The 121,896-nt window shown below is 39.3% G+C and overlaps 6 protein-coding genes across 13 annotated transcripts in view; 4 read left to right on the plus strand and 2 right to left on the minus strand.

Annotated features, from left to right (window-relative positions):
- Nucleotides 1–27,042, plus strand: part of ckn (CRK like proto-oncogene, adaptor protein) — a 283,105-nt gene extending 256,063 nt beyond the window's left edge. For all 6 annotated transcript variants that reach the window (XM_072295983.1, XM_019059607.2, XM_019059605.2 and 3 more), the window contains 10 exons: nucleotides 8,336–8,511; nucleotides 10,055–10,378; nucleotides 11,649–11,750; nucleotides 12,438–12,686; nucleotides 13,840–14,013; nucleotides 15,219–15,487; nucleotides 16,868–17,060; nucleotides 18,518–18,605; nucleotides 20,471–20,531; nucleotides 22,215–27,042. In XM_072295983.1, coding sequence (XP_072152084.1) covers nucleotides 8,336–8,511; nucleotides 10,055–10,378; nucleotides 11,649–11,750; nucleotides 12,438–12,686; nucleotides 13,840–14,013; nucleotides 15,219–15,487; nucleotides 16,868–17,060; nucleotides 18,518–18,605; nucleotides 20,471–20,531; nucleotides 22,215–22,335 — 1,757 coding nt within the window. In that variant the 3' untranslated portion in view covers nucleotides 22,336–27,042. The remainder of the gene's footprint in view (nucleotides 1–8,335; nucleotides 8,512–10,054; nucleotides 10,379–11,648; nucleotides 11,751–12,437; nucleotides 12,687–13,839; nucleotides 14,014–15,218; nucleotides 15,488–16,867; nucleotides 17,061–18,517; nucleotides 18,606–20,470; nucleotides 20,532–22,214) is intronic.
- Nucleotides 27,043–28,623: 1,581 nt separating this feature from the next.
- On the minus strand, nucleotides 28,624–47,356 carry glob1 (globin 1). 3 transcript variants are annotated; one of them, XM_072295985.1, is made up of 5 exons: nucleotides 47,038–47,356; nucleotides 46,373–46,509; nucleotides 37,216–37,332; nucleotides 34,008–34,236; nucleotides 28,624–31,541 (listed from the first exon to the last, which is right to left on the minus strand). In XM_072295985.1, the coding sequence occupies exons 3-5, from the start codon at nucleotides 37,323–37,325 to the stop codon at nucleotides 31,380–31,382; spliced, it is 501 nt and encodes a 166-aa protein (XP_072152086.1). In that variant the 5' UTR covers nucleotides 37,326–37,332; nucleotides 46,373–46,509; nucleotides 47,038–47,356; the 3' UTR covers nucleotides 28,624–31,379. The 3 variants fall into 3 exon arrangements, with proteins under 3 accessions (XP_072152086.1, XP_072152085.1, XP_018915186.1); XM_072295984.1 differs by lacking the exon at nucleotides 46,373–46,509; XM_019059641.2 differs by lacking the exons at nucleotides 46,373–46,509; nucleotides 47,038–47,356 and adding an exon at nucleotides 44,389–44,800.
- A 127-nt stretch (nucleotides 47,357–47,483) lies between these two features.
- LOC109042729 (ribosome-recycling factor) lies at nucleotides 47,484–51,604 on the plus strand. The gene is made up of 3 exons (XM_019059637.2): nucleotides 47,484–47,598; nucleotides 48,288–48,437; nucleotides 50,309–51,604. Exons 1-3 carry the CDS (start codon nucleotides 47,569–47,571, stop codon nucleotides 50,741–50,743), a joined length of 615 nt encoding a protein of 204 aa, XP_018915182.2. The 5' UTR covers nucleotides 47,484–47,568; the 3' UTR covers nucleotides 50,744–51,604.
- Nucleotides 51,605–59,479: 7,875 nt separating this feature from the next.
- On the plus strand, nucleotides 59,480–95,402 carry fabp (fatty acid binding protein). The gene is given in 4 exon segments (XM_019059633.2): nucleotides 59,480–59,923; nucleotides 90,136–90,296; nucleotides 90,298–90,408; nucleotides 95,036–95,402. Coding segments are annotated over 4 exon segments (555 nt in total). The 5' UTR covers nucleotides 59,480–59,691; the 3' UTR covers nucleotides 95,087–95,402.
- Nucleotides 95,403–102,116: 6,714 nt separating this feature from the next.
- Pp4-19C (protein phosphatase 19C) lies at nucleotides 102,117–110,971 on the plus strand. The gene is made up of 6 exons (XM_072295989.1): nucleotides 102,117–102,296; nucleotides 103,476–103,628; nucleotides 104,468–104,641; nucleotides 105,623–105,749; nucleotides 106,844–107,033; nucleotides 107,878–110,971. The coding sequence occupies exons 1-6, from the start codon at nucleotides 102,150–102,152 to the stop codon at nucleotides 108,005–108,007; spliced, it is 921 nt and encodes a 306-aa protein (XP_072152090.1). The 5' UTR covers nucleotides 102,117–102,149; the 3' UTR covers nucleotides 108,008–110,971.
- A 619-nt stretch (nucleotides 110,972–111,590) lies between these two features.
- Nucleotides 111,591–121,551, minus strand: LOC109042727 (uncharacterized). Its single transcript, XM_019059634.2, has 7 exons — nucleotides 121,352–121,551; nucleotides 120,161–120,387; nucleotides 119,637–119,750; nucleotides 118,849–118,945; nucleotides 117,793–117,959; nucleotides 114,777–114,995; nucleotides 111,591–113,775 (listed from the first exon to the last, which is right to left on the minus strand). The coding sequence occupies exons 2-7, from the start codon at nucleotides 120,370–120,372 to the stop codon at nucleotides 113,712–113,714; spliced, it is 873 nt and encodes a 290-aa protein (XP_018915179.2). The 5' UTR covers nucleotides 120,373–120,387; nucleotides 121,352–121,551; the 3' UTR covers nucleotides 111,591–113,711.
- Nucleotides 121,552–121,896: the final 345 nt, after the last annotated feature.

Consider the following 121,896-nt stretch of genomic DNA (forward strand, 5'->3'; position numbering starts at 1 on the left):
AATTAATTTTACTCATCAATCTAGATAACTCCCGACCGCCATCTTGGTCATCATTTTGATCGGAATTTGACGGAAATTTGAGCGTGTAACCAGGCCATAACCATAAAAATTGGCCTCCGGCCAATTTATGCGCGGCGCAAGCGCCGCGTACCGGCGCTTCGCGCCGGCATGTGGGGGGGCTTCGCCCCCCATCATGGTGCGAAGATCGCACAAGACTTTCTCGCTTTTGCCGGCGCTCCGCGCCGGCATAGACACTTTTACTGCAATATTTAGAAAAATACTGCCAATTTCACAAAATCATAAAGTTTGATTGGAATTTTGATCGCAGGATAATAGTTATGAAATTTTTATTCAAACCACTGCACTATATTGTAAATGTCTTCGAGATATAGGATGAATTCATACATTCAGACTCGACTTGTCGATATTATGAGGCATCTTCAATTAAATATGTAATTGATTAATGATGCCTCCTATTAAAGACGGCGATCCGTAAAAATCTTAGCTTTTCTACGATTCATTAGGATCCATTAGATTCATTGGCATCATACTTCAGATACGATTATATGTTATAATCTTTCCTTAAGCACGGTCAAAAGCCATCAAAAATCTACTTCAATGGGTAGATTGACTATTCGATGTTTAAATAGTCTTAAAACTAAACGGTTTTCGCTTAGCATCGTCCAAATTTTAAATTTGGCGGGCGAATCTACCTGCTGGTAATGGTTCACCACCCGCCCGCCAAGAGCGCCAGTTCCTTAGCGCGTATCCCCGTAATTCGAAACGAAAACAATAGAGAGCGCCACCGCGCCACCTTCTTGCTGCTCGTAACCAGTCGTAACCCCGTGTCAAGTCAACAAACCTCGCAACAACAACATCAATACCTAATTAAATCAATCATGTTTGTGCAGTTTTATTATATTATTATATTATATTTGTGTTCAGTACCTCGTAAAAAGGAACCGCGAAAGGTGGAATCTGCCGGGATTCTAAATTCATCAACAACAAACATATTAGTTTCTAATAAAAATCCAAGTGTCAGTGCTTGCGTTTTAGCTTCGATAATTGTATGTAATGTAAGTACCTGATTAGTTGTCTAATTTTGCTTGGTGTATACCTACGGAGTAATTTTGGAGATAGTATATGATGCATTATACAATGCATTTGAATTCCTAGGTTTCATCTGACTCAAAGTGTTCGCTGCTATTATCTAGGAGCGTACCGACTCATTCATTGGAGAATTGAGCGTTTCCTATCGGCCCCTCTGCAATTATGAGATTAGTCCAAGGACCCTTTAGGAACTTATTTAATGACTCAGGTGGTGCTTTTGAGCCAACTTTCAAAGAATTAAAGGCATTTTTTTAAAATCTACTGTCCATGAGCTCTCCGTCTGACCGAAGTGCTCTCCTCGCTACATGACGCGTAACCCTTCAATTTTTAGTTTAGTCCAAAGACCTCACAGGAACTTAAATTAATGAACCAGGTGGTGCTCTTATGCTAACTTTCGAAGAATTAAAGGCATTTGTTTCTAAAATTTACAGTCCTTGAAAATGAGCTGTTTGTGATGTCGCGGAGCAAAGTGCCCTACTTTTGGGCCTCGTAATCCCTTGAATTTTGAGTTTAGTGCAAAGATCTTTTTGGAACTTAAATTAATGACCCAGGTGATGTGCTTGATGCCCATTTTTAAAGAATTAAAGCCATTTTTCAAAATTTACAGTCTTTCAAAATGAGCTTTCCGTGTGATTTTGCTAAAAATGGACAATTGAGCGTAGCCCCCCCAAATTTTAGCGTACCTCAAAATCGTTGGACGTGCATAAGGAGACCATAGATATGGTGTCCTGTGCCAATTTTGAATGAAATCGAACAGATAGATTCTGAGATATCGCTGTAGACAGATTTGGGGGACGCCACACGGACGGACACACATTTTTTCAAGTATGGTTATTTTTACTCCTGGGACCTTAAAACGTCTAGAAATGATGAAATTTCAACTTTTTTTTTTTTTTTTTTTTTGGAGGATGACAATACTTCCTCTCTACCCTATGGGAGCGAGAAAGTAAAAACCTCTAATTTTAGTGTAAAACTTTGTGTCCGCACTCTCGTAACAGTTCCTTCCACTGTGGTGTGAGGTGCGATGGCGACAGCAGCGCTCCCTAAAGCACACCAGTTTTTCGAGACACTTTGTTGTCTCGACTCCGTATCCGGAACAATTTCCGGCGTGGTACCCGATGGCGCGACTGCATTAAAGGATCTAGTCGGCCATGGCTGCCCTCCGTAGGAAATCCGTCATAATTTTCCCGAGAAACTGACGTTGAACCAGTAGTTTAATCCTCAGAATAGGCAACTTGAAGCCGTTTACGACACCATTGATGAGAAACTCTTTTTTCACTTTCTCCGACGCGTGTGCTCGCGGTCTTTGGCTCCCCCTTCCGGCGCATATGGACTCAAGCTCACGTGCGGTCTTACGCAATCTGGGGCTATTAATCTTCTAAATATTTCCCTCAAGTTTCCTCGGTTTTACCGAAAGATATTAAATTGGATCTCAAGTAAACGAGCTGATAGTCGATCGATCGCATCGATCATTTTGGTGGTACAGTCCATCGGAGCGCCGAGTTCTCACACTTAGTTTTCAATAGATGAGACGCCTTTTAAAACCATGGTGGCGGGTATCTACCATGTTAGTTTGCATAATTTATGGTTTTCAGGGTTGCCATAGTCAGGAAATACCGGGGACGTCAGGGAAAATTGGGAAGTGTCAGGGAAAACGATGAAAATGCCAAGGAAACTTCGTGAAGTAAATCACCTTCATTTGCTTTGTAGAATGGGTTCCAGGTTTCGAACAACAAAGTTTGCCTGAAAACTATTTTCAATTATGTCTTCTTAACCATCTGTCATATTTTCAATTGCCAGGAAACTTTACCTATATTTGTCAGGGAATTTTTAAAAGTCATGGAATTTTATGAAGTCAGGGAAAACCGGGAAAATTTGTTAAATCACATTTATTTGCTTTCTAGTATGGGTTTCAGGTTCCAAACAACAAATTTTGCCTGAAAACTATTTTAATTATTAACTATCTGCCATATCTTCAATTGTCGGGGAATTTTATTGTCCAAATTCTGTGGCAACCCTGGGTTTTCTTACCTTGCGTGCATTGCTGTCAAAACCAACCTGCGAGAAATCTTGGTGTACGCTAACTTTGTAGATGACCTTATTTATCGTGTTCTCCAGAAGGTGATTCAAATGAGCCTTTTGCAAACTTCATCCAGAGGAAGAAGAAAAGTCATTGCCCATAGGGAATGACTCAAAAATCACAATGAGCGCATCGAGAAAGTCTGAAACATTGGCCGTGTTGAAAATTGCGTAGCATCCTATTGCGAAATGTTCACCTGCAATGAACGTAACGAAGCGGGCAGCTTAAGAAACACATTTCTTACGTAGATTGTAAAGTTCGGAGTATATTTCAGACTTTTCTGATGTGCTCATCGTGATTTTCGAGCCATTTTCTGCTTCTAATACTCAAGTCAAATAATTTGTCATCTAACTTCTTTACGATCCAACCTTGGGAAAAACAAGATATCTTACAAACAGCTTACAAAATGTGCGTATCTGACGTGTAAGCACCTCAAGAACTTATTGCTGCAATTCTTTTAGAATTTGGAAAAAAAAGTCTTGCAATAAGCTATTTTGTAATTGTAACTAGTCCATGAAACTTTTTGATAGTTTCAGACACATTCAACCCAGATAAAATACTCTAATTTGTACTAATCTCGAAAGAACTTAAATAAACGGAAGAGAAAACCAATGATTGAACGTCCCCAAGTTGGCAGAGACCCAATTTTCGAAAAAGACAACACTCGCATAGCACGAAAGCCGTTGAAAAGGCCACGGTGGATTTTTTTCTCCCAAGGCTTTGAGGAGCACTAAAAGGATCGTCATGTGGTTTCCGTTTCCCCGTCTCGACGCGGTCCTTTTACTCGTCTCTCTGCCACCCCTCCGCCCCCGCCCCTGTCGTAGTCCATCATTTGTATCGTTCTCCGATTCACATGATCGTTAATGTTGAAACAGTATCCCCCTTCGAGTAGGTGTCTCTGTAAATGGGTCAATGTTGCCAGTTCTTTTTTCATCCCTTTGTTCGGTAACGAAACGAGCCCAGTGACGCCACTCTACTATGCAGCCCTTAAAATTTCCTGCTTTTGAATCTTGCTTGAATGCTCTTCGAATGCATTGGTATCCCCGTGCGTAGGTCATTTATACAATGTAGTGTTCATCGAGGACATGACCGGCGGGTCATCGGGGGCCTCAAATCTTAAAATTCAAGGGCCCCATGTCGCCAAAAATTTCGGGATTAGGACCTATCTAAATTCGGTATTTAGACTCCGGGAACCTCCAGAAAATCCGGAATTTTAAAAAAGTCGGCTCGCGGTGCGACAGCATCCCGGCTTATACGAGTCTGATCGCATTTTCAGAAAGCAGGTCGTCTAGCATCAGGAAAAACCGGAAAATATCAGGAATTTTGGCCGATCAGGCCAAAAAAGTAGGAAAATATCAGGAAAATCGGAAAAATTGGACGTCTTATCAGGAATTTTTCTTACGCGAATCTCCTCAACGGAGAAAGTCTTCCTGCTTTTTGCATATTGTGCCAGGAATCGAGAAAAATCAGGATAATATCAGGAATTTTCAAAATGAAAAATCAGGAATTTTTACAAAATATCAGGATTTTTCCAATTTAAAAAATACTAGACACCCTGGAAAGTCTTAAAATGTTGGCCTCAGGATGCATGAGAGCATCGCCATCTAGTATTGTGCATTACGTACATTTTCTTACGAGCAATAAAAATATAAGTATAAAAAATTCAATAAATGAGTAAGTAATTTCAAAGTTCCGAACACATGTTATCGAAGGAGATATTCCACTCGAATGAAGGCAGGGAAAAAGACCCTTAAGAATCCCGCTTAAAAGTTAGGGACCAGCAATGGGATTCATGTGTTGGTTGGAGACATCTAGTGTTGAGTCATTCTGGTCATCGAAGGAGGAAAGCAACCAACCCCCATCCTGAATTCTTGACTCCCTCATCCACCCCTATCCCTTTTTTTCTGTCTTCCCGCGCCCCTCTGTTAAAAGGCCGCGAAATCTGAGCGTCCTCCCGAACGGCGCGTCGCCAAATCGTACTGAAAAAAAAAACCCCATTTTTTTCAACCTTTTTTTTAATGTGTGGAATTAATGCAATTTACTGGAACAGCGTTTTTTATGGTGAAAATGCGTTCACATCACCAGGACTTCTGGAAAACAAGCATGTATCATCTTGAAAAATTTACATTAACCGTGGAGGTAACAGCCTATTATTTTCAATAATTTTTTTAAAACCTCCCATCAACCCCAACCAGGACTTCCAGAAAACCGCGTCGCCAAATCGTACTGAAAAAACCCCCATTTTTTTCAACCTTTTTTTTTAATGTGTGGAATTAATGAAATTTACTGGAACTGCGTTTGTTATGGTGAAGATGCGTTCACATCACCAGGACTTCTGGAAAACAAGCGTGCATCCACTATCTTGGAAAATTTACATTAACTGTGTAGGGAGCAGCTCATTTTCAATAACTCTTTTAAAACCTCCCATCAACCTTTCCACCCCCAAGAAACTGTATGATTGGGGTGGGGGGCGAGGGCTATCCCCCATTCGTTTGCTAGAACGATTCTAAGCTATGCTGTAATCCACCTCCACATGCGCACTTCTATAATGATTGATCATTTGGTTCCTCACTTCAAGCATCCCCCGATTCTCCCTGAAGGAGGGTTCAGTACTAAAATTTTCGGCGGTAGATTTCAAAGTCCTCAAAATCATTCCGCTTTTTAAACCGGGTCCATTTGCATGTGCCTGTGCTCTTACCTCTACATATTCCCCCTCCTCCCTCCCATCCACCTCCATCGTGCCTCCTCCTCCCCCCCCCCCCCCACGTGAACCCATGCGCTCTTGAGCGAGCCCTCCCTCGCGCGTCAGTCCTCGCCTCGTAATGATTCGTGAAGCAACACTAAACAGATGCACGCTGCTTTTTCGTGATTTATCGGATTTGGCGCTTAACGGTTTGGCTGCGCTTGTGCTCGCACGCATAAATATCACGTCGTCTGGGCCGAGCGCCTCTCCTGCGCCAGTCCTGCCGTGCTAAGTAAAAACGCCGTATAAACACTTGAATGTCGCCAAATTTCTTTTCAGAAAATATTTATAATTGAGGAAAGCCATGCATATATTTCCTCGAAATTTTCAGACTTTTTAGAAGCATATTTTCGTTGAAGATCGGTCCAGCTAAAATGCCACGATAATGGCGGTGAGATCATAATCGGGTCGGTAAACATTTGAGAGTAGACTTTCGAAATTGATTCTGGTCGGATGCCATCATCTTTATAAGGTCATTTCTAAACCCTTCTTTTTGTAAGGTCTTAATACACGATCAAATTTCGAACCAATTCTGATAAAAGTAGACCTGTTGATGACTGATGGTCACCATGCAACACTCCTATTTGATCAAAATTGGACGGGTTTTGATCAGAATGGAGTGCCACCATTCATCATTTCCTGCCACAAGGAACATTTCTGCCAAGTTTTCATTTTAAAAGTAGGTAAGCGAATTAATGATTTTAAGACTGATGACTCCCGACATTTTGATGGTAATTGGTTCGGGAATTTGATCGTATATCGAGACCTGTAAGATTATATTTTGGCTCCAACGTTTGCAAGAATTCCACCTTCTATCCGTCCGGTAAGTCCCGATGTTGATCCGAAAAATTATGATCGCGTCCCGTTCGGTTGGGTCACGCAACTAAACTAACTTCCCGGCAAAGCGGGAAGTATCGCCAGATTTAAGGGCGTTCTAAGCGTTCGGTTGGGTCACGCAACTAAACTAACCTCTCGGCAAAGCGGGAAGTATCGCCAGATTTGAAGGCGTTCTAAGCGTTCGGTTGGGTCACGCAACTAAACTAACTTCCCGGCAAAGCGGGAATGATCGCGTCAAAACAGAGTACGAAACCGCTTTATCCACCCATTTTGGTTCGACCGATCATCAACGAAAATACGCTTTAGGTCGAATTACGAACTAAATCCTTCAAATAATCAGAAGATAAATAGTCACAAATTTCTCTGAAAATTCGTGAAAGGTCGGAGGAAATTTGGCAACGCTTAATGGTTCATACGGCGTTCTTCCTTGGCAAGGCGCGTCCTCTCTTCCTTCATCTTTCGGAACGTTGCCCGATCGTCTTTGCCTCCGGAAATTTTGGATACGAACGTCGCCTCAGTGGTGTACGCGGGCCTCCAAGGAGTTTCGATTTTCGTCGACGGTCTGGCTTTGAGGCCTCTCCCGCTCTCCTCCCGGAAGATGAAACCTCGGTTTACAACTTTTAGCTATTACGCGTGCTCACTCTGCGTTAAAAAGTGGCTCGCTCCTGTTCTAAGAGGACCTCCCACTACCATCGACATTCTTATCCTTGTTGAAAATCATATGAATGTGCACACCGTCTTTTTGCGATGTGTCCATAATATTCTACCAAGTAATTAGGCAAAAGAACACAATTTCAAAGTGAAAGAAGGATTAAAGATATCAGAGGAACGTAGATGCTAAGCCCTTTGGCTACTACGCGGACCAACCCCCTGAGGGCTGCTTCGCGGATCCTCAGGGGCTAACTTCCAAATTCTGAAAAGATAGGGCTCATCCAGTATCTATCACTTGTTGATAGCCGCAAAAATCATGAAAATCGGCCCTGTAGGACGCTAGAACGAACCGTGAAGAAATGAAAATTTAGGTGGCAGCGAACGTATAATAATGATGATGATAATGACCCGAGTAACTGTCAGTCGGATCAAAAACATTGGCTCGTTACAAAAGTAAAATTTGATCTACTAGGAGTCTATCGATCCCCGTTTCAAATGGTGTTGCATTTGATTGAAGGTGGTTGCAACCATGGGTCGTCCAAGGGTGGCCGCCTCCCATGACGTCATAAGCTGCAGGCCAATAAGAAATGCTATTTTTGTAGTTTTAGGCGTTAGCCTCTTTTGTTTGTCAAAAAAGCAGTTTGGAGCCTTTCAAATCTTGGAAACGCGTCTCTCGCTAAAATTGACCTCGCGGAGATGCCTATTTTCTGGCAGCACCCGGATCTTGCAACAGCCTTAAAAGAATTTTTGGAAAAGAAAAATGTAAACATTTCTGAGCATGCCGAGACATAAGCACAACATGCATGTACTTAATTATGATAAGGAAAATCATTCTGACGATGTTAAAATTTCATGTGTTTTTTTTTTTTTTTTTTTTTTTTTTTTTTTTTTTTTTTTTTTTTTTTTTTTTGCAGACGGCTACGACATGACGGACTGTTACGGACCGCCGGGAAAATCTCCCGGATCTCAGTTCAGCTACCCCCAGTTCACGTTCCCGGGTCAACCCTACATCCACATCAACGCAGCCAAAGCCACTGCCCATTACCACCAGCTCGCACTCCAAGAAGATCAAGGCATCGATATGACACAGGTATAAAATCCAACTTGCTTCAGAAAAAAAAATATAGAGAGGTATCCCTGTATATCCTCGTTGGATCAACAGAAATTCCTGCCGATTATTCATGACAGGACGTTACGATATGAATTTATCGTAAAAATAACAGGAAATCTTCTTGTTTGAAGTAACAATTCAAAGAGATGGCCAGTCGCTTTTAAAAGACTATCTGTTGTTTGAATGAGAATTTCTGTTGCGGCATTTTTAAGAGCAACATTTTTCTGAATGTGTCTGGTTGTATTTTACAAGCCCATCATACTTAGAGCGAGATAAGGGTTTGTCAAGTATTTACAATTGGGACAGCGAGGGACTTTTGCCACGGAGCCTTAAAACTTCGTATACCATAATGAAATGGTGTCAAGACGGAACTTCAGAACTATTTAAACTAATTTACTAAACCAAAGATTACTCGATACCGCAGACATGAGTACGCCATTTATCAAAATAAAATTTCTCTAAAAGAGGTGTTCTTCATCAATTCTCAACTTTCAAATAATGCAAAAATTGTATGCTAAAACTACTTAGAATCCAATTGAGGCACTGGATGCGGAAAGGGCACTTCTCGGTTGCAGTGTTTCAGAGTCTCCTCTAATATTTCATTCATTGTAAGGAAAGTGAATGCATCCATTTCACTGAAAATTTTACTGAATATTCCTTATGATTCTACAATTTTACATGGAAATAATTCTGTAAAAATCACCCATTCAAGTCTTCTCCGAGGGATTAATTTGCAACAGAGATTCTGAAACACCGCGATCGAGAAGTGCCTTTTTCGCATCCAGTGCCTCAATTTTGGAGGGGCTATTTTTTTAAAAGAAAAGTCCGGGGGAGAATTCCCGAACCCCCTTGCTTTGAGGGTATCCCCCGGACCCCTACTCGACATCAGCGAATGCCCCCCCCCCCCCCCCCTCCAGCTCATTCTGGATCCGCCACTGCTTACTCATCTTATACACCTGTTCAGCTACATCTAATGGAGATGTTGCATGTGTGAGGGATTTGCGATTTGACCATTGGTTCTTGTGTAAAAGTTCGCGAGAAACACGATGGTGCCACTGGTTTTCTCTGGAATCATCTCTCAAGCTCAAGAAAAGCTCTCAAGTTAAGGCCAAAATGGAGGAAACATCCAACTCTACCCTGAGAGTCCACCTCTACGTCAAAACAAACTCTCCATGCAAAGATAGGGAGCAAATACATTGGCAGGGTTGCCACTTTATTTGAGGACTCCAAAACTGAAAACACGGCATCACTGCTAATGTATTTGCTCCCTATCTTTGCATGGAGAGTTTGTCTTGATGTAGAGGTGGACTCTCAGGGTAGGGTAGGATATTCCTTCCATTTTGGTCTCAACTTGATAGCTTTTTTTGAGCTTGGGAGTTGATTTCAGAGAAAACCAGTGGCGCCATCGTGTTTCTCGCGAACTTTTACATAATAATCAATGGTCAAATCGCAAATCCCTCACACATGCAACATCTCCATTTTAAGTTATCCCATGTCTAATGTGCGTTTTTGGTTTCGACAGAGCCCTGGAAGGGACAGCCCTGGATCCTCGGGTTCGCGGCACTCGACGGCCAGTTTGGACAGCGGCCGGGCCTCTTCCTCGGGGAGCCACCTCACGGGGCCGGGTTCGGGGTCCCTGCACCACCCCCGCTGCTCCATCTCCTCCTCCTCGGTCGGCTCCACCGAGTCCGGGGCCAGCGCCCGCGTCGAACGCCTCCTCATGCAGGGCGTCCCCGATCATGACGTCCTCCACAGCTGGCTCATGGACCTCCACTTCGAGGAGTACTTCCCCCTCTTCATCGCCGCCGGCTACGACATGAGCACCATCTCCAGGATGACGCCGGAGGTAAGCGCATACCATGGAATCTGGAAAAACTGGAAAACTCCAGCAGGCCGATTATTGAAATTGATAGACAAAGCCAAGACAAAGAAGACAAAAGGGATATGGAGGGATCGTAATGGTGGAAGCGGGTGGTTGCAATGGACAAAGGCAGTAGGTAATAGACTAACTAACAGCAACCCATGAGAGACCCGAGAGTTAGTCTCCCTTAGTCTATTGGAACCACACATTGTAACCAATTATATCGCTCCATACTCCCTATGTCCTTTTTGTCCATAGCTTTGTCTATCAATTTCAATAATCAGCCTGCAGGGGATGAATTGCGTCGCGGAAAATCACGGATTTGTGCTGAAAGCTGGCAATTTCTTCTCGTTTTGTCCCGAGACAGGGGCGCACAGTGGATTGCGTCACCAGTAGAAGTTGGCCAAAATCTAGAAACTTTGGAAGTTTGTATTTTTGAAAATATGAATTAAAATAGTTTAAGAGTGGTATCATTGGTTTTTTCGTAAAATTTCCCTCTAGGTTCACCCCTTGAGATTGAATTTGCGACGAAATAAACATCAAAATTTGAAATTTTAGCCAAATATTGCATGTTCGACCTCTTCTAGTTCCTTGTTCCACTATTGGGTGGACTGGAAGGGAAAACGATTGTTTGGTATGGCGTGTCTCAGGGTAGAGACGATAGTCAGGGCTCCAAGCTATCTGAAAAACCTGGAATCGTCAGGGGGAAAAAGCTTGAAATTTTTGAAAATCCAGAGAATTTGCTCATATTAAGTAAAAAGTCTAAGAATTTTCAACGAACTTAAAATTTAAAAAAGAAAAAAACAATGAGATCACGATTTTCCAATGTTTCTTCCATATCTGAATACGAGGCGCTATAAAGTGGAATTCATAAGAAGGAAATAGTTCGACCAAATTCACCTCAAAATTGGGGAAAAGCTTGATTATTCTTCAAAATTCTCTCTAACACTCAGTATTACATCTTGTCACTATTCGATTCATGCAATGAAACACTCTTGGCCGAAATTATTTTACGGTAAACTTGAATTTGATCAATGAGCTGTAATACAGGTTTTAACAAAAATCGCAAAAAGTGCATACTGCACCTAATTCAGAAGAAAGACTATGAGGTTGATCCATGGAAAAAGTCGGGAAAAATTTTAATTTGGCATGGAAAAGTTAGGGAAATCACAACTTTCCCTCTACCCAAACTCTCTCTCTAAAATGTATGTTAAAAATGTATGTGTGTTTAAATTTTCTTATTTTTATATTCCAGGATTTAACTGCCATCGGAATCAAAAAACCAAACCACAGGAAGAAATTGAAAGCTGAAATTGCTCAGTTAACCATTTCCGACGGATTGCCCGATTATATTCCTGTAAGTTTGAATTATCTAATTCGATAATCATAACTCCAAGCAACGTGAATGAAAACTTACTTTTTGTTATTGACAAGTACAGATAAATGCCTCCTCTAGTAAACACATTTATTCAATCTGTAGGCAAAGTCATGCCCATTCACGCCACAATGAGAAGCGCTTCCATTTAATGTTCAAATTTAATCATCTGATGAATCAACGCATAAATTTAATAAGTTTTCCATTTTCAATATTCATGAATTCCCCTAACTTCCATTGCTCATGTGGTCTTGGAAGAAGCTTAATTTTGAAAAAAAAATTTCAGGGCCTTGAAAATGCCTGATTTTTTTGAACGTCAACATGCTTGAATTGTACAATTTACCAATTTTCTCCGTTAAATAATCTTTCTTGAGAAATAATAAAGCATTTGACGTTAATTAGCTTGTTTGTGATGACATCTCAATTACGGAGGCAGTCACGTTCGACCTTCATAGAGAACTAAAAATCGCCAATTCCGACCTCTTAAGACATGCAGGGTGAAAACTACGCATTTTAAAAAGAGTTGCTAGGCAGGTTAGGGAAAGTGCTTGAAAATTTTTTAAAGAAGCGCCATAAAATCTACTTTAGAAGCTGCATGAAGTATGAATTTCTTCAAAATTGAATTCCTATCGGCAATACCAAGAGTAACCGTTAATTCTTTGTTGGCAGGGCTCTCTTGATGAATGGTTGCGCTTGCTGCGATTGGAAGAGTATGGACCAGCGCTGGGATGTCAGGGTTATGAAACAATCCAAGATGTGACTCAGTTAACGTGGGAAGATCTAGAAGATATAGGCATTGTCAAGTTAGGCCACCAAAAGAGGTTGATGCTTGCAATCAAACGAGTAAAGGATCTCAAAGCAGGAAAGGTTTTTCCACCCGGAAACACAGGCATCTACGGGAACACAATTCATATCCAGGTATGTTTATTTTGATTATATTTCTACACCCTGATAATTTCTACTTTGAGGATATTCCTAATCATTTCAAAGTTAGAACGACGGAAATAGTTGATTACTGCAAAAATTCTGATGTACTACCAAAAGAAGTTGTATTTTGTAGTGACTTTTCAATTTGCATTTCAAAAAGAAAGAAGAGAAGGTAGAAACGAAAGAGGAAAAAATCCTTAAAATAATATTTGGCATTGTAAGAAACTATGCTCTATGTTGCATTTTGATCAAATCTCCATCTCCTGGATGACGGAAAGCATCTTGATTGTGCTGTCTCAGTATTCCTTACTTACATTTTTTGGTTCTCGCAGAACCGTCTCATGAATTTTTCTGAAACTTCTATTGATTTTTCTTAACCCTCCTGGAAAAAGACTCTGAAAGTCTCAGACTAATTTGTGCGAAAATCATCCTAAGAAAGAATAAAAAGTTTGTAGAAAGACTAAAACAGCTCTTACAAGATACTGCTCCCTTGTGCAGGAGACAACAAAATGTGGCCCAAAATTCTGTCAGATGTAAAAGGTGTTCATTTTAAAGTTCAGATTTTGTCTATTGGCCTTTTGTTCATTTTATTATCTTACAAGTAGACTTGTAAATAATGAAGATCGAGTGTTTAGCTCAATCTATGTCCTGTTTTACCTTCTAATTTTTCTACTGAAATTTGCCCAAGAGGGTGATTCATGTCAGGATACACTTTCAGTTATTTTTTCATATACGCTAGTTTAAGTTATTTAAAACGAGGTGCAAATGAATTGAATAGGAGCGAAGAAAAGAAGGAATAATTCGGGCAAATCAGGAATTTTGTTTTCAATGGCCAGAATTCGTACTTGATGCACTTGCGAAAACTATTTATAGCTGGTTAGCTTCTTTACAGAATCGAATGCTTGATGTTATATCACAGCTTTATAGCCTTCTAAGTGCTTTTTGTTATGGATGCCTTCCCTCTGTCCACTCTATTTTAAACATTATTTTTATTATTTTCCTACTAGTTCTTGTGCATGAACTGTCTTTCTCTTTCCACTTTTTTTATCGAGCATTCCGATGTTCCCCCGACAATCCTGTTATGCATACCTATTTTTTTTGCATGTCATACATCACTCTTTTATTTTTTGTCACTTATATTTAGGCAACGGTAGAGTCCCCAAGCAATGGAATGTTAGCAAATAACATGCCGAATATCATGCCAGATTGTTCGATTGAATGTCCAAGAGTACATACAACGTTCAAAAGTTTTCACCAGCCGTGGGAAATTGAAGCCACTCGAAATATGTACTGTACTACGGACATAATTCCTATCCAGGTAATGTGCTGATGTTAATTTTTCTCTTTTGTTTTCACACTTAGACAAGTGTACTTGTTTTTGCAAGGTTTAAACAAAACTGAAATTGAAGCTATTAAAAATTCTTCGCTTCCATTTTCTTTTTCATTAAAATATTTGTCTACATATGGACTGAGTCTAACAGAAAAGAAACAAGTGATGTCAAATGGACCGCGAAAGAGGTTTCATATGTGTGTCTCTGTGAGACTCAATTTTAAGGATGAAGTTTAGCGACTATTTTCATGTTCAAAGTATTTTATTAGAATTTTTATTGAGGAAAATTTATAACTAATTGAATTCAAAACTACCCGCAACTCTTTTTCCCTAAAATACAACTTGTCGCGTTCCTGTCAACGTCTGTCTGTATCAGTCCATATGGCCACAGAGGCTCCTAAAAGAGGTCTCTTAATTTTCTTAATCTTTCTTTTAGTGCGTAATATAAACTGCTGCAATCAATACTAAATTAGCAACCATTTTTCAGTATTTTAACATTATCGCCAGCTTGCTAGTTTTAATAACGCCTTGCTTGAGATCCAAGATAGGCCATCATGAATATGAAATTTCCGCAGTTGTTTTGGCTGTGATAAATGAGAAAATCATCTCAAATGTGTATGCATATTTTTTTTAACTTACTCCCAAGAATTTCCCACCCAAGCCAGTATGAACCTTATCAGTGTTGCTGCTCGTGCATGTTTTCCTCAATAATCACTTTGGCAAAATATCCATTTAAAACTGTTGTAAAGACTAAACAAACTATTGTAATTATCAATATGACTAGGACTACCCTCTCTCTTACAAAATAGCTGTATAGAAAATTTTAGAGAAAAACTAATCCTTTGAAATAGGTTTAATTGAATATATTTCCGTCATCCTAAGAATCGAAGAATTAGAGCGTGAAATGGAATTCTGGCTCTCAGTTGTGATTAATTTGAAAACATCGAAGTGATTAGATGTTGTCATTTTGTACGTTCATTCCTTAAGAATTAATAAGAGGAGAGGAGGAGATTAGTTAAGAGCACGCCATTATGATGATCTAAGGCCAAGTGTACGTAACATCCTTCAGCTTAACACTGTCCATTCTAAGTGTTTTGATTTGGCTTCGCTGGTCACATCTGCTTTAGTCCTTAGCTCTGTAATCTTATACACTGTTCAGATTTTATTTCTTTTTTATTTTTTCGTGTGTTCAGATACGAGGAGGACGAGGTAAATCTTTGGAAAGTCTGGAGGATGGTATGAACAATCAACGCTCTCTCGGTGGAGGTACAAGTAGTTTCACACAGTTACCTGCTGCTGGCTGGAGGCGGAGCTATGACGATGGAGATATCACACCTACAAATGAAAGTATTTTGGTTCCTATGCATGAGGGTGGAGGCACCCTTCCGCGACCCAAAGGTTTGGTCAGGCCTCGACCAATCGCCAAAATTCCTGCTACATTTGTGCCCACGTACAGAAATGAGTATGTTACCTTCATAATTTTGATTATACCTCTTTTCCTTACGTTTATATGTACGTCAGTAGATTTTATTTGATTTCTTATTTGTCACATGAGTGGAAGGAGTTATCAGTATCAAGATTCTGCCAAATTTTGGCCCCAATTTCATTGTTTTTCGATTTTGTGTTGCGAAATAAAATTGTCAAGGAGACCTTGAAGGTCTCTCTTATACAATAAAAGCATAATGGGTCAGTTGCGTTGGTCACAGAATCGTGTTTTGATGCTTGATTCTTGTTGAGTAGCTAAGAATAATAAGATTTGTCCAAACCGCAACTTTCTACGTTCAATAGTTATCGAGATTAAAAAGAAAGTCGGGTATCGGGCAAAATCTATCATCTACCGCGGTAGTGGCACCCATGGTTTCTTCCACTTTGCTTCCATCAGTCAGCGTGATGCCTATTTGCACTGGTTGTTCAACGTGTAAACTTGGATGAAAGCATGGTGGAAGAAACCAAGGGTGCCACTGCCGCGGTGGATGACATCAAAAACCCGACTTTTCAAAGGGCGATATCTCAGTTATTATTGAAGGGAGAAAGTTGCGGTTTAGACAGATCTTATTATTTTTAGCGTATCTACAAGAATCAAGCATCATAGCACGATTTTGTGACCAGCGCAACTGACCCATTAAACGAATCAGGTGGATTGTCCATCATTCTTCCTTCCAAAAATCAGTGGTTACTTAAATCTGTAGGATTCTCAAGCTTTCTGCCTGAATACAGTGGAGGTGTAGATTTACAAGAAATTTGTCCTTCATTTGGTAGGAACCTGGAAAGTAAATTGCCCTTTGTTCTGTCAATGTAATGTTGACAGTTGACAGTACATCTCTAGATCTGTCTCAAACATGATTAGTTAATTAATGTGATATGAGAAGGATGCATCGTAAACTGTGCATTTCTTTATGGTGCACTATTTTCTCCAATTTTTAATCGTCATGCTTTAAAAAACTTGATGAAGTTTGGGAACCTCCTCTGTGGGAAATGAAGCCTTTCTCTAGTTATATCACTTGTATTCACTTATAGGCTTCTGATATTTGCAGCATGAGTTACTTCACTGTCAAAACTTAACATAAATAGTAGCTACTTTTTAAATTATAAGATTATGTAGGCAGTCCCATGCCTCAACATCTATTCCAGATAGAATATGCATTAAAAATGGCTTTCACATCTAATGTCATAGCGACAATAATTCTTCTCACTCTGTGGTCTTCAACAAACCATCTTAAGTGGAAGTAGCACTGAAATCAACTTGCATGGCTCACCATGCTGAACACATGCTTTAAGTGATCTAACTGAAAATCTCCCAATTTATTTATTATACCTACTATTTCTGTTCAATTTTTTACAGGGACATTTGTTTAAGTACACTGAAACGGAGACCTCCATCACCCCCAAAAAGGCAAAATGAAAGTGTCACCGTCGTGGCAGACTTGCACTGTGCTCCTTATCCTCCTCCACCGGCACCCATGTCACCAATCACTACCAACTATAGCTGTCTAACTCCTAGTTTCAAGGCAAATGGCTCGGACGCTAGTTTTAAGGTTTGCTTTTTTTTCTATCTCCATAATCAATCATCAAAAAAATAGTGGAAATGAGCTGAACTCGAAAGAAATTACAGAATGAGTATTAATAATTTTATGAAATCGTTCATTATGCTTAGTAACACCATTTGTAGTATGATAATGTAAAAGGATATTAGCCAAGGTGTTATGTGTTTTCACTGATTTATTTATTTAATAAACATTGTAAACGTGCTAAAGCTTTTCGGCTCGCGGCCATCATCACAGCATATAAAGAAAGGTCAAAAACACGAAACTAAAACAACTGACAGATCGATCTGTTGATATAAGAGCGAAAGAGCATTTGACCATGGAGTCTTCCAATGTTTTCAAGCACATGGAAAAAAACAAACACTCTATAGATGCTAATATTGAGATTATCCATAAATCTAGAGACAAAAGATATATAGGTGTCCTAGAACGATTTGAAATTGCAAAAGCGGTGAATAAGGGTGTTAAATTAATGAACATACAAACCGAGATCGATCTAGCCCAAAACTCACTATTTAAAAAGTGTTGTGAGATGCTGCGCTCTGGTGGAGGATAAATCAGGCATGCTCATATCCCCACCACTCAATGTAGACTTCAGCACACCAAACTTTATGCTGATATTCACATAGCGGTAATTTGTTGATAATTGTGACCAGCATAATGTTTTTTAAAGTTGTTTTAGTTTTGTGTTTTTGATCTTTCTTTATGCTCTGATGATGGCTGCGAGCCGAAAAGCTTTAGCATGTTCACAATATTTATTAAATAAATAAATCAGTGAAAACCCATAACACCTTGGCTAATATCCTTTTACATTATCATATTAATAATTTTGATTTTTAAATTAGTGCTCGGTCACATAGATGCAAAGTGCTATGTGTGAATGTGTCTAAAATCTCAACGCAATGGAAAAGTTACCCTCTGTCAGAAGTGACTTGACAGTGGAGGTTGCTACTGTTTCTGAGGCGTGTCTCATTTATTTATCCTCCGGTCAATCAAATGAGTGTTTTATGCCCAGTTGTGTCAGCTGTCTCAACTTAGAAATATCTTATCTCAAATGTGTCCTCAAAAGTTACATCTATAACAAACTCCAAAGGTTGTTAGATTTATCTAAGGTTAAAGTGATTTTCTAGATTACCTCAACAAGTCATTCAACATCTTTTTAGTTTTATCCTACTAGTTTCGCATCTAATTTAATTTGGACTTAATAGTCTCGAGTAATAATTTTTTGGATACTTTTCACTAGGATCTCTCTGAATATAGGGGACAGAATCTGTTTCAGACTTGGAAAATTTCATAAAACCCAAGATTTAAAGAGTTGAAAGGAAAATTTTACAACATAGCGGTCAATCCCTCTATTCAACCATCCTTATTTATAAGTCATCAAGACTTTAACTCATTCGCTTTCTAGCTCTTGTCTTGACTTACATTTTGTTCATGTCTGTTTGTAGTCTGTCTCAAGCACAGAATCTGACTCAATCCCTTTTGCAAATGAAAATGCTGGAACAATAAAGCAACGATCAAGTCGTCCTGGAGCTGGTGAGTATCTTCATCATAATCTTGCGTATCTTCAACTTTTTCAAAAAGATTCCTTTAGATGTCTCAATTTCAGCAATCATGGTAAAAGAAACATGTTGAGCTTAACATTAGTGCTAAATATTTTTCCCATTTATTTAGTACAATTGTAAATATGAATTTAGTTCATTTCAATAATAAAAGCACTATGTTTTTATGAGGCTCCATTATTCACCTAAAATATGTATTTGAAATTTTCAAGAATCATAAAATCATTGATGATGAATCATTTGTGTATGTCCCAATAATTTCCTGGGGGAGGAAAAATCAGATTGCATTCGTTCTATGCCTTGAACACTCGATTTAAAAATCTTGAGCATTTGTTATGCAGCCTAAATGTATCTCTCTCCAAAAATCACGTCAAATTAATGAAATATTAATGAAACGTCAATGAAATTTTTCGTCAAACTATTATTTTTTTTTTTTTTTCAAATGTTTGTGAATAAGTATATCGATGGTCACAGTGGGGAACCATGTATCTCCGTAGCAGCTTTTCAAAATTTCTCTTACTCCTTTATTTTTTCCAGGAGGAACAAGCCAATTCTATAGTTTAATGTATTAATACAGAATATTCAGCCAATAGAGAAGGAAAATCAAGGAAGTTTTTAAGAAACTTATGTTTACGAGGTCTGTTAGATTAGAAACCGGATTTTGGTCATAACTAGCCCACAATGCGTCCAAATTACGTTTTCTTGAGCTTTTCTGATAGCTGAAAGTATAATTAAGAACGCTACGTTCACAAATTTGAAAAATCCTAATTAGCTTCGTTGGTATGTGGCTTGAAGTAAGGCAACCTCAAGGGTGTTTTGCGATTTTTATGTTTGACCGAACTTGTCTCTCTTTTTTCGGTTTTGCACTACATTTTTCAACCCACAAGGACGATTGGAGTTTTGTCTCCATATCGTAGCCGTACACCGAAGTATTGTCACCGAAAATTATCCTATCCAAAAATGTAGGATCATTGTTAGAACGTTCAAGCAGCTAAAGGGAAATTAACATTTGGTTGGATTTTCGTTCAACGGACAACACTGAAGGGGCAAGTGTACCTGAAACTCGATGCGTGTCTACATATTCTATCAAAATTGTATGTGCAGAGCCTTCAGAAATATTACTCTGTTCAACAAGCTCGAAACGACCATTTTCGAGCTTTTTTGCCGGCACTTTTTCCATGTGACAAATGTCAGTTGCCGTTGAGGGTCGATTCCCATGCTTCTCATCTTTGACGAACTCCTGACCAGTTTTGAATAGTTTAACCAATTCAAAACAGTGGGAACATCTCATACAATGATCATGGTAAACTGTACTTAGCATACACCAAAAGTTTCGGTACAAGGTATACCGAGTTTAAAACAAAATTTAATGTTGAATCTTTGCTCTATCAGTGATTGCATGATGAAAATCGCAAAACGCACCTGACTTACTCGTATTCAAGATGACACAGAATAAACACTGATCAAAATAAACAAAATCTGTGAACGTAGCGTTCTTAAGTATATTTCCAGCTATCAGGAAAGCTCAAGAAAACCTAATTCGGACGCATTGTGGGCTAGTTATGACCAAAATTCAGTTTCTAATCTAACAGACCTCGTATTAATTTTCCAAACAAAAAATGAAGTATGACAGGATCTCTACAAGTCGCAGAGAGAGATATGCAGTTTTGCTCTTTGGCCATCATTGTGGTGTACATGGTATGCATTAGTCAGAAACAATTCCTGTATATTCATCTTAAAATGCTTCTCCTTGTGGAAGTATTTGCAGTTAAAACCCGCATATTATGACTCAACAACTTGGATCTATTTTTTCTGATTTTTATTTTATTTTTGTTCCAGACTATGCCCCAACAATTGAACTGCAGTCAAAAGAAAGAAGTAGTAGTCTGTCCTCCTCGAGGTGAGCACAAAATGTCATTTTTTAAAGTAATATTCCTTTTAACCTATTCACATGAGATTATTTATTTGTTTGCCGGGCCCAGAAATACAAACAAGTCCTTCAATAAAAATACTTTTTTGCTCCATATGAGAAGATAATCACCAAAATTCATTCAGGTTAGCAACAGAATACTCCAGAATGATAGATTGAAAGATTCTAATAACACTATCAATCCAAATTTGGAGAGAAACTACAAAAACAATCGCCTAGCAACGTTGCGAAATGGTGTGACAGGTGCAAGTCAACTCGTCAGTTAACAAGATGGAGAAATGGTGCTGGGTCCACATCCACACCATTTCGCAGGATGTGAAATGTGCACTATGTGGACCCAGCACCATTTCTCCACCTTGTTACATACAGTTCGAGCCACTTCTTAGTGTTTTTTTCTTCCTCTCACTCGGCAATTAATATGTGTCCCAGGCGCTCCATAACTTGCAAATCGGTATTATATGCTCTGATTTCTGTTTGATTCTGGTTTTTCCTTGAGAAGCAATAATTATAGTTACGTACAAATTAATGCAAGAAACTGAGCCCTGACGTGTAGCAGCATTAATACTGAGTAGAATGACATCAAATTTGTGTAGATTCATTGTACATTTATACCTGAAACTACGATAACGGACGTCGCCCATTGCCTCAATGTGTAAGAGGGAGTCATTCTTTCCCAAGCTCAAAGTAGCTGCCCGGAAGAGAAAACATTTCTCGCCTTTGCATTGAGTAGTTGTTTAGTAAGAAATAACATTTCTATTGTAAGCAAATACTTAATGCAGAGGAGAGGAATGTTTTCTCTCCTGAGCAACTAGTTAGTGCTTATGGACAGATGCATTCATCTCTTAAGCACCAACAAGTTGCTCGGGATAGAAAACATCTCTCTCCTCTGCATTGAGAGAAAAAGTTTTGTAAGAGAAAACATTTCTCTTGCAAGCAAATGCTCGATGCAGAGGAGAGAAAACATTTCTCTCCTGAGCAACTAGTTAGTGCTTAGGAACGGATACATTCCTCTCTTTCTTAAGCAACAACTAGTTGCCGGGGAGAGAAAACATTTCTCTCCTCTGTATCAAGTAGTTGCTTACGAGAGAAATTTTTTCTCTTCCGAGCAACTAGTTGTTGCTTAGGAGAATGACTCTCTCTTACACATTGAGTCAATGGACGACGTCCGTTATCATATTTTAGGTATAAATTTACCATGAATCTACATGAATTTGATGTCATTTTACTCAGTATTACTGCTGCTACACATTTTGGATCAGTTTCTTGCATTATCTTGTACATTATGATAATTATTGCTTCTCAAAGATGTAAACCTTAAGGCAGCGCAGCATGGTGGCGGATCTCGTCCCTAGATCACACAGAATCACCTTAAGTCACCTTTATTTGCCTTCTAGAATGGGTTTAACATTTTGAACAACAAATTATTCCTGAAAACTATTTCAAATTATGTCTTTGTAACCATCTAGTTTAACCTCAATAGTCAGAAAATATTAGCAGAATGCATCAGGAAAATGAGGGAAATATCAGAAAAATTGATTTTCTACATTCTGTGGCAAAACCGCAGCCCATAAAATCTTAAGTGCAGCTTCTCTTACTCCTTAATTCAATGTACAGTAACTCAGTAAGTCACCACCAATTCTTTTTCCTCCACAGAAAATTAGAGCAAGAGCCAAGCGATGTCCTGAACGATATTGGAAACATGCTTGCCAACTTGACAGATGAACTCGATGCAATGCTTGAAGAGGAGAAGCGGCAAAATCTGGCTGAAGTTTAGTTGCTCAACCTGTGATTAACTGCAGTTACCAAATAAACTTACCTAACTGGTAAGAGAAAGCGTTAAAGAATGTTGTTTGCATCACATTTCTCTGAAAATTAGAGCCTGACTTCGCTATACCTTGGGAAGCCAAGTGTAAAACCTAAGATTACTCAAATCCGATAAGTATTGGTGTATCACTGACTGGCTGCTGAACAGCCAAACCACAGGTTTTTGCAGAGAACAAAGAATAAGTAGAGCTCGATCCAGACAAGTACTTCTATACAGTACTTTTCAGACCGAGAATAAACATTGAAATTTGGTATTGCCTTCTTTGGTCTCTATTAAACTTCCTTTTTTTCTCGACAATTATTACTGTTAGAGTTTCTTGAAAGGTTTGATATTGAGGTCTCACAGGATCATATACCTCAACTACAACTAACCTGATTCATTCAAAGTCGGATCTAGCCAGTATCAGAAACCTTCTTCCCAATAATTTTACAAATTTACATGCATGTAGGTGCGTGTATGTGCCTTCAGAATAAGTTCAAGAGTCTGACGTCTTTAGTATGGTTAATCAACTTTAAACTTGCATCAAAATATTCATATCTTTAAATTTTATAGTTGTTAGCTCCATTGTTATTTGTGTGCTGTCCGTCCAAGCAGCTATTGAAGTAGGGATTTTTCCTTTTTACCTCAGAGAGAAGATTTTGATTTTGTTTTTTGTGCTGATGAGAAATTGCAGCTGCGTCGTCTTTTGACATGGAAATACTTACTACTCATCAATTTAAGTTAACAATCTTGTTTTTAAGAGAAGGTTATATTTTCTTTCCTTTTTTCTTCTTTTTTTGTGCAAGTAAAAAATTTAGCAGTACTATTATGAGACTTGGAAAGATAACATATGAAGAATAATGCACACTAAAGCTGTACAGCTGACATATGATGAAAACAGTCTATAGCAACGATGATGATAGTATCTCTCCTTTGTTCCTTGATCTTTTCTGCTTTTGTGACAAAAAAAGCCTGAGTTATCCAAAGCATTTTTCCCAAGATTTTCTATATCATTGGGTCAAAAAGGCTCCTAGAGACTCTTTTATAGCCTGTCATCTTAGACTGATCTTATCATGTGTAGCACTATAACTTTAGTATGTGTCATTCATCGAGTCCATCATTGATCTTCATACTGCTCGAAGTTGAATTCTTAATTTCATAGGCAAACATCAGTGTGCTGCTTAAAATATTTTTCTTTGTTCTTTATTTTGACAGGAGATGCTTTCATAGCTCTTGCTTTAAAATTAGATATCAGTCAAAATTCATGATTTTTTAAAGTATGACATACTGACAGGAATGGTCAATGGAATTTTTTCCAAGTACGACATTAAGAGAAAATATATTTACAAAGTGTCTTATTAAATATTCGTAAAACATGACTGGTACCAGTTTTTAATGCAAAAAGTTTGTCTCCTGCATTTTATGTGAGAGTAAGGGCCGTATTCATAGTAAGCTGTTCCTTAAACATCTTTTTTTCGGTAGCTTCTTATGATTTACATCGTGACAATGGGAGGTTGAGAGAAATCCTTAACATTGCATCATGAAAAGGACATTTTTAACGAACTTAGATGAAAATTCAACAGAAGAACGTTGCAAATAAAGCCCTGCAAAGGATAACAAAAATTCGGCATCGCAACAAATGAAAAATACAGGAAGAAAAATTTGATAATTTTCACCAACTTTAAGGTAGGTGTGAACCTACCTTAAAATTTTCAAAACTTGTAAAACTTTTTTCTTTGGACTATCAATTTTTTGTAGAGGCAGGCAAATCATTCGAATTTCTAAATTTAAAGTTGTACTGTTAAATTTGCCTTGAGCTTCGTAAGAATTTTCCTTTTTATTATGCATTGTTATTGTTCTATTTAAAACCTACCCTAGGCACAATACAACCGCATAGGGCCTCCTAAAGTGAGGAGCTGTGTAAGGAAGGATTTTGAATACGGCCCTAAGTTTCTTCCATTATTTGATTTCTGAAGACATTCTTATCGCTTGTAAAACATCTCCTTTAATGTACTTATTTAAAATATGTTTCCTTTGACATAGCTCAAATTGTTTGTAATTGCCAGAAAATGGTATATCCTCGTTTTCCTTTCTTACGTACTGCCAGTAGCTGTGGAGTCAAGTTCATTTTCAGGGATGATAATTTTTAAAGTTCATTGTTTCTACTGAGATCCTAAAAACTCTCTTTTTCTAATTTTAATTTTGTTAATGGGAGAAAGATGAACAAAAATATTTTTTTCTTCTTTTTGCTGAGTCAAGAACTCCATCGTTGTAGTTACCTTTACAACTGTGTGGCTATAAATTATATAAGTGCCATAGTCTAAATTTTTTTTTTTTTTTGTACGAGAAGTTTTGTAAATTTTGTAGAATTTTATCTTGTGTAATGAATATGTACGTAGAAATTTTTATTGAATGTACATAGTTTTGTTGTTTTGTAATATTTTGATTTATTTTTGAGTAGGTATGTAAAGCTTCTACTTCTCTGGCACCATGTCTTGCTCTTACCTCAAATGATGTCTAGATCTGTTGAGAATTAAATGCTGATGTCCTCACAATGGATCCAAAAGAGGAAAGAAAAATGTTCGTTGGCAAAGATATTGTCAAGAAAAAAATTCTCTAGGGAGTGATTTCTCTGGATCGGATTTTTTAAGTCTGACTTTTTATTTAATGCAATTTTTCGCATCAACTTAGCACAAATTTGCAGTCTCTTATTCAAACTGTTTCTTGTACAAATTACATATTGTAAGGAATTACTATCCCCATTCCTATTTTTCATTCTACAGAATTTTCTGCTTGTTTCTTCTTTTTCAATTTTCTCCTAAAAATTAACCACAATACAGGGTACAAGTTTCCCATACCAAATCAGCCTCTTTCTTCTGGTCATGCAATTTTGCAACGACAGTAAAATCATAGTATAGCTTGCATTTAGTTCTGGTTCCTGTTAATATAATGGCACATTTTTTATTATTTACATTTTCGTATACAATATTTTTTTGCCGTCTATTTTAGTTCCATTTCTAATCATGGTGTAGTTTCGTTTCTAATTATGGTGTAGTTTCATTCAGAATTTTGCAGTTTAGCAAGATTTTTCGTAAATACTTGCTGCCCAATTTTCCATGTTGAAACCTCACTGAAGATTCTTTCAGGTGTATCTATCTTTTTTTAAAATTTTTTTCTATTCTAATTTATTGTTGTTCTAACAAGGCTCTTGCTTGAGAAATTGCCACAGGTTTATGCTTTAGTCCCATGGTTTTTTCATTGCAAAACGGAACTACGTTCCGCCATCTTTATTTCCAAATGAGGTTGGATTATGTTATTCTCTTTCCCTCTAAGTGCCTCAAAACTTGAGCAACAGAGTAACAGTTAAATACGAGCTGTTTCTTGGAAGTTTTCCTCCATTTAATGTATCTAGATTTACTCTGTGTCATTACTATTTCACCTGTTCCAAGAAAATCCCTGTAGTTTGGAAAATCCCGTTTTTTAGATGAAGGATTCATACCAATCTAAAACTCACCCACTTTTCGATTTTCTAAAACTGGAAAGTGTCCTGAATAAGTGGTTCAAAAACTCTACCTTTGATTTCTTACATTAAAGTCTACTAAATTAGGAGAAGTGAAATTTTCCTGCCAAATCCTCTCGTTTGAATCCAAGGCTCGACTGTCCAAAAAAAAAAAAGGGAAGATACTGTACATTCTTTGTTTTTTTGTTGTTTACTGTATTAGAAGGCTGACACTAAAAAAAAAGTAGATCATCTCTGAAGAAGTTTTTCTAAGTAGTCTTTTTTCTTTTCTTTTCTATTCTAGCTCAAACTAAGTATTGTAGATTAAACCGATGAAATTACCACAATAGTTCTTTAGAGTCTCCCGCTACTTCATTTCATTGACATTGCACAAACAAATGATTTATACCTTAATTTCTCTTATTTTTGTGTCAGCAATTGGCAGATTCGCAATTATTGAAAAACTAATGAATACAGTTGCTGTGTTCAATCTAAGAAATAAGTGACTAATGTCATGGGCATTTCTTTAATGTTACTATTTTCATCTAAGTAGCAAATTTTTCTTTCATCAATGACTTTTGGTGTATTTAACCAACATGTGACTTCTGATGGGTTGAACCCCAGTTATCTGCAGTTAAATTATTCGCTGTTGCTTGAAGCACTGATATTTTGTTTTCTTGCATCAAAAAAAGGGTGAAAGAGGCTCAATGGGATAGACAGCCATTAGAATTATTTTCATAAAATAAGCATGAATAATCCTGCTCAAGTTCACGGTACTATTCTTGAAAAAACAACTTACGTGCTACTTTTTCAGTCTGTGCCCCGTGATTTCGGATTAGCGACAGTTTTCAACTATCCATAGTCGGTACCAGTCACTGCAAATAACTGGAGTTCTCCTGTATCAGAAACTAATTCATTTTTAATTGTTTATGCTAGTCGAAGGTTAGGTTCCTCTTGGATTGGTGCCTCAGCCTTTATGTATGGTCAGAGTATATAACTTGTAGTTTTAAACAATCACTAGTTTATTTTTTTATTTCTTTGTTTTCTAATGAATCTGTGAGTGATTTCATCGGTGGAGTATGAGCTACTTTTGTATGTTTGTACACTTTGTTACTAATATTTTGTATAAAAACTGTGTTGAATTGTATTTCTAGAAATAAAACTTAATATCATCATAACTTCATAGTATTTTTGTTTCCCATATCCTTTTTTCTTTATGGTGTATTTACTAAAGATACCATCAGTAAATTCACTTAAGTAAATTTTTCACTATCTTTTTTTCTCTCTTTTTTTGAGAACATATTTATGGTGAAACTGAAAAAATGGGTATCTCGGTTGCAGTGTTTCAAAATCTCTACTCCTATTTTATTTTTTGAAAGGAGACCAAACGAATATATTCCTTGAAATTTTCACAGAATAAACTTTGCATAGAGAAAAAAAGTCACTGAAGTGTCCATGAAATGACGTTAGTAGTTCTTCATATAGAAAATTAAGTATGACAGGAAGTCTGCATCGCAGCTAACTGCTATTCGTATTTCTGCAGTTTCACCATCAATATACATTCATCTGCTAGGAATAAACATCAGCTATGAAAACACATTTTTGATTGTCTTATGCACAAATCTCAGAATCTATGTAACATCCTTAACCGTTGCCTACGAGAATGGAGAGGCGGTAACTACGTTTCTGTGATGTAACGCTAGTAGATGAAACTTGGCCGCGGTTTCACATGTGTTCTTCACTCGCGCAACTTTGGCGGATCGAGGGCTACTCTGTTTAGTCTACACAGCGACTGCCTCACTCATCGATGCACCGATGACCCGGAGATGCTTGTTGTTTTCGGCAAATATTTACTAACTTGACGTCACAAAACTGACTAGTTACGGCCTCTCCATTCTCGTAATCAACGCCTTAACTTTTCTTTTATCTTATTTATCAAAGAAACTCAACGAGTTCTAATCTTGTGTAATTTGCAAAAACTGAACGAAATAGTATCGGCTAGTTCTAAAAAGAACTAATCCAAACAAGGTTATTATGGGACCATGCAATTCACTGGGATCACAGTTTTAATTTTTTCTTAAGAACCCACTGTAATGGATGCAAGTGACTTTTCTAAAGTTCTTTGCTTACTAAAGTCTCAAAGAGAACTAGTTTTGTTACAGAGCCATATTTGAAACCATATTGTCAAGTGTATTCCAGGACTGGAAATAATTTCTCAGACTGAAGAAAGGAGACTAGCCTATTGCAAAGTATTCTCCAGAAATTCAACCCAGATTGAAGTAAAACTTACTGATAACTAAGTTACTAATTGCCCAGGAAATAGAAGCTATTTCTCAGGGGTGCAATATTACAACTTGATTCATCCTAAGATTCACAATATCACCATTTTTTAGTTCTGAATTTTGCTACTGTCTATGTTGGTACACCTTGAATCAAAGCTGGGTTATCCGCTAAAATTTCTTTTGAGAATTTTAATTGGCACACCAGCCATTATTTTGATGATTTTTTTGCCTGTTAATTTAGAAAGCAGTTCTGCAAAGTCAAATCATCTGAGATTATACAGTGGGATCTTTTTTTATTATAGACTAAAGGCTGTGTCCTTGCACACATGTGCAAATACTGCTATTCCTGTTCCGTAGAACCCGCTTTTGCATATTTTGTCCTTTGAGGGCAAATCTAGTAACCTCTGGGCAAACTGCGCTCACATAGTAGGCCTTCGTTTTAAAGGAAAGAACAAAACCGGAAGAAAGGACAAACTATTTTAGACTGGTAAAAAGATTTATTCTTTTACTTAAAATTACAATAAAACGTCAAGTGGGTGATAGTATTCACAGAGTTTGGCGACAAATAAAGCTTAAATTTTAAATTCCTTTTCTGCAGGTGATTCAACCCTAACATTCTTGAAACATCCATACATATAACTCTAGCACATTTACCTGTAAATAACTCAGGAATCAATACAGCCACTCTAATAATAGTAGCCAACAATACCTACAGCCACAAAAAGTGTGACATCTTTTGGACAATTTTTGTCTGGAGTCGTATCGGATGAAATCGTGAATATAGGCCATATCATCTCACAAATAATCGTATGACAAGCAGACTCATCCTTCATTAAATGTGTGGCCTACTTGGTCGACCTATTCATGAGATAGCCATCGTATCGCACGGATATGAGCCAGAAAAGTAAGTAGGTAGCTTCATGGCAGTGTTCTCATTTCCTCTCGCATTTATTTTTAAAAGAAAATGAACATGTTTGTAACATAAAATTTCAGCAGAACACCCTCTCTTTATCATCAGAGCCGGACTACGTTTTTGCTCGAGTTTTCACTGTTGCAAAATCTCGTTTCATGAACATGGTGCTAATGAAATTATTCCGGCTCCTGCACAAATAACCGCTTTTGCCTACCTTTTAAATTGTAGGCAAACCTGACGAAGTTGCAGGATGAGGCACAAACGGTTTGGTCTGTTAGTGGCAAAGGAGTTGCTCGCTTTGCTCATGTATTCATCTTGTTGACAGTATCCTGGGTAAAATATGATTGCCCTCAATTTAGTGTAAGATATCGGGCGTACTATTTGACAGTTAAATGCAATTCTTAGCTCCTGCCGCATTATGTCACGAGGCCGTCAGGTTTGCCTTCAATGGAAAAGGTAGGCAAATGTGGATACTCAGGAGCCGGAATAGTTGTATTCTCACATTTTGTTCACATACCTAACGAGAACACAAACGATGCGGTCGGTTGGGGCAAGAAGTTGCTCGCTTTTGATCATGTACTGCTGTGCTAACGAAAAACACCGTCCGAACATTTGAGAGTTGCCAAATTTCCTTCAATAAAATGTTCATTTTTTAGGAAAATTATGAATACTTTTCCTTGAAATTTTCAGAAGTTTTAGATTAAATTATAAACAAAATTATCTGAGAAATTGGTACATGAACATTCAAAATTTTCCTGAAAATTAGTGGTTTGCCTGGGGAAATTTGGCAACGCCTGAAGGCTCGTACGGCGTTTTTCTTTAGCACGTCAGTGTAGTCCTCACGCAGTAGGTTTTCAACACTACAAATCATACTGACTTGGAAATGATTTCTCCACCCCGGTAAAAATTGGCAATAGAATCTGTTTTCCAAAATACCATAGATCTACAGCCGGCTGTAAGATTTCCAATAGCTTCTATAGCCGGCAACACAATTTCTTATAGCCTTTTATAGCCGATGGCGACTAAGCAACAGCCTAGCGATAAAGTGTAGGTATGCTAAACGTTACTAATTACGGATGCTAGGACTTAGTGAGTTTTTGGACTACCGCTCTCTTTTTGGGCAGTAGTATCTTGATTTATTTGGGGAGGAAAGCTCCGTACTCTTGAAGGATGCCTGCCAATCCTAACATGTTGGAGCGCCTGCAATTTCGTATGATACTGCACAACACCTCTGGTGTGAAATAGTTGCTTCAAGCGCCGTGGCACGCTGCGGTGCGGCAGGCGGGCAGCCAGCGCGAAACGCGCATTGGCGCCTTCAAACCTAACAGGGATACTTCACGCATTGCGCAATGCGTGAAGTATCCCTGTTAGGTTTGTAGGCGCCAGTGTGCCGCCGCTCCGCTTCGTGTTAGGCTCTAATATTTAATCTCGTTGAGTCAGCGTTTTTCAGCTCATGACTTTGAAATGTTTGTACACTCTGTATGGATTATTCTCATTTTAATTGATGAAAAAAAAATAGGTATGTAGTAAAGGAAAATATAATGTGCGTTTTGTAAATATTAAGGTGATTCCGTACAAACTTAAGGATTTACAAAGCACACGAATTTCTACACAATTTCTTATAGCCTTTTATAGCCGATGGCGAAAAAGCAACAGCCAGGCGATAAAGTGTAAAGCCCGGCGATAGGAACTACAGCCCGGCTGCATAATTTTTTATCGCTTCGTGTAGCCCGGCCGTATGATTTTTTCCACTTTCTACAGCCAGCTATATGATTTTCTATCGCCTTCTTCAGTCGACTATAGGAGCTCCTATGGTATTTTGAAACGCAGCTCCTATCGCCAATTTTTACCAGGGCATTTTTACTGAGCAACAGGTGCGAGTATTCAGGTCGAATCTCAAAAACTACTTCGTAGATAAGTATGTATAAAATTAATTTTAAGGCATTATCAGACAAGATAACTAAAGACAAATTAAGACATCAAACTGTGACATTATGCAATTATTTTTGTGAGCAGGTAAACTCCAACAACTTCATGTCTTCACTAGCGAGAATTTTTCCCCTGGAGCGGCTTGTCATGCTCTATGATAAATCAATTGATACCTCGTTTAAATCTGTGGAAAAGGATCGATTATCAGGGTGTTCACAATGAACACACATAGATTTGATTCTGTACCACAACTTAGAGTGAGAAAATATCAATAGTCGTTGATTCACGCTTTGTCACCGCCCCCGAGGTTTCTACTCTCCAAGCGATGCTGCTCTGCTGCAAATGACGGGAGATGATTCCCTGTCACTGATTTAAGTTGGGGAGGAGGGGGTCAACTTTGGATTGCATTTTGGTGAATCTGCACAGTTTTGTAAATACCGGACGTGACGGATCTGATGAATTTGGCCCACGTTTCCTTCTCGAGAGAGCTTAATGGCCGTTTTTCCTGCTCGTAAAATTCGTCTATCACATCCAATAGAGTGAACTCCAGATGCTGAAATCAAAGGAATGTAAATATTATTATAAGGATACGCATGAATGAAGAAAAAGTAATCTTTTAACGTGTCGTCCCTGCTAAAAATGATAAGAAGCTTACATCACGATTTTTATGGTTTCGGTGTAGCTAATTTTATAAAATTTTATTACATCGAATACAAGAAATACAGAATTGTTACATGGGGTTTTTCATGTAAGTTTGACTCAATTACATTTCATAGCATTAGCTCCGAAACCATTCATTCGCCAAGTATAGTACTACTAAAATATTGTACCGGGACAATTGAAAAAAAAAATTACACCAAAGTTAGGCCAAGTCAAAAAATGTGTACCCACTTCAAATTGCGACGCTGTAAGTCTCTGCTATTTTACGTTTTTTCAAAAGATAAACTAGCGCAATCGGTTTTTATTGTCATTTATCATGAAATTTCTTCTCCTTGTAAACAATTATTCACATGAAATTGTAAGAAGCATTTTGATTAGTTTTCCTGACGAAAATAAAACTTAAACGTAGATTTCTTTCTATTTTCTTTAGTTTTTTTTTCAACTTTTCTCCCAAATCTGAGCGACGGACGCCTCATTGCATTGGCAGCGTATGGAGCGCAGCTGAGCTACGCCCCAGCAACCATGCAATGCGTGAAGTATTCCTGCAGTCTTGTAGGCGCTCATATGCGTTACGCGCCGACTAGCGCCGCTGCGAACGCGCAGGACTGCGAGTTCACACCTCGAGCCATCGCGCCTTCAATTTTTCAGATGCAACACGGACATCCATCAAGCACGAATAGTTGTATCTCTGCACCGTCATTAACACACGTATTTTTCCTTGCTCTTTTCCCATGTTGTGTTGGTTCTGCGTATCTTATTTGTAGTGACGCCTCAAGGAGGCGTGATTGGCACAGCTGAAGGTATGAAAATACGTAATCTGGCCTCTTTTTTCCAGAATCTGAGGAACATAGACATCCATCAAGTACGAGTCGTTATATCTCTGCTCTGTCATCAATGTGCGATCGTGATGGCTGCAATTATTCGTGTTCGCGAGCTGTCCTTGTTGCATACTCGAAAAAAAGAAGGATTTTTTCATTCTCTCAATGACGCAGCGCGCGCCTCATTTCTCCCATCGTGTAAAATTTTCGCAAGCTGGACGTTATCTTAACATTGTTATTAAAACATTGTTGGATATTTTCAAACAGTTGGAAATGAGATACGCATTTCACGCATTTAGCCATCGATATGGCAACAAAGTAAAGGTGACAATCTTGAGTATCACGACGACTTAAGTGCTTCCCTCTTCCAGACTCATTGCGCGGGAACACATCACTTAGTCAAATAAGAACACTTATAGTAACTCCATGCATACACCCTCGTTGAGCGAATGGATCGTGAAAAGATGTTCGATAGTTGAGACCTTTTCTATGCTGTGCTTTTGCGGTTTGGCACTTAAGAATTCATAGTTAGGTGCTCAAATCGCACTGGCTTTTATCGAACACTTGAAACATGCTAAAATCTATGGTATGTATTTAAAACAAAGGCCTTATTCGCAGCATTGCTCAACCATTCTTTCCTTCTAATACAAAATTGTAGATCACTTTCAAGCCTTTAATGGCACACAGCTACTATTTTGATGTGGGCATTTTCCCTAAGCATGCGCGAGTTGAGTCGGCTCATGCGAAAGTGTCCGTTGTCCAATACAGGGTTTCATAATTGCAGTGGTTTATTTTACCCTACAACACTGATGAATAAGAACGACCTCTTTTGTAAACGTCTGATTCTTCTCAGGGATTTTTTTTTTGTAAAATTTTTCCACACAAGAGTCTTAAACCATCTTGTGTGTTCGGTATCTGTAAGTTACAACGAAATCATCCGCGCAAATTCTGAAACACCGTAGATGGACATCGACGTTTGCGCCTTTTGCACGAGCCGATTCCAGTGGCGTGGCGTGAATTGCGATGTATCGATTGTTATGCCATTTAAACCTATGGTAAAGAATCGATTATTAAAGTGTTCGCTGCGAACATCCTGTTTACCGATCCTTTTACATAGGTTTAAATGGCATAACAATCGATATATCGCAAAGCACGCCACGCCACTGGCCGATTCAGTTGTAGAAGGGGTTCTCATTGGGAACTTAACGCAAAGAATAGTCTCCCGAAAGTGTCACTACAAGTCTGCCGTGCTAAGGAAAACCCCATATGAACATTCGAGAGTTGCCAAGTTTTCTCCATAAAAATGCCTATTTTTAAGGAGAGTTATGAATAATTCTCTTGACATTTTCAAATATTTTAGATCTGATCGTGGATAAAATTCTCTAAAAAATTGGGTGAAAAATAGTTATCGATTTCCCTGAAAATTCAAAATTTATCGAAAGGGCTTTAGGCAACGTTTGAAAGCTCATACGGCGTTTTTCTTTAGCACTGCAGAAGTGCCAATCTAGAGGCTGATTTGAATGCATTTAGTCGTTTTCTACCTCATAGTGCGACCACGTGAGGCCGAGATTTTTCCGGCCGTGAGATTTGCCGTTGCTTTCTAACATGCTTAGGATTTCCGAGGTGTTCTCGAGCGATGCTATGGCTGTATCGATGAACTGAAGCACTGCTTTGGCATGCCGCCGGAAGGATTCGTTCTGCCGTAGCTCGCTCAAAGGCACGCCTCTGAACGGGAAGGCCTCCTGGTAGTCCGCCTGCCTTTTGAAGAACCTGCACAGCGAAATTTTCACAGGGTTTCAAAAGTGAATTTGCATTCGACCCACAGCCACCTGCCACCTTAGTAGCTTCGGTTGTTTAAAAAAAAGGTAAGAAATCTCTTAAATTCTAAAGTGAAAAATTTTATATCCAAGCGAGGATACCCTTTTGGTCCCTTTATACGTACCCTGGTAAAAATTGGCAGTAGAATCTGTGTTCCAAAATACCATAGACCTGCGGCCGGCTGTAAGATTTCCAATAGCTTCTATAGCCGGCTACACAATTTCTTATATCCTTTTATTGCCGATGGCGATTAAGCAACTCACAGCCAGGCGATAAAGTGTATACTAAACGGCACTAATTACGGATGCTAGGACTTAGTGAGTTTTTGGACCACTGGGCCGTAGTACCTTTTTTTGTATTTATTATATAGTATTTATTTTGCGAGGAAAGCTCCGTACTTTTGATGGATGCCTGCCATTCCTAATATATTAGAGCGCCTTCAGTTTCGTATGGTACTGTGCAATACCTCTGGTGTAAAATAGTTGTTTCAAGCGCCGTGGCACGCTGCGGTGCGGCAGGCGGGCAGCCAGCGCGGAACGCGCATTGGCGCCTACAAACCTAACAGGGATACTTCACGCGTTGCGCAATGCGTGAAGTATCCCTGTTAGGTTTGTAGGCGCCAGTGCGTCGCCGCTCCGCTAAGTGTTAGGCTCTAATATTTAATCTGACGGAGTCAGCGTTATTCAACTCATGATTTTGATATGTTTGCACACCCTGTATGGATTATTCTCATTTTAATTGATGGAAAAAAATATGTATTGAAGAAGAATATAACGTGTGTTTTGTAAATATTAAGGTGGTTCCGTATCAAACTTAATGATTTTCAAAGCACACGAATTTCTACACAATTTCTTATAGCCTTTTATAATCGATGGCGAAAAAGCAACAGCCAGGCGATAAAGTGTATAGCCCGGCTGCGTAATTTTTTATCGCCTCGAATAGCCCGGCCGTATGATTTACTCCGAATTCTACAGCCAGCTATATGATTTTCTGTAGCCTTCCTTAGCCGGCTATAAGAATTCCTATGGTATTTTGAAACGCAGCTCTTATCGCCAATTTTTACCAGGGCCTTTTGGTCCTTTTATACGTGGAAATGCCACCTTTCACTTTTACACCGGAAAAAAAAAACACATTGGATCTAGAGTCCAGACTCTTGAAAACATTGACAAGAAAAAATACTCTTGATTCAATCGGATTTTTGCTGAAATCAAAACGAAATCCGCTTAAATTAAGAGGCTTGGTTCTTGATTTAAGCTTAAATCTGATTGAATCAAGAGTACTTTTTCTTGTCGATGTTTTTAAGAGTCTGGACCCTAGATCCAATGTGTTTTTTTTCCCAATGTACAAGTATTTTTTCTTTATTTGAGTAAAATTACACAGACTTTTACTTATGATCATGGTACTTATCTTGCATATTTTAAAATTTATTTTTTACTAAGCATGAGAACAAATTAGATCAATTAGATTTATCAAGTAGACTTTAAAAAATTTTAACATCAATTGTTTTCATAACGTTTTGCAACGTAAATTCCTGATGAATATTACTTTTAAGAGAACAAAAAGGGTCTCCCGAGTTCTGGCTCATACATTTCAGCACTTTTTTGCCATTAATTTATCGGCAAAATTTAACTGTAAATGTTACTGCAGTTTTCTGTTAAAAAATAAAACAAGAGCGAAAATCCGCAACTTTGAAATTCAAGGCACGCGTTGACTTCACGAATCGGGAATACTTAAGGTGATTCGATGGACGCCATATTTTGTGTCAGAACGGCATGCGATATATCGCATCAATCGGTTCCATTTTTTCAGCTACTCGTCATTTTTCTCCAATTTTGAGATTGCAATTTTGTTGTCAGGAGACTAAAGCTCTCACTTACCAATTTTAACAAAGAAATTCAACGTAGTAAAGGCGTGGTTTTTTTTAGAGAGAAAACATCGCATTCAATACTGATATCGAAACTGCACTCGAATGCGATATTTTCTCTCTTAAAAAAACCGCGCCTCTATTACGTTGAATTTTTTTGTTAAAATTGGTAAATGAGAGCTTCAGTCTCCTGACAACAGAATTGCGATCTCAAAATTGGAGAAAAATGACGAGTAGCTGAAAAAATGGAACCTATTGATACGATATATCGCATGCCGTTCTGACACAAAATATGGCGTCCATCGAATCACCTTAAATACATTGTTTCTCTGCCTATCTTTTCTTCGTCCGCATAACTAAATAATATCCAAAATTGCAGCATGTTGAATCGATCTCATAACTCGAGTGCCATCCAAGCTCGTAGTGGTAAGTATACTTGACGAACGCACTTAAGTGCTCACTTACAGCCGTGCCGGCACGTACTGTCCGCGCCTGTATCCAGTGGTACACACCAAGAGAATTCGCAGCTTTGCACACTTGGGGGTACCAGGCCCGCCTATACCCCGTATTTCAACGGCTCAGTTAGATTTTTTATCTGGAGGACGGATCACCCAGCACTTGACGCGGACGAAATTCAAGAGCCTCTTTGATTAATTAGTCACCTGTATTTGGGGTCATTTATTCATGTGGGCCGCCAACTTGAGCGGCACAGGCGGTACTTTAAGAAGGTCTATTTCAATTATTCTGTAGATCCATCTATCAATCAGCGCTAGTCCCCTCTGCCCATTGTCACACTTAAAGCTTAAATAAATTGTTTGATATATCCAGTGAAATCTTTGCCGAAATTGCCGATGGAAAAAAAAGATACTTAAGAAGTATTTTTTTCTTTCTCCCTTTACTGTAATAATAATATAAAATCATTAAGAATACGCAAATCAACAGCGTACCAGCAGACAAATTGTGTTTGTATGTATTTTTTTAGATGTAAATATAGGTAGCCTGCACTGCTAATCTTTTGATATAGCACAATACTCGATTTTACTTTTATTTTTTAGACGTCAACTTACGCCAAGAAGAATGTGATTCCAGTTTCTTGTAGATCTTTTGCGAAAGGTTGCCATGATTCCCGTATTAAATCAATTTCAGTCTGCGATAGACCCTCGTCCATATCTGGCATTTTCTACCTATGTAACAGACAAAAATACACAAAACTTATTATTTTTCATCATTTCATATTATATTATCATCACATCTAGGTACTTTATTGCGATATTACAATCAGGGCCGGATTTACTTACTTGCCGCCCATGGGCCGCCTGTATTTTGCCGCCCCCTTCTCATTCGGTTTGAAACATCGATAAAAACCATCAAGTGAACGTGCCTGAGGGAAAGAGGCAATAAGACGCGTTTACTCGTGTTGGTCACATTTTTTGCGAAAGCCGCCTGTCAACACTACTAGCAAAAGTTCACGGAACTTGGCGCGAAAGTTAAGTTCCGTAAACCTATCTCTGTATGGACAAGGCCCTCCATTTATAAGAGATGAGCCAAAAAATTATGAAAGAACAAACATAAATGTGGTTTAATAATTTTAACTTCCGCCGCCGCGCCGCGCTGACCGCACTGTGTTTGACGCAATGCGTGAAGTCCTACAGTCTTACATGCGCTATGCGTTTCGGGCCGACCGCTGCTGCACGCACTGTGTTTGACGCAATGCGTGAAGTATTCATGCAGTCTTGTAGGCGCTATGCGTTTCACGCTGCCCGCTGCTGACCGCAGCGACCGCACTGTCTTTGGCGCAATGCGTGAAGTATTCATGCAGTCTTGTAGGCGCTAATATGTGTTACATGCCGACCGCCGCGCCGAGGGTTTCTGCTTTACATCTCACGTTCTCGTCATCATTGCTCTCTGCACCGCGCCGTTCCAGGCCAAATCCCGTGTTCAGTTTCTCTCTTAGTCTTAACTCGACAAATTAAAGGTGCTGTCTATTATATCACAGAAGGACGACAAAATTAGAGATATACTCTCAGAAAATGAGAGATTTTGTCACCTTTTCTCTTTCGTAATTTTTTTTTCTGAATCCGATTTTTCTTTATAGCTACATTTAAAAAAATTGCAAAATTTGCCGCCCCCTAAATTTGCCGCCATGGGCCGCGGCCCATGTGGCCACCCCCTTAATCCGGCCCTGATTACAATCCCTTATAATGAGCCTTAGATCGACCCTAAAATGAGGTAATGACGGTCGTCTTATGAGTATTTGAATGCGGAATGTTGTCCAATTTTTCCAATGATGTAGTAATTTTTCATGGGAGCTTCAAAGTTCAAAGAAGAATATAAATTTAGTAAAATATTAAATACTTTTCTGACGTTCTCCTTAGTATAAGGTAAACTTGAATTTTGGAGACATGAGAATTAAATCATAGCTAATTCAAATTGAGTCATGAAAATAAATTCTTTTATCGACAATGCGCGTAACCCCCACCCGTGCGTGCAACAATCAAGTGACATCGGTTCCCAAAAAATTTTGCTCGCTCTGGGAGAGGAGGACCGTGGTATGCTCTGTGGAGATAAGCTGGACACAAATATTTGTTCGTCCCTTCCTGAGCATGACATGACAAATGCCATGCTCTGATGTGGCCATAATTTTCCCGCATCCCTGTCTCATACAATTTATTATTTGACTGAAAAACTTTTCGTGGAAATATCCGTAAATTGTGTTAAATTTTAGCGTCAAAATAATGGAACTTCAGTAAAATTTCCAAAGGAATTTGTCCCACGATTTTCCTCGAAAAGCATGGAATGTTAAGGAAAATTGTGTACCTGTGCATAGCGCTCTTAATCGGTGGCGATTTTCACAAGTTGGCAACGTTGCCTTTTTTTCATTCGAATCCATTATAAATATCGATCCCAGTTGGGACAGCTCCCTCGATAAATATCTATTGTTTTACGTACATTTCAACGGACGAGACGCAGAGTTGTCAACTCGCGATGATTTCCAATGCTTGTGATATTCTTTCCGCAAGAGAACGCACTTTAAAAAAGTGAGATCGCGACCAACTTGACAACGATGGAATCGGATCAGTCGTTTGCATATTACGTGTCAATGAGGCTTTTAATGGGATGACGTGTGCTACGATGACCTCTCTGCTGTGCAGCCCCCCCCCCCCCCCGGTCCCCCACATCGGGTCACAGTGGTAGTAAAGGCTCGCCATTGATCGTGATTATACTCAAAGGTCGTTAGAATCAATGTTACCATTTTGAAAAGTGCTCTAGGAGTCTCCCTATAGAGCCATCACGGAATATTGTCAAATATCTTGAGTACTTCGGCAACGTTGATCACAAATGCCCAACGGTGGGCCAAATGATCTCGTGCTCGGTGTCAGAACTTTTCGGCGGTAAAATATGTACACCGCGAATTTCCTGTTGAATCGGCTGGACTTCATGTCAAATAAGCGGCAGGAATTTCTCCTTGAATATAGGTACAGATAAAATCCGATGTTTTGTACACTATTTATATTACCTCACAGAGGCATCTCATCATTTTAAAAACCCCTGAAAGAGCCTTTGCATTTCCTAAAATGTGTTTTTCTTCTTCTTTCAAGGGAGCAATCTTCTTTGAAAAAATTATGATCCATCCATGCAAAAAAATCGTCACCTCCTGGCCAAAGTATCACAAGCACCATGCGATGTGTAAAAATTTCCGCCGCCATTTTATTTTTTTACAGAGAAATTGTTCAATAAAGCATTCCGAAAATTTCGCTGAATTTTCTTTGTGCTGTCGATAAAGTTCATTGAAATATTGAACAATTTATCTGTAAACAATAAAAGTGTGTCGGCGGAAATTTTGAAACGTCGCATTGCCTTTGTGATACTTTGGCCGGAAGGTGACGAAATAAAAAAAATCCAAAAAATAATTGCAGAAATACCATCACGTCTTTTTACAAAGGGTTGAAACACAACAATTTGTATTTTGGCCAACGGACGGACGAATGCAACGCTGATTTTAGCGCCTGAATGCAACTATTCCTACTCAATGGCTGTCTATGTTGCATACATCAATAAATGAAGGCGCTTGGGCTTCTCCTACGCAAACTATGATGCGTGATGCACTCTCTAAACCTAAGGATGTACATTGGTGGGAAAGAAAAATCATCGAAGATAGTCTGAGGGTCGTTTTTATGGTCGTCCCTTGAACAACAGACTACCGTTCTTAAGAAGGTGCAAGGTGCAACATATACTTGTGCTTATGGTGACCTTCAGAAAAGCATCATTAAAAGTACAATTTTTTACGAGCCGCGAGAAAAATTGAAGAGAATAACTGTGGGAACACATTCTTGGAAGGAATGCAAAGGATTACACTATGATGATTTAACACTGCACAAAATCCAAAAAATGAAGTAACAGATTCTGCAAATTTGACAAACTTTAAGGTGGATGCAGACTTACCTTAAAATTGTCAAAATTTGCAATATTTTTTTTGTATTTTGAACTTTTCGTAGTGGCAAATAGTTGAATCCCTCTCATAGATCTAATATCAAAGTTATACTGTTAAACAATGGCGGTTTGTAAAAATTGTCTTTTTTATGATTTTAAAGGTCTCCTTAATTATCATAATGTAAACCGTACGGGGCCTCTCTGAAGGAAGGAGGAAACGAAAGAGAAAACGAGTATCATTACATCATATTATGACGCTCATCATGGGGATGAATCGCCTGCACCATTCTCAAGCCCAATTAATGCGGTTCATATTCCACTCCAACCCTACAGGATGAGAAGCTCGACCGTATGATACTGACACACGGAAACAAAACTTGAGGAAAGTTTAATTAAACTCGAATGTTACGCGACATGCAACTTATCATCCAAAAAGGAAAAGTTTCAACAAAATCGTCGTTTTCCAGACCAAGGACGTAACCCCGTTCCAAGGTTGCAAAATTGTCTCAAAGTATTCAATTTTTTACAAGAGTATAATCTGGGAATTTCTGTCTAATGATTTTGGATGATTTTTGCTTGAAATTAGAAGACAAATACGCTAAATTTTCAGTTAGGAATTCGTATAACAGTTTTATTTTTCGACCTACATTTTGCAAGTGGACATTTGGCATCCCGCTCCAAATATTAGCTCAGGGTGGATCCTCACAGACCGGCAGCAAAGTGAAGCAAGAAAATTACCATATCACAGAGCAACGGTATAATGCGATGAAATTCTGTCATATCCAACTTTCTCTCAAACCCTCTATGCAATTTTATACGATGACGAGTTTAACCTATGAGTTTGGCCGCATTCCGCTATATTTTTCATTTATTTCCACTCGCAAAGTGTGCATATTTAGTGATGATCAAAGAATTGGGCAGATGGAAATTCGCATAATTTCGATGGCTGGAGTTGAAAAAAGTGTAAATTTCAAAGTTGTCAATCATGTGTTATTTTATTTCCTTTTTTTAAGAAAATTTATCAAAACAAATCCTGGCTTATTTTCTTGGAATATTTTGGATAAAAGGGAAGAAAATTCACAGAAAATTTATAGAAAAACCGGCTGTTTTCTTTCTACAAAAAATAAAGCGCGTATGAAGATTTGCAACGTCGCAATTATTGGAGATGCGAATTTACCGATTTCGGTCATGAAGTTGCAAAAGTAGCAGAAGCGTCTTCTGGGGAAAGCAGGGAAGGTAATAAACTCTCCCATGCATTTTGAGTTGACCTTGCTGTGGAGAAATTTGGACCAATTTTTATCAATATTAGGGCATTTTTAGAGTTATTTTGAAGTTTGGCCTTCACCTCATGAACATTTTACTCCTTTCAATGACTTTTGCGTTCCCTGAGATTTTTTTTAAATGAAGCCCCTTAAAAGTAGATGCCTACTCACAGGGTAGAGCGTCAACCCCTGGAGATTCGGCAGGAATAAACTATTGAGTTGTGTAAAAAGTAATAATTTATTGTTCAAGTTTTCTTTTCTTTGCCTTTGACATCTTATGCTATGTTTCACTTGTTTTATGAGCAGATTATTGTTTATTGTGTTTATAATTACACAAAATTGGACTCTCCTCCCCCCCCACCCCAATTTTGGTTAAGAGTTCCATTAAAAGGGTTTTGTAACTTCAGAAGAAGAATGCAAAGCAGGAGACCACTTGTCTTTTTAAGTTCCTAAAATATGATATTGGCGTATGATAATAAACGCATAAATAAGGGGACACTGATGAGCATAATTGTTTTTCGAACTCGTTTTATGGTTTTTTCATTATTTACAGACGACTGTAGCTAAGAAGTCGGTTATTCATTGCGCGCACTTGATTAGTGGGACAGAGTATATCGAGTGTCCGAACTTAAATTAGAGTTTCATTTTGGTTGTGCAACCGATGGGTTAATTATTTGACCTAAGACCAACTCAATTGGAGACATACATTCCCTCTGCTCCGTAAAAGTGGGTCTGATAAATTACATTCCTTTAAAATGAGTGTGATACACATTTGTATCCTAAATTATGACGTCCGTTTTTTTGATGCTGCCCGTATTTTATATCAAAGCCTCCTCTACTGTAAATGAAACGAGTAAAATCACAAAATCCTTTTTTCCCCATCATCCGTCAATTTTCTGAAAAATTACATTTTCCAAAAACGCATTTTTTGGCATCCAAAAAAAGGAGAATCCACTTTTCCGGAGAAGATCATTTTTGCCCTCAGCAGAAAAAAGTAAAAACGAGTGGTTCCATTTGGACGTATTTATGCTAAAAGGAGATATGTGCAAGTGGAAAGATGGGGTGTGCTCGTTAGTTGGGTCATAAGAAACAATGTAAAAGTGGATATAGCTCCTTTTGAGAAAATTGAAAAGCGGGATTTGACATTAAATCAAAGGAGCTAAGCGGCAAAATATGCTAACTCATGAGCCGCGGGCATGGCAAGAGAGCGTTGTGGACAGGGCTCATGAGTTCAAGACGCCGGACGGCGATCCCGATCCCGAAACCGTCACCGCACTCACCGCTGACGTCACTGGCGCTTTATATTCCCCATTCATTCTTATGGCCCGACCACTAACGACCACACCCCATCTTTCCACTTCCACATATCTCCTTTTCGCATAAATACGTCCATTTGATACCTGGATAAAATATCACTCTCGTCCTTCCAGAATCAAAACAAACGGATCAATTTCACGTAGGAGTATATGGGTGAATTGGCATTTGACCGGGGGCACCTTGTTATCATACACAGCGGGGAAAATTGTTTAGGCATGCGGCACATGTTTACCTAGGTATTTTTAGCGGCTAAATTCATAAATGATCTCGGTTTTTCTCCATCATGAAACAATGAACTGTGAATTTCCGGTAATGTATTTATCTTTAGAATATGAGCGTGGTGTTTTCAAAAAAATCTCGATTTTACAGAAAATTGGTAGGTGAAGGAAAAAAACTATGGTCATTTTAAGACTTAAATCTAAAAATTACAACAAAATTCCTCATCAAACCCCCAGAGTGATCTAGAGATGATGTATTTTAAAAATAAAACCTTGTCATCACAAAAACGACAGGGAAAATTCTCAGATATGCCACTTCCGTATTTGTATGAATCTTCGGCTGCTTAAGCGAAACAATTATTTTAATTTTTCTCTATCATGCGCAAATTTTCCGGAAAATTGAATATCCATGGAAAAAGTTCTATCATTGGGCCGGATTCCGCTTTTTTGGAGCCAAACCGAGCTTATTGAGAAAAACGGAGGTTAATGTTAGAATCAACGCAACGCTGAAAATGTACTTACGATCAGTCTCCCACATTTTAGACATCGAGACTCATGTGTTGAACCAGTGTCGTGATCATTATTAAGGCTCATAAGTTTTTGAAATTTTGACTTATTCGTGAAAAACAGCGGTTAAAATAAATCATTTTTTCCCCTTACATGCCTCATTGACAAGAGACTTCGCCTGACGAAACAACAAGTGATTTATGTCGCTACGTGGCATGAAAAGTTCCCTCTTTGTTGACATTCTATGAATAGTATCTATTTCCACTGCATATTTTTCTATCGATTTAGCTATATGTATCTCTTTTTTTATAGCTTGTAAACGGATTTTTTTGTTGAAAATTTACATTCATATGAAGCCTCAAAGCCCTTAGTGAATGATCTCTGACTCAGACTTTAATTTTTTTTAAAAAAAAAAAAAGAAAAACGACAATGTCAATGTAGTTAGAAAAAAGCGAGGGAATGTAGAGGTGTTATTTTAGTTGCTGTTGGATAAATAAAAACGTACCTTCCTTAGCTGTGCACCCTTATACCCTTGTGATCAGTCCTTGATTAATCCGAACGAAGCAGTGGTAGCATAATCCTTGAGCACACGCTTTTTATTCCAAAACCTATCAACTAGAGATCGTAATCAACATCAGGTGGTTTGAAATGGAGACAACACTAAATATAGTCGAATTCGAGCGAAAACCCGAGCTGAGAACTGAAATTCAAGTCACTATCGCTCTCCAGCTGAGGCGCACGCGTCTCGATAACCTTCAGTCACGCGTCGGCACTCTTTGCGAACTTATTTCTTTTCTACAGAGAAAAACGAGGAAGCGTGGAGAGGGATGGGCAAAAGCTCGCGCAGAATATGCTTTCAGCGAGCGGCGATTTTCAAGTGCCGCTTGGTAACCGCCTCACCGTTGACTGTTGACTGTTGACATTTTGGTTTGCATTTGTGAGCGCCGTTCCAGCGTTAGCAGCGTTGTCGCGTGAGCTTCTCGTTCGAGTTAGGGATGTTCGATTATTTAACCAATCGATGGATCGGCGGGCTCACCTGCACCAATTTTCATTTTAACATTCACTTGTTACAGTCAAAATTGGTGCAAGTGAGTATGCTCAAAATTTTAGATTCAATTCATTTTACTTTGCATGGTCCCAAGCGTAGTTTTTGTCGATCAATCGTGCTTAGTATCCTCCTCAGTATTGACGGTCGATTGCCACGATTATCAATCCAAAATCGAGACGAGCCCTTGAAGCCCTAAAGGTGGATCCTCAATTTTGGCGCGATGCATCCTCTGGGCACAATCATTACAATTTTTCAAATTACATTCGAAAAATATTTTTCAACTTGAATCTCTATAACGGCAAGGTTGTAAGAGGTGCAGCAATGAGCGTCGAAAGTTGGCAACGATCCCTCCTCACCCGCTCCCATCTAACGTCGCCGCCAGTTTTTTTTTTATTCTAAGGGTCTCCATACTCTCCATGAAACCATACGCCCATACCAGAAGTGGAACCAGACACTTCAAACTGGGAGGGGGGGGGAGGGGCTACCAAATTTTTTTTCGAAAATTTAAAGCATCCAATGAGCAGTTTGATTCAATTTCGTTATGAATAATCGCCAAGCGTCCGCCTTTCTTCTTTCCTCCGCTCTTTCTTTCTCTTTTTCCCCTTTTCATCTTTTTTAACGAACGGGGAGGAGGGCGTGCGCTCCCTAAGACCCTCGCCTTGAATCCTCCTATGGCCCATACTCTTTCCATTTATCTCTGTGTGTATACACAGCCGAAGACTAACAATTTTTGAAAAATTGAGCTATTCGCATTCCAAATACACTTACAATCAGTAGTAAATCTATACGTGCAAACGAATTCGGTGTAGTATAGGTATCTAACACTAGGCCCAGGATACAGGGTCCTTTTTGCAAAATACGCGAAAGTCAACGGAGCTATGGTTTCACCGTAGCCAATTTCTCGAATCGACGCACTGGAAAAAAATTTACGGGCTATATAGACATACCGTCCGTTCCGGGCTCAGAGGCCAAAAGTTCCGGGTGCTGGAACCGTAGCTTCGATTGCTCCGGGTGTTACGCTGGGAACTTTCGGCCTCTGAGACCGGAAAGCGGACGGTATGCTTATATAGCCCGTAAGTACGGCTTTTACCGCTGGAGTTTTTTTTTACAGTGTGAAAATTTAGTTATACGGTTCTTTGGCCCTCAGATACAAAATGTAGGTACTCCATAGCATCCTAGTCTATACTGTAAAGCTATTTACGACGTTGACATGGCAACTCCATCCCGTCAATCTGCACTGATTGTGCTGGAGTAACGAGTGTCAGAGGTCAGGGAAGCACAGCGACGAAGGCGCAGTGCCGATGATGTCGATGTCGCCCCGTGAACGCGCTCTGGTAATTTCACTGTCGTATCAACTGCTCCTGTGAGGGCCCATGTAAGCATGTACTGAAACACCAATGCACAGAAAATAGGACCTGGACCTAACCGCAGAGACACTTACTCAATTACGACTCGCCGCCGTCGCTACCCTCTGTGTCCTCCTTCTCCTGGGCGCCTTTTTCTGGCTTGAGGTAAGTATGCACGAATCGGTAGATGGAAATTTTCCCGTTGAGATGGCACCACTTTTACGTTGGAGTCCTGTTTTGATGAAAAAATTGAAATCCGTGTGCAAAATAAAAAAAGATGTTATCAAAATTTTGTGTTGATTTGGGTAGTACGACGCAGAGTACCGAACACAACATTTCGATTAATTTCTCATTGCTACTTTTACCTTTGGTTAAATTGACCAAATTTTTGGATGAAATCAACCAAACCATTTGGTTGAAAATCCCAAAGTCGTAAGATCTTTTCAGCTCTTGCATTGAAACTATTGATTCTCTTGGAGCCATTGGGAGCCTGCGAAATGTGGCACTGGATTTTGGATACGATGCTCGACGCCTCCTAAAATATCTGAGGCACATTCCTTCCGTTATGATGGACAAGAAAAGAGCCTGTAGAAATATCATCACATCAGAAAAGCAACGTCAAATTTTTCCCTCAACAAGACCATGTTCCCTAAATTATCAGGTAAAAAAAGTGTTGTACTATAGCGCGAGATGAAAGGTTTGCCTTCAATCTGCAGCGCCGCAACGCAACTCTCATGAGTTAAAATAGTTGCCTACTCACCGCGATTGCAGGCTCACTCAACTTGCACGCTGTTTCTATCGCACTAAAGTTGATTTGATCATCCTGCGCCGCTGTATCTGTTTCCAATTCACCGTCAAAGTTTTTGCCACAAAAAGTTGCCACTGCTTCTCCGTTGAAATGAAATTTTATCACTGTTAGAGATGGGTTCAAAGCTTAAAATCCAACGCGTAATTTTTAAATAAAATGTAGCTCCAAAGCGGATAAGGTTTGATTCTCCGTAATATTTTAGTGAAATCAAACTCGCAAAATATCATAGACTCTTTGTGACAAAGGTAAAAACAGATGAAACTTAAAAACGCGACTAGCCTTTAAACGTCGTCATTTAGTTTCGATCAAATGCTGCAATCAAAATATACGATCTAAGAAAGATGACACTATAGCTACCAATCGCTGCACGTAACATGTTATCAATAAAATCTATTTTAGTTGACTCTTTCGTCAAGATTGAATGATTTTAGAGTCAAAATGTTTGATGTAGTGCATGTTGCGCATCAGCGGAAAGCTTGAGTTATGATTTTGATTGTGTGTATCGGTCTTTTGGTGAGTGACAGGGACACTAAATCGGACCCTAAAATCGGATTGTATTTTTTTCCTCCTTGGAAAATTTTAATTTAATGCATCCAGTTAAAGCTCGTTCTGAAGAGGCTACAATGGATGGGTAAAACTAAGAGGGAGCCGGGGGGGGGAGGGGGTGTTGCCGCCACCCAAAAATCTGCTCAGTCTTCTCCAGAAAATGTGAGGGATTGGCGTGACACAGGTATATTTCATGTTTGAAATTGTATCTCGATCAACTTATCAGTTAGAATAACTCAAGTTGCGCTAGGGGTGACTTATTTTTTCAAAATTTCCTCGGACCCGATTCCACCTTCAGGGCTGATAATGTCCCTCCGAACCCCTCTTAACAGCTAGTGGTGTCCTTTAGACTCCCTTCAATGATGGGGGTGTCTATCTTTGTCTCCCCATGGTGCCCTTCTGCCTCCCACAAAAAGTCTTTAGTTCTTCACGTGGGGGCCTCGGGCCTCGCCATACGCGGCGCTGTCGCGTCATTTTGTTTGCGTTTAAACAGCCGCATGCAAAGGGCAGTAAATTGTGGCTTTTCTCTCCCTGAAGCATTTTTGTTCATTTTTTAACCAAAATTATCGGCAGCCACTCTCATTCAACTCATTTAGCTCTACCAAAATTTACTTTTTAGCGTGATTTCTATTTACAAATTTGTGTCTGTTTTTTAGTCATTGGCGACGAGTGTGATTTCGGACGAGATCAATGACTTGGAAAAAGATGCTGATCAACGTATGAAGAAATGCGTGGAGGCGCTCGTGGCCCAGATGGCCAAAGTACGGACCGGGCGGGCTTGCCCGAGTCTCCTCGAAGGAATTCAGGTACGGAAACAGTGAAAAATCTTGAAATTTTTTAACATCTCAGGAATTAAACTTTCTCTTCGTGTTTGTGACACGAAGTTTGCTAAGGATTTTAAAGCTCAAAGAAATTTTCCTCTTAATCTAAACTGCTATTCAACAATTATATAGTTTATGCGGAAAACTTATTTAATCACTCTCCGTACGATTTTCAGGTAAGTATAAAGTGCAATAGTGATTGAAGGGCCCAGTTCATGCATTAGCCGATAAAGTGAAATTTTTTAGAAAACCAAGTGAGATCGTTGTGGAGCACGATCGTTTTTCTTTAGATGTATCGTGCTAAAAATGCAAATTCAAAAACAAGAATTTGAAGATATGGTTGTTAAAAACCGCACTCATGGAACGTGAAGAATATCTTTTCGTCAAAAAGTATACACTATTTCGCCCACACTTTTATCAAAATTGCAGTAAATGCACTTGCCAGATTAGTGCATCAGACCATTCAAGGAAGCTCTTGCATTCCCCAGGGATTTGCGATTTAAGAGCAAAATCCTATGTAAAATGTTGCCTCAAAACAAACTCCAAAGCTTCAGAAAAAGCTGTAAAAGTTTAGGCCGTAACGGAGGGGATCAGGATCGCTTACGTTACGGTGTAGGTCTAGGCCACCACTGTATCTCAACCTCACGCGATATTTGCTCACTATTTTAATGCTAACAAATTGTCAAAAATGTCAATTTAGGGAGCAAATATTTGTATATTCGTGGGATCGCAACTTCGCGAAGACTTCAATGCTGCAGGCACAGTAACCCTGATAATTTTTTTGCCTCTTCCTGTGCATGGAGAGTTTGATCGTATAACGCAAGCCGCAAGCGATAACCTCCGTTACGGGCTCAACTTTGGTGGCTTTTTTGAGCTTTGGAGTTAGTTTTAAAGAAAACCAGCGGCACCATCGTTTTTCAAGTGAAATTTTACAAAGCATATGCTCTTGTTTCGCAAATTCCTGTGACGCATGTAAGAGCTACATTACGATTACATAACTAAAGGCCCAGACACACCTGCGAGTTACAAGCGCTTGTTGAAAGTGCGAAACCCCAACAGGCAAGGAGTATTTCGATAGCTCGACGTCGAGCGATCGAGATCCTGGTTCTACATTGGTGTTTCAATTTCAACAAGAGCTTGTAACGTCGGAATCACACGCTGAATTTGGCAGTTGCATATGCAGGTCAACAGTCATCGCTCAACGGCTGAAATTTTGCAAATTCGAGTTATTTTCATCCAGATGTGTATCAAATCTACTCGAATAGTTCAAACAAATTCAAAATTGGTCCGATGGTTGCTGAGAATCGTTGCTGAATTTTGCGCGTCACGTGCAAAATTCAGGCATCGGGCCGATGACTTCTACATTCAAGCCACATTCAGCTCCCACATTCAGCGTGTGATTGCGGCATAAGCGCTCGGTTGGGTCACGCAACTAAACTAACCTCCCGGAGAAGCGGGAAGTATCGTCAGATATGAAGGCGTTCTAAGCGTTTGGTTGGGTCACGCAACTAAACTAACCTCCCTGAGAAGCGAGAAGTATCGCCAAATTTGAAGGCGTTCAAAGCGTTCGGTTTCAGCTATCCAGTTAATCCAGTAAATTCCAGCTAAATTCCAGCTAAATTCCAGCTATTTTCATCTAGATTTGTATCAAATCTATTTGAATAGTTCAGACGATTTCGACATTATCCGATGGTTGCTGAGAATCGTTGCTGAATTTTGCGCGACACGCGCGAAATTCAGGCATCAATCCGACGACCTCCACATTCAGTTACATTCAGGGTGTGATTCCAGCATAACTCGCAGGTATATCTGCCGTTATAGGAGCAAATTCCAATAAGTTTTCGTTCTGTGTGCAGGTAGATTGCTACGGGGGCCACTCGCCGCTGCGGCAGGTGGGCAACACGGTGGCCGAAGACGCCCGGACACTGGCGATAACGGTGTACGACCCGTCGGTGGCGCCGGCCGTGGAGAAGGCCATCCTCAACTCGGGTCTCGGGCTCAACCCTTCGAGGGCCGGCGCCGTGGTCCGCGTTCCTGTCCCGCCGCTCACCGAGGACCGACGCCGGGACCTCGTCAAAGTCGTCAAAGCGGAAGCCGAGCAGGCCCGGGTCTCCATCCGCGCCGTCCGCCGGGACGTCAACGTCAAAGTCAAACGCCTCCTCAAAGACAAGGAGATCAGCGAGGACGATGAGCGACGATCTCACGATCATGTTCAGAAGCTCGCCAACGCTGCGATTAAGAAAGTCGATGCTGCCCTCAAGGATAAGGAATCCGAACTCTTGACAACTTAAAGAACTTCCTTTTTGCTGTGTTAGTTGAATTTTTTGGTACGTCCAGGAGCCGTTCATAAAACACGTATCACTTTAGGATGAGGGCAGGGGGGTGAGCTTACGTCAAAGGAGCATTGTTTCGTACTAGAAGGGTTCTTATCATCGTGGCTCCTCAAATGGCTTCTTTTCTCAGGGAGGCCCCGAACTGATTACACTGACATTTCTGCTTCAATCCCATCCTTCCACCTGGATATTAGACAAGATAACTTTGTAAGAGATCACAATGATTTGTCACTACATAAACTACAAAATACGAGTTTGATTATTTTAAGGTAGGTCCGTAGCCTCCCTTAAATTTCGTCAACATCATGGTAATTTTTCTCGTAATCTTCTTGTATCCTCATTTTGATCTTTTGCAAGGATCTATTTTCAAAGTTGCGCTAAATTTAACTGAAAGTGCGTAAAAAATGTCCCATTTATAATTATAATGGCAGTGTGTTCTAATTTGACGTCCTCCGAAGAAAAGGAGTGACTATGAATACAGTCTTCAGACTAAGAAAGAGTTTATAAGATCGGGAGAAAGTGCCTACAAATGCTCGCATATGCAATCAGCAGTATTTGGTAGAATAAGTTGCTTGTCAGAAGAATTGAAGGCGTTTTGATGTTACCGAAGTCTCACAGTCCTTCTGTCCTTCTCTCATGGTTACTGCGACGAGACGAGGTGAGGTTGTTTCAAAGTTTTTTATCTTCTTTGCAGTGAGTCTTTGGAGCAAGTCCTTCATCTCGTGCTGTTTGAAATCCAAATACAGGAATTGTAGATTGTTTCTTTTTTGTTTATTTGTAATCATTTATGACATTTTTAAATACATTTTTATCTACCTATTTTTTAATTTTGTATGCAGAATTGCGCTTCAAACTCCTAAGCTGACTTCCACAACGTATAATTTCGTCGAAACTTAACTATTTTTCTACGCTTTTCAGCAATAGAATCTTCGGAAACTCTTACGAAGTATCATTTTTAAAATTAAAGAAAAATAATGATCACAAACAATGAATTTTTAAAAAGAATTAATTCATCATTGCTGAACGATGAATGTAGCATGTTGTTGTTTCCACTCAATGAAGATGACAGTCTCGTCCAAATTTGCCGCCACTTGCGCCGCCCTCACGTGACGCAAGCGGAAACGCCGAAGAAGATCCATGTATAAGCGCTTCTCCCAGAAGCCTTACCCGAAGTCTGGCAATTCATCGACATGCTAATCTGTCGTGATAAGAAAAAACGCCTCTTGGACACTAGGGCGTTGCAAAATTCTCTCCGATTAAACACATTTTTTCCTACGATTCGGCTTTACTCCTCTCACCCTCCGCCCTCCGCGTAACACCCGCCAAGTCAAGCTCAACCCCCTCATCCAGAAGGCTTAGGTGGAGTGCATTTTGCAAACAGGTACCAAGAGAATTCCAGTGTCGCTAGGATTGTTCAACTTACATTTTTTGCAAATAAAATTACTGAAACCATGCAAAAATTAAACTTAAAAGTACAATTTTTGTCTTGAATTTTGAGTTTATTGGGAGTGAGGATAAAACTTGTTCAGATGATCAGTTTATATTTGCGCGGTAAAAAAAGTCGCACAAACTCAGCGACATTGGAATGCTCTTGGTTCCTTTTTGCAAAATGCAATCCGAGTGATCTAAAATGTCTGAAAAATGAAAAACGAGAAATATTCAAAAATTTTCCTAAAAAATGGAGATGTTGCATGTGTAAGGGATTTGCGATTTGACTGTTGATTCTTATGTAAAAGTTGGCGAGAAACACGATGGTGCCACTGGTTTTCTCTGAAATCAACTCCCAAGCTCAAAAAAAGCTCCCAAGTTGAGGATCAGTCTACCTTGAGAGTCCACCTCTACATCAAAACAAACTCTCCATGCAAAGATAGGGAGCAAATACATCAGCAGTGATGCCGTGTTTTCAGTTTTAGAGTCCACAAATGAAGTGGCAGCCCTGTCATTGTATTTGCTCTCTATCTGTGCATGGAGAGTTGGTCTTGATGTAGAAGTGGACTCTCAGGGTAGGGTGGGATATCCCCTCCATTTTGGCCTCAACTTGAGAGCTTTTTTTGAGCTTGGGGGTTGATTTCAGAGAAAACCAGTGGCACCATCGTGTTTCTCGCGAACTTTTACGTAAGAATCAACAGTCAAATCGCAAATTCCTCACACATGCAACATCTTTATTAATGGTATTAAATGTAAATTGGGAGAAATTCGGCAACATTGAATGGCTCATACGGCGTTTTGTCCATCCCTCGAAGTCGACCTCAGGAGGAAATCCCGCGTGGTGCGACACGCTGGCAGCGGAGCGCCCTTCGCCGGCTATCGATTGAGTCGGGGATGGAGAGGAGGGGTTGACCAGCGTTTCCGTTTCGCGAGGCATTTGTTCCATTTTCCCCGTTCGACGGAAGGATTTCAATGCGGAGCTCGCGACAATGGTGTAAACGGGACTCTGGCGCGTCTTGTCGCCCGCCGCACAATGGAACGAGCCGCTAGGAGAGGCACGACATTAAATTTTTCAAGTAAAACCGCACATTTTCATGGAAATTTTGCAACGTCGTGCATTTCAAAAGGTACATATTTTTACGAAGGAACCACCTTTAAACTCTTACGCCTTGTATTAACGAGGGTATAAGTTTTAAAGTTTCCACATCGTGTCCGATTTGTCCCGTTGATATGCTCCACTGTGCGGAAGGGCGGGACGGGGTTGGAGGGACCGCGAAGCGAGGAGGGCGAGGGGGCCACGAAACTAGACGCGTACGCAAAGTGACGCCACCGGTGCCACGGAGCCACATGGTTGCCCTTTCGTGTGAACACCGAAGGGAGCGCTTGCTTGGTGGCCGCATTTTTGCATTTTTAACCCGGAATTACATCAGATAATCACCGCTTTTGTAAACAAGCAAAACGATGTGCGTATTGATTTGGAATATGAAAAAAAAAAAAAAAAAAAAAAAAAAAAAAAAAAAAAAAATTGTATCTCAAAATTACTCATCGGCGAGAAGTTGGGGATCAGACTCTTTCAACCCCCCATCCAAGACGATTCTACCCTAACCCAACTTATTAGTGCGACAGAAGACTAAAAAACAAATCATTTGTTGCTTTGCCATACTCGTATCATGGAGAAAAAAAACTTCGTACGTGGGACCCGAAGTTTAGGTCATATGGATCTCTGAAGTTTTCGGACTGAGCATCTGAACACTTAAGGTCTAGCTGCCGAAGTTCAGGTCAGAAATCTGAAACTTTAGTTTTTACATCTGAAGTACTTCAGGTTTCACATCCGAAAAACTTCAGTTCTCACATCTGAAGTTTCAGATGTCTGACCGGAACTTCGGTAGCTAGACCTTAAGTGTTCAGATGCTCAATCCGAAAACTTTAGAGATCCATATGACCTAAACTTCGGGTCCCACGCACGAAGTTTTTTTCTCCGTGATACGATGCCCTACACTAAAGCGCCAAGTAATGGCTGCGTGATGAAATTTAGGAAAAACAACGCAGGGGCTGTTCATAAAATACTCATACCACTTAAATGGAGGGGGGATGATAGATCTCAGATTGCGGTACGAGTTCGTCAGGGGAAGGAGGAAGGGAGGTGGTCCAAGTCCATTACTTACCGCTTAGTGCTGTAATTTTTTTTTCTTGCACTCCCTGTTCTCTTTTTTTAAAGGATATTTATTTTTAATTTCTGTCTTCCTGATTTGCTCTTCTTTATTTAATTTCATTTATTTTAAAACTGCTTATTCTTTGGTTTTTAAATGTTCAGTTTTAAGGTGCTCTCGAGTAGACAAAATATATTTGTATTATATATTTTTATCAGAGGTAAATAAAGAGATATATCAAATTATGAAATTTTTCGTTTAATGTATCATTGTATTGGCAATGCCCCTTAATGGCAAGGGTAATACATCAGTGCTTCGTAATTTTTCTTACAAAATCATTCTCCGCATGTGCAACGAACTTCGTGGGAGTAACTTTGCGTTAAATTGTTCAAAATGTTCATTTTTTTGTGAGATGGGAAAGCATTTTCTCGCGGTTTGACCTCAGTGTTGTCCTGAAAAGTTCTACATGTCATGTGAATAGCGAAGGAATTGAGAAGACACCAGAGACATCGCAATGGAGTTGTATTCCTACATTGTTTCTCATTTTCCGCATTTTCTTATGAGCAGCAACCCTCACTAATAACTAATTCATATTGCGTCGAACAGTTTGCTAAGAGAGTGGTCAACTGAATCTTGTTTATCCAATAGATCACGTCACTCGCTCGTCAATCATCCCAACTGGTTCGTGACGAGAACGCCATAACTATTCTTGCGGTAATTCCTCATTCCAGATTTTCCATTTTTCCCTCTCAAGCAAACCACGTGTTCAATTAAACAGAATAAACCAACCAAAATTGAATCAACTGCTGTAGGAAGGGCGTAAGTCCTCAAAACCAAATTTTGCAGGACGAGCAAAAAACTAATTTCTTCGTCAGATAGGATGACCAAACTGCCATGCTGCGGAAGAACGCCGTATGACTCTTCAGGCGTTGCCAAATTACCTCCGATGAAGTACGAAGTTTTGCGTAAACTGTTGGATATTTTTCTTCAAATTTTTTAGACAATTTTGTACATATTTTAGTCTGAAATATCTCAAAATTTCAAGACAGACTATGCACAACGTTCCTGTAAAATGCATTTTTTATCCGGGGAACTATAAACTCTCGGATGTTCATATGGCGCTCTTCCTTAGCATGACTAAAAATCCTCTAGAGTGTCGAAAGGAAGAGTCGCAACATTTTAAGGATAAAAAAAAAAATGAAATATTTTCAAGTACAAAATATGGTTTAGAGTCGTATGTTTTGAAAGTTTTAACAGTAACAAACTACTTTCAAACTGACAATGAGTGCGATCACTTAACAGTCATCGGACCGAAAATTCAATTCCACATTCTTTCCAGGTAAATTTCAACGAAACATAGATGTAATGTTCCAAAATGATGATTACAAACGATCAGATAAAAACCTTACCATCTAACGTCAAATATTAGCGAGCCGCAAACATTGACGCGGCAGACGGCGAAAGCCCTTTGATGCATTTTTTTTTATAATTTATCGGATATTAAGAGTATCAAGCACTCATTTGCTAGTCACCACTGATTGTATGGAGTAAATTCTTGCTTAACTCAATTCAGTCACTTAAACAGGACTTAGATATTTTATTGTGCCATAAAGATTTTGCCTCACAACTTTAACTATGATAACTCGCCGGTAAGAAGAATTCCCTCGAAGAAATTTTTTTTAACTCGCAAAAAATGAGGATAGCTCTTTTTGGGCCATTAAATTAAAGAAGTTCAGAAAAAGTGGCGTCTGAAGCCCGCTAACCCTAAAAAAACAGCCTCCAACATAAGAGATTTCTTCCTGATTGTCCCCCAAGCGTAAAGGTTTCCTGAACCATTCCAGCAATGCTCTACCATATAATTTAACCATTTTATTACCGTAGCGTAACCATATTTTTAACGTACCTCAAACATATTCAAAAGGTTGAAGGATGCCCTGAAATTAACAGAACAACTGTGAATACGGCCCAAATGCTTGTAGGAACGGAACGTAATGAGTCAGTTTTGAGGATGCGACTATTTCGACACGTGGGATGCATTTTTGCCTATTCGATCAAATGAAGGAAAATCTCTTCTGTGATCTTTTAAAGCGCCCGTCCCAGAAACATGGAGAGATCCAGTATCCACTCGCGAAATGCTGTACTCTCTTACTTTCGGGACTGCAACATTCAACTGTTGACTTAAGTACGATATAAAGTGGATGTTTCACGACGTGTTTGTTCAACACTCCGTTCAGCAAACAAGCCAATGTTGGGTATACCTACTTGTTTGACATATTGTGTGACCCCCAGCTTATCAGCCATCTAGTGGGTTGGTAGGTCAACAGGCAACTTAAGGGTGATGATGACAGTTGCTGGGATATAATCGGACTACACTTTGCAATCATAGGGGACTACGTATAGGAGCTAAAGTTTCTGGCTCATTCATTAACACACTTATTTGCATAGGGAAACTAAGGATACATCCGTTATTCCTAAAACGAGCCAAAATTTGTTGTTCCTATATGCAAAATGTAGGTGAACTGGCCTTCATTTTGTATATAGTAACTACCATTTCTGGCTCATCTATAGAGGAACCTAACCGCGCAGGAAACTTATCGTCTGTATGTTTTTTTCTGAATTGGGCCTGAAATATTAGTTCCTTATTGCAAAATGTAGTCCAACTTTCCACAGGGAAATGTTGAATCGCTGAAATTAAAAGTTTCTATCCGTCCCCAGGTTGTATGTCTCTCTTTGCCGCCCGGTGTACGGAGTGTTTCGCCTTCATCTGATTGACTAGGCAAAATTGCATCCTAGGAGTTAAAATAGTTGCATTCTCAGAAGTGTATTCAACAATTGCATCGCGCTTCAACGAGGATTTAATAAATGAAAATGTCTCGGCTCGGCATCATGACTTGCAGTCTCACCGGCTAGTTTTTCATAATAATGCGGAAACAAGGTCATAAGTCACTTTCTGAGCAACTGTCGTGTAAAAGTGTGTGGAGAATCCGTTCTTACTGCATAACCTTTATGCGGTTTACGCGCGGTGTGGTGACACGCGCGCACATGAGCTGACACATGTGCGCGCGCAAAAATGAAACCTCGATACCGTTTCAATATGTTATGATATCTTGAGTTTCATTTCGTATTATGGTCTCTTTCCTCTTGCGAAAAGTGAAAAATATGATGTGAATTAACAGATGCACGTGATATCATATTTTCTGTTACGACGTCGGTTAGACATTTTATTCCTCGACTGAAAAATCCCACCTGCTTTCAGGACATAGCAGAAACTCAAATGGGAAAAGTGAACTAAAAGACTTATTATTATTTTTTACAATTTAATTGTCATTATTACCTTTGTCATCTTTATCATCATTACAATAATCATTATTATACAGTCTATTTATCTTCAGTCAGAGGAAACGCGCTGGCGCACTGAGGAGAGTAGATGAAGTTTGCGAAATATTAATTTAGTGTTGGACTACATTTTGCAATAAGGAACTGCTATCGCTGAGCTCCCGAATAAAATCACCTACCTGCATGCATAAGTACTAAATGGCGCATAAGTTACCTCTTAGATGAGTCAGATACAGTATTTCCGTATTGCAAAATGTGTCCGAGGCGAATTTTATTTTCGACTGAAGAAACAAGGGATTTATCCATCCCATGTTACACAAGATAGCAGTGAAGGACACTTATTGCTTGATTGAGTACGGCTTGGCATACATGTATCAGAACAATTATATAGAAAAAATCGAAGGCATACAATCTTAAGTAAATACTTGTGTCTTATAGGGTCACGTACAGAATTACCGCTTTACGCCAGAAAAGTTTGCGCACATGCGCTCGTTCACAATTCTTCTTTTTTTTACTCAAAGTTTTTGAATTTGATATTGTAGTGACATCATTCCCTTCGCACATAAGGTAGAAATCTCTTGCTGAAAATTTGGTCGTTTCTGCTTTCCTCAGCACCGCAGTTGAGTCCGAGACGATTCGCATCTGATCAAAACTGGAAAAGACCCTATTTATACTAAACGGAGCAATGTGCTAAAATATTAAGTAAGGAGGAGTACTGCACTGCAAGTACAGTATAGAGGCTCGATTAATCGCGGTGCCAATAACCGCGGTTTTTTCGGTACTTTTTGGCAAAAACTTTACATCTTTATGGCGCATAGTTCAAATAAACAAAAACAAAAATCTGCCAGAAATTATGTTTTGCCAAAATTACCGCTTCTCAAGTAAAATATATTTAGTTAAATCCAGTAAAAGCACTTTTGTCCAATATGGACGGGTGTTTTGATGGAGTCCTTTAAAATACAGCCTTTTTGATCACTTTCCAGTCCAAATAGGGGCCGTTCATAAAAAGCGTAATATTTCGGTAACGTATATTTCTACTCTATTACCATGGAAAAATAAAATCGCGTAATCCCCACCTCAACCCCTCCTGGTCCCCTTGCCTTGACACCCCTCTTTCTAGAGCGTTACGTTTTTTGTGAATGGCCCCGAAGCATAGTTTCGGAATTTCCGCGATTTTCGATTATCCGCGAAGTCCTAGTCCCTATCACCGCGGAAAACCAAGACCGTTACGGACCGTTAGACCGCTTTTTCTAGTGCGTCAAGTTTTTTTGAACGGCCCCGAAGCATAGTTTCGGAATTTCCGCGATTTTCGATTATCCACGAAGTCCCAGTCCCAATCACCGCGGATAACCAAGACCGTTATAATACCTATGTAAATCGCAGTTCTTAAGGCATAAAAAATTCAAATTATCGAAGGAGTCAGTGATTTCATTGAACAATGAGCATTAAGCAGGAGTCAACGATGGAGCTTTTGACGATGAAAAAAGTGCTTCCCGTGGTTAATCCCGGTACGATCCCTTGGGAGTATGATTCCTCGTTGGAATTAGGTTAATCTGCGCTGACCGAGTCGATCCCAAGCCGCGAGGTGAAGGGTTACCTCCGTTGGCGCGGCGATGGTGGCGCCTTCCCCTCACTCTGGCGTCCATCGGGGCCCTTTGAACACGGGGCAAGTACACAGCACACCCGAGTTCCGGGTTGGAAATCCGGGTCCCGAGCTGGCAACGAAGCCTCGCGCCGTGGAGGGGGAAACCCGAACTATTTATCCGATCCTCGATCCTTCCTCCTGTTTCTGCCCCAGCTGAGCCACGGCTGATCCGATCGCATTCTCAATCTCGCGCGCATTGCCACCCTCCTCGGTCGACACTCCCGGTGCTCCGCGAATCTGGAATCTGCGCGGTTTTGGGCTTCCACGAGCTTCGTCCCGAATCCTGAGTCCTGTTCCCGCGGGTGCGGCGTTTGTTTGGGTGTCTCGAGAGTGCCACTGCCGCGCGCATGTATCCGACCGAGAGCGCTGCTTCGGGAGCGGGAGACAGCAGGCTCCGGCCCTCGCCGCTGCTCCGCGTAGCAGTCACGCTTCTAGTCCTCCAGTGCGCTGTTGATTACTGTCTCGCCGCCAGCGTCCCCACATCCGCCAAACAAGACACCAACATGGTCGATCAGTATTTGAACAAGAAGTACAAGCTCGATTCCAGCGAGAACTTCGAGGAAATCATGAAAGCCCTCGGTGAGTCCACCTCAGATTTCCACATTTTCCTTCTGTCTCTGCAACTTAAAACTCCCGCATGTAAATGAGGCGTTGGCATCATCAAACTGATAAGAATCGCCTTGTAGAAAAAGGTGTTCCCCAATTTTTAGCGCGATCATTCTGTATTATCCTAATTTTTTGTAGTTCCTTCCTCTTGCATTAAAAACTCCTGTCCTCCTTCTGTCTCTGCAACTTAAAACGCCCGCATGTAAATTGGGCGTCGGCATCATCACACTGATAAGAATCACCTTGTAGAAAAAAGTGTTCCCCAATTTTTCACGCGATCATTCTGTATTATTCTAATTTTTTGTAGTTCCTCCCTTAAAAAATCCTGTCTCCGTCCCTGCCGATATGAGACCTAAAAGTTCCTGATAAAGCAGTGAGATTCGAACATTTTCTTATTAGGCATCATCACACTGATAAGAATAAACGTGTAGAAAAAGGTGTTCCCCGATTTCTAGCGCGATCATTCTATATTATCCTAATTTTTTGTAGTTCCTTCCTACAGCGTTAAAAAATCCTGTCTCGATCCGTCCACACTACCTACTATGAGACCTAAAAGTTCCTGATAAAGCAGTAAGGTGTGAGCATTTTCTTATTAGGCATCATCACACTGATAAGAGTAAACTTGTAGAAAAAGGTGTTCCCCAATTTTTCTCGTGATAATTCGGTATTATTCCAATTTTTCGCAATTCCTTCCTATTGCGTTCAAAAACCCTGTCTCCGTACACACAGCTACGTGACGTAAAAATTCCTGTTAAAGCATAGTAAGGCGTGATCATTTTCTTATCAGATAACGGTCGCTAGAAGTTGATACGTGTTCAAACCTCAAGTGGTGTCTACGATTTTCACATTAGTGGAAATAGGTCTTGGCCGTCGTTTTAGGTGATCATACTGAATTATCCTGATTTCTTGCTCGCAGTTTCCTACTCATAGTTTTCAAAACCCGGTCCCCGTCATCACCGCTATAACCTAAAAATTCTAATAAACTCGGTGAGACCAGGGTGAGACGTCAACGTTTCGCGAGACGTCCCTTATCAGATGAACACTGCCGTGCTACGGAAAAATGCCGTAAGAACATTCGAGAGTTGCCAGATTTCTCCGGACAAAACATGTGTTTTTGAGGAAAGTTATGCATGTTTTTTATTGAAATTTTCGGATATGTTAGATCGAGCCGCGAACAAAATTATCTGAAAAATTCGGATAATATTCAAAATTTTTCAGTGAATTCGGTTTTTAGTAAAGCAAATTTGGCAACGTCTGAAGGCTCATACGGCGTTTTTCCTTAGCACGGCTGAACGCCGGTGGAATTTCATACCTATGAGTGCGGGCCTCAAGTGGTGTGATTGTTTGTCCATTTCTAGCTTTTTATCTAGGTTTAGATTGTCAGGTGCAGCTTTCCTCAAAAGAAACGTTTATTTTCACGCCTGTTGAAGTTGTGTCGTCCAGAATTAGACTTACCAAAGGTTAAGCACTCATTAATTTGGACGTATTTATACTAAAAGGAACTATGTTGCACACAAACCCTATATGCACATAGTTCCTTTTAGCATAAATACGTCCATTTATTATTTTCAAGAGAGCTTTCGTGTCGTATCCATGCCCGGTTTAAAAATTTTCCCGCGCCAAGGCATGAAGAATTTCTCACTCCTGTGTTGATTGCGGTGGCGGGAAAAATTGTAAACGAAGAGTGGATAAAGGCTTGCCGCGGCAAATTTCCGAAACATAACATCCTTTCTTACGAGTTTGATCTAATTCTCGTCAAATCTCATCATTGTAGCTGGTATTTACTTTAAAACAAGTTTAAAAATTAACATATCTTTATACATATTTTTAACGTGTTTTTTTTTTATCATTTTTCTTTACCAAAATGCGTTGTGGTGAGGCTTTAGAGTTGTCGGGTAACCCTTAGCAAAAATTTAGTATGTAAGCCAGAGCTGAGAAAGAGGCTTTTGATTCATTAAAATAGTCGAGAAAAAAAATCGCGGCTGGAGGAAAAATTGAAAAATTAGTGCCATAGCGCGTGTGTTCAAATGGACCTCGTTAACCAGAAAGGAACCAAGCGACGTCAGCTATTGCCAAATTTAATTGGGCTTTTTTTATGCAAGAGAACGTATGTGCGGATCCCTTTGAAAATGTCAAGGATTTTGCTTCGTACCATGCAGGCATTTCACTAACATTTGCACAAAAATCCTCACAACTGTTTTCGTGTAAAAAATTAAATTACCCAGTAAAATTTGGCAACAGCTGATGTGGCTTGTTTCCTTTCTGCTTAACGCGGTCCAAATGGGAAATACAGCCTTATATGGACTAAATTTTGCAAGTAGGAACTATAAATTCCGGCCCGGTTTAAAAACAACGTAGGTGCCATTAGTTTCCCTATGAACATAAGTGTTTTTCAGATGAGCCAGAATTTATAGGTTCAAATTGCAAAATGCAGTCCATATGATGTCACGAGCAATTAAATTTGCTCACTTTTAAATCTGTTTTTATTTTATTTCCGATATCGGAAAAAATTTCAAACAGTACTCTGAACATGAACCGCTGCTATGAGACACAGATTCGCTATCACATACTTAGATCTCTCCCTCTCAAGTTGAATAGACGCTTGCGTGGCTACAGAGGGATCAGTTGGAGGGAAAGGTTGTGACCGATCACGGCATTGCCTCAACGTACCCCGCGAGGGACGTCAACCTTCCAAGTCTCGTTTCAATGGTAACCGGTCGTTGCCCCCTTTGCTCTTGCCAAGACGAAAATACTTGCGCTCAACAAATGCACCCACGACCTGCATCCTCGTTTGCATTCGCGCTCTTTGAATGTGAAGGTCGTAGAGCCAACGTAATACTGCCAAATAAGGCCGTTTTCAGCGAATTTTTATGAAATTTCCCCTCGTCATTTTTCGGGGAAAAGGGTAGGGATTAAAATTGGGAAAAATTAGGTAGTCATTCTCAGGAGCAATACAAGTCAATGGCGTATCCTAAAATTTCTCATTTTAAATTTTTCCGGGGGAGTCACTCCTAGATTGCCTCCTAGGGATGCACAAATTTCTCGATTAGTTGCGTGTGTAAATGGGATGGCTCCGAAAACGATTTTTTAGATGGAAAATCCGTCAAAATACCGCCCTCCTCGCAAAATTGCTTTTTAAATCTAATGTTTTTCGGCAATTGTGATAAAAATCACTTGTTTTTCTCAAAATCGTATCAATTTGTACGTACGGAGCCCTTGCGCACCAGCGCAGTCACCACCTAGAAATTTCTGGAGAAGAAAGGGTTTTTCAAATGGGTAGTTCTTGCATCCCTAACTCTTTCCCTCCGCAAGGATGACTCACCCCAAAAGTCCCCTCCTCAAATAGGTGCAGATTGTGGGGGCCCGTGAACCCGCGCAACTAACCAAATCCCAAATCCGGCCCTGCAACGAAAGTAATCAAGGTCGCGGTGAGGGTATCGGGTATCAATGAGTTTTCATGGCGACCTGGCAAGCGACGGCGTGTACCCGGGTTCTAGGAAATGGGGTGCCGTCTGCCTGGAACAAGGAACGGGATTCCAGGACACGCCACCCTCCTCCGCGGGGCGCCGCGCCGCCGCGCGTCGCTCGGATTGCCAAATTAATGGGCAATCCTAGAATTCCCTCACCTGAGCGAGGATCGGATAGGTCAATGCCACGGACTCTTCCTCCTTTACAACTCGTCAGTCTCTTCCGCTCGGTCTGCTGCTCCGCCATCCAGCTGCCGACCGACCCAGCCCATGTCGAGATCATGGAGCCCACGGCCGGGAAAAACCGGGAGAAGCCGAGATTCAAAAGGAATCGGTGTTGAAATCCAGGAATTTCTTCTCAAACCGCTGCGAGACCCATCTGTTCTTACGGTTCGTGCACAGAGTACTCTATTATGGGTTCGTGCTAGCTCGGCGCTACGGCTTTCTTTTCGGGGAGACTGGAAGCAGTGGCGTGGCGTGCTTTGCGATATATGGATTATTATGCCATTTAAACCTATGGTAAAGAATCGATTATTAAAGTGTTCGCTGCGAACACCCTGTTTATCGATATTTTTCCGTAGGTTTAAATGGCATAATAATCGATGTATCGCAAAGCACGCCACGCCACTGGCTGGAAGAAGATTAGAAAGTTTTTAAGTTTTTCTAGGGACCCGGAGATCCCTGGGACTTTCAGCGAAGGCTGTGGACCAAAACTCATGATAAATGACCATCTCTCGTAACGTCTAGAACCGAACTCTTCAAATACCTTAAAAATACCAAAAAGTCTTAGCTAAAGGGAATTTCAGGGGTTTTTGATTTTTTCAGGGTAAAAAAATTGGTAATGGTGAACTGGGTTCCCTGAAATTTCCTTTTAGCTCGTCGAGATTTCGATAAAATTAATGAATTCAAAGCTAAAACTAACTGGGAACATGGATGTCTTGCATGGTTTTTGGTCCATAGCCGTCGTCAAAATGCAGGAAGTACCAATAATTTTTCTCAAAAATAGGGGTAGTTGTACAGCTTCGACGGGGTTATTGTCGCAAAAAAAAAAATAAATAAAAAAATAAAAAAAAATATTTATTTTGGGGCTTCCTGCGTATCAACAGCTTTAATGGCATATTCCGAGGTAGAGTCGTGCTTTTAAGGATGAAACCCGTTACGCTGTTACATCGAAAGGCGGAGGAATAGGAATCTACTGTCGGATAAAGGTACCCAAGAAAAAAGTTCGTTTAGAATCCAATGCTCCAACATGAAGGGCCTCCCTTTCACGTATGAAGAAAGGAGAAAAGAAGTGGGAAGAAGGAGGTAGAAAATAGAGTGTCCGCTTCAACCCCATCAGACCAGGGTGGATCTCATCCTGCAATGTTTATGAGAAGCTCAACAGAAAGGGGTTTTTTAATGACAGGAACTGTGGGCGCGGCACGCCTTACACCTACCCTTTTTTCTTCTTCTTCCACCAACCTGTGCTGCGTTGTCTCATGAACGCGAAAATCCCAGATGTCTCCGTATTCATCCTAAAAAGGACGATCCTGCTTCTATGAATTTTCCTCTTATTACATAGCTGCTCTTTGATTTGTGCTCTAGGTTCAAGTCTTTTTTTTGTAATAAGCAATGGTGAAACCAGAAAAAGGTTTCAAAAATAGGAAGATCGGCGCACGTGAGCGTGAAAATTGTGTTTTTTCTGCTCGAGAAAGGTGACTATCACGCACTTTTTGACAACTCGCGTCGTGATTTGCCCATTCTTAGCAAAATTGTGGCAAATAACACGTAAAGTTTTAGAAATACGTCATGACTTAGAGATTTTTAAGGAAGAAAGTGATATCGTAAGGAGATGGCCGGTTTGAAGAATGGGAAGACTGAACATTTTCTGTTGTAACACATGTTACCGATTGATTTTACAAAATTGAACCGTTTGACTATCATATGGATTACATTTTGCAATAAGGAACCACTATCTCTGGCTCATTTTAGAAACAACATATATGCCATTGATATCTCAATGCAGATACGTGCTTTTATGGAAGAGCCAGAGATAGTGGTTCCTTATTTCAAAATGTAATCCATATGAGGGATGATACCACTATTCGACCACGTGGGAGCTTGTGTTGCCTGTACTAAAAATTGAAGGCAAACTGAAATGTCATTAAAGTTACTTCTGCACTTTATTGGTAAACCTTTTATTTGTATGTGTCCTATGGTAGCCTGTCATGTCACAATGATATCACTAATCGACCATGAGAGAGCTCATGTTGTCTACATGAAAAGTGAAGGCGAACCAATGTGACGTTGAAGTAACAACCTCTTGTTCAGGAAAAAGTTATTTTTTGAGTGTGTCTCTAGAGAGGATGCCATTTTGAGAGGTGGCCAAAATTCGAACATACCAGCCCATGTTGCCCACGTTAAATGGGAAGGCCAGCGTGCAGGAGCGTAAAAATTGTGTATATTCCGCAAAATGAAGGTGGATATTGCCTGCTAATTGCAAATTCGCGGTTTAAATACCTTATTTTTGGAAGAGCCAGAAAAATGTGACGTTTTGTAGACATCTGAAGCAAAAGGTCCTGTACCACAGTGAGATGGTTTTGAGAAATGAAAGGGCTAGGGATTTTCTGCAACCCTGGAACGCTTGTTATCGATTGGTTTTCATGAGTCATTCATATTACTTAATTGAAAATAATCATGATAAATTGAACTATGTTACATGCAAGCCCTATGCACTTAGTTCCTTTTAGCGCAAATACGGCCAATTTGTCATAACAAGGCAACAATGTCTGGCAGAGTGAATCTGTATTTAATTGAGGGTTAAAAGGTGAAGATTAGATCGGTGCCCCCAGGCTCTTGGCCTTGTCAGGAGAAACCCCGAAGCTGGGACATCAATGGAGGATGCGTTCGCCCCTCCCCAAGTTTAGGACCAGCATCGATCAGTTCAGTCACATATAAACGTGTCTTTTTGCTGCGACCAGGGATGATCATCATGATTCATGATCGTATGGACTCCCAGTTTGAACCGTGGGCACATGTAATTTCATGACACTATAATCACATGACATTTCCAGATAAAAACACACAAAATACCCATTATTGGTGACATTAGGAACTAAACCCTCTTGCTTTTCTCACCAGGAAGATTTCTTCGTCTGAGAGTTCACCCGTTAAGATTTTCAAAATGAAGGACATGGGACCGGGGCCATGGGGTATCATGGTAAATATTCCGCATTGTACACAGCTTAGATTTATGACTAAAGTAGAATTTTGTCAAAATCCTACAATTTTTTGGAACCGTTCAATTGCATTCCGTGTGTGATTGCAGAGTTATATGTAGAAATATGTCCTCCAGTTTCAACTTTTAATTTTACGTACTCTGAATTTATGAGTGACTTGACGTCCTACAGTCGAGACATATGCTCTCACGCATTTCAAGTTTTCAGAAAAACCGTGGCAATGTTCTCTCTCTATCGGAGTTCATAATTGGACCGCGTTTAGCAGAAATGAACTAAGCTACACCAGCTATTGCCAAAAACTGGGTAATTAAATTTCTTACGAGAGAACGTCTCTGCGGACTCCTTTGAAAATTTTAGGGAAGTTGCTTCGTACCATGCGGAAATTTCACTGAAATTTACCAAAAAACCCGCATTGCCGTTGTCATGTAAAAAATTAAATTGCCCAATGAAATTTGGCAACAGTGAATGTGGTTTGGTTCCTTTCTGCTTAACGCGGTCCAAGTATGGTTGGAAAAAAATGCATTCAGATTTTACTGCCCATTAAGCTAATATGCTGCAGATAGCCATTTTATGGCCATTGTGGGTCGATTGTCAAACTAACTTGATTGATACATGTTTTCGATAACGATTTAAGAATCGATCTGCAGAAGAGGAAAAACAGCATCCTCTGTCCGATCAAAAGTTCTTGTGCTTGATGATTTGCAGTTTCTGCACACATACCAAAAACAGCAATAACTGTTGCCATTTTGGTATTTGCTTGATTTGCACAGTGCACTTCATTGAAATTAAATCCTGCCAATTCAACAGTTAATAAGAGGAATCTCGACTTGAGATGGCTGCATCGTTTCAGTCCGCACAACTTATGCAGGAAAAATTTCTGCAGGTGAATCGTAAAAATGTTTCCTATCGCATATCTTAGTAGGTATGTTGTTGATCCCAGCGTAAATTTTCTCAGTATGCGTTCGCATTGGGAATGTATCCAAACGTCCAGGGGGAAAAATATAATGAAGATAATATTGCGGCCTGCTAGGACTTTTTTATTTGTAATTCCAGCCAATGTATATGGTTAAAATCAAGAATTTTTTAAATTTCACCAAATTTGCGACCCAACTAAATATGGGTTTCACTGCCCTCGTAACGCGTATTTTTCTTCGATCCTTCTCTTTTGGGTAACGTTGCATGGTGGCAACGATCATGGTGTCAACAAACCAAAAATTTGATCACGGAGTCAACGATTGTTGCCGTCGTGATCAAGCAGTAAAACGCAAAAATGGGCCCTGAGCATGGTGTCAACGATCACGGTGTCAACAAACAGAAAAATATCTTCCTTGTGAGTAAAATTAAAAAATTAAGTGTACAGGAGAGGTCTGGGTCACGTATAGTTGGATTAGGTTAGTTTAGGTCAGGTTAGGTTAGGTTAGGTTAGGTTAGGTTAGGATAGGTTAGGTTAGGTTAGGTTAGGTTAGGTTAGAGTAAATAACACAAGAAAAACAAGACTTGAAATTTAATAGGTGTTATTGAGGCAAGTTTTAAGTTTCGTTGACGTCGTGATCGTTGACACCGTGATCATTTTTCATAAGGGTCAGAATTTTTTATTTCTGGATGATCATGGTGTCAACAAAAACTTAGAAAAACTGTTTGTTGACACCATGCTACGTAATCCTGTTTTGTTGGTCTCCCATGCAATCATCACTCTTTATCGCTCCTCTCTTTCCTGTCCAATTGTTGTCATTCTGCGAGTTGCTAGCGGGCTTCGTTTGTGCGGATAGCTGTGTAGCTGTGACTCATATTTCTCATGCAATCAGTGCAAGTGGCAGTGTCAAGTGCACGAATCTGCTTAAATCGAAAGGAACTATATCCATTGTGACCTAAGCCCTGAAACTCATAAGAATACACGCATGACTGGGCCAATGTCACGATGGATATAGATATTTTTTTATTTAAACACGCACAAGTGAGAGATCAACGTATTAGCGGAGTCCTAGACAAAGAGACCCTCAGATAGACAAAGAATAGGCGAATAGATCCCGTTAGGAAAGAGGAAACCACCGCAAGAACATGAATATGGAAATAGGTATTCAATAACCTCATGCACATCGCGCAAATTGCCAACAGTCTTATTCCTCTATAGAGCTTCATTCTTGATAAGTTCATTTAAAATCACCCCCAGGATTTCACTTTACTACGGTCTGCGGGACCAGGGCCCCCTCTCCGCCGTGACTTGAAAATTTTATCACACAGGAAAAATAAGACTCCTGCCTCAGGAGTTCAGACGCTTGAAAAAATGTGACAAGAAAAAGTACTCTTGATTCAATTAGATTTTTGCTTGAATCAAGGACGAAAACTATTACTTAAAGAGGATTTCCTTTTTAATTTTGATTCAAGAAAAAATCCGATTGAATCAAGAGTAAGTTTTCCAGTCAAATTGTTTAAGGCTGGACTCTGGAGCTGGACCCAAGAGACTGTTCCTTACTAGTAGCGTAAAACGTCATTTATTTTAATTTTTAGGAAATTTCATATCTTTAGACCCTCCCCCTCCCTCTGAATGAGAAATTTTCTACCGCACACCCCTCCTCACCGTGTAAAATTTCAGGCTATGCCACTGACTACCATCATTCGTCTTGAAGTACTTAGTGGCAACCTTCACAGATTTTTATTACCGTGTTTGGTCACTAATAATTTGAGCAATATTCAGGAAAATCTCCACGGGTTTTCCTACAAGTTCGCGTCAATCATCGACAAACTTAAAACGCCTTCTAACCTCAGATACATTTTTTCACGCGCACTCCTGGCTTATGTTTACTTGAACACTGAATCGGTCTTCTATATCCGTGCTCTGTTTACACCGGTAATTTCCACCATGCGGTTTTTGAGGAAACGAAACCAGTATAAACTCAAATTATGGGACCACAGATTGCCATGTTGGACGGTATTTTAAATTTCTGCTTAAAGTCGATCATCGGTGAATTCTATCGTCTCCACGCATCTGGCAGATCTACCCGAGGAGTAATATCCAATAAACGGCTCTTGCCAGGCGGGTATTTGGTGTATCGTTGCCAACTTTTGGAGGAAATATCCGCCTTCCGCATATCTCGCGGAGAAAGTCGGGGAACTGACAAGTTCGTAGCCAGACTCACAATTTGTTTCGCTCGTAAAAGTTCACTTCGAGAATGTCCGCGTTTTGCCCAAATTCGAATCGGAGAGGAACTGACAAGAAGTTCGATGGGTGAAACTCGATTTCTCCCAGTGATTCCTCCTCAAAGCAGTTTCTAAATTGAATCGATTATTTTCCAGATGAGCGCCATTCAAAACAAACGATACACTCTGCACTAAAAAAAACTCCGGTCGTGGGAACCGTTGTCACGGGCTATATAGACATACCGTCCGCGTTCCAGGTTCAGGCGCCGAAAGTTCCGGACGTGGCACCCGGAGCAGTAGAGACTGCGGCTCCAGCACTCGGAACTTTCGGCTTCTGAGCCCGTAACGGACGATATGCCTACATAGCCAGTAACTTTTTTTTGGAATGTGATAAGAATATTAGTGTTCTTGTGTTACTTTTGGTTAATACAGGAAGTGAAACATAAATCAACACTAATTTTGTGTTGATTTTGGTACAGTTTGCAGTGAATTTAGCGCAGAAAACAATAGAGAGACTCGAAAATCCTATAGCCGACCGAAGTTTGGGTTATTTTGTGTTTGTGTCTTCCCGTAGGTATTAACTGAACTTTTGTGTTGAGCTTTGCTTTCTGTATAGAACCTTAACAGGTCCGTAAAGACCGTAAGCTTCTTCGAGTTGTGTATACATGACAAGTTACCTTCGCGACGGCCGGCCCTGAGCATACAAGACGACGACAATTGTTAGTTATACGAGTTAGACGAATATAGTTACGCAACTTTCCGCGAAAGTCTCTGTAGGAAACTAGTCCAGAGAACCATTTTAAGGCCAATGATATGGTGGGAGTGTCGGAGCGGCCGTCATCAACGGCTTTTCAGCAGTGAGGCGAAAAAATTGAATTACGCACTTCCTGGACAAATTGAGTAATTGTGGGGCACGCGTTAACTGTGGGAGAAACGAGGAACAAGGTGAGGACGAGGTGTAATTAGTCGGATAAGTGCATAGTGCGTGAAATAATGCAGAAAACCGGATCAGACCACACGGCGCGGCGCCCAATGACGGCCTTTTCCTCGGGAGAACCTTGTCTAGGTCTCCAGTTGGCCATAACCCGACCTTTGAGGCTCCTGGCCCTGTGGAGTTGCCAATATGAGTAAAGGCTTACCAAAGCCGTCGGAAGTTAATAATGCGTTACGAAAGGATGTAGTAAGGTTATTGGCAAGGATATTATTTTCACTGGAAAAAAAAACACACTGGATCTAGAGTCCATACTCTTGAAAACATTGACAAGAAAAAGGACTCTTGATTCAATCAGATTTAAGCTTAAATCAAGAACCAAGCCTCTTAATTTGAGCGGATTTCCTTTTGATTTGAGCTTAAATCTGATTGAATCAAGAGTCCTATTTCTTGTTGCGAATCGTAGTTCAGGGTGACAAATTCGCTATTCTGTGAGACTTTGAAAAGTCCGGGAAGTATGCCCATTCGAAAAGCGAGAAAATTTAGCCGCGAAATCTTCAAATTCTTTATTCCTACCAAATCATTCAATTATTTTCTGTAGCACTTTTATCATGCATAAATCGTTACTTAATGACGTAAGCCTCTGCCTCTAAGTTCTCAGATTATTTGAATATTTTAACCGTCAGGAGACTTCGCGCTATATTTTTTTGCGGAAAGCATAGTGATCAAACATTGAGATATCATGAGAAAGTCAGGGAAAGTCAATCTTTGTTAGAACGAAAACTAAAAATTCATGGGAAAGGTGAGGAAATTTTGAATTTCAAGAGAATTGTCACCCCAAAGTTAATCAGTAATGTTAGATACGTTTTCCTGATTATCTACGAAATGTTAGATGCTAGCAACGTCGAATTCTAAATCCTCTCGGGTATGTTTTTATAAACAAGCAAGGGGAAATCCTTGTATGTATGTCAGCTCTACACTCTGCGTAAGTTTGTACGCGTGAGTATTCGTATGGAGTATATCATTGAAAGCTTTTTTAGTTGTACCTGCACTCAAAAGGATCCATCGAAAATGATTTTTTTCTTAACCCATTGACTTACAATGACGGCTCCCAGCCGTCATCGCAGCGCTGGGCCAGCTCTGCAATGACGGCTCAGAGCCGTCCGCTGATTGTTCGCGTTATTTCGGCAATTCTCCGGTAGATTGCGTTCTCATCAATGTTTATATGAGTAGTGTGGCCACCCTATGACTTATTGTGTACGGTAATTTCTTGTTTTGTTGCGGTATTTTCATATTACTGTGCGTTTGCACATGAAATAACCTCAAAATTTTCTGATTTTCGCTGATCTTGCGATTTTTGCGATTTTGACAGCTATAAACCACATAAAAAAATCATTGTGTTCAAAGTTTTCACCATTTTTCTCAAACGTTGTATTGTGAATGCTTATTTTGTCAATTTTCACCCTTTGAGAAATAATTTCTGGATTATTTTGAAGTGTTCAAAGTTGCTGATTTTTGCCAAATTAAATCGTAATTCCTGGCCCGGCAGGGTCAAATTAAATCATAAGTCAATGGGTTAAATTTATGTGCACAAAAGTCAAAGAATCTCCATAGAAACCGTAGGCTCTCATGTGTATGCATAAGATTTCCGCTCATATTTAGATCCCCGCATGCAGTACAGGTGAGCCTCCGGTGAACTTTCTCGATGAACTCAAGGTGAACTCGTGTTCAGTCAAAGCATAACTTCACTTTTTGCTGCACCAAACCAGTTACAACCGAGCCAAAGTTAGTTTGTCGAACTGGCAGCATTCGGTTCGCCGAATTTTCTCGATTAAAGTTCAGGACCAGTTCACCCATGTGGACGAATCGATACACCCACCAAAATGCAGGACTTGCCACTCAGCAAATGCATAGAATTAATTACATATTTTTCGTGGGTTACTCATATCTCTTTCTAATTGGTCCTAACCAAGGGTAATATTCACATCCCATCCTTAAGCAGACCTTTTTCATAAATAGAGGAGCTGAATATAGCTGACATTTAGATTAAGGGTAGATCTAAAACGTAGTAGTATCAAAGAAGTATCGTTAAAATGACAATTTTTACGAAACTTGAGTAAAATTCATCAGTTTAACTTTGAGGATAGATATTCACTAAGGCTTACAATGATCTACCAACAGAAAAAGTACAAAATACAAAGGAAAGATTCTATAACTTTAACAGTTCTTGAGATTAGTCGGAACCAACCTCAAAATGTGCATAGTCTACAATGTATATTCTTTTTTGCCTTATATGAGTGGCAAATTTCTTGCAAGGATCTATTTTCGAAGTCTATCTACTGAAGTTTACTTAAAGTCCGAAAGAATTGTCATTTAATAATGCTACGAGGGCGTTCAATAAGTAAGTATCCCCTCTCTAAAATCAATAGGAATGGACCAATTTTAAAAAAACTTGGGCTCAAAATCTTCCTCAGGATGTATTGAGTTCAACAAAACAGACCGCAACAAAATCGAACCATGTGCGGCCGAACGCGAGCCGTTTGAACGCACATGGTTCGATTTTGTTGCGGTTTGTTTTGTTGAACTCAGTATATCCTAAGGAAGATTTTGAGCCCAAGTTTTTTAAAATTGGTCCATTCCTATTGATTTTAGAGAGGGGGGATACTTACTTATTGAACGCCCCTCGTACTTGAAAGGCCTCCGTAAACCTTTCTTGACCCCTTTCTTAATGAAAACGACCATGTGGCCTCCCCGAGGAACGGAGCTGTCCAAAGAAAGAGCTTTTAAAATTAAACGGAAATACGCTCTAAGGAGCCCTCACGCAGTCGCGCGAGATTTGTTTTTCCGATGTAATGAGTGACTAATCAAATTTTCTTTAATAGCTCGCCAAACAGAGGTATGGTTTAGTTGTTATTTCCGACATCCCCCCCCCTCCAGCGCCTGCACCACGAATGGCGCCATATTCTTGCTCACCTTCGCAGGATGAAAACTCATCGGCAAGATGCAAGAATTCGCGCGTATGGACCGCGCCACGCACCAGCGTGGGTTCTGCGCAGTTCGCCATCCGTCACAACAGACGCTAATTGGATGAATCAATCCACCACTTGATTCGTCTTGATTGTTGTTGTTGTTTCTCAGAATGGAGCTCTGAGATTCGCTCTTGTGCGTTTCTTGTACCAATCTGACGTCATAAGCAAATTCTAAAATGGCAAATACATTGTAATCTAATAATATACAGATTAAGAGATTAGCGGAAGTGCGACTAGCTTCTATTTGACGTCACTAGAAATGACACAGCACTTAAAGGATTTAAGGGGCTGGATATAATTCGTCGTGTTCCTCACAAAAGAACTTAATTCCATGATCCCGTAGACAATGATCACAATCTTAAAAAAAGACAAAATTATGTTTGAGGCTGCTACGAAGATTTTGTTTTTTCCGTCGTGAAAATGTTCATGTCTATGACGTATGACCAGGACCGGATTTACCTACTTGCCGCTCATGGGCCGCCTGTATTTTGCCGCCCTCTTCTCATTCGTTTTGAAACATCGATAAAAACCATCGAGTGAACGTGCCGGAGGGGGAGGGGGTGCATAAGACGCGTTTACCTATTCGATGTTCGGATGCATTTTTTGCGGAAAGCCCTGTCCACACTACTAGCAAAATTTCACGGAACTTTGCGGGAAAGTTAAGTTCCGTAAACCTATCTCTGTGTGGACAAGGCCTTCCATTTATAAGCAATGCACGAATAAATTATGAAAGAACAAACAAAAATGCAGTTTAATACTATTAACTTTTCGCAATCGCGCCGCGCTGCCCACACTGTTTTTGGTGCAATGCGTGAAGTATTCATGCAGTCTTGCAGGCGCCATGCGTTTCGCGCTGACTGCACTGTATTTGACGCAATGCGTGAAGTAATCATATAGTCTTGTAGGCGCTATGCGTTTCACGTCGACCACTGGTGACCGCAGTGTGTTTGACGCAATGCGTGAGGTATTCAAGCACTCTTGAAGGCGCTAATATGTTTTACATGCCGACCGCCGCGCCGAGGGCTTCTCTCATTCATCTCAAGTCCTCGTCATCATTGCTCTCTGCGCCGCGCCGCTCCAGGCCAAATTGCATGTTAACTCTGCACGTTAACTGCTCTCTTAACTCAACTTATTGAAGGTGCTGTCTCTTGTATCACCGAATGACGACAAAATTAAACATTACTATTCTCTCAGGAAATGAGAGATTTTGTCGTCTTCTCTCGTCTGTAATTTTTTTTTCTGGATCCAATTTTTATACTTTTTTTCTGAATCCGATTTTTTATATCTTAATTTAAAGAAATGACAAAATTTGCCGCCATGGGCCGCGGCCCATGTGGCCACCCCCTACATCCGGCCCTGCGTATCGTTTATATCTATGTATGACGTTGTGCCCGCTTTACTGAGTATGCTAAAGAGAACCATGTGCTATAAATTAATTAAACCAAGAGGAACTAAGATGCACGAAAAGCTTATGCGTTAAGTTATTTAATTAATTTACATGTATAGTTTCTTTTAGCATAAATATGTTCAAATTGAATGCACCAAACAAACACGTCTGGAAAAATACACTGTAAATGTTGAGTTGTATGGAGATATGTAATAAAGACGATGCATATTAGTTTTCTACTGCAGTTTGTCTTCTTATAAAAGCTTCGTCAGTGCTGGATACTTGAGAATTAGCTTGAAGCTTGAAGAAAAATCATTGGGCTTTTGCAGAGCGGGGCGCCTTCATCTGACTGGCTATGCAATTATGCCCACTCCGGTGTTAAAATAGTTGCGCGTTCCAATTTGTACGAATCAAAGTTCAACTACAAGTTGAATGACTTTCCGTTCAGATCTCAAAGTAAGAAAATCCATCCAATTAAGATCTCTGCTCCTTTACTCGTTTAAATATTATTTTTCCCGACTAAAGCGTCTAAGGCTCTTGGGAAATCCCATCGTGTATGAGAAAAAGATACCGCTAGCGACGGTAGATATCCATTTAAAAGGGCATCCTATTATAATCCTTTACAAATGAATGTACTAACGAATCTTATTTTTCTCTTTGTTTCAGGTGAGTAAAATGATCATTTTAGTAGATTGTCTACTACTTCCTCGTATGTGAGTATCAAGTAGAATTAAAGCTCTAATAATGCAGGTGTCAATTGTCATATCGGGAATTACGTTTCGATATCCGAAATGGGCACATTTATGCAAAGCGGGTCAGGAATTACGTTTTGACTACTCAAATAGACGTATTTCTACTATCAGTAACTACGTGAAAAGCATTTAAATCGATAGGAACTACAAAGCACGCAATCCCATGTAAGTAGCAGTAGGGTTTCATTACATCTTTCTTCGGGGAAGAGAACGGGGGCTGCGGTGAAAAATGGCCCATGGGAGGGGGTCCAAAGGGAGAAATTCCTAAAAATCACTGTAAATAACTTGTTTGGGGAAAATTGCCATGGAGTTACAGATTTACATAAGAGCCCCTACCTAAGCGAATGGTGCTTAGTTTATTTTCATTTCTGTAATTTGTGCATAGTCCTTTTTAGCATGAATACGTTTAAGTAGTAATTTAAACGGTCTAAATTGAAATCTGTGCGAGGACGTTTTCAACATGTTTCCGTCCCCATAACGCACGACGTTAAAAGATCTGTTACTCCAACTAAAAAATTAATTTACCGAAGGTCTAAATCCGACTGCAACTACTTGTAAAAATAGTGGCCAAGATTATTTGAACAAGTCGCTCTTCCTCGTGGTTTTTACCGACTGGATTGCGTCGATAGACAATCGAAAAGCCCGGATAGCTTATCACATGGTGGTATCTTAAAATTAAAGTAGTCACTTCTTTATCCCATCCTGATTTTCGAGGTTCAGACATGCGTGGACTTTGCTCACTGCTAGAGAGGAAGGAGACAATGAGTTTTCTTATCAGTATCTTAACACAGATATATGTATTTGAATCATATCATTTTCTCTCCGATCAGGGTTCATGACCTCACTAGAAGGATATACTCCTTTTTCGTGTGAGCATTATAACCTCTTACTTTAATTGAGCTTCTAAAGTTCTTAAATTCGACTTCGTTCTTTTTATCAGTTGTTTTTGGATATGGAAAACTTTTAAGACCGCCGCATAGTGGATTGAATCAAGGGGAGCAGGAGAGGTGGGACATGTGCGGATACTTTAAAAGCTTACTCCTTCGTTTATACAAGTCGCAGAAGTTTAAAAGTGGTTCCATTTGTTTCCTTCCTGTTAAAATATCCTACGATAACCTCCCCTATAAGTAAATAAATAATGTGATGAGGTGAAGATCAAAAGCAGTTCTATTCAAAATATCATGTCCGACTTCCTTTAAAAGTCCTTTCCACTGTGCGTCGCCATAAGGAGCAAACCTGTCGCATCGCTGAATATACATCTACAGTGCGATAATGCTGTATGTACTTAGCGTAATTAAATCAACAACAAATTCTTCGGTTTCACGGATTTAGACATTATTTGATTTGCATGTTTGAAACTTTCAGAAAACGGTCATATCGGACGTTCAAGTAATTTGTCTTCAGATGATCAGAATTCATGTTCGCTTAAAATTACCCATGAATTGCAGCACATTTTTCCTCATTGTCAGGAGATGAAATAATAACTATCGACTGCTCATGTTGAAACGACTACACTTTTTTCTACCATCCTCAGTAACGAAATCCACCCATTGATTTTTTTTTTTTTGCTCTTCGGCATCATACGTAAGGGATCCTAGAGATTAATAAGGAGGTAAAAAATGTGATAATAAATTATTTCACAGGTTAATTTATGCTTCAATGTTAGCTTAAGATAAAAGCGAGAAAAATAAGGAAAAATAAAGAGAAAGAATAACTTGCTCCATATGCAAAAATTCACGATCATTTCCTTGCCAATAATATTTTGTTGTGACAGGGAGGAAAGTCCTCTTTTGCGTAACGATGAAGGGGGGTAGGGGGTTAAGTTTGGGTAACGCCTTTGGCTCAAAGGGCGTGATCATGAATGAGGCAGTGGCGGCTATGAAGGGGAGGGGAAGGGGGGTCGGGTCCTGTCTAAAGTACGACTCTGATTACTCCAATTTTACCGTTAATTGTACAAACACTTGTATTATCACGCGCAAGTGTACAGAGGTGCCGGATTGAACACTAAGTTTCAGATTTCATCCTCATTTCTCTCGTAAAATAAATCATTGAAAATATCTGGGATTCATGACCAATATCGTAAAAAGCTCATTTTTTCTCCTCTTTGAGTATATTTTTTACCAATGGGATGATCCAATGCATGCAGTCGTACAATTTTTGAAAAAATTGAGATCACGATGATTCGGATGGAGCCAGCCCCAGAGTAAAACTTGTAACAAATGGAATGCCTAGTCTTAACTTTTATTTTGAAAATATTAGTTTAAAAATTTTTTTCAATGTGGTCGATGATAAAGATGCATCTCCTACCTATTATTGTTTAACTTCAAATTTGTTTTTTTATCGAAAACACAGAAATGTCGATGAATATGCCACCACTTTATACTACGTCAGGATCCTCAATCTCAATAAGTTGCATATTCTCTTGAACAACTTACGGAGAAAATTATCCTTGAACAGGCAGTAACTTACAGGATGTCAAGAAATTCAATTTCGCTGAAAAAGTCATAGTTTTTGGCCGCGCTTTCCGCTCTTCAAAATTTTAATTTCTAAAATCTAAAATGTCTCATACGCCTAAAAATATTAGATTTCCTCAAAAATTGAAGTTTCCTGTCCAAATATGTCCAACATACTGTTCTACAGAATTTTAGACGGTTTGCTTGGAAAAGTCACGAAATTCTTAAAAAAAGCCAGGGACTTTCGTGAGCAACGTGTCGGCTCAGTAGAGTACTCGAAAGAAAAAAAAGTCCCAGTGGAAAATTTTTTCCAAAAGTCAGGAAAGTCGATGAATGCGGAAATTTTTAGTCAGGGAAAATACAAAAAAGTCCCTGAAAAGTTAGGTCATGTCAGGGAATTGGAATCTACGAAATTGTAGAAATCCTGCCACTGTGTCGTACAGAGAGATATTACCAGTTTACAGAAGCTTTCTGCTTTGTGGCAACAGTGCACAAAAATATCGTTAGACTTCCCATTATTCATGCCGGTGTATTATCAGTTATCAGTGAAGCGGAGATGTGTAAACACAACTCACAGATCCTAAACTTGAAACTATCGCCGAGATTGCTTCATTTGTTCTCATCAGCAGCCCAGTTGTGTTGCATCTTTCACCGCTAGCGCCCGTCAGTTCAGTGCATCCGCTTATTAACGCGCGTTAGACTAATTCTTTTTTCCCTCGTTAATTAATTCTAAATCGTGAAAATGGTGAGCGAGTGTTTAGGCAAGAGTTACAAACTCGAAACTAGCGACAAATTCGACGAGTACATGAAAGCAATGGGTGAGTGCCATCGGTAATTTCTAGACCGAATTTTACTATTAATGGACCACAAGATAGGCTGCGAAATTAACCAGTGCAATTTCTAGCTGTCTTCCTCTCAAAATTTAACGTAGCATACGATGGATGCTTTAGCATTTTCCAAATTTAACTCATAAGTGAGGAAATAACGTTCTTGTTGACGTTAGTTCACCCTTTCTGCTGACTTACTTAACACTAACTGATAAAAAAAAAAAAAAAAACCTGAGTCCACTTAAGCACCAAACTACTTTCAGTATATTTTGCGATGGAGCATTCCCCTACGTATTCCCCTAGTACTGGCTTTTCTCTAGTTGGGACTTTAGGTACCTTGTATCAAAAGAGGAAAATATGTGTGAAACCAAGGTTTAGCTACTTTCCGAACTGGCGTCAGATATTTTTGCTAACACTTTTTCCAGTATATACCTACAGAAAATCGCTCCTTAACGAGATCGATGAGAACTACACTTTAAAATTCTAAGAAAGTAACTTTCCCTCCATCCCCTTGAGGTAGTTTTATTTGATCGTAATTTTGTTTTACCAGTAACTACCGTCAAAGAGCCCACAAATTGGCAAGGTTTCCTCCTTTATGGCGTGTAAAGAGGTCCGTTAACTGGACAGACTAAGTCTCAAGAGAGGCCAATCCGAGTTTTTTTCCTCGTCAGACAGGCGGAGAAATTGCCAGTGTTTAGCTTTGGGCGAAAGTTGTTATTTGTTTTTTATTTCAACAAAAACTAACGGTTAGCCTCAATTTCTCAAATCAGCTCAGACGATGCAAAAATCTTAGTCCATTCACCTCAGCTCTCCAAAAACACCTGATTTTAATAGAGGCAGAGAGAGAGAGATCGAGGTGTAGCAGAAGAAACAGTGTGCAAAATTGTAGATGTAACCTTCCTTCCTCCACAATTATGTATCATCCACTAACCGTTGGCTGCCGAATTCCTGCTTCTTTCACAGATAATTACAATTACTATGCAACTATTTTAACGCTTGAGATGGTGTTCTGGCCTATCAAAAAAAAATGAAGGCGCACCAGTAGCTTAACAACCGCACTTGCGCGATATCAGAAATTAGTTGCCGTTGGAACACGGGCGGTTCCTTCTTCAAGGTCGGGGCGGGGGTGGGGGGTGAAAATGGAAAAAAACTTCAAGAGACATCGGAAATTTCCGTGAAATATCTCATGAACTTTCGCGAGGTTTTGAGACCTAGAAAAAATATAAATTATTTACAATTTATATAGTGCTCTGAAAACACATTGCAATGTGAAAGCCATTTTTTTTTAAATCATTTACTTAACTCTGGATTTGCATTTCTCCATCGCGTATGTGTGAAACGCATGTGATAAAAAATGAATAAAATGATGCCTCCAAATAATAGTAATCATTCTTAAGCAATGGCCCGATAATAAAAAGATCAACGCTACCCTTCGCTTAAGGGATCGTTCATCAAGTACGTAACGCTAAATTGTGAATTTTTGAACCCTCCCCCTTTGTAACTCCTCTGTGACTTAGAATCCTAACCTTTTAATACGTAAAAACAAAACGGCGTAACGCACTTATCGACCCCGCGCACAGTGAATCGAGTCGTTTAGAGAGGTCGGACATGAAATTTTCGACTAAAACTGCGAATTTTGATATTTATTTCGTCATATATTCAACATTAACGGATGCGTCTAGAAGTAAATTTCACCAGAAAACCGATGAAACCACTTTTAGAACCTCAAAGTTTAGTATAAACGGAGTTATTAAGCGTTTAAAGTTTTCAAAATTTGTCCGACCTCTCCTATTGACTCGATCCACTGTGTCGCGGTTGTGAACGTCCCCTAATGATGACTGATAAGAAAATATTTGAGGAAGAACCAAATAAAATTTGACTAATGATTGCTACGTGAGTTTTTGTAAATTAGTTTAGGATTGTTAAATCAGGTGCGCCCTTCTTTAGTCATCGGTCGTCATTAAGCACGGAGAAAAATCTCGTGCGTGGACCCGAAGTTGGTCATGGATCTCTGAAGTTTCAGATTGAGCATCTGAACACTTAAGGTCTAGCTGTCGAGTTCGATCACACATCTGAAACTCAGTTCTTACATCTGAAGTACTCAGAGTGAGAAGCGAAGTTGTTCGCATGTGAAACCGAAGTCTTCAGATGTAAGAACTGAATTTCGATTTGATCCAACCTCAGGCTGACTAAAGTGTTCAGATGCTCAATCCGAAACTTCATAGATCCATATGACCAAACTTCGGTCCACGCACGAAGTTTTTTTCTCCGTGAGCTTTGAATGTCGAAAGTAACTTTTACACTAAGTATCTCTAAAAAATATTATCTCTGTTTGCCACTTTGTCCGCGATACGCTCTGGAGTTCCTATATTATCGTACCGAGATGCTTTCCAAGGCTCCTTTTTTGCTAGTGAAGAATCGAGCGCGAGGAGGATAATTAGAGGACCACAGAGAGGCGAAAGAGCTTTGACCGCTCGACTCGAACTGACCTCGGGCAACACTGTGGCAATCGCTCGCATCCGAATCGACGAAACCAGAGCGGCGCGAAAATTTTGCCCAATTTGATGTGGAAATTCGAAAATTACCAGACGGATCGCGCAAGCGCAAAGGATGCAGTTTCGAACTGGCAACGCCGGGTTCAGAGACTTGAACCGGATTCCAGTCCGGTCCAGCGTTCGCGCTGAACCACTGCTCGTTCGAGCACCGAGCACCAAATCAGTGTCTTCCTGCCACAATCAGAGCGCTGTTGTCATGTCCGACCGGGGCCTTTGCCCTCGTAGACTGGTTTAGTGCCTCCGTGAAACAATTTTCATGCGGAATTGAGCATGGAAATCAGCTGCATGCGACTTGGAAATCGGTAAATTTCCATGCATTTTGCGTGGAAATCGGTAAATTTCCATGCATTTTGCGTGGAAATCGGTAATTTTCCATGCATTTTGCGTGGAAATCGGTAGATTTCTGTCGAATTGCAAATTCCATTCAAATTCGCATAAGAGAATTTTACCTTGGTGACTACGTTATCTCAGCAGTAATTCGTCACCTTCCGGTCAAAGTATCGCAAGCGCCACGCGAGGTTTCAAAATTTCCGCCGCCATCTTATTTTTCGACAGAGAAATTCTTGGTTGAATCTGTTTGAAAATTTCACTGAATTTTATAGGCAGCACAAAAAAAAAAAAAAATTCAGCGGAATTTTTGGACAGCTCCGTTGAAAAATTTCTCCGTAAAAAAATAAAACAGCGGCGGAAATTTTAAAACATCGCATGGATCTTGTGATACTTTGGCCGGAGGAAGACGAAAATGTTTTCGAGACCCCGCTCTGCTATCTTCTTCTTTTCTATAGTGCTAAAGTTACCTCTCGACAGATTCGCCTAATGATGACGCATGACCCAACAGTTGAGTCACTGGTTTAGCAATTCTAACTTAACTTGCAAAAACTCGCCTAGTAAAGTGCTCACCCCGACGCTCACCAATCATCAATTGGCGAAATTTAAGCTCAACAGGATGCTCATCGATCATCATCAAGCGAAAAGTAGCGTTGACCTCAGACTTTTGAATCTCCAATGTCGGTTTGGCGCGAAAATTCTTGGGGGTGCTGATACGTTTTCGGGACCCTTCCTCTCGGTTGGGGTCCCTCGTAGCCACTCTAAAATCCTCCTTTATGTGAGTTTTCAAAGTTTTGGAAGGCCCTTACATGAGCCCTGCCTTGACAGTGCCCGCTGAGCCCCCGCCCCCCCCCCCCCCCGGTCAGAATTTCTGGGGTGCTGCTGAAGCACCCGATAGCACCCCTGGCTACACCGCTTATGCCGATTACATTGTATAGTGTGTAGTTTCTGAAATATTTTGTCTCTTATTCACTAATCCAATATTACTGTCTCTCGTCGACACTGCGCGTCTGGCGGGCGCGATGTTCTCTTCTCTTTCAAATCCTCTGTTGACGCATCGCGGATCTTTACTGCCGTGCTTAGGAAAAACGCCGTATGAGCCCTCAGACGTTGCCACATTTCCTTCAATAAAACCTCAATTTATTCGGAAAATTGCGAATATTTTCTTCAATTTTCTAGACATTTTTGGTCGCATTTTTATATTTAAAACGTCTGAAATTTGAAAAAATGGTATGCATGATTTTTCTCCAAAATACATATTTTATTCTGGGTAATTTGGCAACGCTCGAATGTTCATACGGCTTTTTCTTAGCACAGCAGTTTAGCTCATAAATAGATGCCCCACTGTGAACGTGCTGGAGTAGCAACAGCGACCCGATCATTGAAAGCTTGAAGCAGCACGACAAGGCACGAAATGCGATAGATTGCATGGTGAAGAAAGGGCTGTACCTAGCTTTGTCATAGCGATAGACTCAATAATCGGGCCGCTGACTTCTCGGTTTTCCAAAGCGCGACGTCGCGTTCTTGACCTTGACCGTCAACAAACTATTGAACTCGCGATGAGCACGAGATCATTCAGTTTTCGCGTAAACCTCCCCCCCCCCCCCCCCCCCCATCTCGCGGGCAACGTGGAGCCATTCATTGCGTCGAATATACGGTCGTGCTAAGGAAAAACGCCGTATGAACATTCGAGAGTTGCTAAATTTCCCTTGATAAAACATGTATTTTTGACAACATTCACGCATATTTTTCCTTGCAATTTCCAGATATTTTAGATCAAATTGCCTACAACATTGTCTGAAAATTTTGGAAAATAATATTCACAATTTTCCCGGTAAATTCGGTTTTTTATCGGAGGAAACTTGGCAACGTCTGAAGGCTCATACGGTGTTCTTCCTAGGCACGGCAGTATATGTATATTACTTTTATTGGCTGCTTTATCGACAGTGACTGAATGAACCTTTCCACTAAAACGAAGACAGCCCCGCTAATGCATCAATTTTTTTGCATGAGGGCCCAAGTCAGAAGCAGCGCTTCAGAATCGCAAAGGACACTTCAATTAATTATGTATGGATGCCCAATCGAGGGAATTTTCCGGAGAAAAAATGGTAGATTTCCTTCCCACGGCCATCCATAGGTAACCAACTGAAGATCTAAGCATATTTTCTCAGTACTTCATAGGTGCTGAAATTCATGCCAGAAAAGTCTTGACAGAGCTCAAAAGTATAGGTATTTTCCCTCTATCTTAGGGGCCGTTCATGTTCGTAAGATTTGTAACGCAAAAAACCGATTTTTTGACCCCCCCCCCCCTCACATAGCGCCCGTAATACAGGTCTGCACCCTCCTATAAAGAAAAAATTACGTAACGCCCTCTGTGATCCCATCTCAAATTAGTGTTCAGTGATGAATTATTTTGAATGCAAAATGGTCCCTTCGTGTTGAGTTTTCATAATATATTTCCGAAAATCGGCGCCCATTCTAACGTTACGTAACGGAGCCCTGAACGTCCCCGCAGGCTCAACCCCCCTCCTCCTTGAGCGTCACGTATTTTATGAACAACGACCTGTGCTAGAGGGGAGAGCGTATAATTTTTAAGGTATAGGAAAGTCACCGACTTGACCTCGAGGTAATTTATCTAGATTTTGTGAGTGACAATTGTTGTGAAGCGTTGACACGTCGTGTTGCGTCGTGGCCAGTCTGATGGATGGCCATTGAGGCTCAGAACCCGGCGCACAATTCGGTCGACGCACAGTGGTTCGAGTCAATTAGAGAGATCGGACATGAAATTGTTGACTAAAACTGCAAATTTTTATGTTAATTTCGTCATATTTTAAAATTCAAGGGGTGCTTCGCAAAGAAAATTTCACGAGGAAACCAATGGAACCACTTTCAGAACCTCACCGTCCTGTGAAGACGGAGTTATAAGCGTTTAAAGTTTCCGAATTTTGTCCGACCTCTCCCATCGACCAGATCCACTGTGCGACGCCGAATTTTCGAATAGAAACGAATCGTCCACTTGATGAGCGTCGAAGGATGAACTCATGTAGGCTCATTCCTCCTGATCGCCCCCTAATTGCCTAATTGCCTTATTGCCTCAAACCAGCGTCGACGCCAAGTCGCTCGCGGACCCGTGTTCGTGGCGTTTCATCTTGAAAGTCAGATCCAAAGACGGACCAACAATCTAAGAAATGTAATCGAGTGAGGCAAAAGTTGAGTTCGAAGGTCATCGCTGCTTTCCGCCAAATGATGATTGATGAGCAACTTGTTGAGCATCAACAGGGGCAGATTTGCACTGAAAAAAAAAGAACTCTGCCAAAGTTCGGTGTTCCATATCATCCAAACGAATTCGGTTTGTCAAACTAAATTCTCAGTTTATCAAACTGAACTTACGGTTTGTGCAACCGAACGTTCGGTGTTCCACATCATCCGAATATTCGGTTTGTCAAATCGAACTTTCGGTTCGTGTAACCAAATTTTTGCCATATATGACCAAACTTAGTTCGTCAGTTCACCTCACCGCACAAGTTCGGTTACACGAACCGTAAGTTCAGTTTGATAAACTGAGAATTCAGTTTGACAAACCGAATTCGTTGGGATGATATGGAACACCGAACTTTGGTACATACGACCGAACTTTCTTTTTCAGCGTACATTTCTAGCATCCCTAGACTGAACTTTGTTGAGTTCCTATAACGGAGGTGTAATTTGGAGGAAAGGGGGGAATGGAACATACCCCTTCTTCCACCAGAAGAGTTTTTAACGCGTACATTTTTACGTTTTAAAGTTCTCAAAAGTGTTACGCCCCTCAGAATGTTGCGCTCTTAGGCTATAGCCTATGTCATAATGGCAAATCCAGCCCTGAGCATCAGATTTGCCAAATGCTGACTGATGAATGTCGGGGTGAGCATTCAGCTGGGCAAGTTTTTGCAAATCAAGTTAGGGTATTCCAGAGCCAACTGCTCAATTCTTTGGTTTCCAATCAATATTAGGCGAATCTAAACGTCGACTTCCAAAAGTAACTTTTAGGGAAGGGAGCGACGCAGGGGGAAAAAAGTCGATTTTCCTTTGAATCGATTTCTTTCATTTTAGGGATCGAAATCATGACAAATCTGCAATATGAATCCAATGCCGTCAACGATTAAGTTGATGAAAATTGATTGATTTTGATCGTTCACCGGTTCGAAAAATTTGCCTTCACGTTCCGATCGTAAAATCGACCCCAAAAATCTCATGCTGAGATCCTTAAATTTGAAATTTGTGACGTACGGCAACGTTGGGAAATCACGGGTTGTCCACGCATCCAATGAGGAAGCGGCTGCGTGGCGTGGTCCGGGCTCCTGGGCCCAGAAGCACTTAATTCCTTATTGTCACAAATTAAGCCTCCCGCCAGGAATCTGGAGCGACCAGATTCACGCAATTGGGAACTGGGTCGGCTCATCCCGTCCAGATTCACCGCCTAACTCCGTTTCAGGCCGGCTCCTCTCATTCTCATCTTGGTACCTCTGTATTGCGAGTGCGACTTATCCAATGACAGTGCAATGGATCAAGGGTCATATCACTGTCGCTCTTAAGTCAAGACCCTTTTTAGGAGGTCCCATGCGGTTTATATTGTGATTAGGGACAGGGTGACATGGAACGTAAGGAAGAAATGAAAGATTGGACTTTTCAGTGAAATGTTTCATGAAATTTCACGAGGCTGTGAAATATTTCGTATTTTTCAGGGACTAGAGTATGCAACCCGCACTCAAACGCACAAAAAGTCAGGAAAGTCACAATTTGTATTTTGCGAAACATGACAAAGATATTTTTCAATATCTTTCATAAGTTTATGAAATTCCATGAAATATTTCAAGGGAAACAGGAGGGATTTTATTTTTTACGAGAAATTGCCACCCTGATTAGGGGAGGTAACAGGAGATCGTTAACATAGCATCATAAAAAGGACAATGTTAAAACATTTTAAGTGGAATACCATCGTAAAATTATCAAATAGATTCTTACTGGGGATAACGATAATTTGCCACTTCAGGTGACTTGAACGCTGTGGCAGTTCTCCTTCAAATTTCAGTATAGGCAACATGGGCTCCCACGCGGTCGAATAGTGGTATCACCGTGAATGTCATACGTGTTCGGAATATGCTAAATATTACCAAATAAGAGGTGATTCTATCGCATCGGCAGTTCGCCTTCAATTTTCGGAGTAGGCAACACGGGCTCCCACGTGGTCGAATAGTGGTATCATCGAGGAATGTTACGCTTTAAAAAACGCGAAGAAGTGACTTCAACACTTGATCAGCTCGCCTAGTATTCTTTTTCGAGGCTCTAGGTATTCTCTCTTGGCCAAATAGTTGTATTGCCAAATGGCGGAATGAAAGTTCATGTTTGTATGGCCTCCATAAATTCATAATCCATAAACCTCACCACTAACGCAGCCCACACATCCCCTTTTGAAGTAAGTAACGATAACCGATGCCCCCTCCCACTTTCAACAAAATCAGCCAGAAAGAGCGGGATTCTCAATTTTTTTCTCGTTTTTTAAAAAGTTGTTTCCCACCTCGGCTCGGATTTTTTCGTAACGCTAGGCTTCACCCCCCTCCCCCTTGTAACATACCGTAACACTGCCCCCCCCCCCCTAAGTACGTTACGTAACACTCGAACGGCCCCTTAACAACGCCTTACCAGATTTTGAATTTTCACTCTTCAATTGCGGGGGAATTTTCGCCGGGAAATGGAGTGGGTTCTCGCGCGTAAGCCGGTGAAAAGAAAGCGATAATTCCAGATTTTCCGGCTTTCCGAGCATGGTAATGGATTACAGCTCGGTGGCTGCTACGTCACATTCGGACGGACGGCCGTGCTTCGGACGCCAGGAATCTAATTAATTGAGCCGTGAGCGATTTGAATAGCTGTCTCGCTTTCCGCAACTTCGCGGCGAGCGAATTAATTCACCGATCGAGTTCGCAGTTCGCACGTCGATCGCCAATCAAATGCGAACCAATGCAAATTAAAATCATGAGCAGATTCTAGTAAGTTATAGTTGTGTAAAATTTCACACCCACTCGGAGGATTTTGAGGATCAACCTTTGAGGGGCTTGGAGGACAAGGACATAAGTGGAGTTTTTGAAGAAATTGAGATCTTAATGATTTCAAGTAAAACTAGTGTTAATGTATACTCTGTTAACATAGAGTACATAGAGTCGTAATGTAAGTGGGCGAGCTGGCGCCACTTTTAAGCATTTTCCAGGTCCCGAATTCCGAGACTCCTGTGTGACGCCGGGTCTTTTTTTCGATACATAATCGATTGTTCGCGATACGCGGGTACCCGGCCATCCAATGTAAACAAAGAAGATAGGAATCACCACGTATTCCACACCGCCATTTTGGATCGAACATATATCGAAAAAGTGACCCGAACTAGGCGCACACCGGGCTCGGAATTCGTCGAGCAGAACATGGCGCCAGCTCTCCCATTTACATTACGACTCTATGTACTCTATGTCTGTTAAGAATACGCTCCCAAATTCAAATTCTTTAGCACCAGGAAGTCAATTTAAACTTTCTTCCCAGCATAATTGTCCGTGTAGTTTCAAAACTTCTAACACGCATTTCTCGAAATAGCAAAAACTGCACTTATGTGCCTTGTCCTCCAAGCCCTTCATCTAGTTTTTTCCCACGGATCTATTTTTTTCTGGGGGGGGGGGGGGTGCTTGGGTCAGCGTTATGGCTGAATAACGAGAGGGAGAAGGGTTCCTAAAAGTCTTCATGTAATAGTTTAAGGAAACGAGACAAACAGCTAAAAACGTGGAAAGACAGGGAATTTTACTGCGAAACCTTGAAATTCTTTCTCTCAGCCAACCCATCGCAGTTTTTCAATTTCAAGAAACTAGCTTAAAATTTCCCGTTTTAAGAATTTTTATGAAAAAGAGAAGATAAGAGACTGGGTATGTTTATAAGTTCAAAATCCCTGAAAAGTGAGGTACTTCCGAAGTCCAAGAAAATTGTCACCCTGAATCGGCATTTAAATTGTCTCCTCTTTTGCTGTTCATGCGTGGTTCATGTGCCGTTAGGAACCCATTACTTTCAGAAGATATGAACAGCTGAACGTATTTTATGCTGAAAAGAGCCACATGTGAAAATGAAGTGGAACTATGTGCGTATAGTGATCGCGTGACATACATAGTTCCTCTTGATTTTATTCATTTGCACGTGGTTCATTCTGGGATGAATACGTTCAACATAGAATATACTTATCAGAGGGAATAGACACGTCCATGTTTTCACCCTCTCAAACTCTTTCGCGAGCTTCGGTTTTAACAAACCCATTCGTCAATTCTGTAAACATTTCGCGTTACCACCGGGATTTGGACTGAGTTAAGCAGAAAGGAACCAACCCTCATTTTGGAAAAAATTGAATTATGAGTGGTTTTGAACTCAACCACTGTCACCACTATCTATCACCAAAAATTCAAAGTTTTTTTTGGAGCAAATTTTGCAGAAATTGAACTTGAAGATTATTGTTTACATTGGGTCTTATGCAGGAGCCAAACTGTAAACCTCTTTTTCTCGGTTCGATCCCGATGTGGCTTGGTTCCTTCCTGTTTAACTCCGTCCATTTGATCCCGGGGCCGATTGATATTTTTCTTTTGTAGGTACCAGGGGGCTATGGCTACGTCCCCTGACCACTTCGCGGGCCAACTCCACCAGGCGCTTCGCGCCTCGGGGCTCATATGATTTACGCGTTACTCTTTGATTTTATTATATTGAATAAGCGTTTTTAAGCGGGAATAAGATATCGACGGTGAAACTACCAAACCACGTATCTCGGTTTGCGACGTCGCAGACTTCCTGTCATACTTTATTTTTTAAATGAAAAACTACTTAACGTCCAGTCTTGAAAATTTCTGTGATTTTTCCTCTTCGCGCGGAGAAAATTCTGTGAAAATTGCAAGGAATGATATTGATTTGGTCTACTTCAAAAAAATAAAATGCGAGCGTGGATTTTTAAACACCGCAAACGAGATACGTGGTTTGGTAGTTTCACCGTCGATATTTTGAATAAGCGTTTTTCTAATGAGTTTTTGTTTTGTTTTTTTGTTTCCGGCAGGCGTGGGTCTGTTCACGCGGAAGGTCGGAGCAGCAGTCTCGCCGGTGATGGAGCTGACCAAGGACGGAGACACGTACACGCTGACGTCCAAGTCGACGTTCAAGGACACGACGACCAATTTCAAGCTCGGCGAAGAGTTCGACGAAGAAACGCCCGACGGTCCGCAACGTCAAGTCCGTCATCACGCAGGAGGGCAACAAGCTCATCCAGATCCAGAAGGGCGACAAGGTCACCAAGATCGTCCGCGAGTTCACTCCCGAAGAAGTCAAAATGGTACGTTACCCACTTCTCACAACTGGACGTATCAAAATCAAAAGGAACCATATCCATTCTGACCAAAGACATAAAGACGGAGGGCTAAAAGCAAAAAATGAAGCTTCTTTTCAACCACCTCTACGATTGGCTAGAGGATTGGCGGCGAAATCGGGACAAGTTTGAAATTCAAATGTAGGGCGGGAACTAAATAAAATTGCGGAAACAAAGTATTCTAGGTTGATTTTTGCCCAAATTCACTTACCCACTCATATTTCTTTAACTTTAGGTTAGTTTTGGTCCGTCGTCGACCGATTAATTTCATTTGGGAGTAACGTTCATCTAGAACTGTAACGGCCTGTTTGAACCTGCAGAACCACCATGAGCAGAAGAAAAACTAACTTTATCTGAGATTACTGCCTGTTACCGAGCAAAAGTAGGTGTATTATAATAGGACGCAGTCCCAACTTTCTTAATATATTCGTTTTAGGAATTTAAAATACGTTTCGAAGAAGAAATGTGCAAAAATCAAGAGGACAAGTTCAAATCAAATTTCCGTTTGCCGCCATGGATTCCCGCGCTCATTTACACACTCACACAAGCACCCAGCGCCAAACCAGGCTTCACTTTTTCCCCATGCTTTTAGATACGAGCACTCCGTCTTTATGTCTTTGATTCTGACACAAGCCCTAAGATCCATAAGAATACATGTATGGCAGGGCTCATCCCACGATGGGTATACCCTGGTAAAAATTGGCGATAGGAGCTGCGTTTCAAAATACCGTAGGAGTTCTTAAAGCCGACAAAAGAAGGTTATTGAAAATCATGTAGCTGGCTGTAGAAAGCGGAGCAAATCATATAGCCGGGCTATTTGAAGCTATAAAAAAGTATACAGTCGAGCTGCAGTTCCTATCGCCTTTACACTTACACTTATCGCTTTATCGGGCTTCACACTTTATCGCCATTGACTATAAAAGGCTGTAAGAAATTGTGTAGAACTACCTTAATATTTACAAGACACACATTATATTTTCCTCTACTACATATTTTATTTCATCAATTAAAATGAGAATAATCCATACAGAGTGTGCAAGCATTGCAAAATCATGAGTTGAAAAATGCTGACTCCGCGAAATTAAATATTAGAGCCTAACACAAAGCGGAGCGGCGACGCACTGGCGCCTACAAACCTAACAGGGATACTGTACGCATTGCGCAACGCGTGAAGTATCCCTGTTAGGTTTGTAGGCGCCAATGCGCGTTTCGCGCTCTCTGCTCGCGCGCCGCAGCGTGCCACGGCGTCTGAAGCAACTATTTCACACCAGAGGTATTGCACAGTATCGTACGAAATTGAAGGCGCTCCAACATATCAGGAATGGCAGGCATCCTTCAAAAGTACGGAGCTTTCCTCGCAAAATAAATCAAGATACTACGGCAGAGAAAGAGAGCCGCAGTCAGGGCCGGATTTACATTTTTAGCGCCCTAGGCTAAACTTAAGGTGGCGCCCCTAAAAGTAGGCGCTCTCGTGGGGGGCGGGGGGCTGGTCCCCCAGACGCCCCTCCCCTCCAGATCAGAAGAAGGATGTTAGGAGTCCGGAAAATGTTCAAATTCACCTTTAAAAAAACACCTTTGTCAACCACAATTTGTAGAATCTGTGTCCCAAAATACCATAGACTTACGGCCGGCTGTAAGATTTCCAATAGCTTCTATAGCCGGCAACACAATTTCTTATAGCCTTTTATAGCCGATGGCGACTAAGCGACAGCCTGGCGATAAAGTGTATGCTAAACGTTACTAATTACGGATGCTAGGACTTAGTGAATTTTTGGACTACCGCTCTCTTTTTGGGCCGTAGTATCTTGATTTATTTTGCGAGGAAAGCTCCGTACTTTTGATGGATGCCTGCCATTCCTAACATGTTGGAGCGCCTGCAATTTTGTATGATACTGTTCAATACCTCTGGTGTGAAATAGTTGCTTCAAGCGCCGTGGTACGCTGCGGCGCGGCGCGGCGGGCGGGCAGCCAGCGCGAAACGCGCATTGGCGCCTTCAAACCTAACAGGGAAACTTCACGCATTGCGCAATGCGTGAAGTATCCCTGTTAGGTTTGAAGGCGCCAGTGCGCCGCCACTCCGCTTTGTGTTAGGCTCTAATATTTAAGCTCGTGGAGTCAGCGTTTTTCAACTCATAACTTTGAAATGTTTGCACACTCTGTATGGATTATTCTCATTTTAATTGATGAAAAAAAATATGTAGTAAAGGAAAATATAATGTGTGTTTTGTGAATATTAAGGTGATTCCGTACAAACTTAAGGATTTACAAAGCACACGAATTTCTACACAATTTCTTATAGCCTTTTATAATCGATGGCGAAAAAGCAACAGCCAGGCGATAAAGTGTAAAGCCCGACTATAGGAACTATAGCCCGCCTGTATAATTTTTTATCGCTTCGTATAGCCCGGCCGTATGATTTTCTCCGCATTCTACAGCCAGATATATGCAGTCCAAAAACTATCGAAGTCCTAGTATCCGTATTTAGTAACGTTTAGCATAAACTTTATCGTCTGGCTGTTGTTTAATCGCCATCGGCTATAAAAGGCTGTAAGAAATTATACAGCCGGCTACAGAAGCTATTGGAAATCTCACAGCCGGCTTTAGGTCTATGGTATTTTGAAGCACAGATTCTACTGCCAATTTCTACCAGGATAGTTCCTCCTGATTTGATTTAAGTCCAACTATTACTGCAATTATTGAAGCGCGGGATGCAGGAAAGGTACTTTTCGGTTGCAGTGTCTCAAATTATTCGCGAACATATGATGATTATTGGGAAACGTAATTCATATAATTATCATTATACAATGTTTCAAGCATTGTGTTTAGAGCTTGGAAAAAGTGGGATTTATCAGGGTCTGATAAATATCTAGGAAAATTATAGAATTTGTCAGGAAATCTGTGCTGAAAATTAAGAATTATTCTTTCTTCGCTCTGAGATTCAATCATAAATTTTCAATTGGTGGCCAGTGCGTTGACTTGACTTTAAAGAATTAAATACAGTATGGAAAAATCGTTTTTTTCTCGGAACGGAGGAAATATTTCATTTTTCTTAAGAGAATCTAAATGATAACGAGAGAAAATTCTGTATTTTCATCAGAGAGTTTTTCCCTGTAAATCAGGAAAAATCATAAATATAACCAGGTAATGGAAGAAATCAGAATCCTAGACACCATATTTGTACTGTCCATTCTCTATAATTTTACAATGTTTTAGCCAAAAAATCACAGAAAAATAATTACCCGTCATTTTTCCTCTATAAAATTTGAATTGACTGACGAGATTCTGAAACATCGCAACCGAGAAGTGCCCTTTTTGTACTCGGCGCCTCAAATACCTTCCAAAATGGGCAGGGGCGCAGCCAGGAATCCTGTCGCTGGTCTACGGTCAAAAATATTTCATTAGCAAGGGGGGGGGGGGAGGGTATTCAAAGGTAAATATTCCTGAAAATACATTTAACCCTGAAAGCAAAAGACATGAAAAATCCAATTTTTTTACTTAGAGAGTCAAAGAACATTGAACGCGGACCTTAACCCCTGTAGCAACATTAATATTTTCCTCGTTGCATTCAGCATTTTATCGCTAATTACACTATAGACTGATCAGAGTATGAGTATGAGGCGGGTAAGCTTAGCAAGAAACACCCGCAATCGAGTGATAAGAGAGGACTCATGATCTTGGCCAACAGATTGCATGTGCTTCCGGGGACTCTACGAAACTGCATCGGTTGTTCGAGAGTTCATTCGTGCTAAAGAAATAGTAATGTACCTATTGCGTAGGAAAGAGAATAACGCGCAAGAAAACAATAAAACAATAATAAAATAAAATAAATGGATTTAGAAAAAAAGTGATAAACGATACCTAACTATCGCTCCGTTTCAATCGTACATCGCACATCGCACATCGCACATCATGATAGTAGGGAGGCATCTTTTTCTTATTTTTATTTATTCACGAACTAACGAAAAAAAAATTCAGGAAAATTTCACCAAGGTAAATTATATCCTCCGAAATCTCTATCAGCAGTTCGATGGATTTAACCAAAAATCAGCCTATTTGGACGTATTTCTATCAAACGGAACTATGTGCATTATGACGTGAGCCCTGTTATGCACATATGCTTATGGGTCTCAGGGCTCATGTCTTAATGCACATAGTTCCGTTTGCCAGAAATACGTCCAATTAGCATCTCATGTTGCCTAATTATTTCGTTTATGTGTTTCTCAGAGAAAGTGAGTAACATTACGTCTTGAAACTTATAGTAAACTTATTTTCCGCAGAGCATTAAGAATGCGCTTATAAAAGTTCGCGGTAGAACGTAGTGCAAGTTTAGCCTTGTGGAGAAAAAAATTCAATATGAGAGGAAATAAGGCCTCGTCTGATGTGTTAAGGCCAATTTTGGTGTCCAGTGAATAGTAAAAACTTGCATCTTAACATGACAAACTGCACAGTCAAAGGATATTCCATTAATTTAACTCATCACTGAATCCATTTAATTTACTAATCACGGTATAAGTGTAGGTAATTTATTAATTCAAGTGTTGTATCTATGACGAGTGGCTCGTTAATGCTGTCATTTCTTATTTTATTGTTGCAGGTATTGACTGTGGATGACATCACATGCACCCGTATCTACAAGCCATACTAATGATGATCCTCACTGACAGATGTAAATTTGACAGCGCTTTGATCCTAAGTCGAAGCAATTTAGGTTAAGCCTCATTAAGTTACTGAACTGATTTTTATATGTGATAAAAGAATCTTACCTACTTTAAGCCATTGCCCCTCAGAAGTTGCCCCTCTTTTTTTTATTAATATTTATTTTTTTATTTAAAGAGCGTCTCAAAAGCCAATGAACGAGCTAAAGAATTACCCAACTTCTCATTATGATTAAGACATTAAATTCTTAATTTTGTACACATTTATATAAAATATACATTAAGCTTAAGAATTTTAAGTTAAAACCTGACTATTTTCTTTTATTTCTGCTTAATTGCATTCTCCCATATCCAACCCGTCCTTTTAAGTCCTTGTTTCGACTTTCCACACCAATTAACACTCATACAGCTACAAGTCAAATTTGAGCAAAAAACTGTGAAAGATGTGGCCATTTCTATACTTCATAGGATTCATTTTAATCCTATTAATAATAAGTGAGCGCAATTTTCTTTATACTTGTTTGACTTACTGATATACAAAGAAAGACACAGTGCGTTCAATCTTTTAAACTGAAAATTAGAAAGGAAGATCCGAATAGTTCAAAATCTGATACTTGACGTAAGGACGTATATCCATATAAGTATGACCATTTAATGTAAATAAGATTCGTCAATGAGTACCTGTGATATCGATGGTCAAAGTGTGGAACGACGTACCTCCGTTTGCGTCGCTGCAGACTCTCTGTCATACCTATACTGTATCTTCTCCTTTAGAAACTAGTGAACGCACCTACCTAATATTTCCTTGATTTTTCCTCTTTATATCATCGGAATTGGTTTTCTGCATTAAATGTCAAACCATAAAGCTGCCTTATCTCTCTATGAAAAAATAAAATAGGAACGGATACTTTAAAACACCACAATGAAAATAGGTGCGTAGTTTTGCACTTTGGCCATCGACATTAAACACTGGAAAAAAAACACATTTGATCTAGAGTCCAGACTCTTGAAAACATTGACAAGAAAAAATACTCTTGATTCAATCAGATTTTTGCTTAAATCAAAAGGGAATCCGCTCAAATTAAGAGGCTTGGTTATTGATTTACGCTAAAATCCGACTGAATCAAGAGTATTTTTTCTTGTCGATTTTTTTATGAGTCCGGACTCTAGATCCAATGTGTTTTCTTTCCAGTGAAGGATCTTTTCAATCCTTTCAGTCGCTATTTATCTGCGTGCGATAAACTTTTGAGGCAGTGTGCAACAGTTTTAGGTACATTATTTCTCAACGTAGGATGGAAAAATTCTCAGTTGATGAGCAGATGTAGCTCGTGAAATATGCAACCATAGACCTCCATTATTAGGTATCGAGGTACTTCTCGCACTGATGTAAAATTAATGGACAAACGCTCGTGTCGGAATTTCGTATAAATAATTTGAAATTGATTTTATAAAAAAAAATATCCATTAAGAGCTCTATGTAAATCCAAAGAGCAGAAAGCAATGATTTTAATACATGCTATCATGCGAAATTTCGGGTCCCATACCGTCGCTTCTCTGACGTAAGGGCCCCTCGCAGTCTCTACCTGAGCCCTGCTGTCCATTTAACGCCACGTTTTTTGGGGCTCATGTCGAAAAAGAGATACGTCCTTACGTCAAAGGAGCGACGGTACATGGCAGAAGAAATTTTGCCAGGTTTCAATTAGATTGAATAATAATACTCAGGCATGAGAGATCGCCCTGGTAAAAATTGGCGATAGGAGCTGCGTTTCAAAATACCATAGGAGTTCTTATAGCCGACTGAAGAAGGCGATAGAAAATCATATAGCTGGCTGTAGAAAATGGAAAAAATTATACAGCCGGGCTATAGTTCCTATGGCCCGGCTTTACACTTTATCGCCTGGCTGTTGCTTTTTCGCCATCGGCTATGAAAGGCTATAAGAAATTGTGTAGAAATTCGTGTGCTTTGTAACTCCTTAAGTTTGCACGGAATCACCTTAATATTTACAAAACGCACATTATATTTTCCTCTACTACATATTTTATTTCATCAATTAAAATGAGGATAATCCACACAGAGTGTGCAAACATTTCAACGTCATGAGTTAAAAAACGCTGACTCCACGAGATTCAATATTAGAGCCTAACACAAAGCGGAGCGGCGGCGCACTGGCGCCTACCAACGTAACAGGGATACTTCACGCATTGCGCAATGCGTGAAGTATCCCTGTTAGGTTTGTAGGCGCCAATGCGCGTTTCGCGCTGGCCGCCCGCCCGCCGCGCCGCGCCGCGTACCACAGCGCTTGAAGCAACTATTTCGCAGCAGAGGTATTGCACAGTATCATACGAAATTGAAGGCGCTCCACATATTAGGAATGGTATTCATCCTTCAAAAGTACGGAGCTTTCCTCGCAAAATAAATCAAGATACTACGGCCCAAAAAGAGAGCGGTAGTCCAAAAACTCACTAAGTCCTAGTATCCGTAATTAGTAACGTTTAGCATACACTTTATTGCCTGGCTGTTGCTTAGTCGCCATCGGCTATAAAAGGTTATAAGAAACTGTGTTGCCGGCTATAGAAGCTATTGGAAATCTTACAGCAGGCTGTAGGTCTATGGTATTTTGAAGCACAGATTCTACTGCCAATTTTTACCAGGGTCGTCAGATTTTCATGCAATTTTTGCTATTTAAATGAAGGAAATGACTTACGCTCTGTTTTATAGCGGAAAATCGAATTTTCCTAGGACTGGAATTGTGCATGAAGTTACCAAAGACGACTTTTGCCCATGCAAAGCTGTGGATCAAGAGCAACCACATAGGTAGTATAATAATTAAGGGGTTGAATTGCTCTGAAGCGTTGAAAAGTTTCGCTTGGAAATTACGATTTAAGTTTTCAAGGACAGCTCCTAATTTTCATTTAGATATTTTTGTTAATTTCTGAATGATAAGAAATTTCCCAAAATCACTTATGTATGGAAAATGTGCGCCTCTTGTAGAGGAGGGAAATAATTAGTCAGAGGAAACCTCACAATTCTGCAATCATTTTCAACCGGAGCTGGTGTGGTTGAATGGCTATAACTGCATCGCATCTTGGTAAAAGTTTCTCACGATGAATGAGACTATGTGGACGGTAAAGCTTATGGCTTATGGAGGGAAAACCTCTTTGCGTGGCATAAACGTAACTGCTCAGTCGATTGCATGGGGGCAATCGACTTGGTTCTCGATCTCGAAAAAGTAATCAACCCAAGTACCCAACCGACAGGAATGTCTTCGCCCTAGGAACTGCGCACTAAAAAAAAGGTAAGTACTGTTCTTGAAACATTGCACATAAAAAATGGAGGAGAGGACAAGACATTTTGGCTAATTCAATCAGCCAAATCTTCATTTGGTCGTTCCACGCGTTATTTGATAACGTTTTTGGATCTCTCCGATGGATGAAATTTCCCAATTTAACGTATTTAGATTTGCCAAAAGAAATTGTGTGTACATTTATGAATTAATTCTAACTAGAAAGACGCTTTCGTGTGCTTTCCTGTCGACTTTACACCTAGACCTTTTAGCTATTCTGAAACGGGGAAAAATGCAATAAAATGCAGAATTTATCGTAAGAGTTTATTGTGGTACAGTTTCTCGTAGGAAACTAAAACATCATACACACGTGCGTATTTAGGTTTGTGATGCTACAGATCCTATGTCGCATTTCATTTTTTCGAAAGCCGCACGGTCATCGTTTTTGCTCAAATTTCGTGCTAGTTGTCAGGATTGTTTTGATCCTTACAAATTTTACACGGAAACGATAAGTGTAACTTTCCAAAAGGAACAAAAATAATTCAACTAAAAGACGATTCGCTGAATTAGAGCGAAGGAAATTCTACAAATCATGCTCAAACACTTAATTTTTGCGGTTCCAAGTACCAGCACTGATGTAACACGTTTCAACATTCAAAGCTTTTTCGGAATATTGACAGTGTCGCGATAAAAATCAACAATAGTTTAATTATTTGGCTCAATATTAACGCTGGATTAAATTGAGGTGTAAAAGAAACGAACAATAAGCCCTCAGCCCCTACCCAATATTGCATGCGACGAATGCTGAGTGAATTTCATTATAACGCCTGGATGCAACTATTCGGGCTTCACGGATGTCTCTGTTGCATACGCACGCAATTGAAGGCGTTTTGACTCTCCGGGTCTTCACCGCTTCACCCCCAGCACGGTGGCCTATGTGCTACGAGAATCTTAAGTGACGGAGCGCCTTCAATTAAGGGACTCGGAGAGCTAGGCGCGAAAGTGCAGCTTTTGAAAAAAGTATGATATGAATGATTTCAACTAAAAATAGTCTTAAAATACGAGTATATTCCGTGAAAAATTCACTCCCAAATTAAAATTTTGAAGCATCAAAAAGTGCGTTTGATCTTTCTTTTCGCCATGAAGCTCCATGTAAGTGAAAAAATTAAACACTAAGAGGTGGCCCGAAACTGTATGTAACAAGGTGGAGAAATGATGCTGGGTCCACACCATTTCGCGGGGAAACAAAGCCAAGAAATACCAAAAATTAAAATTAGAGTCAAAAATAAATTTTTAGAACTCTAATGCGCACCAGTACGAAACTGAGTGTGGACTGGTGTGGACCCAGCATCATTTTTCCACCTTGTTGCTCCATGTAAGTTTGTAATATTTAAAACGCGCATTTTTCGAAATAGGCAAAACTGCCTTCATGCGTCTTGTCTTTCAAGCTCCTGAATTCTTCTTATACTACAAAAATACATCTGAGGCACGAATAGTTGCTTTACCAATTATTTTTCTCAGTACATCGCGCTGTCAAAACTGAACCACTATAAAGATACTCACATTCTTTGCCTGCAAACAACTGTGTCTAAGAGATGCCTTTTCTCAGTATCAACGAGGTATTGAAAGCGTTTTGTCATTGTGCAATTGCATCCTCTTAGTATTGACTGCCGCCCGCCCCGCCTCACCGAGCTGCGGGTGAAGCGATGAGTGCCTGGGCCTGCACGGAAAAAACGAGCTTAGGGTTGGGACCTACATGTTAGTGCTGGGCACTAACGAGGGTTAGGTCAAATGGAGCCACCAAGTCAGAGTAGTGCTGGGCACTAAACAGCTCGAGGCTGGGTCACTAAGGAAGAAGTAGTGTCAAGCCCTAAAGTGACTTTGGAGCGAGCGTAAAATATGAAACGCCTCCGCCTGGGATCGAACTCGGGCTGCGCTGGTGGAGGACCAGCGCGTTACCACCAGGCTATCGGGGCTCGGACGTCACACGGGTGAATTTACACCTGTTAAGCGCAACTACGTCTCGCGGCATCTGATTAGCACTACTCATGTTCAGTGCCCACCTGTACTGCCTTCCGGCGTTGAGCTGTACAGCGCTTAGACGCCAGCCCTCAACTACTCCCCACTAAACGGCCAGTAGTGCTCAACACTAGTCTTGTTTTTTCCGTGTGGAGAATCAAAACGCCTTCTCTTTCATGCGTATGCAACACGGACATCCGTAGAGCTCGAATAGTTGCATCCAAGCGTTAATTCGTGTAGTGCTTGTCGCATTCAATACTAACTGAGGGCGCTTTGTTGTTTCTCTTATACTTCCAGCGTTGCCTATTGAGTCCTACGATGAAGTAGACTATTACTGATTTTTATCGCGACATTGCCAATTTTCCGAAAAAAGATCTGATTGTCTTGAGGTGTTTCAAAGTTGCCCTATTGAATTTAGGCTGTGGTTCCTTTTTGATTCAAGAACGACGAATGTGGCAAAGTCGCTTCAAGAGTACTTCAGGAAAATTTTTATCAGAACTCATCCTACTATAAAATAACCGTGATTTCTTTCTCCTTCCCGCTTGCGAGAATCATTAGTTTTGCAGTATTTACACATTACTCTTCTTTTATTTTAGACATTTTGTACGGTGACATGAAATTAGTAAAGATTGTTTCCATGCAGCTGTTGGCAATCCATATAGCCATCGCCCGAAGCAAGACGGAAAACCCGGGATTTCTTAAACGAGCATTCTTGGCAAACTAGGTGATAAAATAGATGTCCCTCGGGAAAATTTGGAAAAATAATAATATCCTGAGTTTTTTTTTTACTTTTAAAAGTAAGTATGTAGGTCTACAGAAGCTTTTTAAGCATATAAATACATATTGTGGTACCAAATTTTAGTAAAAAATCCGCAAAAAACTGGTTTATTCCGGTATCCTAATTGCTTATTGCTTTTGCAATTTAGATGAAATTGATGCTTAAACTTTGTTTCTATGACGATAATTTTTTTTCTCTTCCTTTCTTCCTTTTCTCCTTTCCTTTTTTTATGTGCAAGAGAAGAAACCGGGGATATTTTAAAACGTCACAGTCGGATTGGTCGTTCAGAATAGGGCTGTCTCTCAAGTTCCTACGGATGGCGTAGCATCTTTCTGGGGCTCACCCATATTTCTTCTCCTGATACAGGCTCTACCTATTTGTAGTGTCTGTGTCTTAGAGCTGTATTGTGAAAGGAAACCAACCAGACACTGTCCAGTTCTCTTGTTTACGATACACCCCTCATTGTATTCATCAACCTCCAGAGATAGATGAGCGTCAGGTACAAATTTAGAGCATTGACATGTAAATATGAAGGTAATTGTTTGACTGAATAGGAGTACCTAGATCAATTTCAATTGTTTGAATTTGGGCCATCTACTTTGTAACTGTCCCGAACTGTTCACCTCGGCAATGCATGTTAGGTGAGCAAACGCCCTGTAAGTCTGGCATCCCCTAAGTATTTTCAATATGAATCTCTAGGAGCATATGATGCTTCTGGATCCGCTTCGTATCAAACACGATTTCAGTTGAAGGTGCGTGTTGCAACATCATTAATACGAAATTTTTCCATGTACATTCTCGATTTGGATCGCAGGATACTCATTCAACCTGTATTGAAACGCTCTTATGAATGTAGCCTTGAAAAGACTCCTTTTTGAAATCTGTAAACTTTTCATTTTTCTCACAGCTGAACTGTGGGTGATAGTGTGGCTTTGTAAAATTTTAAATCTTTTTTTTTTTTTTTTAGGTACCATGGGAGACTTAGATCTAGATAGACAGATAGAACAGCTGAAGCGTTGTGAAATAATTAAGGAGAATGAGGTCAAAGCGCTCTGCACTAAAGCCAGAGAAATCTTAGTTGAAGAAAGTAATGTCCAACGTGTGGATTCACCTGTAACTGTAAGTACCAGCGTGTTCTTTCTATTCCAAATTAATGAATTTATCTACATTTTAAATAATAATAATTTTTTACAGATCAAGTACGTAGTGCGGTAACTGCCAATATACTTTGGTATATCGACGGTGTTAGTCGGCAATCACTTAACTTGGTTTGCCACATCGAAGACTTCCTGTTATTCTTTATTTTTTAAACGGAAGACACTGGAAAAGAGATATGTGATTGCAGACTTATGCCGTCGATATATATCAACGGTGAAAGTCGCCAAAATTTTATATAGATTGCAATCTCCCAAAATCTCTGCAGTTATGTTTTTTGAGTAATACTTACCACTAAACGTCATTGTTCAAAATTTTCAAATAATTTTTACACAGGATGAAGAAAAATCTGTAAATAATTTAAGAAATAACTATTGATTGTTTCCATTTGTAAACCTTGTAAACTTTCATCATAAATACTGGTTTCTGCCAGGTCTAGAGCACAGGCTAAATGAGTCAACGCCTGTTTAGAGTGCGACACAAGATCCGCTGTCTTGATTCCTGTACACTTGAATTCTTTTTCTATGTTGAACTGAAGGCAACTGATCCTCTGTTGCTCTTTAAAAGTTCATAAACTTATCTGGTGTTTAATTTTAAGAAAGAAGCACAAAAATGGAGAATTTTGATGTACACTGAAAGAAGTAAAAGAACAGAAGTGAAAAAATACAGCTGAAGTTTGCAAACAGGGTGTTATAATGGTCACAACGCGACAGCGACAATAATTGATTTGGGGTGCCACTGACTGATTTGTATGTTTGTCTCGATACTCTGAGAGCCGGTAGAACTGGGGAAACAAAAGAATAGATAAATGTCACATCCAAAAATTGCACCATTCCACAGATATTTACATGCCGACCAGTGGGCCAACTGATGTTTGATGCATTCAGACTGATGTGACTTATGTGTATTCTTTTCTTTTTCCAGTTCTAACAGCCTCATGAGGCCTAGGTTTATAAAATTGCCTACAAAGATCCAGATTAAACAATAAGTTATGTTGTGAAATTGACGCAAATGAGTTGAGCACCCAATTATATTCCTTCGCGAATTCTATGGAAATATTTTTATAGTTGCTAATCATTATTTAAATGATCAATTTCTCCAGCTTATGAGTGGCAAAGTTTTACAACATTCTCTCTTTTTCAGGTTTGTGGTGATATTCATGGGCAGTTCTATGATCTGAAGCAGCTGTTTGCTGTTGGTGGAAATGTTCCTGAAACTAACTATCTTTTTATGGGAGATTTTGTTGACCGAGGATTTTACAGTGTTGAAACATTTTTACTTTTACTAGCTCTTAAGGTAATCCTCAGGCCAAGTCTTTAAGCTAATTTTACTCAAGTTTAGTGGATCTCTCATTCAGTGATTGAAATTTTGGTCGCAGTGTAACATTAATGGATCAGATACATTTAACCATTAATTTGTATGAAATCATTAATGCTGCTATGAAATAGTGAAAAATTTTACTCTTATCAGCTCCAGATTGATAGTTTAATTTTTAATCGTCCGTCAGGCATAATGTAGAACAGTGACAAGCTGGAATGGAGTTGCATGATTAGTCCTCCGAGATACTTAATTTCTTTGTCCTTTTATCATTTGACCAGAAAATAATTGAATGGCACAGAGTACGTAGAGTCGTAATGTAAATGGGAGAGCTAGCGCCATGTTTTGCTCGACCAGCTCCGAGCCGGGGGTGCGCCAAGCTCGGGTCACTTTTTCGATACATATTCGATCCAAAGTGGCCGTATAGAATATGTGGTGGATCTTATCTCCTTTATTTACATAGGATGGCCAGGTACCGGTGTATCGCAAACAATCGATCTTGTGTCGAAAAAGTGACCTGGAGTCACACAGGATTCTCGGAATTTGGGACCTGGAAAATGCTTAAAAGTGGCGCCAGCTCTCCCACTTGCATTACGACTCTGTGTACTCTATGTTGGCATCTCGTACATATTACTATGTATGAATGGCAGTCAATCACGGAGGGGGTGCCATTAGCTTTTCAGTTATCCGAACCATGATTGAGACACCAAGGAAACCAGTAGTATTTACAATTAAAAACCTCATGCCTTCATCTCAGCACATTTCCATCAATATTTCTATTTTTTACATTCTATTTTACCGTTCTCTTTTGTTTGCAGGTTCGATACCCTGACCGAATAACCCTGATTCGAGGGAACCATGAGTCAAGGCAGATAACGCAAGTTTACGGTTTTTATGATGAATGTGTTAGGAAGTATGGCAGTGTGACGGTCTGGAGGTATTGCACAGAAATTTTTGATTATCTCAGTCTGTCAGCAATCATTGATGGAAAGGTTAGTATTTAACCTTAGCAACCCATCTTCCTTTTTATTATTTTTTCTCTCTTGTTTTCCTTGAATAATTTAAGATTGAATAATAAGAAAAATTTGATGCTCTATAATAATAAAAATGGCAATTGCAGCTGTTGACACTGGAAAGCTTGGTACAAGAAGGGCACTTCTGGGTCGTAGCGTTAATGCCAGTATTTCATCAAAATTTTTACTGAATATGCTTCATGATTGTACAGTGTACTAAAGAATAATTAATAGAAAAATCACCCACTAGATTCCTCTCAAAGATGTAGATTAGTAACAGAGATTCTGAAACAATGCAACAGAAAAGTACTCTTCTCTCACCCAGCACCTCAATTATGAGTCACTCACAGGCACTGTCGCTCCTTCTGTGAAAAGGAAGTAAATTTTTGTTTATTTATGAAAAGTGGCTTTGTTTTCTCCTGCAGGACCCATGTCCCTGACAATTGCTGAATGTGTCCCAACAAATCCGTATTTCGGGAATCAGCGAGTTTTGAATAGACTGATTCAGTGGTTACGTCATTCGATGTAATATTGAACCCTTGGTTTAAATGTAAACAAACACAGAACCTTCTTTCTGATTTACGCCCTTTGCGCCATGGTGGTAAAATGTGTCCAAGTGCTCCTTACAATTAAACTTCCTTGTGTTTAATGAGTCTTTAATTGATAATCAACACAATTAACTTCTGAAGAATGTGTACATGAAGAATGCGTACATGAGGTAATGTTAGTTCGTTTTGGTTTGAACCAAGAGTTCGATATTATACCAAATGATGTAGCCTCTAAATCAGTCTACTATGGTCATGGAATGTTAGAGCCATTGATTCCTTCATGTCCATCTGTGACAGTTCTCCCTCATATATGAACCATTTTCATTCACCAAGTTGTAGTAAGTTGTTAACTTATACAACACCCCAAAAATCTTCAATTTTTTTTGTATCATATATTTTTCTTTTCTCCTAGATATTCTGTGTCCATGGAGGTTTGTCTCCGTCAATACAGACTTTGGACCAAATACGGATCATAGACAGGAAGCAGGAAGTTCCTCATGATGGACCCATGTGTGATCTCCTATGGTCGGATCCTGAAGGTGAAATTTTAAATTTTGCACAAGGGGCACTAGCTTTAATAGCTGAATTATGAAGGTGCTAAAGAGGCAGGAATGCCAGAAAATCCAACACATCAGCTGTTTCTTGTGACCCACCGGTTTTGCTTCATGCCAGTCTTTCCAATTTTCCTATTTCAATTTCATGTAAAAATGCTCGATTTTATGCAAACTGTGCAATTTGCCTCTTTTTTCAAAGGGATAAGCGAAATGAAGACTGAGTAGGTTATCTCAAGGGTGCAGAATGTACCATTTGGCCAAACATTTCATGCAATCTAGGTTCTCTCCTCTCTCACTCCCAAAAGATTTCCCCTTTTTCCCAAATTTTGCAAAGGGAAGAAATTTTATATTTTATTTTTTTTATTTATCCTTCACTTCAAAAAATTCCTCTCGAAAGGATTATTCTTTTATAGAAATTGCTTCACAATTCAATATTTGCTTCCTACTTGCGCTACAGCGATATTTTTGTATCATTGGCCTTTGGTTACCTCCTGTACCTTAGGGCTGCAATTACAAATATTGATTGATGAAAAGCAAACCAGGCGATGTTCAACCATTTTGCTTTTTTACATTGCGTGGAGCTGGTTTAAAATCTGCTCAAATTCATTTTCTGTAAAACAATGATTTTCTTTCTAAAAATTTGTAGACATGATCTGCTCTTGACTCTTTTCAAAGTATCAAATTTTTTAATTTAATATTGTATTAGGATTGACCTTCTAATTCTAATTCAATGTTGAAGTGTCGATTGAACCCTAGTTTTTTTTGAAGAGTGACCCAGGCCTGTGCTTCCAATTGCAGCAGAGGTCCCTTTCATAAAGAGGGCTTTAACTAAAAATTAGAATGGAATAAAATACACAAGAACACCTTTGCTGAGGCATTCTTAAAGGTAGGAGGAGAATGTGGCAGAAAAGGACTTGCATTAACCACAAATGCTGTATTGTATCTGTTCTTCTGCCTTAAGTATCTGAAACTTTTAATCATTTGATGAGGAAAACGCTGAAATGTTCGGAGTTTTATTCTTATTCTGTATGTCTCTTTATCGCTATTGTTTCCTTTATCTCAATCATTTTTGATTTTAGATGCTCTTGGATGGGGTGTGAGCCCACGAGGAGCTGGATACTTATTTGGATCAGATGTGGCTGTCCAGTTTAGTACAACTAACAACATTGACATGATTTGCCGAGCCCACCAACTTGTTATGGAAGGCTACAAGTGGCATTTTAGTGAAGCAGTCCTCACTGTTTGGTCAGCTCCAAATTATTGTTACAGGTAGAAAAATACTGTGCACTTAAGTACCTTCAGCAAAAAACTTTGGAATTTTGTTTGTTTTGCTGGTGAATTTTAAGTTTCAGACGAGAGAATAAAATTCATCTTAGTAAAATACTATCAGGTATGGTCAACTCTCACAAAGCGGGCAGTCATCTAGACCGGAGTTCTGTGCTCACAGATGACAGTTTCCTAAGACTCGGAAGGAATCGGTCATTCTCTGGGCTGTGATTGGAAATTTCTTGTCTGAGCATTTGTGAAGTTACTTCAGTTGATTAAAAGTTTTTTGACTTCTTCTCAACTCCATTATGAACACATTGTAGTAAAACTAGTTTAACAGATGGAATAATATAAAATTCAAATCAGAATTCTAAGCAAACTATATTGAAAATTCATTTCTGATGACCAGCGTGTGTCTTGAAGCTTAGGGATTGCTTTCTGGACATGATTTCTACCACCTTGGGTTCATCAAGTGTTAATACACTCATATTTACACTGATTGCTGTACTTAAAATATGGATGAAACCATGTTATGCACAACCCTGGTGGTAATGTCATATGCTTCATTTGTTGAAGGGTAACATCTGATTAAATATTGGAAGGAAACACGTGGTGTTTTGACGGATCGTATCATTTTTTGCTGATGTGTAATCGAAATTGATCAAAACACTATTTGAATATGACCAGCACAACTGACCCACCGTAACTGCCATTAAGTAAGGCACAAATTCTTATAGTTAGACAGCTTACTCCTTACTTTGTTTATTTAATTCTATGTATGATAAAAATTATGAAGTCAGCCACTTTTTTATTGCTGAAAATTAAAGTCATTTTTTATTATTTACAGGTGTGGTAATGTTGCAGCTATCCTCCAACTAACCGATACTTTGGAAAGAGGTTTCACGATATTCGAAGCTGCACCACAGGAAAGTAGAGGTGTACCATCAAAAAAACCCCAAGCAGACTACTTTTTATAAATCCAGATTGTTGTTTTGGGAATTGTATTTTATCTTTGCTTGTAAATTAGTCATCTTTTCAAGCAAGTCTCATATTTTTGAGTTGGAAACGTAACTTGGTAGGAATCAGAATCCGCGAAAATTCAAAATTTGTTAAAGCATTAGTTGTTATGAACTACATGTTGCATACGGTAACTAATTACTTTGCCTTCCAAAACAAGAATGCCATAACTTTATTCTTGTCTTATTACTTTCTTCTTTGCCAGGAAGTTCTATCCAAAAACTGCATTAACATTCATTTTGTATATCTTTAGAATACTGTTTTGTATGATGGAGCTCTCATACCGCAAAAATGAACCACAAAATTGATCAACCATTTTTAAAGAGTATTTTGTAAATAAAGGGAAAGAAATGCCAAATCTAGAAGGAAGTTCAGGCGTTCTTGCTTTGGACAGCAGTTTTGAAAAAGAAAAGTTATACTGTAGAAATTTTTTTTTGCAAATCTAACTTCTAATTCTCAGAGAATTAATCCAGGGATGCAAAAAGTTCTTAGCCTTCCCGTTTAAACCTCTTTTTCCTCAAAAATTTCTAGATGATGACCGAATGGCACCGCACATATTTAATGAATGAACGAGCATTTGCCGGCGTTCCCATTTTAAAACCCGTTATTGGGGCCTTTCGATTTCTGCACACGAAAAAACTGTGAACTTCCCTGTCGCATGATCAGGTACTTTTTGCAGCCCTGAATTAATGCTTAATATTGTGCCCAGTATGTTACGTTTTCAAACTCTTTTTCTCATGAATAAAATTTTAAGATTTATATTAAGGTAAACTATATCAGTTGAGATGGTGCATCAAGGTTGCCAAAAACATTATTGAATGACTTCGAAATTGAAATTAGGTAATGCAGCAGGAATTAAGTAATAAGGAGGAATCCACAGTTCAAAAAGAAATTGATCTAAAAAGTTATAAAATTGACTTCTGAGTGGGTCAGAATTTTTCAAATTGACACGAATTTAATGAAGTCCTAACAATGTTGGTCTTTTTTAAATTACTGATAGTTGATTTGTTGTCGGTCGTTTCAATCAGATATTTTACTAAAATCTTAAAGGAATAATCCTTATTTAAGCATTTATTTATGAATCTAAAGATTATGGTCTATGCTACAAAAAGTGGCAGATGTGAAGTGGAGTCATTGTATTGTTGTTAGAGTATTGTTTAGGGGTTGAAAATCAGGTATATTGGTTTATTCTAAGGACTCAGGCTTTCCAGAATTGATCAATTCTTAAATAGACTGAACCATTAATCTGACTCCGCCTGTTGACTGCCTCTTTTCCTAGCATTGACCATAAACATTTATGTAATCACATAACTATTGATAAATCAGGGTCAAATTCTGTATGAATGATTTATTTGTCCTTTCATTTGCATTGAAGAAGAAGGGAAGATACTTTTAGTTAGAGACTAATTTGTCAACACTGAGTGACAGAAACTTGACCTGCCTTTTGGGAAAGTCTAAATTTTTAAACTTTTCTTCTCTCTTTCTTTGTATTTTTAATTTTGCTCTAGATTCTCATCTTTGTTTTCTTTTCCTAGAGCAGAATACTTCTCTTGAAATGAAGTACTGTCTTTGAAAACTTGAAAACTCACAATAGTGAAACTCAAATCCCTGGTTGGATTTTTTGTTCTTCATTGGAAACTGTCATGTTTTAAACAAATTAATCATGGATATTCACTTGCTCTATGAGTTGATCTATCAGCTGCATATCAAATCGATGGCCAAAGTGCAAAACTTTGTATCTTTACTGCAGTGTTTCAAAATTTCTCCTCCCATTTTATTTTTTTTGAAAAGAAACAACTTAATAGCCTGAAACTCATACAGAATATTCTGCTAGCAGAAAATAAAAATTAAGGAAGTTTTTAAAACATTTTGTTGACTAGTTTTCCAGTGAAAAAAATATGACAGGAAATCTGCATTGTAACGAATGGAGATACGTTATTTCGCACTTTGGCTGTAGAAATTTTTTATTATGAGTAGTAGCTTCCAATATTCTCTATTCTTTCTCTATTTGCTCCCCAGGATGAGATCCCTTTTTCTATGTTAATTTGCAAACAGTATTTCGACGGTGAAACTGCAAAAATGCGCATCTCGGTTGTGGTGTTTCTAAATCTCCGCTCATATTTTAATTCTCTAAAAGAGACTGAACTAACATATTGGCTAGAAATTTGCACAGAGTATTCTGTGTGTAGAAAAAGAAAAAACACCGAAATTTTAAAAATTAACGTTTAGATGACGTTCACAAGTGATAGGAAGTATCCAGTGCAGCAAACCCAGTTACGCATTTCTTCAGTGTCACCATCGATTTACATTTTAAGTTCAATCTCATAACTTTATCAACAAAAACATTTAGAATGCAGCAAACTACACCTCATCACACACAGTCATGATTTTCAGTAGTTCATAGCAAAATTTTGCCGACGTAATACATTGGCTCAGAAAGCAAGCTTTAAGATTAACTCAAATAATCCTAAACAATATGCATTATACAGCGTTACGGTATTTTATCATCAGTCAGTCATTCTGAAGGTTCAGTTCGTTGAGGGAATGATTTCAACAAAAAAATTGATTGATTAATTCTCTTTTGCCGGGTTCTTCATTGCTAAATTTGACCCAAATTTCGATTTTAAAGTTTTAATGAGTTAAGCTTGAACTTCATTGTTACATGTTTTTTTCCTCCTTTTTTACTTTTGGCCATTGACCATGGGTCTATTGGATGCTTGAAGACTAGTTTTACCTTAAACAACCCCTGTACTGTTCATTAAAATGTACTGTATTTCTGTGATCTATCATTTCAAATGGCTCTGTGTATTCACTGAGAGCAGAGTAGGTTTATTTTTAAGCTCAGGCAAATTTGGGAATTTTTTTTATCTTATGTAATTTTGTTCTTAGCAATTCAAAAGATAAGTAAATCAATTCAAATTATATTAGAAGACTTCTTTTTTCCGTATTCCATGATTTATGATTGATCAGAAAATTTTCCAGGGTTTCATTTTTTTACAGTCCAAAACATGGGCAATGAGAAATATTAAATTAATAATAAAATGAATTACAAAATAATTTGCGCCAAGTCTTTTGAAGTGAGAAATAACAAAGTATTTCAGCAAGCAGAAATAATTTTAAGGTTCTGCAGCGAGATTCTTTGACCTTTCAGGATTGAGCATAATTCCCTAACTTTTCAAGAACTTTCCACCCTGAGATATTTTTGAAAACTGTTCACAATTATCATTATTTGTTCCTTGTAATTTTGGTTTAGCAGTACTTGGTAAAATTTTTCTAATCATTATGTTTAAGAATTTAGAGCAGTAAAATCAATATGAGACAGGTAGAGGACAAATTTACTGAATCGCTCTGGAACTTGACCTAGAAAATTGTACGGCCGTGTCCACACAAGCGCAGTTCGGACGAAAAAGTTCTGCGTACTACGGGTTCTAGGAACAAGTTATAGGTGAGTTATAACAAGTTCCTGGAACTTGTATGCTTGAAGTTCCTTAAACCGTGCTTGTGTGGACAAGGCCTAATGAGGTAATGAAAGAAAGCAAGAAATAGGAGACAAAGGTATAAATGCTTTATTTTGCAAAAAAAAAAAATGTTGTAGTCGTAAAAATGATTGGAAGATAAAACCCTTAAAATTTTGAGGAACAACTAACAAATACATTACAAAATATTCTCATATACATGCCATACAAAGATCAGTCTTGATTCTGACAGATGAAAGTGCAAGACGTAAAAAAAATTGATTCTTCTTAATGCAATCTGAACTTCAAATCAATTTGGAAGAGATAATTGAGACAGTTTTCGTTGGGTACCCTTAGGCCTAGGCAGACCTCTAGGTAGAGATAACAAAAACTTAAAACAATTTTTAGTAAAAATAACTTTTCAAGTGGCAATTTGGCTTGCTAACAGCTTTTGCAAGTTCAGCTGGGATGTTGTTGCTGCCCTATTTTCACTCGGGGGAGACATTGATTTCAAGCTGCTTGAAAAAGTTAAATTCAAGTTTTTCAAGTAGAGAAATTCATTCGTTACCAAATTTTGTGGACCAGTTGATTAAAGAAAAAAAGAAAGAAAAAAAAAACAACACAACACGGCCGAGAACACATTTTTTGCTAAGTAAAGATTGCTCTTAGAAAATAGATCAAGATAAATGTAGAGTAAAATGAACCCTTCGCATATTAGACAAATTATTTACTGATAGCTGAATCGCATTTAATAACTTTGAGCAACTCAAAGTCCAAATAAAGACATACAATTATTTTTGGCAAATTTTTTTTTCCTTGGACATTTAAAAGATATTACAGTTACTGAAGAGAAAGACTATACTACCGTGGTTGGCAAAAGGCGCATATCTACAGTGACAAATAGTGCCCTTTCCCATTGGAAAGAAACAATTCTGGATTAGCAGGGCAGTATATTGTAGAAATGAATGAACTCATGATCATTATGCTGCGCAGTCGGTACTTGGTCTGTGCAGTGTCATTCCTCTGACAAAATAGTTATTAATTAATTAATCGGATTGTAATTCCACGAAATCTGCAAGCGATTCGTTGCTGACAAAATTAAATTATGCTATTTTTGAAAATGGTGCTATAGCAAATTGTTGCCCTCCTGACATAAGGGCGTATCTAATTTCTACAATGAACCTTGTCCATACAATTTAATGTTTTCCACGGCTCATCTAAATGTGTAGTTACGCCCTTTTGTCAGCTGAGCGACAAAATGAGCTTCTCATACAAAAGATTAAAACTAAAAGATCACAAAAAAACGTATGATAGGCAAGTCCACAGACCTTTGTCGAAACAGAGCATAATCTCATTCTTAAAAAATTAAGACATCAAAATTTGTTGCAAAATTTCACTAATTTAACCTCAACCAAGTAGGAGCTGCACTTACAAGACATCACTTTCATAAAGACGATTGTCAAATCCGTAAGTATTGGTAAAGGACTAGATATTTCTTTGATTAGAGGAAAAATTTACTGAAAATTATGGATCCATGAATATCTGTCAGTTTTATACTTAAACCATTACACACTCATAGTATACAAAAAAAGGCATTCAAAGATTCCCAACTTTTCTTCTCTTCTTGTAACACTTATTTCATACTTTTCAGAAGCAGCTTTAAAATAATCAAGAGTAATGAATTAAAAATGAGATTTTTTTCTCCGTATTATAGAAAAAGAAGAAGAGAAAAAAAATTAGAAAGTTTTTAAAACCTAACAATTTTAGTTTTTTTTCTTTTAATCGTTCTTTTACTCACTTCATGATTGACCAGATTTTCTATTAAAACAGCATCTTTAAGCTGTCATTTTTTTTTCTAAAAATGATTTCCCATAGTTTCCCATAATTTTTCAGAGGGCTTGCTGTAATTGATCTGGTACACATCTAGAGATGAATAGAAGGGGTTATTGCAACGATTTGAACTTTAAAGCTCGAACTTACTTATTTTGATGAAGCAGTGACATCTTTATAAGGGCAGCTCAATTTAACATCGAATATACACTTTGTACATATAAATATTTGCACCAGGAGAAACTTTTTACATAGTAAAATACTTAGGCAGGGATAAGTCTTAAAATAGTATAAAAGAAAAGAACAGCACGGAGAAGGGACACTTCAGACTCAGTCCACAACACAAGGTAAGGAGTCTTAATGCACGTTTTTGGAACAATTACGATTCCATTTCGTAGTCTATAGGCTCAGGGATTGATGAGATAGGCGCTGAATCCATAAACCTAGAAAAAAAAAAGGAGAAACATCAAACATTGATATTTGGTATGAGTTAAGAAATAAAAATATATGCAGTGCAGTACTCTCCGTGACATCCAGGACAAAAAACTCCCTAAAGGGATCAAGTCACCAGTTCCTTCTACACAAAATACATGTATTTCCCCTTCTGTCTACTGAATCTCTCTACACCAGAAACATCTTCCCATCCCTTGAAGCTCGCTACAGAAAGAGAGGACTGTGTTCCCAATTGAATCGACATATGCGAAAACGTCTGTTGTCCAATACAGGGTTTCATAATTGTGGTGGGTTTCTCTTGTCCCAAGACACTAATGAATAGGATCGATCTCTTTTGTAAACGTTTAATTACATTTAAAGGATTATTTGTAAAATTGTTCTACATTCCTAACGTCTTAAACCATCTTGTGTCGTTAAGTTACAACAAAATTGTCCACTTAAATTCTGAAACACGGTCTTGGACATTGGACGTTTTCGCTTATGTCGATTCAGTTAATGACTTACGAATTTGAATTTCTCTTAAAAAGAAATATATAAAATTCATGGGTGGATGATGTTGATTTCTTCCCTACTAGAGAACTAAGCTCTCAAAACATGATAGTAGTTATAAAAAAAACTGACTCAAACACAGGATTTATTGCATAGGCTCACTGACATACCTTTAAAAAGAAAACGAAAAGATATGTAAAATAGAGTTCAAATATTGAAAGCCTCCGATGAGTGAGGGAGGTATACAATATTTTAGTGATTCTGAAAAAGGTTTAAAGATTAAGAATTTCATTGAGTCTAAAGGCTCATTAAAAGTTTAATGTTGATGCCAAGTAGCTGAAACTTGAGCCTTAGAAGTCAACTTTTTGGCATAGTTTTTAGAGATACCTAAATATTATGAACACCTAATTTAATTTTTCTCAACTGCCAATTACTTTGTTCATTTACCAAAGGCTTCGATTCAGATTTGAATAGAATACTACTATTACTAAATAATACTCACCCTGTCGATGTTGACGGAATAGGATCACACTCTATAGACTCGGCTGGTTTGTCTTCATCAGTTAATTCTGTGATGGTCACAGTTGAAGTGGGGGATGTCTGATATGTTACAACACTACAATTATTATTGGTAGTATACGAGCTAGCTATTGTTGCTATGTTTGATTCAACTACTCCAGGTGGTGGTTTCCACAAAACAAGCGCTCGACATGGCTTCTCTCTGTTGACATTAAAAAACGAAATAAAAATCACTGAAGGATATTAAAAGTTACAGATGATTTAGAAGCTCTTGCTTGTACGCTTCCTTCAAAAATACAGATACGTCATTGTGAATATTCTTTTTGAAACGTTCCTTTTTTTGTAAAACGCTTTTTCTTCTAGGTTTTTCAAGTTTAAAATCGAATTTTTCGAAAATTTATCTTTAATTTATGCAGCTTCTTCCTCGCGACACAAGTCACCAATTTTTCTCGATCTTAGTTTTCTTTACATTGCATCTTATGGCGGTGTCTGGGGACCCAAAGCATTTTCGACTTAAGCAGGATTTCGTCTTAATCATAGTTCCACTTGGAGAGATTACATTATACCTTCTTAAAAATTTCAAGTCAGAATAAATGCTTCGTTTCCTGATGAAAAAAAGAGCATATGAAGAGATCAGGCAGCGTCTATTGTAGTTAGACTAATTACGATTAAATTTGCCCATTTATTCTACATTTCCTAACTTGCCTAGCTTCAGCAGTTAGTGAGGTTACGAATTCAAGATGGTGATGAAATCAGTCGAGCAGAAGAAAAATTCTACAGAATCAATCTAAATTGGCTCAGTAGAATCAACTTGATTCAAAGAATCTATAATCTGAAAGGGAGTTTCTTAATTTTAATTTTCTCTGCTGGTCTAAAATTTTCAAAACTTATCAATGAGAGTTGATCAAATCGTTACAAGACAATTTGGGATTATAATTTTGTATTTTTGTGAGATCAACTCGCCATACTCATCATAAGACCATCTTACCATCAAGATGTTTGACGATGCAGCAGGAAAATTATCGGGCATCTAAAACTCATAAAAATTAATAACTGGACCAGTTATTTTGGCTCCTTCTTTAGATAGCAGAATTCATAATATGTATTTGGGTGCATGGCACCTGCTGAGATTAGAGCACGGAAGGAGTGTTGAGTATTTGAATGTTTCGACTGGACAAGACTTAAGTGAAATGGAGTCAGATGATTGGACCGTTTCATCAATCTGAGATCACACATCCTTTTTGATGAACTTGTATCAGGCCCTATGATTGACAAGCTGAAGGCACCTTCTGGGTGACCAACAGTTAGCCAATGGGCCAATGGGTTGCAAACTTTTGCTAGAGCAAAAATAAGAGTTGTTCCTTATTGATAATGTCTCAAAAATCACGATGAGCGCATCAGCAAACTCTCAAATGCACTCCTGACTTAATAATCTGCCTAAGAAATTTACGTTTTTTATGTTTCCCGCTTCAAAAAGGATACTACGGCACAGGTGAACATTTCGCTAGAAGAGTTGTTCCATTCAAATCCCTGCTCAACATGGCCTACGCTTCTGCGCGCAAGTTGAGGAGAGCATGAGGTCAATCAAGGCGGATATCTATCAACGCAAGAAAAATGTGAATGTAAACACGCTGATTGTTATCAGGGGGTTAGAATCATTGTCCAGTCACATGTGTTCAGGCGGATTGGCGTCAGCTATGTTGAATATTGCGTAGTATTCTTGTGAGCAGGGGTTGGATGGAATGACTCCTCCAACGAAATGTTCACCTGTGCTGTGGTATCGTTTCGTATTCGAAAAGATGCAAATTTCTTATGCAAATTGTGAAGTAAGGAGTGCATTTCAGACTTTGCCGATGCACTCATCAGAATTTTTAAGACATTTTCTATGAGTAGCAACTCTTATTTTTGCTCTAGCAAAAGTTGGCACCAGGCCCATTACTCAGTCTGATAAAGGGACGACAGAGAGAATATAAATTTATGGTGGATCTTCAGCACTTCGGTGAATGATTCTATAGTTGATCAACGATTGCTGAGGACATTTATATAAAAATCTCTATGCAGGGCATCACGCTGTAGTCCATAGATATTTATACACAAAGTGTAACCATGAGAAATTTTGAAACAGCTTCATAAGTATGTCCCACAAAAACATAATGGACCACTAGACAAGGTACAAATTTAAGCAATCTGATACATGTTTCTTAACCAGAATTTCACGTAAAACACGATTCGCGCAACGAAAAGTACTGATACTAACTCCTAACGAAGATATTATCGTTTTTATTTCACATTGGTTACGAGGAATTTGAACTGCCCGCTCTCAAGAAACTCAAAGCTCTACGTGAGTCAAATCGCTCACTACAACGGTTTCAGAAAGCTTCTCAATCGAGCAATGTTCATTTTCCACCATGTGTTGTTCAAACTATAAGTAATTTGCTATAGCTGAGCCAAAGCGTCAAGATTGAGGTTGCCAGATTTTTATACAGCAGAGACTGTCATAATAACATTCAGCGCGCGATGTGAATCACGTAGAGAATTGAGTTTTCATGAGCGGGTGGTTTGAATTCACGTATCAAGAATCGTTTAATATCTTTGGAAGGAGTTGAATTCGGTAATTTTCGTTGTGCGCGTCGTATTCTACGTGAAATTTTAGTTACGAATCATGTATCAGAATGCTGAAATTCGTACCTTGTCTAGTGGTCCATTAGCAGGATTCACTCAGTACAAACTTTCGGAGTTATTTTAAAATGTATCACAATCAAATTGTGTGTACAGACACTTGCTGGACTGCAGCATGATGTAATGCTTGGAGCTTTTTGAAAAAACGTCCTAAAATTCCAGAATTGTCGTTCAATAGATCTACTAGCGAATTACTCTCTGAAGAACAGAAGATTCACTTCAAATCTTTCCCATCATATGCCCTAAGATTTGGATGACTGTATGCTTAATATTCTCAGAGGGAAATATTATTTTAGCGCTAAAAAAAGTTCACTACTTACACTTGAAGGAGTGGCTCAGGTAGGATTGGTGTTTTGCTGAGCTTTCTCAATTCTTCACACAGCTTTATTGATGGTATTTTTATGTCTTCTTTGTCATCTGAACTAATTAGACTGGTGAGTTTATCATTGAATTGTTTTGTTTCAAAATTACTACAACTAAAATTTGGCTGTAACAAAAAAAAAATTCCATCATTGTAAGACAAACACTAAGATTTGCAAATTTAAATTCCATATTTGATTCCAATGACAAGATAAAGTTCATAACTGGAACCGACTTTTCAAAGACGGTACATTAAAAGTCTTAAAAACATGATATTAGTTTCTTTATTGAAAATTAGTGAATGTGTAATTCGACCATTTGGTTGCTTTACATGAGAAGCAAATGACGATTAGTGAAGGCCACGTTCAGCTGTTGAAATCTTGGCATTCAAAATTTAGGGATGCATGTCAAAATTTGAGTCTCCCACAGAGTGGTTCTGCCAGATAAGTTAAACCATCCTTAACATGCAAAGGTAGATACTTCAGGTACCACTTTGCATGGAAATATTTAAAAATGTTGTGATAACCTTAACTTCAAGAAAATACAAAGATTTTGAAAACCCAAGGTTTATCAAAACGTGCTATATATAGAAATGCATGGAAGATAAATCAGACAGGTCTCAAAAGAATGACAACAAGAAGTGGCATCACTGTAAGTTTAAATAGGCTGAAAAACTTTTGCCACAGATCAGAGCTTGATACCATTGTTTGTTCAGAAAAGTTGGGCTGAGGAGGTGCGGACGTTAGTCCGAATTATTTTAAGGGTCTCAAAATTTGGAGAAGACAAACAAATAAAAATTGAAAAGCATTCAAGGAGAAAGGCAGGATTTTTCCAACAAGCTTTTCGAAAAGAACTACAATAGAAATGCAACAAATTTATATTTGGGTGGTACAATATTCATTGCTAAAGTTCTTTTTATTTGAGATTTTATGAGGCTTAAAAAACTGTTTTTATCACTTTTTTAAAAGGCTTACTATTGAACCCGTCATTGCCTACACATATAATGTAATACATACCTGGACTGGTGTTTCATGTGATGTGTAATTACTGCTAATATGCATCTCACTCATATGGGCTGCCATTTTTTCATCTGTGACATGAATTTTTGCTGGTCTGCAAAAAGTAAGGAACAATACGGATATCTTAGACAGAGAGAAAGACGAAAAGGGGCTATAAAAAGAATATAGTCGCACACAACAATTTGCTTGGAATTTTATATAAAAATGTGAAAAAGTATGAAATAGAGGAGGATTAGAATGAAAAATTAGCTTTCTGTAAATCAATGTTGGACATTGAATAGCCTTTTTCCCAATGATTCCATGCACTTACAGATGTCTGATACTCAAAAATCCCACTGAACTTTCAGCTTTAGTTTGAGATATTTCAAAGCTTTCTGTTGGTTCACACAAGTTAAAGGTTATAGTACTGCTTTTTTTACGATGGAACATGCTCTATAATAAACCATCAAAATATTTGCTATAGTCCACGCCACGAAAAGTGGCGGGTGAGGGGCGGAGACAGTTGGCTGGTCTAGTCTATCGTTGAAGGGTTGAAGCGCAGGTATTGGCCCAGTCGTTACCCTGTTTCAACTACGGGCCAATACCTGCGCTTCAACCCTTCAACGATAGACTAGACCGACCGACTGTCTCCGCCCCTCACCCGCCACTTTTCGTGGCGTGGACTATAATCTAAATCTTCAAGTTTAACAGCATAATTAGTGGTTCTTTCAGGTCACACATAAAAGTCAACTGTTTACATGGACAGTGCAAAAAAACTAATGAGCTAAGATCAAAAGTAAACTTACATTTCTGGCTCTATGTTTGTCTTTCGTTTGGTGAATCGTACTCTTGGAAATCCACCATTTTCGATCGGTCTCGGAATCGGTTGAAAAGTGTTTATGTTTGGGGTTGCATTAAATCTGTAAATCAAAATTGATATCAATAGAGATGCTAGAGGATGAAGTTAGAGTATTTTAGAATTTCATTGGATTAAAAAAAGAAAAAAAAGTTGTGTAAAGCAGTCGGAATTTTACAAATTCATTGGTTGGAAATATTCATAAGTATCTCTTTGGGGAAAAAGCGAGGCAAAAAGGCTTCTTCTTCACTTGTTCGTCCATTATTGTTGAAAAACATTGCATTCCGAACAATTTTGCTTCATTTCTAATTTTATTTTGGATACAGTTAAGAGCTGCTTTGTACAAGACTTGCAGATTTTTTTAATTTTTTTCTTGGTTTGAGATGGTAGCAGGCTACATGCGACTATCATAAATTTATGAAAATGAGCTGTGCATTAAATACTGATGAATGGTAGATGGCGCAAAGTGCTTACCTGATGACATCTGGAAGATTGTTGGGGGGGATTCCCCAAGGAACATTGATAGGAGGTATCTGGGCCCATGGCATTGATGGTGCGCTCATGTTTGGCATTGAATTGGGATACGGAAACCGATCCATTCCTGTGGCTAATGGATTGGCAAAAATGCTCGCTTGAGGTGACTCTACTAAGGGCTGCCGGATGAAGCCGCTCATACCCAAGTTCATTGCTTGATAAAGGGCCTAAAAATAGGAAAAAAAAGTATCACTCTTGAAGTTCTTTTTAACAGTGCAACCTGTACAGTTTTGTCGTTTGACGCGCATACAGTAATTGCTAAATTTTACACCTGAAGATGAGTTAACAAACACAGTAAATGGCCATGGTGTAATCATAGGATAGATATGATCAGAGGATCAGACCACAACAAAAAAGTAAGTCAACAAGTAAAAAAATAGTAAGTAGTTAGAGCATCACATCAAAAATTAATTCTTAAAAAATTGCTGATCTTGGATATCTTGATTTCATGAGCACAAGCAAAGATTTACAGTACAGTAAAACGGAAAACTTACCATCTAAATTTTAGTTTAAATTTTCAATGCTGAAATAAAGACTAGTTCAGCTGATGCTCTCTAGGACTTAATAAACTTATTTGGCACAGACTCTACTCCCGTAATGACTTAGCACCTATAATTGAGATGTATATATGTCCAAGAATAAACAGTATACGACGTTTATGCTGCTTCTTTTAAACCATATTTATGAGGTCTAGTTATAAAAGATCCTCAAACAAGTTTTCGGTGCTGATGACTTGCTACTTAGACAGTAGGTTTATGAATCGTAATACAATTAGTCCAGTGGGAAATCTGCGATTAATGATCCGATCAGATCGAAAGATGACAGTTTGTCTCAACAAGAAAATTCAAAGCTTCTTGAAAACAACAGACACTTGGAATTCCAAACTTTAGTTACTTACAGCTGTTTTGATAAGACTTTACGTGATAAGAGCACGGAGCTCCGAGCTACAAAATATTGCGACCAGTGCAGATGAAATGGTCCAATGAGATTTGATAAAAAGGAAGCGGGATGGAAAGCCAGGTCTTAAGATTTCAAATAGTGAAAGAAAATGAAGAAAAGCTTTCCATTCACTTGCCACCAAATTGGGAAAAGGGATTTGCCAGTGGATAGAGTTCGACTAAGTATACTAACCTAAATTCGTGAGGGAAGAAGTAAACTAATAAATGCGGTGAAAGCTCTAAAGTATAAATCGTAAGAGTCAATCACAGTTTGTAAGGTCACTAAACAGCAAACACAGGTATGAAATAACGAAACTTTTAGAGGTAAAAAGGATAAGGAACAGCACATTATACAAAGCTGATTCTGAACCATGCGTGATTGCCAAAACACCCAAATCAACATAGAAAGTCACATGTCTGCCAACAGTATCCAGAGCGGCATAAAATGAAATGATTTTATTAAAGCGTATTTTCTGCTTGTTGCTGAAAACTGTGACTCAAAATTGCAACATTTAACATTTAGTTATGAAAGATAATGCAAAATCATTCGATAATTAATCACTGTTCGAGAAATGAGAGGCACTGTAAATTGTTATCACAACCAGACAGACGTAACGGCCATGAGTGTCTTGTTTACCTTTTCTGATTGCATCACTGATTGCTTCTCGAATTTCTAGAATATTCTTGGTCGTGATTGGCCGGTTGCACTGACCTAGCGTCACTCATATTTTTTCAATT

Source organism: Bemisia tabaci, chromosome 2, assembly GCF_918797505.1.
Source record: "Bemisia tabaci chromosome 2, PGI_BMITA_v3".
Taxonomy (NCBI): Eukaryota; Metazoa; Arthropoda; class Insecta; order Hemiptera; family Aleyrodidae; genus Bemisia; species Bemisia tabaci.

Bases quoted from the DNA above. Each gene is read 5' to 3' on its own strand.
- LOC109042727 (XM_019059634.2), bottom strand. From the start codon at position 120,372: ATGAACTTGGGTATGAGCGGCTTCATCCGGCAGCCCTTAGTAGAGTCA. The intron at 117,960-118,848 runs GTATGTATTACA...TTTTTGTTACAG, and splicing joins CACATGAAACACCAGTCCAG to CCAAATTTTAGTTGTAGTAA. The intron at 113,776-114,776 runs GTGAGTATTATT...TTTTTTTTCTAG, and splicing joins ATTCCGTCAACATCGACAGG to GTTTATGGATTCAGCGCCTA.
- glob1 (XM_072295984.1), bottom strand. From the start codon at position 37,325: ATGCCAGATATGGACGAGGGTCTATCGCAGACTGAAATTGATTTAATA. The intron at 34,237-37,215 runs GTAAGTTGACGT...TTCGCTGTGCAG, and splicing joins GGAATCACATTCTTCTTGGC to GTTCTTCAAAAGGCAGGCGG. The intron at 31,542-34,007 runs GTAGAAAACGAC...CTTTGATTTCAG, and splicing joins TCACGTGGTCGCACTATGAG to CATCTGGAGTTCACTCTATT.
- Pp4-19C (XM_072295989.1), top strand. From the start codon at position 102,150: ATGGGAGACTTAGATCTAGATAGACAGATAGAACAGCTGAAGCGTTGT. The intron at 104,642-105,622 runs GTTAGTATTTAA...CTTTTCTCCTAG, and splicing joins CAGCAATCATTGATGGAAAG to ATATTCTGTGTCCATGGAGG. The intron at 107,034-107,877 runs GTAGAAAAATAC...TATTATTTACAG, and splicing joins GCTCCAAATTATTGTTACAG to GTGTGGTAATGTTGCAGCTA.
- LOC109042729 (XM_019059637.2), top strand. From the start codon at position 47,569: ATGATTTTGATTGTGTGTATCGGTCTTTTG. The intron at 47,599-48,287 runs GTGAGTGACAGG...TCTGTTTTTTAG, and splicing joins TTGTGTGTATCGGTCTTTTG to TCATTGGCGACGAGTGTGAT. The intron at 48,438-50,308 runs GTACGGAAACAG...TTCTGTGTGCAG, and splicing joins GTCTCCTCGAAGGAATTCAG to GTAGATTGCTACGGGGGCCA.